Source organism: Vicia villosa, unplaced genomic scaffold (assembly GCF_029867415.1).
Source record: "Vicia villosa cultivar HV-30 ecotype Madison, WI unplaced genomic scaffold, Vvil1.0 ctg.000470F_1_1, whole genome shotgun sequence".
NCBI lineage: Eukaryota > Viridiplantae > Streptophyta > Magnoliopsida > Fabales > Fabaceae > Vicia > Vicia villosa.
In genome coordinates this window covers 297,877-442,055 of record NW_026705227.1, presented here as the reverse complement: position 1 = coordinate 442,055, position 144,179 = coordinate 297,877, and the positions used below count along the sequence as shown (strand labels likewise).

At 33.8% G+C, this 144,179-nt stretch overlaps 7 protein-coding genes and 1 long non-coding RNA gene across 10 annotated transcripts; 3 read left to right on the top strand and 5 right to left on the bottom strand.

Annotated features, from left to right (window-relative positions):
- Nucleotides 1-49,732: 49,732 nt before the first annotated feature.
- Nucleotides 49,733-52,876, top strand: LOC131628684 (COBRA-like protein 1). Its single transcript, XM_058899511.1, has 6 exons — nt 49,733-49,937; nt 50,617-50,696; nt 50,919-51,375; nt 51,467-51,626; nt 51,716-51,993; nt 52,328-52,876. Exons 1-6 carry the CDS (start codon nt 49,859-49,861, stop codon nt 52,615-52,617), a joined length of 1,344 nt encoding a protein of 447 aa, XP_058755494.1. The 5' UTR covers nt 49,733-49,858; the 3' UTR covers nt 52,618-52,876.
- Nucleotides 52,877-52,885: 9 nt separating this feature from the next.
- LOC131628685 (COBRA-like protein 4) lies at nt 52,886-55,437 on the bottom strand. Of its 2 annotated transcripts, none has more exons than XM_058899514.1 (6): nt 55,360-55,437; nt 55,000-55,079; nt 54,454-54,910; nt 53,880-54,027; nt 53,520-53,797; nt 52,886-53,274 (listed from the first exon to the last, which is right to left on the bottom strand). In XM_058899514.1, the coding sequence occupies exons 2-6, from the start codon at nt 55,024-55,026 to the stop codon at nt 52,997-52,999; spliced, it is 1,188 nt and encodes a 395-aa protein (XP_058755497.1). In that variant the 5' UTR covers nt 55,027-55,079; nt 55,360-55,437; the 3' UTR covers nt 52,886-52,996. The 2 variants fall into 2 exon arrangements, with proteins under 2 accessions (XP_058755497.1, XP_058755496.1); XM_058899513.1 differs by lacking the exon at nt 55,360-55,437 and adding an exon at nt 55,184-55,352.
- A 5,081-nt stretch (nt 55,438-60,518) lies between these two features.
- LOC131628656 (uncharacterized) lies at nt 60,519-63,054 on the bottom strand. Its single transcript, XM_058899481.1, has 2 exons — nt 61,434-63,054; nt 60,519-61,351 (listed from the first exon to the last, which is right to left on the bottom strand). Exons 1-2 carry the CDS (start codon nt 63,052-63,054, stop codon nt 60,519-60,521), a joined length of 2,454 nt encoding a protein of 817 aa, XP_058755464.1.
- Nucleotides 63,055-63,597: 543 nt separating this feature from the next.
- Nucleotides 63,598-64,461, top strand: LOC131628655 (protein MAIN-LIKE 2-like). The gene is made up of 2 exons (XM_058899480.1): nt 63,598-63,660; nt 63,748-64,461. The coding sequence occupies exons 1-2, from the start codon at nt 63,598-63,600 to the stop codon at nt 64,459-64,461; spliced, it is 777 nt and encodes a 258-aa protein (XP_058755463.1).
- Nucleotides 64,462-75,300: 10,839 nt separating this feature from the next.
- On the bottom strand, nt 75,301-75,636 carry LOC131628647 (uncharacterized). The gene is made up of 2 exons (XR_009291860.1): nt 75,583-75,636; nt 75,301-75,445 (listed from the first exon to the last, which is right to left on the bottom strand). It is a non-coding gene; the product is annotated as an uncharacterized LOC131628647 (long non-coding RNA).
- Nucleotides 75,637-79,030: 3,394 nt separating this feature from the next.
- LOC131628683 (tRNA (guanine(26)-N(2))-dimethyltransferase 1-like) lies at nt 79,031-83,816 on the top strand. Of its 2 annotated transcripts, XM_058899510.1 has the most exons (12): nt 79,031-79,313; nt 80,114-80,543; nt 80,840-80,961; nt 81,253-81,392; nt 81,483-81,555; nt 81,693-81,781; nt 81,917-82,022; nt 82,269-82,481; nt 82,577-82,771; nt 82,883-82,960; nt 83,102-83,300; nt 83,686-83,816. In XM_058899510.1, the coding sequence occupies exons 1-12, from the start codon at nt 79,059-79,061 to the stop codon at nt 83,691-83,693; spliced, it is 1,908 nt and encodes a 635-aa protein (XP_058755493.1). In that variant the 5' UTR covers nt 79,031-79,058; the 3' UTR covers nt 83,694-83,816. The 2 variants fall into 2 exon arrangements, with proteins under 2 accessions (XP_058755493.1, XP_058755492.1); XM_058899509.1 differs by lacking the exon at nt 83,686-83,816 and having other exon boundaries at nt 83,102-83,628.
- Nucleotides 83,817-85,347: 1,531 nt separating this feature from the next.
- Nucleotides 85,348-87,574, bottom strand: LOC131628645 (UDP-arabinopyranose mutase 1-like). The gene is made up of 4 exons (XM_058899474.1): nt 87,078-87,574; nt 86,738-86,988; nt 86,455-86,623; nt 85,348-86,164 (listed from the first exon to the last, which is right to left on the bottom strand). Exons 1-4 carry the CDS (start codon nt 87,387-87,389, stop codon nt 85,853-85,855), a joined length of 1,044 nt encoding a protein of 347 aa, XP_058755457.1. The 5' UTR covers nt 87,390-87,574; the 3' UTR covers nt 85,348-85,852.
- A 16,870-nt stretch (nt 87,575-104,444) lies between these two features.
- Nucleotides 104,445-107,453, bottom strand: LOC131628644 (cytochrome P450 85A-like). Its single transcript, XM_058899473.1, has 9 exons — nt 107,226-107,453; nt 106,753-107,074; nt 106,333-106,485; nt 105,819-106,064; nt 105,611-105,697; nt 105,434-105,512; nt 104,967-105,073; nt 104,741-104,865; nt 104,445-104,625 (listed from the first exon to the last, which is right to left on the bottom strand). Exons 1-9 carry the CDS (start codon nt 107,411-107,413, stop codon nt 104,535-104,537), a joined length of 1,398 nt encoding a protein of 465 aa, XP_058755456.1. The 5' UTR covers nt 107,414-107,453; the 3' UTR covers nt 104,445-104,534.
- Nucleotides 107,454-144,179: the final 36,726 nt, after the last annotated feature.

Sequence of the window (144,179 nt, the reverse complement as noted above, 5' to 3'; positions counted from 1 at the left end):
TATTGTGATCTATAATAAATACATAAATAATGTATGAATTAAATAATATCAAAATTATATGATAATATGAAATATTTTTAATTATTTTATTATCATTAATCATTGAATATTAAGGATAACATAACGTTACTTATAAAAATACTGAGAATAATAACGGGAACATGAAGTTACTGATCAAAATATTGAATAATAACGGAAACATGAATTTACTAATAACGGGAACATGAAGTTACTGATAAAAATATTGAATATTAACAAATATTGAATATTAACAGGAATATGAAGTTAGTGATCAAAATATTAATATTAGCGGAAACATGAAGTTATCGGTAAAAATATTGTATATTATGGAAACATGAAGTTATTGATCAAACTATTGAACATTAACGGGAACATGGAGTTATCAATTAAAATATTAAATATTAACGGGAAACAATGTTAATACGTTGAAAGTAAATGTGACTAAGTTTATATTGCATTGGACAATCGATATTGTATATTCTTTATTGATCTTTCCAATTTTTATTGCATATTAATAAAATAACACTTCATTATTCTATTCTTTATCAATTTCATTTTTAATTTTATTATGTATCTTTGCTGAACGAATTGTATCATAATAATAATTACATCAATTTTTTTTTTTAAAAATATAATATTGAACAAAATAAGCAAGAACATGAAGTTATTAATCAAAATATTGAATATTAACGGGAACATGAAGTTACTGAATAAAATATTGAATATTAACGAGAACATGAATTACTGATCAAAATATTGAATATTAACGGGAACATGAAGTTACTGATTGAAATATTGAACATTAACGGGAACATGAAGTTACTGATCAAAATATTGAATATTAAAACAAATTAGCGTACCACACTGGTCCCCGTGCGAGTGCACGAATATCCCGTTAATATTTAAAATATTGAATATTAACGGGAGCACGAAGTTATTGATTAAAATATTGAATATTAACGGAAGACGAAGTTACTTATCAAAATTTTTAATATAATCGGAAACATTAAGTTACTGATCCAAATTTTGAATATTAATGGGAACACAAAATTATTGATCAAAATAATAAATATTAACGGGAACACGGAGTTATTGACAAAATATTGAATATTAACGAGAACATGAAGTTAGTGATAATTGTTTTAAATATAAACGGAATATGAAGTTACTGATAAATTTTTTCAATATTAACGACAACAAATTTGGAATATTAACGGGAACACGAAGTTATTGATCAAAATAATGAATATTAACGGGAACACGGAGTTACTGATCAAAATAAAGAATATTAACGGGAACATGAAGTTACTGATAAAAATATTGAATATTAACGGGAACAAGTTTGGAACATTAACGGGAATACGAAGTTACTGATCAAAATAATGAATATTAGCGTGAACATGAAGATACTGATCAAAATATTGAATATTAACGGGAACATGAAGTTACTGAATAAAATATTCAATATTAACGAGAACATGAATTACTGATAAACATATTAAATATTTACGGGAACATGAAGTTAATGATCGAAATATTGAATATTAACGGGAAAATAATTTTTATTCATGAAAATATCTCAAACGTTGCCCCAACCTATTAAAAAGAAATTTCTATATTTTACACATCTGGTTTTATGACATTTACCTCTAGAATAATATCTATATTGAACAAAATAACACGGCCACAACGGCTACCCGTGCGGACGCACGGGTATCACGCTAGTTTTCTTTTGGTAATTGGAACAACACACTAAGTTTATTTGAGTAATACAAGTGATATTATACTATATTTTCATCCTATATCTCCTTTAAGTTAGATATATCATATAATTTCAAATTATTTTGCAATTAGATTAGTTTAAATATCTGGTTTTTCTCAACACGTTATCAGCACGATCATTTCTAAAGGAAGTTTTTATTATACTAGGTAAATATTTTATACTAATCACTATAATTTTATTATTAATATTATTATTATTATTTGTCTCAGTTATAGAAAATTGATAATCAATCAAGTGATTTATAATTAGAATGACTATTATCGTTATTATTACTTTACTCTTTGTTATAGAAAATTGGCAACTTGTCAAGTGTTTTATTATAAGTGTAGCTATTTTTATTATAAATTTTGTGTATAGGTATAAAACTCCATATTTAGCTACTAACTTTTATATTTTAGTGGATGTCTAAAATTCAATATGCATTTGTTAACTTTTATATTTTGGTGGAGGTCTAAAACCCCATATGCAGTTACTAACTTTTATATTTAGTGAAGGTCTAAAACCCCATATGCAAATACTAACTTTTATATTTAGTGGAGGTCTAAAATCTCATATGCATGTACTAATTTTTATCATATGTGTTCATTTACCATATATGTTTTCTTATAATTATCTCTAACACTTATAACGACTAGGTGATATTTAACGCACTTAAATTTTGGTTAGATAATTTTTAACACACTTAACCATTTTCTTTTTCTTTTTCCTCTTCTCCAACGGTAATTATAACGACCATTTTATAAAATTACCTATATAAATACTTCAACTTATTTCATAACTTTCACATCATTCTCAAAATATATATCCACATTTTTTTAAATGGCTAAATTTTTTCTTTTGTTCATCATTGTACTTGTCATTATTTTGTTTCTTATCGATATTATCAAGCATGAAGAATTAGGTAAATATTGCGTAGCATTAATAATAATTACCGTCTTACCATTACTAGTCTTAACTTAGTTTATTAATAGAGGTTATTGAATAAAACATGGTCATGAATTTTGTAATCGTTGTTATTGAATAAATTGATATCCTTTTTTAGTTTATGCATAAAAATTTAATTATGTTCATCTGATTTCTAGTCATAATTATGTCCAACGTTAAGCATCAATTCAAAATTTTAAGCATAACTAGGGGCAACTACATAACCCGGAACAATAACTTAATTGAGTACCTTGCATCAGTTGCATGTGAGGGACTCAACAAAATACTTGAAGGAGATCATTTAGGAATTTCGGCATTTGACCTAGAGGAAATGGCAACGAAAAAGTCAAAAGTAAATCGAATGATCAAGCATCACCTTGACAATGGATTACTATTAGAATACTCAAATGCAAAAGATCCCAAAATTTTGTGAGACAAACTTAAGGCAAGATTTAGACTCAGAGAAAAGTTTTGTTACCATCATTAATGGATCAATGGAACAAATTAGGGTTCCAAGATTATGTAAGTGTTGTTGCATATAACTCTTCCATGCACCAAATTATAACACAATTAAAATTTTGTGGCATAGTTATAACTAGAGAAGAAAAGTTGGGAAAAAACATTATCAACTTTTCATGCATCCCAAGTATTGTTACAACAACAATATAGAATGAGGAAATTTTATGAGTGTTCTGATTTAGTTGCAACCCTTCTAGTAGCAGAACAGAATAATGAGCTCCTTATAAAAAAATCACAAGTCACGTCCCACGTGAACAATAGCATGTCCTGTGATAAATTCCACAACATATAATCAAAGCAGTGGTTGTTATAATTGTATTAAAGGACGCAGTGGCTATGCTCATTTTGAGGGTCCTAGTCGAGGCGGATATCACGGTCAAACCATTTTTGTGGCCGACACCGTGGACGATGTTATGTGAATAGTTATAGGTCTCCCAAATATGACCAATCTAATGGAAATTGTCGAGGTAGAGGTAACTATATCCAAGAGGGCCCCTCGAGGAATCATGATGATTTATGCTATAAATGCGGAAATAAAGATCATTGGTCTAAGACATGTAGAACCCCGAAATATTTATGTAAAAGAAATAAGGCATTTGTGGAGGAAAAAGGAAGGGAAGTAAATTTTAATGAATTTGAAGCTGAAAATGATACTATCTTTCTTGAGGTTGCTGATTTCGTTGAAGGAACAATAGATTAAGTAACTATTTGAATAATGTGTGATGTGTTTGTATTAATTTTATGAAATATGTATTAATTTAAGAATTTATATGTTGTTTAGAGTATCTTATGTTTGCATGAAATAATAACGTAAAATATGTTGTTAATTTACTTTCTATTTTAAGAAGGTTAAACATGGACATGTCAAAGACATTTGCATTATGGATAATGGAACTACCCACACATTCCTCAAAAGTAAGAAATATTTTACTAAAATGAATCCTATTAAAGATGTGATAAATACAATCTCAGGTCCTGCAAATTTGATTGAAAGAACATGTAGTGTTATGTTCATATTACCTAATGGGACAAAGTTTGCCATTAATAATACTTTATACTCTCTAAAATTAAAGAGAAATTTGTTGATTTTTTATGACATATATCGTCAAGGATATGATACTAAAACTGCAACCGAAGATAATATGAAATGCATTAATATTACTGCTATTGTTTTGTGAAAGAAGAAAACTTTAGAAAAACTACAAAAATTATATATATATATATATATATATATATATATATATATATATATATATATATATATATATATATATATATATATATATATAATGCGTAAAATAGTTGAAAGTACACATAGTTATCCATTGAAAAGTTGAAAACTTACAAAAGAATATAGACCATGAAAAGCTTGATCTCTTGGCAAACTAATAACAAAACATTCACCTGGCAATATCTAGACAGAATCGCCTGGATTTATTGAAAGAACTCAAGGAGATATATGTGGACTTATCCATCCACCATTAGGACCATTAAGCTATTTTATGGTATTGAGAAGTTATGGAACTAAGAGAGTCGTCATTTATGTCCTCGTGAATATAAAAAGGTATATAGTTAAAGTTTCTTAGAATGTATATTTTCATCAAATGATATAATGTTTTTGTGTCATGGAGACCCATTATTAGATTTATTTTATATGGATATGTCATTGTAATAAGTAATTGTGATGCTTTGGAAAATTAAACAAATCTTAATTATCCTTTGATGAAAATATCATCATTGAATATTGTCATTCATGATTATCATAATTGAAGCTTTGGAAATACTAAACACGAGTTTATTATGTGTAACCATTTTTACATTATTAGTAGTGGCTATACATTATGAGAAGTTAGTTTTGAACTATAGGTATATGTGATTAGTGGGATTTGAATAAGTACTATGTAGTTAGAGGTTGGATATGTTGAGAAACAAGTATGAATTGTGTAAGTCCCATATTATTTGTAAAAGTGGGGGTTGATCACTTTATAAGTGAAAGGACCCATACATCAATTGCCTTAAGGTTTTTGGTGAATATATAGTGTCTCTCTCACTTGTTTGAGTGATTATTTGACCCATTATGAATGTTTCCCTCTTATGATTACACAACAATGGTATTAGATATTGGTTCGAGCAATGGACCAACTCCTTGCATCGAAAGTCTTCCTAGCATGTTGGTGGTCATACAACGTGTCCCGTTGAAGTATCTGTGACATAGTAAGAGTGTTTATAATGAAAATACAAGTGTATGGATCAAAGAGCTCCTGCTTGAGAGAGAGTATAATGGATGAACTCACACTTGAGGGGGGAATTTATTGAGAAACAAATGAGAGTGTAAGTCCCACATTGCTTGGAAAAGAGGAGGTTGAACGTTTTATAATTAAGAGGACTAGTACATCCACTGCCTTAAGATTTTGGTGAATATGTTGTGTCTCTCTCACTTGTTTGGGTGAGTCTTTGACCTTTAAGCAAGTCTTTGACCAAATGTAAATGTTTCCCCCTCGTGATGACCTAACAAGATATTAGGATAAGTATAAGTGAAAAACATTTAATGCGTGTAGTGCTTATGTTACAAGTGAAATTGAAGGGAAAATTTTATGTTTAGAGTACTACTAATCTAATAAGTTTTATTAATAAGTTATTGATAGTCTGAAAATTCTAGCAAAGGGATTCCATAGAAAGTTGAAAATTATGTTTGAAAAATGACAAAGTATGAAAAAGCTCAACCTTCGAGATAATGGTTACGTCGACCAAGAGAGTTCTACCAACGTGGTAGGCGTGGTTTAGAGGAGTCTCATGAGCAGATCCATAAGATTAGGACCACTTTCTCTTCAAAATATGTCCAGAATCTCAAAAAGGGTTTCGGAAAATGGTGAAGTTTGACACGTTCATGAGATATCTAGGACTTAGCATACTTTCTAAGTCTGGGAGTCAGTTAACCAAAGGATATTTCAAAAATTCTACAAAAGTTAATCAGAGATTCTTAAAGGCGGTTTAGAAGTTCATAGGCAATTACCAACGTGATGAATGGTTAGCAGCAGTTTTCAACTAGTAAAGACGCGTGGAAACAAATCAGGAATCTGAAGCACACGCATGGAGATACATGTCGACTGATGAGGAAATAACTGTTGTCAACAATTATTGATATAGTAGTATATAATGCAGACTCATGCATGCAAGATGGGCCGCAAAAATATTCTCTATAGAATTAAAGTACCCAAATTACAAAGCGAAACAATTTGTGAGAAATGTATGAGTCAGAGTCCTTGTCTTTTACTTTTCCAAGTTTCCTTAATTGAAACATCTTGCTTTAACTTCATTTATTGTACTATTGGTCTATTATTTTTATCCAAATTTTATTGTAGTTAACATTTACGTCCAGTTTGTCTTTATGCAAACATTTAAATCCAACTCTCAAACACTTTTAATTGTATCTTTTTTTTGCACAAATTGTCTTTGGGATTTTTCGAAGTAATCTCTTAAGTGAACTGAACTCATGATTATTTACTAAAAACACCAATAAACAAACACATGCACGCGCATACACACACACTTTATACACTTTAAATGTGGTGATTTATAATGGAAAAAAATTTAATACAACATTTTAAATTATTTTAAATTGATTTAATATAAATAAGATCTTAAATTAATAATCAAAATTATTTATTATATCTTACTATATAATCCAATTTAAAAAGTGAATTCGGAGACAAAAAGATTTTTTTTTATCCAAATAACATACATTTTCAATTAAATTCCTAAAGTAACTAATATTTTCACCTATTTCATAAACTAACCCACTTTTAAACAAAAAAAAATTAGAACGAAGTGCTAGCGCTAGATTAATTGGCGTTGCCATTAAAAATTTCAGCGGCGTCACCAATTGAATTGGCGACTGCATGTAATCTAGCCAATGCAATTGGCGACTGCTTACATGCACTAAGTGTTAGCGCCAATTCAATTGACTATTGTGTGTAATTGATTTGTTTTATAAAAATAATAAATTATATAGAAAACTAAATAATAAATATTAATATTTAATTTAAATTACTTTTACATAAGAAAACAAAATAAACACTAACGAGGATGACCGAGTTTGTCATACCGGCCACTGATTCCCTACCCCTAGCTACGCTAACTCGTTGCATTCGTTGTTGATTCACCCCGGGTGTTTTAATGATTTGAGGTCCCATCAACATTACCATCACCAGATTCCCTAAGACGTTCTTGCATTTTTACGAAGTCTTGTGTATGCATAATCGCGTTGCTGTAACTGAGATTGTGATATATGCTAGAGTAGTTGTGTTGTGTTGATGGGGTTATTGGTATACGGCCTGGACAATTAAAGGGAGACATTAGTGTGAATGATCCATTAAAGAAAGGATGAAATGGTTGTTGTGGTGTTTGGAAACTCCGTGTTTGTTGCATGTCTTGGCGTTGAGACATTTGGGCATATTGGATATGGTAGGAGGAAATGTTGGTGATATATGTTGCTTGCATGTTTTTGGCTATGGTAGGATGATGTGTTTGGGACAAATGGATGTTGGGTGTTTTAATAATAAGCATCTTGTTGGTGTTGGTATAGGGTATGCTCTTGGATTTATGGTTGGGTGTCTGACATATAGTGGTTGTGGGTTTGATTGTTTATGGATAGATAATTTTGTTGGGTAGGGGTTGTGAGCAAGTCGTCTGGTAGCTTTGTGGGGGGTTATACTTTGAAGCTTCTTATGTGTAAGTGGTTTGGCGTGGATCATATAAATACCTATCTTTAGAGACAAACTCAATTGCAATCGATCTGTACCAAGCCATATAATCATTAGTTGGTTTAGTTTCGGTTGGCATCACAACGTCAAGTAAGACTTATTGACTGCAGTGCTTCCATTTATTATAGTCAGATTTAACGAAGTCTCTCTAATTGTCAAAGGCCCATTGATCATTAAAATTTTAGTTGATGCCATTGACTAAGGCATGTAGGGGGGGTCTGGGATTTATTGATGCATTTCGAACTTCTGTTTCACACGGTCACTATGGTGTATCTCCACAATGATGAACCTGATGATCAGCGTGTATACAGTCCAAGCAGCTCCATCTTCTTCTCTGATATCACGATGATGTTCCATGCCTATATATGGGCGCCAAATAAACTGTAGAGAAAAAAAAGATAATATTAAAAATAAATTATTATTATTAATTGATTAATTTAGTGACAATACATTGTCTGTGGTAAGGTGATCGAAGAGATTGTGATACTGTGTGATGCAGTGTCTAAGACAACTTTTGTAACTCATACCATGAACATACCATCTAAACCAAAAAGTCAAAATAAGTTATTTTGAAAGAAAAATGGGTAAAGTAAGTAAATGGAAATAATGCTACTAAATTACTTTTGTGCGTATGAGAATGTGAAGCTCTTGTAGTTGATGGGTTCTAGGAACGACAATCTAGACCAACCATGTAACGCCCGTAATTTAATTAATTATTTAATTAAATAAATTTTGGATTATTTGTTGATAAGTTGTTATATGATTGCATTATGTTGCTAAGTCGATTATTTGGTTGATTAGTCGATCGATTACTAATAGTAATATTTAGTATTATTCATATTAGAAATAATATTAATATAAGTATTAGAATAATACTGGATTAATTATATGTGCTTTTAATGGCTAGAAGTGTAATAGTGGGGTGTAAAAATGAAGCCCAATAAATTAATAGAATATTATTATTATTATTATTATTAGGTGAATAAAAAGAAATATATAAACCAGAGGTAGCAGTAAGTAGATGAATTAGGTTTTAGTAGAATAAAATTGGACGTGAGAGTGCCGAAGAGAGGAGAACAAAAGGGGCAAAAGCTAGGAATTCGGTCGGAGAAAAATTATAGAGCAACCTTCAATCCAAGGTAAGGGTGGAGTCCTAACTCTATAATAGGGTATATGATAGATGATATGTGGGATTGTAGTTGTAAAATTATCTCTGTTTGTGTTGATTGTTGTGGTTGATCCTGAAAATTAATCATTGCTGATGAATTCGTTACTGAATAATTTCTCTATGTGATTGGGTATAATTTTATGTTGTTGTCATGGTGTTGTGTTGATTGAATTTGAAAAACTGTAATCGAAGGAAAAAATTAAGAACGGGTGAAACTCTGTAGGTAGCAGGAAAAAATAATGATGGAAGGCATGAGAGGTGCACGCCTCTCAGTAGGGGGACATAAGAGGCGCTTGCCTCTAGTGCAAGCAGAAAGATGAGGCGCAAGCCTCTAGTGGAGGTAGGTGGGAGGCGGTTGCCTCTTGATGCAAGGGAGGCAAGCGTGATTGCCTCTTAGAGAGGTAGTGGTTGCCTCTCACAAATTTTATGTATTATTTAATTATTTAATAAACCATGTGCCATGTAGTTACCAGAAAATCATTTCCTAATTAAGATGATAGTAGTAATGGAAATACTTATAGTTAATGGAAATCAAGCCAATATAGTTGAGTAAATTAGTGACAGCAGTAGGAAATAATTAACAGCAAAATACTACAGTAAATAATACAGCAAACCAATAGTTCAAGTTAATAATTGAAGGACATAAATAGTAGGCAATGTTTAATAGCAGTAGTATTCTGGGAATTTTCGTACCAGGAAAAAAATGCAAAAAACAACATTAAGTTAGGAGAAAAAATTAATTAGCCGAATATAGTCGGATTACCTGAATAATTATACTGAGCGGATTACGAATAGTTCGGTCGAGTCAATGAGTCGTATAAGTTGTTGTATGTGTGAATTACCGTTGTAAAATGCAGGTGGAAATGATTGTTAGCGCATTGCCTCTATTAATTGGCAAATTCAGGTTGTAGGCTTATGGCCAATGTTAATGTTATGGTTATGTTATTGTTTAACCTTGTTGTTATGCTGTTGTGATATTTTGATGATGCGGACTTGTAGTACTTATTGATAATGTTGTTGTGACGATGTTGTTTTGATTGTTGAGATGCAATTATATTATTGTGTTGTTGTTGTAATGATGCTATGACGAAGATGAAACAGTTTATAATAATAAAATTGCGACGATGTGATGTTGATGATTTGCCTCTATTTATTGGCAGTATATAAGTTGGAGGTTTTTCCTCATTGATATTAAGTTGTTGTTGTTGAAGTTGTATTTTGTGATGTCGCATGTCATCGAGTCACATACATGCATATTTGCGATGACCTGAATATTGGCAAACACGTTGGCCTGGATTGACAAACTGCGATGAAGGCTTATTTCTTGTTGATGCATCTATTAATTGGCAATTATTAAGTTGGGAGTTTTGCCCCGTTATTAAGTTGGGAGTTTTGCTCCATTGGTACCACATGCATGTGCATTGTAACGAGTCGCATTTTGAGTTGCATTTTTTGAGTTGTTGTGATGATGAACAAGTGGTTATATCATGTTGATGTTTTTGTTGTGTTATTATGTGGATGATTTTATTGTGATAATATGCTGATGATTTGGTTGTGATAGTATGCTGATGACTTGTTGTGATAACCGTTGTCTGAAATTCGTGAAGTGGTGATTTTATATAATCTGATCTAATATATTGTTTATCATACATTCAATTATATGGTTCGATATCTCACCCTTTCTGTTTGAATGCTACCCCTATGTTGATAACGCACAGGTAATCCAGGAAGAAGGCTAATTATCTTCATTAGTTCAAGTCGGTGTCGTTGCTCTGATACATAACACTCGGGGGGATGAACGCATGTTGTCTTATTGTTGAATTTACTTTAGTTGTTGAATCTTAAGTTGATTACATGAAATACTTGTTGTTTGAAGTTGTTTTTAGTTGAACAAAAGCTGTTATGCCAATTGAAATTGATATTGAGATTTTGCTGATTGAAAGTTGCTTGCTTTTTTTATTAAATAACAAAACAGGTTGTTGTCGGTTCATTTGAAATTATGTGTTATGTATCTGGATTATAAATGATTGAATATCGTTGTTTTGAAGTTGAAAGTGTAGCATCCCATGTTATGTTGAAAATTTTATAACTCTGATTTTTATAATATTCGCCGGGTGGAAATGGGGTGTTACAAACCCCATGCTTGGAGCAAAACGACGCATGTATAAAATGTCGACGTGCCTTTCGTTGCATTTTTACACAACGAGGTATATAGATAAGACAAACAAGTTGAACCCCATATATATATGTTTCTATTTTATCTACGTATCTTTTAAGAGTAAATACATAGCATGCATATTATTACCACTACCTTCGGGAAATGAAAATAAACCAATTAATAGCATAATATAATACCTAGTTTTAATTATCCTTCTTTCTTCGGTAGAATTTTCATATAATGTTAGATTATTGTAATATGCTTTAAGGCGCAGAAGTAAGATACCTTTGCCTAACGGGTTATCATCTAACAAACCGGCACCCAAAAGCTCTTCGCTTATTGAATTTGCGAAGTTGGTTTTTCCATTGATCACCTTACCCTAAATAGGTAGCCCCGGTAACATGTACGCGTCCTCTAATGTTACAGTATATTCACCAGTTGCAAAAAAAAGAAAGTGCATGTTGTGAATACAAGATCACACTCAAAGATGTTTTTGATTCATGGCAAACTCAAATAAGCATTCAAACAACAAGGCGGAAGCAGAAAACTCAAAGAAAAACAAGCATTGATCACTCATGATAGTACAGGTTGATCTATTATGCTTATAGGTTGACTCAACACAAGCAAAACAAGAAGAATGCAGAAAAGCAGCAGTTAGGTCGACCTACTGTCAACCTAGGTCGACCTAAAATGAAGAAAAATCCATATACCTCTGCTAGGTCGACCTACACAACAACTAGGTCGACCTAATCTGAGAAAATGTCCCCATAATGCATTTTGAGAGGATTCTGGTCGACCTACTCCTTAAACAGATCGACCTAACTGGGAGCAAAATTCTGCAAGCACTGCTAGGTCGACCTAAGCTCTACAAGAGGTCGACCTAACTGATCAAGAATGCCAAAAATTCTGTTTCTCTCATCTCCAACTGCTAAGCTATCTTATATATCATCAAAGGTTCGTTATTCAAGAGAACACCAACGACTGAAAGATACACAAACGCTTCTCATCTTCGTTCTTCATCATCTCCAACACAATTACACATAATCATTCTTGCGTTGCGGGTTAGTGATGAGTTCGATAACGTCCATGGAACGGAATTGAAGATTCCTAGTGGGTGAAGGTTTGTGGGGTTTGTTGGTGAATAAAATCTGCGGGTTTTGTCCTCCACGAAGGGTGGTTCTTGGGGGTTTTTATCAAGAGGCGTTCATTGAGGATTCGGCTGAGTGTAACGATTGAGGAACGGGGAGTTCAAGGAATCAAGACACTGCAGAAGGGAATCAAAGTGAAGCTCTTGGATAACCTTGATCTTGCTCAAGATTAAGGGGGAAGAAGATTCAAAGGATCGACATAATTGGTTTATCGTTTATCGCTTTGTTATCTTCTTTGTATATACTACTTTCAACATTAATGAAAGATTACCCAATTTCAATTTGGAATTGGGGGCAGACGTAGTCGTAGCGAGGACGATCGACGAACTGCCTAAACAAATATCGTGTTCTTGTCGCTTTTACTTTTTCATTTACATTCTGTTCATATTTGGTTATAATAGCAAATTGATCAACGATTCGAGTGTTAAGATTGTGAATTAAGAACTTACATAAACATCACAATCCACCACACATTGAATTACCTTCAATTTGATCATTATCACCAAGTGTTTGTATATTTGTTTCTATCACTCTTACTGCATTGAAAACATTGTCCATCATACAAAAAGTTAATCTGATTTTCAAAAAGAGAAACGCTTTGATTCTGCAATATATACTCTTATCATTTACCTCAAGTCTTTGACTGGTTTTTTAAAACACATATATAATCGTTTCGATAGTGGTTCGGAATAGACGCGAGTCGATTCAGAATCACTTCCGCTGAAAAGTCGTTTAAATCCGTAAAACTGTGTACGATCTATTCACCCCCCCTCTAGATCCTAAGGCCAGCGTCTAACAAGTGGTATCAGAGCTTGGTTTATTCCGTGCTACGTGAAACACTTATTGGAAAGATGGCTTCCGGACCTAAAGGGGCTCATAATAGAGCTCCAGTTTTCAACGGTGAAAACTATGGCTATTGGAAGGATTGTATGTGTGTCCACATCAATGCAATTGATAGGAACATCTGGAAAGCTATTGTCAATGGTCCCTTTCAGATCACCATGACAAATGCAGCTGGTGCAGTTGTTCCAAAACCAGAAAATACTTGGGATGCTGAAGATGAAAAGAGATATGCATACGATTGGAAAGCGAGAAACATTCTAATCTCAGCTCTAGGAGTTGATGAATACTATCGCGTTTCCCATTGTAGATCAGCTAAAGCTATGTGGGACACATTGCAAGTTGCCCACGAGGGAACGGATGATGTCAAACTAGCTAGGATCAATACGTTAACTCAAGAGTTCGAACTCTTCCACATGGAAGATGGTGAATCCATCGAAAACATGCAGAAGAGATTCGTTCATCTGAAAAATCGGTTAAATTCACTTGATAGACCTGTTTCCAATGCAGTTGCTACTAACAAAATCTTAAGATGCTTGAACAGGGAATGGCAACCCAAAGTTACAACAATAAAGGAAGCAAATGATCTAAACACTTTAGACATCACAACTCTATTTGGTAAACTAGAGGAACATGAACAACACCTTAAATGCCTTGACATGCATGAGAAAAGGACAAAGAAAGAAAAGAACATGGAGAAAGAGGTAGAGAAGAAGTCAATAGCTCTAAAAGCTTCGAGCTCCTAGACCTCAAAACGAGAGCCAAAGGATAGTGACACAAGTGATGACGAAGACTCCGATGATGAGGAAATGGGACTGTTTGTGCGAAGATACAACAAATATCTGAAGAAAAATGGAGCAAAACATTCCGACAAAGGCTTGATCAACTATAGAAAGCAATCAAACATGTTCAAACAAGATGACGACAACAAAGGAAAGATCAAAGGTCTTTGCTTCAATTGTGGGAAAGCCGGTCACTACAAACCGGATTGTCCATACCTTAAGAAAGAAAAGGAGAAGAACCAAAGCAAAGGTCATAACAAATCTAAAAGAGCTTACATAGCATGGGAAAGTGATTCATCTAGTGAAAGCTCATCAAGCGATGAAGAAGAATCAGCAAACCTATGTTTCATGGCTCATCAAAACAAGAAAAAGAAAGCTGTAAGTCATCTTAAACCTGAACTCGTAGATAAGGTATCTCATTCTCAACTAAAACTTGCTTTTGAAGAATTACATAGAGATGCAATTAAAGCTTTCAAACTTTTGGCCTCAAATAAGAAAATATTTTCATATCTTGAATCAAAAGTTGAGAAAACCGAAAAGGATATGGAAGCTTTAAAACAATCTATGCTAGACATTCAAAAGGACAAAGTTGAAATAGATCCTACATCATGGTTTGGTTGTGAGACATGTCACATTTGGCAAAAAGAAGTAAGAGATCTAAAAGCCAAGTTAGACAAGGCTCTACAACCAAAAGTGACTTTTGCGGTTGATCCAAACAAGTTCAAAAGATCGTATACTCCTTTATATAGCAAATACACTTTTGTACCAAAAGTATCAACTAGCAAAACTCCATATTCTCATCATATTACCTGTCATTATTGTTGCAAAAAGGGACATACCATTGAAAAATGCAAATTTAGGAGAATTTTAGTTCCTAAAGGAGTATTTCAATGGTTGCCTAAGTGCAACAAATTGTGTACTCACCATCCAGGACCCAATGAAGATTGGGGACCTTCCACTCTAATTTAAATTTCGCAGGAAATGTGTCTTGACATCGCCGAAAGGTGGTGGTTCCTTGACAGCTGGTGCTCAAGACACATAAAGGAAGACATACCACTCTTGGTATGTCATCTATGAAGACAGATTGAAGAACCATACTTGGCAGAGGAAATGTAGGTGTTCTGGCCATCACAAATGTATAAGATACAGTACAAATACAGTTAACCCGAAAAACACATAGGACGCTGTCATACCCCAAAATTTGCCCACACATTTTCTCCTATTCAAATTCAAATCAATACCACAAATTACTGATGATTATTTGATTTTATATGAATTTTTATTCATTTTAAAAATAAAAAAAAAAATCAATCAATTTAATCAAAAACTTTGAAGAAAATGCATGAGGAAAATATGGACTAAACTTTAAAAATTTATACAATTGGGCCTGAAGTTTAAAGACTAAACATACATATGACCTCATATGGGCCTTCTAAATTTATTCATGCTTCATGATAATTTTATTTCCTATTTATTAATTTATTTTTGATTTTTTTATTCATAGAAAATCAAAGACAAATTAAATAAATTATGAAATAAGTTATTTAAAATATATGGGTTAAGATTTAGGTGACCTTTGATCGTATGAGACTTATTTCCAAACAAAATCTAAATCAAAAACAGCAAGTTTGGACATTGGCTCTAAATCAAATCTTCATGGTTAAAATTACAAAGATTTGAACTATGATTCTTAACCTAATGGCTTGTACTATAAATATAGAATACATTCACAAGGTTTGAAAAAAAAAAAAACTTTTTTGCTGCAGCCAGAACCTTAAGAAGAAGCTTCACAAAACCGTGAAAAAAGTGACACAGCAGGCAAAATCAGAGGCCAATTCGAGTCGCTCCGAGCATCAAGATCAAACTCTCGACCTTCTCTGAAGTACTCTGGACCGCCACAAGTCATCGAGTGCCTATCGAATTGTACCATTACCGATCACGGTTTGAACAAATTTTCCAATTCTGATTTTTGTCATACATGCATCACAAATTGAATTTGGTCATGTGTTTGTGTTTAGAATGATATTTATAAGTATTCTGGATGGTTAATTTGAATTTGGTGCGTGTTTGAATGGTTCACCATTGCTAGGGTTCTGGATCTTTGATTTGGGGATATCAGGTTAGAATGAAAATTAGCCAAAACTGATGGAATCATTGGATTCAGTGGTCGATTTTTTGTTAATCCATATCCTTATTCTCGATTTAGCATTTGTTCTGTTGAGTATTGATTTTACAGGGGTGAAGGTTTGTGTGTATCGCGTGAAGAAGCCAAGCCCAGGAAACTCGTTGAAGAAGAAAGGCAAAGGAGGCGCAATCCTTCTTTGTTTCAATTTTTTTATCGCGTTTTATTCCAATATATATTAATAAGAGGATCATTCATATCAGCAAATAACAGTGGTTAAATGGTGGAGTGTCTGCCTTCAGTATCTTCATCCCTCAACACGCGGGTTCGATCCCTGGGGGATTGTTTTTCGCTGTTAAAATTCTATATCATAGTTTTCTCACAAATCCAGTGTGTTCACATCCATCAAAATCTCGATGCGCCCTCACGCTCGAACCACACGATCATCAGATCCCCAGATCTAACGCTCCAAGCAACGCAGGTGTACCATGCTCCCACGCGCGCTGCCACACACGATTACAAGCTAAGATTTTTATAATTTTTATTTATTTTCAATTACACAATTCTTTATTTTTATATATACATTTGTTTTAAATTCTTTTTATGAAATTATAATTCAAATTTTTTTTTCCTTCTTCCTTTATAATTAATAATCTATAATTAATAATTTAATTTTAATAATTTAATTTTAATATGTATTAAATTCATATATATACATATATATTATTTAAATTGTATTTAATTACTTATATATTATCAAATATTCTCAAAAATTCAAATATATTTTATTTCAATTCCAAAAATTCCTAAAAAATTTATTTCTTACACTCGATTCAATCTTTTGTCCCGATTTAATTAATTAGGTCGCAAGACCAATAATTAATTAAATCAATTTACCATTATACTCGATTTGAATCCTAATTAGGGTTTGCCCTACACTGAATATATCTCTTCTGTGCCTTTTCAGGTTTACCAACATGGTTCTTTCCGACTATGCGCCTCGCCGATTATAGAAGTTAAGTTCTATTTCATATTTATTTTAAATAGTCATTCTGTTTTATTTTGTTCTTTTTCATCAAATTAGGGTTAACCTTAATTGCCAATGAACTGCCTATACACTCACGCCTTGTTGTTTCTTCTTTCAGTTCTCAATGGTCAGAGTCAATGCTTCAAGCTACCCCCAATTCTCAACCTTCATCAATCGAAGCTAAGTTTCTTTTACCTTTTTCTTTTATTGTTATTTTTATTGATTAGTGTTAACCATACCTGCATCGGAACCGATAATGCACTCACCCCTATTTTCTGTTTATTTTTCCTCTTCCAATCTTCAGGGTTTGCCAAATGCCAAAGCTTCGCATAGTCGGTAACTCTAAACCCTGATTTTAAATTATTACTTCCCCTTTCCTCCGCTGGTTACAATTTCCCTTCCCCATTATTATTGTTAATATTAATTGTTGTGGTTAGTAATTATAGGGAGTGCAAGCTTGTAATTAACTTAGAATCACTAATTACAAGATAATATAACCGAATATAATCACATGATTGTTGCACCCACGCACTCTTTTGGGGTAACCTCTCTGTTGCCTGTTGCCTTGTTGCCTGTTGCCTTGTTGCCTGTTGCCTTTGTGTTTTTGCAGAATAAGCCACGTCCCTCGAATTCGAAGATACCTCAGTCATGTTGCCTCGATAAAAAGGTCACGACCCTAAATGATGCTGCCTTCGATACACAAATGACCTCGACCCTCGAAAGTTGCCTACGGAAAAGGCTGAGGTATCTTCTGGCTGCCTACGAAAAATGGCTTATTCTGATCCTTGCCTTAGACTACCTGCCCTTCTATGGCATGGGACAGTCTTATGGCAAAGGATGCTTCGATGACCCTTCAACCTCCAAACGAAAGGCTTCCTGCCCTCTTATGGCAAGGATAGACCCTTTCATTCTGAAAGGCTAAAAAGAGACCTATCATCTGAGTTTAAGGTAATTGCCCCTAATTGCCTTGCAATGCTCAAACCTTTTTATTATGTTCTTTCTCATAATTTTTCAAAAGGGCAACGCTTATTCACAAGCTAAAGTCCCTATCTCTTTCATCTACATTTTCTAAACAAACGAGCAAGCAAAGCAATTAAGAGCCCATGGAAAACCATGGATGCAAAGGGTGCCTTACACCTTCCCTTTGCATAAATTACCCCCCGAACTTAGATTTCTTTAAAAGGTTTTTTTCTGTTTCTTTTAGCCTTTCTGAATTTGTTTGGATAAAATAAAAGTCGGTGGCGACTCTTGCTTACCGCGACATTTCGATAAAAAGTCAGTTCACCGTATTACAGAACTGGCGACTCTGCTGGGGATGAATTTCGATAAAAGAGGGGTTACCTTAAAAGTTTAGGAATCATTTAAATGTTTTCTATTTGTTTGCTTTGCTTGTTTTATTTTTCAGGTTTGTCTTGGGAAAACTGGAGGACGAATCCTATTCCCGGATTCAAGAACACTTAAGTTTAGGAGCGGCATAGTCATGGAGACCCCCCTTGTGCATGCTTGGGGTTGGTCAAAATGAAGTTCGCACTTGAGTTAGGCCTCCACTGGTTATTGTGTACCTCTTTTGCATGAGAGAGGTTTACGCATGTATCTTTGGGTGCGTCGGAGCTCAGGGACCTTTAGTCACCTTTAACCCATCTTAAACTTTTAGGAACGTAGTGGGGGGGCTATTCTTGGTGCATGCCAAGTTATGGTCGCTACCCGATACTACAGCTCAGATAGGTTTCTTCCTAAAGTATCATTGCGTGGTATGCATGTACCATGTTCGAGGGTGCTTTAGAGGGGGCTGACAATTCTGAGTCACTTGGTAGAACCTGTTGCTGAAATCTCTTTATCCATAGAAATACCCTTGGGAAGGACACCTGATCAGACCCCATGCAAGCTTTAAGCCAAAAACTGTGTGACTTGTGTGACTTGCGTGACTGATATGACTTGCTTGCGTTTGCTACTAACCTTCGCTTCCTTGCAGGTTTTGTTGAAAGGACTTGTTTGTCCTTACCATCTCGCACTAAGTCTAACGAACTGCATTCGCATAACATCATGACATCATGACATCATAAGCATAACATAATTAACCAACCCTTCAAGGATCTTAGAAATTTAGGGCGCGCAATTTCAGGTGCTCTTATCAAGGACTGAATTCCTATCTAGGGGCAAGAGGATTTATTTTCTTCTAGCCACATACCTTCCAATTCAAAGACTCAGTACCTATCAAGGGGCAAGAGGATTTACTTTCCTCTGGCCATGTATCTTCAAATTCAGAAGTATCCCGAATCAGAGGCGATGACCCACTCGATATGGTGAGCTCGATTCTCAAAGAAGGATGTTCAAAAACGGAATTCAGAATTCTTCAGACGAAAATGCAACCAATCTAAATTTCCTATAGATCCTTGAAAACATTACATTTGCATTCATAACATCGCATAACAGGTCTCTCGTCCTTCCTCGCTGTTTATTTCAGCACAAATGGATCTCGAGCAATCAGTCATAAATCTTCAGACTCAGAATAACCAGTTCCGAGGGATGATCCTTAACCCGGCCAAGGGGAAAGAAGAATTAAAGGCACTCCTATTCTTGGGGTACAATTACAATGCGAGATGTGCTTATGATTCGAACAATCCTGGTTATGGTGTAAAGGATGATAGACCGTTGAAGCGTGCCATTAAAGAGTTAATCATGCCACTCAAAAGACCACGACAATGGATTCACGACAACTGAGTCACGACAACTGAGTCACGACAACTGAGTCACAACAACTGAGTCACGACAACTGAGTCACGATAAACGAACCACGACAACTGAGTCACGACAATTGAGTCACGATAATGGAATCATGACAATTGAGTCACGATAAAGGAATCATGACAATTGAGTCACAACAAACAATTCACTCATATGATCCATACGCTCAGGGCAATCGAGCCAACAAAATCCACTCATACTATAAATCTCAATACAAGGTGCGCGTACCATTCCAACATGCCTGGACATTACAAAAAAACAATTGCTGGACATTGAAGAATAAGATTCAAGATCTGATGAATGACGGAGAAATCAAATTCAACCCTCCTGAAACACCTGTGGTGATCACCGCTTTTATGCCTAGCCATGACAAGACTGATTGAGGTCTAGACGGACGAACTTCTGGAACATTAGATCTACTTTCATTTGCATATTTCTCTTCTGTTTGTTTAAACATTTGAATCATGATAGACATTATATGTTTTAATAATCATCATCAGTGCATCGCATATGTTTGTCTTGAATAAATTATTTCGCTATCACTCATTTTAAATTATGTCTTTATTCTGCATATGTGTTTGTGATACTCAACTCCTGCTAAAGTTGTATACCTTTTGAGGGAGGATGACGAAAATGATACCGCAACCTCATACAATATGCTTTTGAACGGACTATGCTGACGATGTACAGGCATTGTTTCAATTCCTAAACAGTGGAGATATAAGGATGGTAATCCCTCGTCAACCCCTTTGAGCCTAAGGAGTAGAAGTTTCTTTTTGTACGAAACACCCGCATTTTTAACCTGGGGCAGGGTAGTTCTCAGTTATTTCGGCTGTGCATTCTATTTTAAGAGAATCACTCTGTACACCTTTCAACAAAGGTTTCAATCACAAGCGTTCATCCGTACACATCAAAGAAGTGTTGGAGATGTCAATCAAAAGCCAATAATGGTTCATCAATCATCAAATAAGGCAGTCAATATCTTTCAAAAAGAAAAAAAAGAAAAAACATATATACAAAGAAAAGCCTGCTATGTCAAAAATCAAAAAGATGACTTAGGCAAAAATCAAGGCATCCCGCTGACTGTAAGCTCAAAATAAACAGTTCAGGCAAAAGTTAGGGATATAAAAAAGATGAAAGAAGAGAAGTCAATAAATTCCTGAACAACACAATGTTATGACTACCAAAAGGAAGAAGTGACTGCCATCTTGAAAGTTCTCTTTGCTTGGGAACCATCATCATTATCAAAGGTGCAAACCCAAAAGTCTCTTGGAACCTGAATGCATAAGTTGAATTAACTGAGCTCAGGACTGAAGATTATCACGAAGATGGGTGGGGATAAATAAACTTTGAGCCTTTATCCTTTGTTTCTTAAACCGTGAACCAAGCCACGTTACAACCCTTGAAAGTCCTAATTGAAGCATGGTTAGTTCGAAAGCATACTGTCACCAAAAAAAAGGTATCCTGACTCCTTAAGGTTTACCAAAAACGAGGAGTCGGTATTTCATTCTTACAAACATTATTACAAATATCATTTTTTTTACAAGTGTCGTGTTTTTGCATCTCATGTTTTAAAAGGTTTTTCAAAAATTCAAGACAAACGTATGCATTGCATCTCATGAATTCATTATTAAACATATTCTGCTACATAATTTCAAATGTTAGCATCAGAAAGAACTTGCACAGGGTACCACTAATGACTGAAAGTTATCCCGACAGACAAGATTACGCCGAGAAGCAATGTATCCTGCGTATACAAGGGGCATGACATGCTTTGCCCAATCAATCTGGGGCAATCCAGTCAAGATTATAAGAATCTCTCAAAAGCCAAACAATCAAAGGCATACACCTCAAGTGGATTTCAAACTATTTGTCCAAACAATCTGGGGCAATCAAGTCAAGTTTCCGAGAATCTCTCAAGGATGCCAAAATAATCAGGGGCACGCATCCAAGAAGATCTGAAGCTACTTCTCAACCAACATAGGACATCATATTGGGCATATGATTACTAGGGGCATGTCTCCTAAAGTGCACATCTTATAAAGTCCTCGCAAGGCGAATCTTTCCAAAGTTCCTGCTAACTGGGGCAAATCTATACAAGTCCCGTTTGACATCTTAAGTGACGTATCCTAAATCAAGTAGTAGTTACTATAATACTGGGGGCAACTTTCACCCATGTCTCCCCACAAAGCCGGGATCACAAGATCATATCCCCACAGAGTAATCATTAAGAAGACATCTTCAAACGCTCCCGATAAAGACATGGCTGCCCAACAGAGTTTACATCTTCAACACTGTCGCTCTCCTCCAACATGATTTATCAATATCTTTATCACCAATCAGGGAACATCAAGTCACTGATCATCTCCAAGCAGAAATCATAAATTCCCAGCTGAGCATCTTCAAGACAAGATCAGACAGTACAATTACAAGGACATAAAGATCTACTTTCTTAATCAAAGACAACATAAATCATATTCACATATCATATGTCATAAACATATTCATACACTGCATGCATTACCTCATAATGAACTCATACATAACATGCAAAAGCTCTCATTTATTTTGAGGGATTCATTACATAACCCATGCATCATGACATTGCATAAAGATTAACCTTACCTTTTTCAGAATACATGTACCGACAAATGAACGAAATCTCCAACTTTCCAAGATCTAATTCAGCTACTACGAATGGTACTGACACGATCAACGCTCGAAGATCTAATTCATCTACCACGAACGGTATTGACACGATCACTTTCAAAGTCTAATTCAGCTACTACGAACAGTACTGACACGACAAAAGATCTAATTCGGTTACTACGAACGGTACTGACACTATCAAATTTCAGAGGTCTAAGTCTATCATCACGAACGATGAAGACACGATTATCTCCTCAGATCTAATTCTATCATCACGAACGATGAAGACACGATTATCTCCTCAGATCTAATTCTATCATCACGAACGATGAAGACACGGTCATCTTTCCAAGATCTAATTCAAGTATCACGAACGATACTGACACGATCAATTCCCAAGGATCTAATTCATCTACCACGAACGGTAATGACACGATCAACGCGCAAACAACATCTTCTCAAAATTCAACTACCAGATGGCATCCACAAGCCCATCTCCGACAAAAGTCCCTACTTCAAATAGGGCAAATTTCTTGGTATTCTTATGTTCAATCATCTTCCACCTTCAGATACCGACTGGCGCGCAAACCACTCTACATCTTCAGGTTTAAGATAATTGAACAGGGGCAGCTGTCATACCCCAAAATTTGCCCACACATTTTCTCCTATTCAAATTCAAATCAATACCACAAATTACTGATGATTATTTGATTTTATATGAATTTTTATTCATTTTAAAAATAAAAAAAAAAATCAATCAATTTAATCAAAAACTTTGAAGAAAATGCATGAGGAAAATATGGACTAAACTTAAAAAATTTATACAATTGGGCCTGAAGTTTAAAGACTAAACATACATATGACCTCATATGGGCCTTCTAAATTTATTCATGCTTCATGATAATTTTATTTCCTATTTATTAATTTATTTTTGATTTTTTTATTCATAGAAAATCAAAGACAAATTAAATAAATTATGAAATAAGTTATTTAAAATATATGGGTTAAGATTTAGGTGACCTTTGATCGTATGAGACTTATTTCCAAACAAAATCTAAATCAAAAACAGCAAGTTTGGACATTGGCTCTAAATCAAATCTTCATGGTTAAAATTACAAAGATTTGAACTATGATTCTTAACCTAATGGCTTGTACTATAAATATAGAATACATTCACAAGGTTTGAAAAAAAAAAAAACTTTTTTGCTGCAGCCAGAACCTTAAGAAGAAGCTTCACAAAACCGTGAAAAAAGTGACACAGCAGGCAAAATCAGAGGCCAATTCGAGTCGCTCCGAGCATCAAGATCAAACTCTCGACCTTCTCTGAAGTACTCTGGACCGCCACAAGTCATCGAGTGCCTATCGAATTGTACCATTACCGATCACGGTTTGAACAAATTTTCCAATTCTGATTTTTGTCATACATGCATCACAAATTGAATTTGGTCATGTGTTTGTGTTTAGAATGATGTTTATAAGTATTCTGGATGGTTAATTTGAATTTGGTGCGTGTTTGAATGGTTCACCATTGCTAGGGTTCTGGATCTTTGATTTGGGGATATCAGGTTAGAATGAAAATTAGCCAAAACTGATGGAATCATTGGATTCAGTGGTCGATTTTTTGTTAATCCATATCCTTATTCTCGATTTAGCATTTGTTCTGTTGAGTATTGATTTTACAGGGGTGAAGGTTTGTGTGTATCGCGTGAAGAAGCCAAGCCCAGGAAACTCGTTGAAGAAGAAAGGCAAAGGAGGCGCAATCCTTCTTTGTTTCAATTTTTTTATCGCGTTTTATTCCAATATATATTAATAAGAGGATCATTCATATCAGCAAATAACAGTGGTTAAATGGTGGAGTGTCTGCCTTCAGTATCTTCATCCCTCAACACGCGGGTTCGATCCCTGGGGGATTGTTTTTCGCTGTTAAAATTCTATATCATAGTTTTCTCACAAATCCAGTGTGTTCACATCCATCAAAATCTCGATGCGCCCTCACGCTCGAACCACACGATCATCAGATCCCCAGATCTAACGCTCCAAGCAACGCAGGTGTACCATGCTCCCACGCGCGCTGCCACACACGATTACAAGCTAAGATTTTTATAATTTTTATTTATTTTCAATTACACAATTCTTTATTTTTATATATACATTTGTTTTAAATTCTTTTTATGAAATTATAATTCAAATTTTTTTTTCCTTCTTCCTTTATAATTAATAATCTATAATTAATAATTTAATTTTAATAATTTAATTTTAATATGTATTAAATTCATATATATACATATATATTATTTAAATTGTATTTAATTACTTATATATTATCAAATATTCTCAAAAATTCAAATATATTTTATTTCAATTCCAAAAATTCCTAAAAAATTTATTTCTTACACTCGATTCAATCTTTTGTCCCGATTTAATTAATTAGGTCGCAAGACCAATAATTAATTAAATCAATTTACCATTATACTCGATTTGAATCCTAATTAGGGTTTGCCCTACACTGAATATATCTCTTCTGTGCCTTTTCAGGTTTACCAACATGGTTCTTTCCGACTATGCGCCTCGCCGATTATAGAAGTTAAGTTCTATTTCATATTTATTTTAAATAGTCATTCTGTTTTATTTTGTTCTTTTTCATCAAATTAGGGTTAACCTTAATTGCCAATGAACTGCCTATACACTCACGCCTTGTTGTTTCTTCTTTCAGTTCTCAATGGTCAGAGTCAATGCTTCAAGCTACCCCCAATTCTCAACCTTCATCAATCGAAGCTAAGTTTCTTTTACCTTTTTCTTTTATTGTTATTTTTATTGATTAGTGTTAACCATACCTGCATCGGAACCGATAATGCACTCACCCCTATTTTCTGTTTATTTTTCCTCTTCCAATCTTCAGGGTTTGCCAAATGCCAAAGCTTCGCATAGTCGGTAACTCTAAACCCTGATTTTAAATTATTACTTCCCCTTTCCTCCGCTGGTTACAATTTCCCTTCCCCATTATTATTGTTAATATTAATTGTTGTGGTTAGTAATTATAGGGAGTGCAAGCTTGTAATTAACTTAGAATCACTAATTACAAGATAATATAACCGAATATAATCACATGATTGTTGCACCCACGCACTCTTTTGGGGTAACCTCTCTGTTGCCTGTTGCCTTGTTGCCTGTTGCCTTGTTGCCTGTTGCCTTTGTGTTTTTGCAGAATAAGCCACGTCCCTCGAATTCGAAGATACCTCAGTCATGTTGCCTCGATAAAAAGGTCACGACCCTAAATGATGCTGCCTTCGATACACAAATGACCTCGACCCTCGAAAGTTGCCTACGGAAAAGGCTGAGGTATCTTCTGGCTGCCTACGAAAAATGGCTTATTCTGATCCTTGCCTTAGACTACCTGCCCTTCTATGGCATGGGACAGTCTTATGGCAAAGGATGCTTCGATGACCCTTCAACCTCCAAACGAAAGGCTTCCTGCCCTCTTATGGCAAGGATAGACCCTTTCATTCTGAAAGGCTAAAAAGAGACCTATCATCTGAGTTTAAGGTAATTGCCCCTAATTGCCTTGCAATGCTCAAACCTTTTTATTATGTTCTTTCTCATAATTTTTCAAAAGGGCAACGCTTATTCACAAGCTAAAGTCCCTATCTCTTTCATCTACATTTTCTAAACAAACGAGCAAGCAAAGCAATTAAGAGCCCATGGAAAACCATGGATGCAAAGGGTGCCTTACACCTTCCCTTTGCATAAATTACCCCCCGAACTTAGATTTCTTTAAAAGGTTTTTTTCTGTTTCTTTTAGCCTTTCTGAATTTGTTTGGATAAAATAAAAGTCGGTGGCGACTCTTGCTTACCGCGACATTTCGATAAAAAGTCAGTTCACCGTATTACAGAACTGGCGACTCTGCTGGGGATGAATTTCGATAAAAGAGGGGTTACCTTAAAAGTTTAGGAATCATTTAAATGTTTTCTATTTGTTTGCTTTGCTTGTTTTATTTTTCAGGTTTGTCTTGGGAAAACTGGAGGACGAATCCTATTCCCGGATTCAAGAACACTTAAGTTTAGGAGCGGCATAGTCATGGAGACCCCCCTTGTGCATGCTTGGGGTTGGTCAAAATGAAGTTCGCACTTGAGTTAGGCCTCCACTGGTTATTGTGTACCTCTTTTGCATGAGAGAGGTTTACGCATGTATCTTTGGGTGCGTCGGAGCTCAGGGACCTTTAGTCACCTTTAACCCATCTTAAACTTTTAGGAACGTAGTGGGGGGGCTATTCTTGGTGCATGCCAAGTTATGGTCGCTACCCGATACTACAGCTCAGATAGGTTTCTTCCTAAAGTATCATTGCGTGGTATGCATGTACCATGTTCGAGGGTGCTTTAGAGGGGGCTGACAATTCTGAGTCACTTGGTAGAACCTGTTGCTGAAATCTCTTTATCCATAGAAATACCCTTGGGAAGGACACCTGATCAGACCCCATGCAAGCTTTAAGCCAAAAACTGTGTGACTTGTGTGACTTGCGTGACTGATATGACTTGCTTGCGTTTGCTACTAACCTTCGCTTCCTTGCAGGTTTTGTTGAAAGGACTTGTTTGTCCTTACCATCTCGCACTAAGTCTAACGAACTGCATTCGCATAACATCATGACATCATGACATCATAAGCATAACATAATTAACCAACCCTTCAAGGATCTTAGAAATTTAGGGCGCGCAATTTCAGGTGCTCTTATCAAGGACTGAATTCCTATCTAGGGGCAAGAGGATTTATTTTCTTCTAGCCACATACCTTCCAATTCAAAGACTCAGTACCTATCAAGGGGCAAGAGGATTTACTTTCCTCTGGCCATGTATCTTCAAATTCAGAAGTATCCCGAATCAGAGGCGATGACCCACTCGATATGGTGAGCTCGATTCTCAAAGAAGGATGTTCAAAAACGGAATTCAGAATTCTTCAGACGAAAATGCAACCAATCTAAATTTCCTATAGATCCTTGAAAACATTACATTTGCATTCATAACATCGCATAACAGGTCTCTCGTCCTTCCTCGCTGTTTATTTCAGCACAAATGGATCTCGAGCAATCAGTCATAAATCTTCAGACTCAGAATAACCAGTTCCGAGGGATGATCCTTAACCCGGCCAAGGGGAAAGAAGAATTAAAGGCACTCCTATTCTTGGGGTACAATTACAATGCGAGATGTGCTTATGATTCGAACAATCCTGGTTATGGTGTAAAGGATGATAGACCGTTGAAGCGTGCCATTAAAGAGTTAATCATGCCACTCAAAAGACCACGACAATGGATTCACGACAACTGAGTCACGACAACTGAGTCACGACAACTGAGTCACAACAACTGAGTCACGACAACTGAGTCACGATAAACGAACCACGACAACTGAGTCACGACAATTGAGTCACGATAATGGAATCATGACAATTGAGTCACGATAAAGGAATCATGACAATTGAGTCACAACAAACAATTCACTCATATGATCCATACGCTCAGGGCAATCGAGCCAACAAAATCCACTCATACTATAAATCTCAATACAAGGTGCGCGTACCATTCCAACATGCCTGGACATTACAAAAAAACAATTGCTGGACATTGAAGAATAAGATTCAAGATCTGATGAATGACGGAGAAATCAAATTCAACCCTCCTGAAACACCTGTGGTGATCACCGCTTTTATGCCTAGCCATGACAAGACTGATTGAGGTCTAGACGGACGAACTTCTGGAACATTAGATCTACTTTCATTTGCATATTTCTCTTCTGTTTGTTTAAACATTTGAATCATGATAGACATTATATGTTTTAATAATCATCATCAGTGCATCGCATATGTTTGTCTTGAATAAATTATTTCGCTATCACTCATTTTAAATTATGTCTTTATTCTGCATATGTGTTTGTGATACTCAACTCCTGCTAAAGTTGTATACCTTTTGAGGGAGGATGACGAAAATGATACCGCAACCTCATACAATATGCTTTTGAACGGACTATGCTGACGATGTACAGGCATTGTTTCAATTCCTAAACAGTGGAGATATAAGGATGGTAATCCCTCGTCAACCCCTTTGAGCCTAAGGAGTAGAAGTTTCTTTTTGTACGAAACACCCGCATTTTTAACCTGGGGCAGGGTAGTTCTCAGTTATTTCGGCTGTGCATTCTATTTTAAGAGAATCACTCTGTACACCTTTCAACAAAGGTTTCAATCACAAGCGTTCATCCGTACACATCAAAGAAGTGTTGGAGATGTCAATCAAAAGCCAATAATGGTTCATCAATCATCAAATAAGGCAGTCAATATCTTTCAAAAAGAAAAAAAAGAAAAAACATATATACAAAGAAAAGCCTGCTATGTCAAAAATCAAAAAGATGACTTAGGCAAAAATCAAGGCATCCCGCTGACTGTAAGCTCAAAATAAACAGTTCAGGCAAAAGTTAGGGATATAAAAAAGATGAAAGAAGAGAAGTCAATAAATTCCTGAACAACACAATGTTATGACTACCAAAAGGAAGAAGTGACTGCCATCTTGAAAGTTCTCTTTGCTTGGGAACCATCATCATTATCAAAGGTGCAAACCCAAAAGTCTCTTGGAACCTGAATGCATAAGTTGAATTAACTGAGCTCAGGACTGAAGATTATCACGAAGATGGGTGGGGATAAATAAACTTTGAGCCTTTATCCTTTGTTTCTTAAACCGTGAACCAAGCCACGTTACAACCCTTGAAAGTCCTAATTGAAGCATGGTTAGTTCGAAAGCATACTGTCACCAAAAAAAAGGTATCCTGACTCCTTAAGGTTTACCAAAAACGAGGAGTCGGTATTTCATTCTTACAAACATTATTACAAATATCATTTTTTTTACAAGTGTCGTGTTTTTGCATCTCATGTTTTAAAAGGTTTTTCAAAAATTCAAGACAAACGTATGCATTGCATCTCATGAATTCATTATTAAACATATTCTGCTACATAATTTCAAATGTTAGCATCAGAAAGAACTTGCACAGGGTACCACTAATGACTGAAAGTTATCCCGACAGACAAGATTACGCCGAGAAGCAATGTATCCTGCGTATACAAGGGGCATGACATGCTTTTCCCAATCAATCTGGGGCAATCCAGTCAAGATTATAAGAATCTCTCAAAAGCCAAACAATCAAAGGCATACACCTCAAGTGGATTTCAAACTATTTGTCCAAACAATCTGGGGCAATCAAGTCAAGTTTCCGAGAATCTCTCAAGGATGCCAAAATAATCAGGGGCACGCATCCAAGAAGATCTGAAGCTACTTCTCAACCAACATAGGACATCATATTGGGCATATGATTACTAGGGGCATGTCTCCTAAAGTGCACATCTTATAAAGTCCTCGCAAGGCGAATCTTTCCAAAGTTCCTGCTAACTGGGGCAAATCTATACAAGTCCCGTTTGACATCTTAAGTGACGTATCCTAAATCAAGTAGTAGTTACTATAATACTGGGGGCAACTTTCACCCATGTCTCCCCACAAAGCCGGGATCACAAGATCATATCCCCACAGAGTAATCATTAAGAAGACATCTTCAAACGCTCCCGATAAAGACATGGCTGCCCAACAGAGTTTACATCTTCAACACTGTCGCTCTCCTCCAACATGATTTATCAATATCTTTATCACCAATCAGGGAACATCAAGTCACTGATCATCTCCAAGCAGAAATCATAAATTCCCAGCTGAGCATCTTCAAGACAAGATCAGACAGTACAATTACAAGGACATAAAGATCTACTTTCTTAATCAAAGACAACATAAATCATATTCACATATCATATGTCATAAACATATTCATACACTGCATGCATTACCTCATAATGAACTCATACATAACATGCAAAAGCTCTCATTTATTTTGAGGGATTCATTACATAACCCATGCATCATGACATTGCATAAAGATTAACCTTACCTTTTTCAGAATACATGTACCGACAAATGAACGAAATCTCCAACTTTCCAAGATCTAATTCAGCTACTACGAATGGTACTGACACGATCAACGCTCGAAGATCTAATTCATCTACCACGAACGGTATTGACACGATCACTTTCAAAGTCTAATTCAGCTACTACGAACAGTACTGACACGACAAAAGATCTAATTCGGTTACTACGAACGGTACTGACACTATCAAATTTCAGAGGTCTAAGTCTATCATCACGAACGATGAAGACACGATTATCTCCTCAGATCTAATTCTATCATCACGAACGATGAAGACACGATTATCTCCTCAGATCTAATTCTATCATCACGAACGATGAAGACACGGTCATCTTTCCAAGATCTAATTCAAGTATCACGAACGATACTGACACGATCAATTCCCAAGGATCTAATTCATCTACCACGAACGGTAATGACACGATCAACGCGCAAACAACATCTTCTCAAAATTCAACTACCAGATGGCATCCACAAGCCCATCTCCGACAAAAGTCCCTACTTCAAATAGGGCAAATTTCTTGGTATTCTTATGTTCAATCATCTTCCACCTTCAGATACCGACTGGCGCGCAAACCACTCTACATCTTCAGGTTTAAGATAATTGAACAGGGGCAGCTGTCATACCCCAAAATTTGCCCACACATTTTCTCCTATTCAAATTCAAATCAATACCACAAATTACTGATGATTATTTGATTTTATATGAATTTTTATTCATTTTAAAAATAAAAAAAAAAAATCAATCAATTTAATCAAAAACTTTGAAGAAAATGCATGAGGAAAATATGGACTAAACTTAAAAAATTTATACAATTGGGCCTGAAGTTTAAAGACTAAACATACATATGACCTCATATGGGCCTTCTAAATTTATTCATGCTTCATGATAATTTTATTTCCTATTTATTAATTTATTTTTGATTTTTTTATTCATAGAAAATCAAAGACAAATTAAATAAATTATGAAATAAGTTATTTAAAATATATGGGTTAAGATTTAGGTGACCTTTGATCGTATGAGACTTATTTCCAAACAAAATCTAAATCAAAAACAGCAAGTTTGGACATTGGCTCTAAATCAAATCTTCATGGTTAAAATTACAAAGATTTGAACTATGATTCTTAACCTAATGGCTTGTACTATAAATATAGAATACATTCACAAGGTTTGAAAAAAAAAAAAACTTTTTTGCTGCAGCCAGAACCTTAAGAAGAAGCTTCACAAAACCGTGAAAAAAGTGACACAGCAGGCAAAATCAGAGGCCAATTCGAGTCGCTCCGAGCATCAAGATCAAACTCTCGACCTTCTCTGAAGTACTCTGGACCGCCACAAGTCATCGAGTGCCTATCGAATTGTACCATTACCGATCACGGTTTGAACAAATTTTCCAATTCTGATTTTTGTCATACATGCATCACAAATTGAATTTGGTCATGTGTTTGTGTTTAGAATGATGTTTATAAGTATTCTGGATGGTTAATTTGAATTTGGTGCGTGTTTGAATGGTTCACCATTGCTAGGGTTCTGGATCTTTGATTTGGGGATATCAGGTTAGAATGAAAATTAGCCAAAACTGATGGAATCATTGGATTCAGTGGTCGATTTTTTGTTAATCCATATCCTTATTCTCGATTTAGCATTTGTTCTGTTGAGTATTGATTTTACAGGGGTGAAGGTTTGTGTGTATCGCGTGAAGAAGCCAAGCCCAGGAAACTCGTTGAAGAAGAAAGGCAAAGGAGGCGCAATCCTTCTTTGTTTCAATTTTTTTATCGCGTTTTATTCCAATATATATTAATAAGAGGATCATTCATATCAGCAAATAACAGTGGTTAAATGGTGGAGTGTCTGCCTTCAGTATCTTCATCCCTCAACACGCGGGTTCGATCCCTGGGGGATTGTTTTTCGCTGTTAAAATTCTATATCATAGTTTTCTCACAAATCCAGTGTGTTCACATCCATCAAAATCTCGATGCGCCCTCACGCTCGAACCACACGATCATCAGATCCCCAGATCTAACGCTCCAAGCAACGCAGGTGTACCATGCTCCCACGCGCGCTGCCACACACGATTACAAGCTAAGATTTTTATAATTTTTATTTATTTTCAATTACACAATTCTTTATTTTTATATATACATTTGTTTTAAATTCTTTTTATGAAATTATAATTCAAAATTTTTTTTCCTTCTTCCTTTATAATTAATAATCTATAATTAATAATTTAATTTTAATAATTTAATTTTAATATGTATTAAATTCATATATATATACATATATATTATTTAAATTGTATTTAATTACTTATATATTATCAAATATTCTCAAAAATTCAAATATATTTTATTTCAATTCCAAAAATTCCTAAAAAATTTATTTCTTACACTCGATTCAATCTTTTGTCCCGATTTAATTAATTAGGTCGCAAGACCAATAATTAATTAAATCAATTTACCATTATACTCGATTTGAATCCTAATTAGGGTTTGCCCTACACTGAATATATCTCTTCTGTGCCTTTTCAGGTTTACCAACATGGTTCTTTCCGACTATGCGCCTCGCCGATTATAGAAGCTAAGTTCTATTTCATATTTATTTTAAATAGTCATTCTGTTTTATTTTGTTCTTTTTCATCAAATTAGGGTTAACCTTAATTGCCAATGAACTGCCTATACACTCACGCCTTGTTGTTTCTTCTTTCAGTTCTCAATGGTCAGAGTCAATGCTTCAAGCTACCCCCAATTCTCAACCTTCATCAATCGAAGCTAAGTTTCTTTTACCTTTTTCTTTTATTGTTATTTTTATTGATTAGTGTTAACCATACCTGCATCGGAACCGATAATGCACTCACCCCTATTTTCTGTTTATTTTTCCTCTTCCAATCTTCAGGGTTTGCCAAATGCCAAAGCTTCGCATAGTCGGTAACTCTAAACCCTGATTTTAAATTATTACTTCCCCTTTCCTCCGCTGGTTACAATTTCCCTTCCCCATTATTATTGTTAATATTAATTGTTGTGGTTAGTAATTATAGGGAGTGCAAGCTTGTAATTAACTTAGAATCACTAATTACAAGATAATATAACCGAATATAATCACATGATTGTTGCACCCACGCACTCTTTTGGGGTAACCTCTCTGTTGCCTGTTGCCTTGTTGCCTGTTGCCTTGTTGCCTGTTGCCTTTGTGTTTTTGCAGAATAAGCCACGTCCCTCGAATTCGAAGATACCTCAGTCATGTTGCCTCGATAAAAAGGTCACGACCCTAAATGATGCTGCCTTCGATACACAAATGACCTCGACCCTCGAAAGTTGCCTACGGAAAAGGCTGAGGTATCTTCTGGCTGCCTACGAAAAATGGCTTATTCTGATCCTTGCCTTAGACTACCTGCCCTTCTATGGCATGGGACAGTCTTATGGAAAAGGATGCTTCGATGACCCTTCAACCTCCAAACGAAAGGCTTCCTGCCCTCTTATGGCAAGGATAGACCCTTTCATTCTGAAAGGCTAAAAAGAGACCTATCATCTGAGTTTAAGGTAATTGCCCCTAATTGCCTTGCAATGCTCAAACCTTTTTATTATGTTCTTTCTCATAATTTTTCAAAAGGGCAACGCTTATTCACAAGCTAAAGTCCCTATCTCTTTCATCTACATTTTCTAAACAAACGAGCAAGCAAAGCAATTAAGAGCCCATGGAAAACCATGGATGCAAAGGGTGCCTTACACCTTCCCTTTGCATAAATTACCCCCCGAACTTAGATTTCTTTAAAAGGTTTTTTTCTGTTTCTTTTAGCCTTTCTGAATTTGTTTGGATAAAATAAAAGTCGGTGGCGACTCTTGCTTACCGCGACATTTCGATAAAAAGTCAGTTTACCGTATTACAGACGCATTACTTGATGTGCAAATTGGCAAGTTGCATTGCAAAGAGATTTTAAACCTATTCTTAGCAGAATATTGTTTGGGACTATGTCCCGCATCCGGGAGAACATCAAGTAATCGATACTAGATGAGTTTTTCGCAAAAATTAAGCAAATCAACCTATGAAACATTCCATCAAAACAATTCATCATCAAATCTAGGAGTATGGCACACTAACAAGAAGACTCTGAAGGATAGAAAAACACTTAGAAAGGGGGGGTTTGAATAAGTGTAGCTTTAAAAACTTGACAGATAAAAATAAATTGCACAGTTATTTTTATCCTGGTTCGTTGTTAACTAAACTACTCCAGTCCACCCCCGCAGAGATGATTTACCTCAACTGAGGATTTAATCCACTAATCGCACGGATTACAATGGTTCTCCACTTAGTCAGCAACTAAGTCTTCCAGAGTCTTCTGATCACACACTGATCACTCCAGGAACAACTGCTTAGATACCCTCTAAGACTTTCTAGAGTATACTGATCCACACGATCACTCTAGTTACAACCTGCTTAGATAACCTCTAAGACTTCCTAGAGTATTCTGATCCACACGATCACTCTAGTTCCTTACAACTTAATGTAATCAATTCTAAGAGTATTACAATTGCTTCTTAAAAGCTATAATCACAAACTGTGATATTTCTCTTAACGTTTAAGCTTAATCTCACTAATATATTACAACAGCAATGTAGTGAGCTTTGATGAAGATGAAGATTCTGAGCTTTGAGTAGAACAGAGTTTCAGCAAGTTAATATGAGTTGTTTTTGTTCAGAATCATTAACCTTGCTTCTCATCAAAACTTCATATTTATAGGCGTTGGAGAAGATGACCGTTGAGTGCATTTAATGCTTTGCGTGTTCCGTACAGCATCGCATTTAATGTTATACGCTTTTGTCAACTACCTCGAGCCTTGTTCACGCTGTGTCTACTGACGTAGCCTGTAATAGCTTTTAACGTTCCTTTTGTCAGTCAGTGTAGCTTGCCACTTGTACTTCCTTCTGATCTGATGTTTGTGAATACTACGTTTGAATATCATCAGAGTCAAACAGCTTGGTGCAAAGCATCTTCTGATCTTCTGACCTTGAAGTGCTTCTGAGCGTGATACCATCAGAACTTCAATGCTTCTGATCTCATGTTCTTCTGATGCTTCCATAGACCCATGTTCTGATTCTGCTTCGACCATCTTCTGATGTCTTGCCAGACCATGTTCTGGTGTTGCATGCTGAACCCTTGAGACAAAGCTTCTGAGCGCTGAATTATGCATACTCTTTATATATTTCCTGAAAAGGAAATTGCATTGGATTAGAGTACCATATTATCTTAAGCAAAATTCATATTATTGTTATCATCAAAACTAAGATAATTGATCAGAACAATTCTTGTTCTAACAATCTCCCCTTTTTGATGATGACAAAAACATATATAAATGATATGAATTTGCGATCAGAAAGAGCAGACGGCAAAAGACAAATTACACAGCTATAGCATAAGCATATGAATATGTCTCCCCCTGAGATTAACAATCTCCCCCTGAGATAAATAATCTCCCCCTGAAATAAATACTCGAAGAACTTTAATAAAAGACTTCCCTGATTATTTCTGTAGAGACGATCACATAAGCTTCTGTCTTCAGAGAATTCATAGCTTCTGACTTCTGCTTCCATTGGACAGCTTCAGAACTAGAATTTCTTTAGATCCCTAGAACACTCACAGCTTCTGATTCCTGCTTCCATCTAGGACAGCTTCAGAACTTGAATTTCTTTGATCTTCTGAACATTCACAGCTTCTGACTTCTGCTTCCATCTAGGACAGCTTCAGAACTTGAATTTCTTTGATCTTCTGAACATTCACAGCTTCTGATTTCTGCTTCCATTTAGGACAGCTTCAGAACTTGAGTTTTCTGGATCTTTAGAACATTCACAGCTTCTGATTTCTGCTTCCCTCGGATAGCTTCAGAGCTTTGAATTTCTACCAACATCACTTCATGCTAGATTTGTATCAGAACATTGTTGAATGTACCAGAGCATCATCAGAGCATCTCTACATCCTGAAATGTTACAGAACAAAAACTAAACGACAAAAGTCAGCATGAACGAGTCAGAACATAAAATGTATATTAGAACACATGATATGTATCAGAGCCATATAGGCTAAAATAATGTATCAGAGCAAATAGAATTTTGTCAGAGCAAATAGACAAATATGGATCAAATTCTATTATCAGTGCTTCTGATTCATGCTTCTTTCTTGCTTCTGATTTCTGAAGCTTGACAGCACTCAGCTTGCTTCAGTTTCCATGAGCTTATTCTTTTTACAGAATAACACTTCTTATGGTTTTGCTTCTTGTGTTTGCTTTGAAGATTCTCTTCACTTCTTTATACCTGCAAAACACTTAAACCATATAGAACTTGCAGTTCTTGTTAGTAAATGTGTGGGAGCTCTACCCAGCAACTGATAGATTAATCAAATCATTTATCATTTATCTTCTCCCCCTTTTTGTCATAACATCAAAAAGAATATATCAAAAGATTCAGATGAATAAAACTACAAATAAAATCACTGGAATGTAAAAACAAAGAAACTTTTCATTGATAATAAAAAAAAAATTACAAGAGGGGAATGCAGGAAAACAGATGCAACAAGGAAAGAAAACTACAAAGACCAAAGGACTAAGATCCTAGCCTACGCAAAATCCGCGCCAGAACATCATGAATCCCGTCAGTGCTTGTAGCTTGCCTTGCCATGAAGGAGCGAAACTCAGCATTGGCTACTTCTTGCGCGTCCAAACGAGAAGCCAGCATAGCTTGATTCTGATGAAGAGCTTCCAAGGTCTCCATTAGAGCTGAGGTTTCACCAGAAGAAGAGGCACCTGAATTTCTGCCAAAATGGACAGCAATCTCAGCAGGGTGATCTTCTGGGAGATCTTCAGCTTGTGCATCTTCCATTTCCTCATCTGAGTCTGACTCAGAGGTAGCCTTAGCATATTCTGGTTCAGGCAGCTTAGAAGTTCCATCTTCCAACGCTTGAAGAATAGCTGCTAGGTTTGTTGGAGGAGTAGGACCAGCAACTTCAGCAGGATAAACCACTACTGGAAAGACCATGTGAGGTGCTTTGTCAGAAGGGTTCATTCTGAACCAGTTAAACAACCACTGAAAATCTCCAGTCAGCACAGGAAACCATGGTTTCCACACCACGATGTCTCTGCAGAGATTTTCTTCTTCCAACTCATCTGCAGGTATCTTCTTCTCAAGAACACTTCTGTTCCTGATGAGATGGTGATAGCTGCTTTCACCAGCTTCCAACCGAAGACCACGAATACCAGGAGCTTCAGACATGATCCTTCTCTGAGTGTCTGTAGCCCTAACCAGAAAATCCTGACGAAAGGTATTCCAAAGGTTGCTTGTAGCATACTCATCCAAATGGTTAAGGTGAGCAGCACCCAGAATCTCCAACCAGCCATTTACATCAGAATGTAACAGTTCCAGATATGATTGAGTGGTAGGGGTTGGAGGGTTGACAGTGAACCTGGAGTCGGGAAGAACAACACTATAGGGATTAGGTGTTCTGGTGGGAAAAGGGTGTGAGAGAGATGAAGAAATATATGATGGATGGGTTGAAGGAGAGGAGATATCAGATGGTGAAGAAGGTGGTTCCGAGAGGATGAATGAGGAGGAAGAGGTGGTGGAGGTCTGTGAAGAGGGAGGTGATTGAGGGGTACCGTCAAGGGAGGTGATCCTTACTCTTTTTGGTTTGGTTTCTGGATCAGCAGTTGCCTTTCTCTTTTGTTTCCGATCATTATCTTGATTCCCAGAGCTTGACGATGGATTCATGATGAAGTTGCAGATATTGGAAACTACTAGGGTTTATGATATGAATGTAAAGAGAGAGAACGAAAAAGAAACTGAATGCAAAGTGAGAGAAATATAAGAGGGAAAAGAAACGTTTGAAGAATATAAAAAGAAAAACTGAAAGAGAGTAAATGATGAAAAGCATTTAATGTTACGTGACGCGAGGAGAGATAATAATGACAAAAGACGTGATTTGCACAGTTACCTAAGTAGACGTCCCCTCAACTGCACGCACGCTTGTCCAGGAATAGTGAACACGTGTTTACCATCTGGATAGCCAGTTACAGCTGTTTTGCTTTTAAAGAGATTCTGAATCAACTTAGACAATGAAACGTTAGTAATAACTGAGTCACAATTTCTAATTGATTTCAATCAGAACTTCTTAAAAAAAAATTCATTTCAGAAGATACCCATACATAAGAACTTCTCATCTTCTCATTCTGGGCTTGTTTCGGAAGACCCATTCTGTGCCTATTATATTGAATCCATCTGGTCTAGGAACAAGATCCCAAACATCATTCCTTGTAAACTGATTCAGTTCTTCTTGCATAGCAATTATCCAGTCTGGATCTTATAGAGCATGATCAACAGAAGTTGGCTCGATTAAAGATACAAGACCTAATTGACAGTCTGCATTGTTCTTAAGGAATGCTCTTGTTCTGATAGGATCATCCTTCTTTCCAAGAATGACATCTTCTGAATGATCAGAGATGAGTCTGGATGATCTTCTGACAGATGGTTCTTCAGAAATGCTTAGATTCTCCAGAGAAGCTGATACTTGATCTTCCGACTCTTTGCTTCTGAGAAGCTCTGCTTCTGATGCGTTGCTTCTTGGCTCAACAACTTCTGATATATCAATATCCCAATCTGCAAAATTATCAAACTGCTTTGGTTTTTCAGAACCAAGCTTATCATCAAACCTGATATTGATTGATTCTTCTACAATCAATGTTTCAGTATTGTATACTCTGTAGCCTTTTGAGCGTTCAGAATATCCAAGAAGGAAACATTTTTGTGCTTTGGAATCAAACTTACCAAGATGATCTTTAGTGTTCAGAATAAAGCATACACATCCAAAAGGATGGAAATATGAAATGTTGGGCTTTCTATTCTTCCACAATTCATAAGGAGTCTTATTTAGAATAGGTCTGATAGATATTCTATTCTGAATATAGCATGCAGTGTTTATTGCTTCTGCCCAGAAATGCTTAGCCATATTGGTTTCATTGATCATGGTTCTGGCCATTTCTTGCAGAGTCCTATTCTTTCGTTCTACAACCCCATTTTGCTGTGGAGTTCTAGGACAAGAGAAATCATGGGCAATACCCTTTTCTTTGAAGAATTCTTCAAAGGATCTGTTCTCAAATTCACCATCATGATCACTTCTGACCTTTATGATTTTACACTCTTTTTCAGATTGAATCTGAATGCAGAAATCAAAGAACACTGAATGAGACTCATCCTTGTGTTTCAAGAATTTTACCCATGTCCAGCGGCTATAATCATCTACGATGACTAATCCATATTTCTTCCCTCTGACAGATGCTGTTTTGACTGGGCCAAACAGATCAATGTGCAAGAGTTCTAATGGCCTTGAGGTAGAAACAACATTCTTGGACTTGAATGCAGGTTTGGAGAACTTGCCCTTCTGACATGCTTCACAAAGAGCATCTGATTTGAATTTCAGATTAGGGAGTCCTCTGACAAGATCCAGTTTGTTAATCTGAGAAATCTTTCTCAAACTAGCATGACCTAATCTTCTGTGCCAGACCCACTGCTCTTCAGAAACAGACATAAGACAAGTCACCTTCTGACTCATAAGATCTTGCAGATCTGTCTTATAAATGTTGTTCTTCCTCTTGCCTGTAAATAGGATTGAGCCATCCTTCTGATTTACAGCCTTGCAAGACTTTTGATTAAAGATTATATCATAACCATTGTCACTCAATTGACTGATAGATAAGAGGTTATGTGTTAATCCTTCTACAAGAAGTACATTAGAAATGGAAGGAGAGTTACCAGACTTTATAGTTCCAGAGCCAATTATCTTGCCCTTCTGATCTCCTCCAAACTTGACTTCTCCTCCAGACTTAAGCACCAGGTCTTGGAACATAGACCTTCTTCCTGTCATGTGTCGTGAGCATCCAGAGTCCAGGTACCACGACATGTTGTGCTTTGTCCTTTTTGCAGCCAAGGATATCTCTTCAGAATCTGATTCTGATGTAGATTCTGATCCGTCATCTTCTGTCGCCATCAGCGCACAGTTAGCCTGCTCATCTTCAGAGTCTGAATCATCTTCTGACTCATCCCAGGTTGCCATAAGACCTTTTTTCTTATGAAACTTCTTCTTGGGATTTTCCTTCTGAAGTTTTGGACATTCATTCTTGAAGTGTCCAGGCTCATTGCATTCATAGCACATGACCTTCTTCTTGTCAAATCTTCTGTCATCAGAAGATTCTCCACGTTCAAATTTCTTTGAACTTCTGACGCCTCTGAACTTCCTTTGCTTGTTCTTCCAGAGTTGATTCAGCCTTCTGGAGATCAAGGACAGTTCATCTTCTTCTTCAGATTCTGATTCTTCAGGATCTTCTTCTCTAGCCTGAAAAGCGTTAGTGCATTTCTTGATATTGGATTTTAATGCAATAGACTTACCTTTCTTTTGAGGCTCATTTGCGTCCAGCTCTATTTCATGACTTCTCAAGGCACTGATAAGCTCTTCCAGAGAAACTTCATTCAGATTCTTTGCAATCTTGAATGCAGTCACCATAGGACCCCATCTTCTGGGTAAGCTTCTGATGATCTTCTTTACGTGATCAGCCTTGGTGTATCCCTTGTCAAGAACTCTCAATCCAGCAGTAAGAGTTTGAAATCTTGAAAACATCTTTTCAATGTCTTCATCATCCTCCATCTTGAAGGCTTCATACTTCTGGATTAAAGCTAGAGCTTTAGTCTCCTTGACTTGAGCATTTCCTTCATGAGTCATTTTCAAAGACTCATATATGTCATAGGCTGTTTCCCTGTTAGATATCCTCTCATACTCAGCATGAGAGATAGCATTCAGCAAAACAGTTCTGCATTTATGATGATTCCTGAAAAGCTTTTTCTAATCATCATTCATTTCTTGCCTTGTCAGCTTTACGCCACTGGCATTTACTGGATGTTTGTAACCATCCATCAGAAGATCCCATAGATCACCATCTAGACCAAGAAAGTAACTTTCCAGTTTATCTTTCCAGTATTCAAAGTTTTCACCATCAAATACCGGCGGTCTAGTATAACCATTGTTACCGTTGTGTTGCTCAGCAGAGCCAGATGTAGATGCAGGTGTAGACTTTGCATTTTCATCAACCATCTTTTACTGAAGCGTTTTTCTCTTCCTGAATCTTTTCTAAACACGGTTAAGTGCTTGCACCTTAGAACCGGCGCTCTGATGCCAATTGAAGGATAGAAAAACACTTAGAAAGGGGGGGTTTGAATAAGTGTAGCTTTAAAAACTTGACAGATAAAAATAAATTGCACAGTTATTTTTATCCTGGTTCGTTGTTAACTAAACTACTCCAGTCCACCCCCGCAGAGATGATTTACCTCAACTGAGGATTTAATCCACTAATCGCACGGATTACAATGGTTCTCCACTTAGTCAGCAACTAAGTCTTCCAGAGTCTTCTGATCACACACTGATCACTCCAGGAACAACTGCTTAGATACCCTCTAAGACTTTCTAGAGTATACTGATCCACACGATCACTCTAGTTACAACCTGCTTAGATAACCTCTAAGACTTCCTAGAGTATTCTGATCCACACGATCACTCTAGTTCCTTACAACTTAATGTAATCAATTCTAAGAGTATTACAATTGCTTCTTAAAAGCTATAATCACAAACTGTGATATTTCTCTTAACGTTTAAGCTTAATCTCACTAATATATTACAACAGCAATGTAGTGAGCTTTGATGAAGATGAAGATTCTGAGCTTTGAGTAGAACAGAGTTTCAGCAAGTTAATATGAGTTGTTTTTGTTCAGAATCGTTAACCTTGCTTCTCATCAGAACTTCATATTTATAGGCGTTGGAGAAGATGAACGTTGAGTGCATTTAATGCTTTGCGTGTTCCGTACAGCATCGCATTTAATGTTATACGCTTTTGTCAACTACCTCGAGCCTTGTTCACGCTGTGTCTACTGACGTAGCCTGTAATAGCTTTTAACGTTCCTTTTGTCAGTCAGCGTAGCTTGCCACTTGTACTTCCTTCTGATCTGATGTTTGTGAATACTACGTTTGAATATCATCAGAGTCAAACAGCTTGGTGCAAAGCATCTTCTGATCTTCTGACCTTGAAGTGCTTCTGAGCGTGATACCATCAGAACTTCAGTGCTTCTGATCTCATGTTCTTCTGATGCTTCCATAGACCCATGTTCTGATTCTGCTTCGACCATCTTCTGATGTCTTGCCAGACCATGTTCTGGTGTTGCATGCTGAACCCTTGAGACAAAGCTTCTGAGCGCTGAATTATGCATACTCTTTATATATTTCCTGAAAAGGAAATTGCATTGGATTAGAGTACCATATTATCTTAAGCAAAATTCATATTATTGTTATCATCAAAACTAAGATAATTGATCAGAACAATTCTTGTTCTAACAGACTCCACACAATGATGACAAAACACCTACATATTGAGAAAGCGGTAACATGTTTATTGTTCACTTCCAACAATTTTATTGATGCTATAATATGCTATCAATTAACATGCTTATAGTGACTTCATGTGTTCTTATCTACTCTTCTCAAATACATATGTATATGTGTTCATCATTTTCATTCATAACATACAATGTTTGGGCGTTCAAGCAAATGACAAAACAAAAATACATCATATAGAAACATTTCTAAGGCATTTTCATCATTTAAGGAAACTTAGGTCGACCTACTCTGTATTTGAGTCGACCTACAGAAGAAGTTTCTTTACAGAAACTAAAAAGGTCCAGTTGCGTCGACCTACTCACAATTTAGGTCGACCTAAATTGGTCATTTTTTTTGTTACTTCTGTTAGGTCGACCCAGCCTCACTTTAGGTCGACCTACTGCTGTCATTTTTTTTCCAGATTTGGGTCTGTTAGGTCGACCCGACCCATTCTCATTCATTCAAAACATTCCATTCTTGCATTCCCTCTCATTCTCATCACATTTGGTACGGCTAACCCTAATTCCTCAAACTCAAAATTTTCCAAAAATCATCCCTCTCACACAAAGCATCTCCAACCATGCCTCCAAAATCAAGAAAAGGAAAGGAAATTGCTTCTAGTTCATCATCTCAACCGGTAAGTGCTCTTGTTCATCCTGATTGTAGAGAAAATTTTGAGAAGTGGCAGATGAAAAGAAAAATTGTTAAGCAATATACCTATGATCCAAATCTTGTCGAAAACATGCATATCCCTGATGTCGCTGCTTTGATTGAACATCAAAATATTCATCCCTTAGTGCAATGTGATACTCCGTACTGTGAAAATACCGTTAGGGCTTTCTATGCAGGATTTACAAAAGGGGATGGTTGTAATTTCCGTTTCAAAATGGGCTCTAGGTCGCATATTGTTGACAAACGGGTTTGGATTAGTATCTTTGGTCTGAAAATTGTAGGTGATGAACTCTGTATGGTAGACGGGGATGTACCGGGAAACTATGACCATGAGGCCTACATGAAGACTATCCTCAAAGACCCTTCCGTATTTGACAGATCCAATGAAACAATAACAGCCGGTCATCTGAAGCGAGATCCTAGGCTCTTGAATTGGGTAATCTCAAGAATCATTCGACCAAGGGCAGGAGGATATTCGAGAATTGAAAGGAATGAAGTGGTGCTCATGTATCTGCTGCAAAATAGAACACGTTTACACTGGCCTCACTTCCTAGCTGCTAAGTTTCATGAGGTCAAACAGAAAACTACAGCCCTGTGTTATGGATCAATCATTCAAACAATTGTCAATCACTTCGGTATGCGACTTGATCACTTACACTACACTCGCATACATCAATCTCAAGAATTCTCACAAACCACCTTGACTCTTATGGGATATCATTGGATTCCTGTTAGGAAAACCTATTATCTCATTCAAAAGGGAACAGGGAAGGTTATCTACAACTATGATGATCCCACGGAGTTTGGAAACAATGTAGGAAATGAGGAAGAGGGAAATGATCAAGAAATAGCAAATGATGAGGATCAAACCATGGAAGACATAGCTCATGACATGGATCCAAATTGGCAATATGTTCCGTCTCAAGAGGAAGAAATTCCTTGGGGATACACTGCTCCACCTCCTCCTGATCAATCCAACATAGTGTCTATGCTTGAAGCTATGCAACTTCAACAACAGCAGAACTTTGAAACACAGCAACTCCAGTTCCAAACCATGCAGCAGCTTCAACAAGATAGGTATGATGAACAACAACGTCAATATCAATCGCTATATAGTTTGGTTCAAGACCACAAAAACGATTTTGAGACTTTTGCCTCCAACTCTACTCTAAGACAGAATCAGTTTGAGGAAACGGCATTGCATCGTCATGCAAACATAAGTCAAAACTTCAATACTCTTAACATGTCTGTGCTGGATCTGTTGGAACAAGTTGAAGAAGATCGGCCTCACACATTTCAAAGAGGAAGAGGAAGAAGGGGCAGGCGTTAGGATGGATTCTTCATCATATCATCATTTCATTGCATTTCATTTCATTAAGCATTATGTTAAAATTCTATATGATGTAGTACCTTTTTGTGTTATTTTCTATAATTCTCCTGGACTACTATGTATGTTGTGGTGTTTCTTTAAAACATGATTGGCTCTTATTGGTTCAATATCTACATATTATCTATTACTATGAATGCCGATATCTTCTTTATATTTTTCTTGTTACTCTCCTATTCTGTCTCTTTTTTTCTCTTTTTGATGGTGTCAAAGGGGGAGATAGATGCAATAGATGCTGAGTGATGCTGAGTGTACGGGGGAGCTTTGTGAAGAGATTGCTTGGTTAAGAGATAGATGCTGAATGTACGGGGGAGCCTTGGTGAGTCCTTATCACTTATCACCAAAGCTTCGACGAATGGTTTGCCATCATCAAAAAGGGGGAGAATGTGAATACAAGATCACACTCAAAGATGTTTTTGATTCATGGCAAACTCAAATAAGCATTCAAACAACAAGGCAGAAGCAGAAAACTCAAAGAAAAACAAGCATTGATCACTCATGATAGTACAGGTTGATCTATTATGCTTATAGGTTGACTCAACACAAGCAAAACAAGAAGAATGCAGATAAGCAGTAGTTAGGTCGACCTACTGTCAACCTAGGTCGACCTAAAATGAAGAAAAATCCATATACCTCTGCTAGGTCGACCTACACAACAACTAGGTCGACCTAATCTGAGAAAATGTCCCCATAATGCATTTTGAGAGGATTCTGGTCGACCTACTCCTTAAACAGATCGACCTAACTGGGAGCAAAATTCTGCAAGCACTGCTAGGTCGACCTAAGCTCTACAAGAGGTCGACCTAACTGATCAAGAATGCCAAAAATTCTGTTTCTCTCATCTCCAACTGCTAAGCTATCTTATATATCATCAAAGGTTCATTATTCAAGAGAACACCAACGACTGAAAGATACACAAACGCTTCTCATCTTCGTTCTTCATCATCTCCAACACAATTACACATAATCATTCTTGCGTTGCGGGTTAGTGATGAGTTCGATAACGTCCATGGAACGGAATTGAAGATTCCTAGTGGGTGAAGGTTTGTGGGGTTTGTTGGTGAATAAAATCTGCGGGTTTTGTCCTCCACGACGGGTGGTTCTTGGGGGTTTTTATCAAGAGGCGTTCATTGAGGATTCGGCTGAGTGTAACGATTGAGGAACGGGGAGTTCAAGGAATCAAGACACTGCAGAAGGGAATCAAAGTGAAGCTCTTGGATAACCTTGATCTTGCTCAAGATTAAGGGGGAAGAAGATTCAAAGGATCGACATAATTGGTTTATCGTTTATCGCTTTGTTATCTTCTTTGTATATACTACTTTCAACATTAATGAAAGATTACCCAATTTTAATTTGGAATTGGGGGCAGACGTAGTCGTAGCGAGGACGATCGACGAACTGCCTAAACAAATATCGTGTTCTTGTCGCTTTTACTTTTTCATTTACATTCTGTTCATATTTGGTTATAATAGCAAATTGATCAACGATTCGAGTGTTAAGATTGTGAATTAAGAACTTACATAAACATCACAATCCACCACACATTGAATTACCTTCAATTTGATCATTATCACCAAGTGTTTGTATATTTGTTTCTATCACTCTTACTGCATTGCAAACATTGTCCATCATACAAAAAGTTAATCTGATTTTCAAAAAGAGAAACGCTTTGATTCTGCAACATATACTCTTATCATTTACCTCAAGTCTTTGACTGGTTTTTTAAAACACATATATAATCGTTTCGATAGTGGTTCGGAATAGACGCGAGTCGATTCAGAATCACTTCCGCTGAAAAGTCGTTTAAATCCGTAAAACTGTGTACGATCTATTCACCCCCCTCTAGATCCTAAGGCCAGCGTCTAACACATGTTTCTGGTCGCTATCTTTCTTGTAAAGCGAGTATAAACTTTGCATTAACGGAGTAAGACATGATTTTGCTGACATGTTCAAAATCGGTGGGATCTATATAAGGTTAAATCAACACGTCAAGGGCGGCATATTCATGGACATGAGTACGAAAGCTAACTACATCCTATATAAAAAAGAAATATTTTTTTCATAAAAATAACGTGTTAGGAAAAATATAGCCCATATTAGCGAAATAAACACTTACTGAAGTCAAAATGTTGGCGACGGTTCCTCTATGCATTTCACCCATGGTCAATAGAGTCATTTTACAAGTGAGAAAAAAATGAGAGAATATTGTTTGTTGGTGATTCAAATATGAGAGAGTGATATATGTTATCGATGATGAAAATCAACTGCATTTAGGTCTTATTTATGTAGGGTTGTATTTTCATGCATGCAACACGCTAGCGTCAACTCAATTGGCGACTACTTCCAAAATTGAATTTTAGCACCAATTGGACTGGCGACGATAGGCCTAGGGCGCATGCAGAGTAACGGTGAATGATTCCCATGCATGCAAAGTAGTTGTATGCAGAGTAATTGTGCAAGATTCCCATGCATCAGATTTGCAGGTTTACGCAGCTACACTAGCGCCAGTTTGACTGGAAACTACATTGTTTTTTGGTTTCCATTGCCAATTGAATTGGCGCTTCTTACTAAGGGTGGTTGGAACTAAATAGAGGCTAGTGCGATTGTGTCAAGTTTCATGCCTTTCGTATGCCTCGCTCTTATGTAATTGCAAAATGTTTATATATTCGCCAGGACACTCCACCCATCCATCCGCCATTTACAAATTCATCAACATATTGAATATGTACGTCAACAGCTTCCCGATGGTAGCAATTGAGGAATATTGACCTACATATCAAGAGGACATAATTTGTCACAATGATAATATGCGAAGGAAAAAAAGTGTCGCCCCAACAACATGTGTATTAGAACAAAAATGAAAATGATTAATAAAATGGTAAGATTATGTAGTATATGTCGTCAACCTAGACACGATCAGAAAAACTGTCTCGATGATGGAGCATCCTAATTAATTTTTTTATTTAAATTTTTGTAACCTTGGTATTTAATATATATATATATATATATATATATATATATATATATATATATATATATATATATATATATATATATATATATATATATATATAACAACTTTTGGTTACATCAAAATTAACATAAACACTTCCCAACAACACACAAACATAAACTCGCCTAAAACAACAATGCAAACAACAAATAAAAATACTTAACAAAGACATATGTCTAAGATATTACAACAAGCAAAATAATATCATCTGGTGAAGACATCATAGCTCTAACATCAATATCATCTTTAACTCACACCCACATACGCTGCATAACATTATTGTCATCTGCAATTGAGTTATACGAAACAAACCTCTCAATAATTCTTATTCTTTCTCCCATCTATCATCTCTCCATTTAACCAACAGTTCAAACTCCTTTCAAGATGCTCAAAAGTTTGAATGTTCTAAAAAAACATTTTCACCAGAGACTTCGTTCTCAGATGAAACACATGCATATTTCTTCTAACAATCATGATAAAACTATTGAAGTTAATTAGAGGTGGCGTGTGAAGTGAATGTTAGAAGACACCTATATTTATAGTAAAAAAAAATCAACAAATTGTTGTCAGTTGAATTGGTGTCACCCTTTAGTAATGCCCACATGCGCTAATTCAACTGACACTACCACTTAAAGCTTAACACACTAGTACCAATTAGATTGACTAAATTAGATGGAGTCACAAATTCAATTGACACCGCCATTTAATTTCACAATGGAAGCACCAATTCAACTAGCGCAGACTATATTCCAATTTTTTTTTAAAGTAGATACTTTAAGAATTTTCTTAAAACATGTGTTAATTTGGGAATTAAATTGAAAATTTGAATTATTTAGATAAAAAATTCACAAAACGAAATAACCTATAAAATATTAATATACACTAAGAGTCTGTTTGGTAAGACAAAAAAAAAGAGCTTTTAGCTTTTAGCTTTTAGCTTTTCAGCTCGTATTAATAAAAAAGCTCTGTTTGGTAACTCTATTTTAGCTTTTAGCTTGTAGCTTTTTTACTAGCTTTTAGCTTTTTTTTCAAAAGCTAATTGAAGTAGCTTTTGAGCTTGTAGCTTTTAGCTTGTGAGTTTTTCTTCCATTAATACCCTTATTATTTTAATTAAAATATATTATTATTTTCATTAATTAAAATGGCATTAATGTCATTTTGTATCTATCAACTAATGAAACAGCTAATTTACCAAACACTCACATTAACTTATCAACTATCAGCTAGTTTTAACAAACAGAGCCTAATACTCGATCATGAATCATGATATTGAAACATTGATACAGTACTAATAAAATTTATAAAATAAATAAATTAAACAAATTTTAAAAATGATAATAACTTAAATGTAATTACATACATTGATCTTGGATAGTTTCAACTTTATAGACAAATATATTGAACTAAGAAAATTTGTTGAAATTTCTAGATAAGAGTTCCAATGGATTTTGTTACGGATCAAATTCAAATACCACTTTCACTCACATTGCCAACTGTACACAACAAAACACTCTTTCTGATTCAGCAGCATCCCCGCGTATCTTTCTCTCTCTAACATTTTCTCTCTCCTATTTACTCGTTTTTTTGTTTTTATTTTTGTTTTTACTTTTAAGACTTTTGATCAGACAACATTCTGATTCTGTTTGAAACTCTATAGACTGTCACACAACTCCGACAAAAAAAATATGATGTTCTTCCATTTCCTTAAACATTGTCCATGCATTCTTCTCTTCCTTCTGTTTACTCTCTTTTACACTCCAACAGGTTCTTTTTTTCTTCTTCTGATTTTTTTTTCGTTAAAGTTTCGAACTTTTTAATCTTTAGGTGTTTTTTGTTTCATGGGGTTGTCCTGTTTTATTGTGTTTCGGTACTGAAATTGTTTCATCCTTTTGCTAGCCTTGTTGCATTTCTGTGTTTTGTTTTGACTTTTAACGTTGTGAATGTGAAACGTTACTGTTTGTTTGAGGTTGATGAAAAGTTTTGTTCTTTCTAGTTGTTCAAAAAGGTGGCAGAAAAGGGTTTTTAGGAAAAGGTTTAATTTTGATTGGGATGTAATGATTTTTGATGTCTCTGTGATGTGACCATAGTTATAGATGATGGCCCATATGTTTTTCTATGTCTCCATGATACTAAGGTATCAGGGTTTTATATAGCGGTCGCGTCGCAATCTTTGATATTATGGAGAATGGCGCTCAAGTGTGGCACAATTTTTGATATTGTGGAGAATCACGCTCAAATGTGGCTTCAATTGTGACTGAATTGCGAGTTTGCCAAGAAAAACTGTTATATTGCAGCCCCAATTGGTGTTGATTCAGTGTTTTTAGGAGGAAACATGATGTTTTGTACTTTATTCTTGTTTGTTTTGAAAAAAAATTGGCGATGAAATTTATATTCTTCTGATTATTACTCTGAATTACTTCAATTTGTAATTGTTTTTTTCCAGAAGCTTATGATCCACTCGACCCGAACGGAAACATCACGGTGAAATGGGATATTATAAACTGGACACCTGATGGTTATGTTGTGAGTACATTCTTTTACTTTTCTTTTTTGTTCTAGTAGCCTAATGGCGAGAATTTCACCTCTTAAAGGTGAATAAGTGGCGTGTTGCAGGTTCAAACCCGCGACCTATTAGAAAGACGTTCTTTTACTTTATCACCTATTAGAAATTTCAATGGCCATTTTGAATGGATTGAATTTGTTTGTTATTTATATTGATGTCTAAGAAACGATATGAATGCACAGGCCGTCGTTACAATGAACAATTTCCAACAGTATCGTCATATATCGGCACCTGGATGGACATTAGGATGGACATGGGCAAAGACGGAGGTAATATGGAACATGGTGGGAGGGCAGACAACTGAACAAGGAGATTGTTCAAAATTTAAGGGAAACATCCCGCATTGCTGTAAAAAAAATCCAGCTGTGGTAGATTTACTTCCCGGAGTGAATTATAATCAACAAATTGCCAATTGTTGCAAAGGTGGTGTACTCACCTCATGGGCTCAGGATCCAGCAAACGCTGTTTCGGCATTTCAACTCAGCGTTGGTAGAGCTGGCAGCACTAAAAAAACCGTCAGATTGCCGCAGAATTTCACCTTGAGTACACCCGGACCAGGATATACTTGCGGGCCAGCGAAAATTGTGAAACCTACTAGATTCATAACACCGGACAAAAAGAGAGTGACTCAAGCACTTAGTAAGTTAATCATCGTTAATGTTCATTTCCTCACACTTAGCAAGATATTATGATTTACTTAAACCGTAACATTACTCCGATTTTTCTGCAGTGACATGGAATGTGACATGCACATATTCACAATTTCTTGCTCAGAAAACTCCCACTTGCTGTGTGGCTCTTTCATCTTTCTATAACGATACTATTGTACCGTGTCCGACATGTTCGTGCGGCTGCCAAGGGAACTCAGCCCAAACGGGAAGCTGCGTAGAGTAAGATTTCATTACTCCTGACACTATGATTTCATTCTAACCGAAACTAATACTATACACTCACATTTTCTTTTTCTGCGAGGTTATAGTCCAAGTGCGTCACATTTGGCCTCGGTTGTTTCCAGCCACGACAAGAATAATATTACACCTTTGGTTCGATGTACTAGTCATATGTGTCCGATCCGAGTTCACTGGCACATTAAGCTCAACTACAAGCTGTATTGGCGCGTAAAGGTCACCATTACTAATTTCAATTACAGGATGAATCACTCGAATTGGAACTTGGTTGTTCAACATCCAAACTTCGACAATCTTACTCAAATTTTCAGTTTCAACTACAAATCATTAAATCCCTACGGCTCAATAAGTAAGTTTGTGTATACGTGACAACTATTCTTATGTCTTGTTTGGATACTCCAAGATAAAATAGTCGAACCGTTTTTATATATGCTATAAGCAGTTTTCATAAGTCATTCCAAAGAGCTTATGGGCAAGGCATAAGTTGTTTTTCATAAACTCTCCCAAACAATCTTGCAAGTGCTTATGTCAGTAGATAAGCTCAAATAAGTCAATCTAAAAAAACTCTTAAAATTATGAAAAAGATTTTCAAATTTCTTGAGTGGTAAATTTATGTAATATTCCATTTTTACCTTAGAACCGAAAAAACTCATCGGTACAACTTATTATGTCTCTTTGAACAGATGATACAGCCTTGCTTTATGGAGTTAAATTCTACAATGATTTCCTCATGCAAGCTGGTCCAATCGGTAATGTACAATCCGAGCTACTTTTCCAAAAGAATACATCAACTTTTACTTTCGAAAAAGGTTGGGCGTTTCCTCGGAGAATCTATTTCAACGGCGACAACTGTGTGATGCCACCGCCTGACGCTTATCCATGGTTACCTAATACCGGTTCCAAACAAGAGGTTTCCTTCCTTGCTTTGATAATGGCATCCTTGGTGGCAATAGTACTTCACGCATATTCTTAAAGTTTGCGTTCGGATCAGTTTTGACTCGTTTTTGGGATGCCATTTCGGAATTCAAACCAAGCCGGAGTATAACATCCATTGACAATTCAAGAATTTGATATTTTTAGCTACTTATGTGTGTTCTAACTTCTAAAGTAATGATGTATTTTTCGGTTTTATATCCTTAGTGTATTTTGTGCTGTAATTATAAGAAATATACACAAGAACACAAACAGAATATCATCTTTGAAGTTAAATATTGATTTGAATATTCAAAGAATGGCTCACGTTTTCATATCTATCAATCGCGTTATCTGTATAGATATACATTGCTTCAAAATGTTCAGACACATTGCATCAAAATGTTCCGAAAATAGTTCTGACAATAATAACAATAGTTCTACGAAACTGCTAGCAGTAAAAGTAAAGAGAAGATGAGTGCCTTGAGGGTAACTAGGCTTGCAGGTGAAGAATTAGGGAGAAAGGGGTATGTATCAGGTGGAGGAAGCATGCATTCATCACCATTGAAGTAAACCTTATGAGGAAATGCCCATCCTTGTTTGAATGTGAATTTATTGTCTTTCTGAAGTAATACTTCTGATTGAATGTTTCCCTTTGGTCCAGCTTCCATTAGTAGATCATTGAAGTATTTCATTCCGAAGAACATTCCCGTGTCATCTGCATGAAACATAATCACAACGTGCTTAAATAGTTATCTCTGTAGCACAAACACCTCTGAAAAAATGTGTGTCTGTTTCAATGTCTGTGTTAGAAAGTGATACTGATACTTATGATTATGTTTAATTTATTTATTTTTTAAAATTATTACAGGTGTTAATGTCGGTGTTCTATTTCCGGTGTCTGTGTTTCATAGATAGTTATTGAGTTATAATGAAAACTTATATCTATATGTTGATACTCACTTATGGATTCATAGGGAAGAAGTGGCTTGTAATTGAAGCTGAAAACTTGTGTGACATTGTTAAGATTTGGATGTTGAATAGCAAGACTCCAGAGAGTATAATTCATCCTGTAATTGAAATTCGTTACTGCGATTTTGACGCGCCAATATTCTTTATAGTTAGTCTTCACGTGCCAATGAACCCTAATTGGACACATATGATGAGTGCATTGCATCAATGGTTCATTGTCTTTCTTTGGAGTGTGAGCTCCAACCATGCTTAGAATTTTAGATTCACTCCTGCATAACAAATCATTAGCGGCGGCGGTACAATAATTTGAAATTTGAAATTCTTTTCTTTGAATATGTATATAAGACTTACTTTACACAGTTCTTCTTGTTTTGGCAGCCACATGCACATGAGGGACAAGGTGTAATTGTTTCATTGTAGAAGGATGATAAAGATACACAACAACTTGGATTCTTTCTTGCTAGAAACTGTGAATATGTGCAGGTAACATTCCATGTCACTGCATAATAATAAACAATAACAAAAGGTAAATTTGATAATTGTCTATGATGAAAGTCGGTATCTAGCCCTAGGACTGACTAATTCGGATGACCAATCCCACCGCCTACTTGCGAGGGTCTCAATTGAAGACAGCAAAACTCTGTATAGACTCACTCAATACAGAAATTGTTAGCACCTAGTGGAATTCGATTATGGTACTTAGACCAACAGGCCAACAAGTTCACTCTAAAACCTGTATTCTATATCGCCTTCATAGCCGCTATTTGACAATACAGCTACAAAATGTTGTCAAATCGCGGTTATAGCAGCGCTATAGAGTTATTGTGTAGCAAAATTTGCGCAAATCACTATTTTTTGTGATCTGCGATTGACAATAATGTGTAAAACGGTGAGAAAATTGAGATTGTCTAGTTAAAGAACTTACTCAACGCCTGAGTCTTTCGTCGCTTATCAGTCGTAAGAAAAACAGTGGAAGGAACAACTTTTGCAGGGCCACAAGTATAACCAGGTCCAGGAGCCAAAAGAGTGAAATTCTTCGGAAGTTTAACCGTTTTGTTCGAGGTTCCACCTTGTCCAACACTAACTTGAAAAGCCGATATAGATTGCGAAGGATCTTGTCCCCAAGCCGCAACAACTCCACCTTTACAACAGTTCGAAAACTGTTGGTTGTAAGGTACACCAGGTAGAAGGTCTACAACTGTAGGAATTTTCTTGCAACAATGAGGTATATTGCCTTTGAATTTAGAACAATCTCCTTGTTCTGTTGTTTGAGCTCCTACCATTGACCATATAACTTCTTTCTTAGCCCATGTCCATCCTAACGTCCATCCCGGATTCATTATGTGTCGAAACATTTGGAAATTGTTGACCGTTACCGTAGCCTGATCATAAAAAAACGTACAAACACAAACACTCGTCAGTCTGTTTGAGAGAACTTATAAAAACAAGTTAAAATGCAATTCGTGCTTACCACGTAGCCATCTGGTGTCCAAGACATAACATCCCATTTGATTGTTATATTTCCATTTGGATCCAAAGGATCATAAGCAACTATAATATACAAAAAACATCAAAAATTAAAAAACTAGTTGAACAATGAACATTATATTATACACAAGTGAAAAATAATCAATTAAACAAACTTTGTATCTCACCAGCATAAGAGACTAACACAAGAACACAAATAAATGAGATAAGAAACCTCATTGGTGAACAATGTGTTTGATATTATGAATCTTAAGCTCAATGAAAAAGCTATGCAGAATGAATGTATGGTATTGTAGAGAGAAAAAAATGACTTGTAGGGAATTCTAGATATGTCTTCACTTACCTAATGGTTGTTAGAAATATGGAAATTTTTGTTGCTATATATCACTTTCTAATAGTTAAGATTTCAGTTCAAGTTTCCACATCTTAAAGCAACAGCTAGAGACTAGAACAGAAGGGATGTGCAAGAGTGAACGTAACACTTCAACTGTTGTGTTTGAAGGGGAAGAAAAGTTCTTTGAATAATGAACAATGCAATGTTCATCTTTTTCTTTTGAACAGAAGTTAATAATGTTCATAAGAGATAGAAGTTGAGGTTTATTTGAAAAATGGGAGGTATAGTTGGTTTGGTTTAAAAAAAATAATTTAGTTTTTAGTTTTATAATTTTATCACAAAAATATTGTTTTTTATTTAAATAATTCATATTTTAATAAATTTTTCAGTGTTTTTTATAATTTCACTTATTTGAAATAATTTTGTTGGAAGTTAATCTTGAAATGCTTGAACTCTAGAAAGTTACTCCCTCCGTTTTAAAGTGGGCGTCTTTTAAGGTTTTTGCGCACAGATTAAGGAATGTAATAATAGTGTCATAAAATATTGCACTATTACTAAATTAACCTTTATAAATACAGTATATTGAAAGAAGTGTACATAGTAATAATTATAGGGCACAATTTGAAAAATAACAATAATTTCAACATTAAAAAGTAAGAATAACATTCATTTTGAAACAATTTTTTTTTTTCTATAAAAGGACACTCATTTTGAAACGAAGGGAATACAAACATATCTAAGAGAGTCTTCGAACTCCGTGTTAACTAGACATGACAACAAATTCCATATATGTGGGCATCCGTATGATTCCACCCTGAATTTGTTAGAAAAAAAATCCACTTTAACTAAGTTTGAGTTTTCTCTTATTTTAAAATATGGATATGAGATGAATAATGAGGTCATTAGTACCCACCTCAAACTAATTTTTGAATATGTCCAATTGATAATTTAGAATATTAGTTGTTTGGTAAATACGTTAATACTAATTTGTATTTTATATTGTGAAATATATCTTTGAAAATTTTCAAGAAAATTTTAAATTATTTTTAATATTTGTTAGAGTTCAATTTAAAAAAAATTAATTTAGATGAAAAGATAGAATATGAATACCTGAACTCTTTTAGAACGAGTTTTAAGTGTAATTGGTTATCTCTTTTAGATTTGGAGTTAATGACGGACAGGAGTTTGAATATGAGTTTGAATACGGAGAAGATAAAACTTGTCTCCGCCCCACCCCATTGTCATATCTAATATCAATCAACAATCTGACGATATCAACTATTGTCTTTTGAGATTTGCATACAAAACCAACAATCTAACAACGTCGGTGGATTTGAAAAAAAATACAGTAATTAATTATATGATCAAATAACTACTATAAAAATTATAGAGCTTATGCATCTTAAAAGTGATTAATATCAAAATGTGGAATAATTATGATCATATGACAACAACATGGTCTACCATGTACAACATTTAGTCTTTTCTGAAACTTACCAAACAATTTGGCAATGTGAATTTTATGGGTTTGCTTGCTTTTTGTGTATTGAAAAAGAGTTTAAAAGAAGCAAGCAACGTAGGGACAGGTAGTGAGTTCTTATCAGATGAAAAAATGACACACTAACAGCTTCAAAATTGAATGCTTCAATAGGAAATTTTCTCAAGTACTTAATAACTTCTAGTCATTTGCCAGTTGTAATATTATATATGGCTTTTGGTACCGGTATGTGTCTGGTTCAAGTGGAAAGAGGTGTCACACTGAATAAAAATGGTCCAGCTTTTGAAATCTGAATATTGAGAAAAAACTTGTTTAAGAGGAGAACATATTATACTTTGTATGCCTAACTAATTAATTTTTCTCTAATAGATTAGTTGGCCGCTAAATATTACTCCTTTCGATTAAGATTGAATAAGTAAGATTATGATTAGGATGAATAAGTAAGATCTCAAAGATTTCAATGCTATTTTTTATATGATATTTCTACACAATTATTAACGTCTTAACGAGACTATATAGTATTATTTTTAAATAACATATATATTAAATAATAAAATATAAAAAATAATTTGAGAATCTTAAAATTTTAAGACAGTTTATTGTGAGTCTGTTCAAACGTTCGTAGGGTCGGATCTCCATAATAAATTTCGGTAAAATTTATAAAAATTATTTTTATTTTGCTAAACAAAATAGCCAATGTAGTAGTTAATATTTATTATTTTATACATATTAAAAAATAATATAAATAAAATAAAAAATATATATTTTTGCTAAAATATTATTATCATATGTTATTATATTCATTTAGTAAAATACAGTGAATCATATGTGGGATAACTTATGAGGAATGATAATCTTACACTATATGTTACAACTACACCGTATAAAAATACGGTTTCATTCCTTTTATAATATTTAATATTATCCTCACCTTTTCCAATGCAAAAAGAACACATATTTGCTGTGTATTTTATATGGTGTAGATACAAAGTGTAATATCATAGTGTAAGAATAGCAACCCTGATAACTTATTCATGCACAATACAAATACAAAGGAATATCGTCATTAGATGAAAGCAAATAAATATTAATTCCGGATTAGATGAAAGCAAATATATCAATATATCAATTTAATAGTATAATTAAAATAGTTTAATATTATATTAAAATTAAAAGGGATTAGTCATTTTAAAATAAATATTTTTTAAAGTCAATTATTTTCAAAGAAATGGAGTAATAGTACTTTCTTTTGTAAAATAGAGGGCCAAAAAGTCTAGAAATGAAATTAAACACTAGTTACACGAGGAGTAGTAACCCCTAATAAATTAGAAGTAAACACTCTAAGAAGTTCTATAAAATAATCTTCATATAGTAGAGTTGTCCTGGATCATGATGTAAGTCTAAGTTAGCTGCACACCTATTTTTATTTTTTTTTTACAAAAAGCTGCACACCTATTTGATTCCCTGCATACATGTTTAATTCGAACTTCCCAATCACGAGTAAGAATATTTTTGATTTGTTGAAGAAGACTCTAATCATTTCCCATTTTAACGTCATACTTGTTAATTGATGTACAAACCTCCTTGCTATTAATGTGTAGCTCCATCTTTCTATGTCCTCTAGCAAAGGCAAGGTTCAATCCTTCATAAACTCCCCAAAACTCATTAATGCCTACTCCATAGGTTCATATATTCTTGGAAAAACCTCCATGCCATGCTCCACTGTCGTCTTTCATCAATCCCTCACACCCCGCTTTTTTGTTTCCTTTGACCACTCCATTAGTTTTCAGCCTTATTCAATCTTCTTTTGGTGGAGACTATTTGATATGATGAATGATTTGTTGTCTGGTATGTAGTTTTTGTTGAAAACCAACCGTTGTTTGGTAATTGTTGATTTTATACGAACCTCATGTACCAAATTGGTGGGTAGGACATAATCATCCACGTGCTTCAGTTGATTCCTCCAAAACCATAAAATGTGATATGTTGTTGCCTAAATTTCACTCCAATTAGTCTGATCTCCATTGCCTGGATTGGGGGCTGTAGATTATAACCAATTCACTCCTGCAGACTTGTATAGAAGAAGACATCCCATTGGTTAGCTTTCACAAGTGATAGCCAAACATTTTTAGTTGTGCCATAGTCCTGAAAAATATGGATAATTGTCTTAGTAATGTCCGGACACTCTGAGCCAAATGGATCTCAAAGGTGTTATTTATAAAGCCAATAATTTGTTACGAGACTATCATGCTTAACTATATAGACAAAATATCTGGCCCTCTTAGGGACACATAACTTCTATATTTTACTCCAAGTTTTAGAAATGAGTTGATTGTTAATAGCCAAGTTTATTACCTCATAGGCACTAGACACAGTAAATGACCTATTGTTTGTACCTTTCCACAAGCATAAATATTCTCCTTGATCAATGCTATAAAGGTGCATTGTTATCATATTATTCAGGATGTCTTGAGGGAAAACAATGCCTAACCAGTCCATATTCCACTCCCGATTTTTTTACCACTATGCCACATATATGAAATTCAAATACCAGAATGCCACCAACTGAAAAAAAATACCAAAATGCCACACTTCTAGTACAGGTCCGGCCAGGCCTTGGACGGACTGGAAAAGGTTTTTTTTTGCATGTTGGGGTCCGGCCAGGGGTGGGCCGGACGCAAACTAGGGCATTTTTTTTCCTTTTTTTTTATTTTAATTGAATTTAAGGATTTATTAATAATAAAAATTGTTTTTTTATTTTAAATAATGATTAAAAGACAATAAAATATAATAAAAAACATTATAATATAATAAAAAAATTATTTGCCAATATTTATTTTAATTGAATTTAAGGATTTATTAATTATAAAAATTGTTTTTTTTATTATAATTAATTATTAAAATATAATAAAAAATTAAAAAAAAATGCTATTTTAATTATTAAAAATATGAGTAAGTCACGGGTTGGACGAACATGTGTAGGTTCGGCCAATAGATGGACGAGCATGTGTAGGTTCGGCCAATAGATGGACGAGGACATATATTTTATTATTATTTTTTTGCCTATAAATAAGATTGTACAGCCACATTTCCACTCACACCAGTTACAATTGAAGGTTTAGTGTTACTATTGGAGATGTCTTCTGAACCCCTTCCAACGTTTCCACCTATGAAGAGAGATGCAACATTATTTTTTTCAGCAACAAAGCCTCCGTTGAAGATCAAATTATGGAACACCCAAACTTTCGAGCATCTACAGAGGCACTTGATTGGATGGTTAGACAGAAACATTCTCGAGGGTGAAAAGATAAGGAAAATTGAAAGGCAGGTCACGGAGAAAGACCCAAATGGAGTAGTAACTCGTTCTTGGAGAGCTGTGAAAAATGACGCTGGTGTCCTTATGATGATGCTAGGACCACATGATATTGTGTTGATGATTGTAATCTCTTAGAATATGTTTTATTTGTTTCCTGTGAGGTCGTTTTAATTATTTCCTGTGTGGTTGTTTTATTTGTGGCTGTCTTTATTTCGATGTCATTGAATGTTGTTTTAGTAATGTGAAATGTTGTTTTAGTTATGTTTAATGTGAAATGTTGATTTAGTCATTGATGGTTGCAAACTCAATTAAAAAGACATTATATTACATTCATAAAGCTAGTTGAAGTAAACATTAACGAGGCCTATTGGACGGGCCTGCTACATTTGGACATTTACTTCGGATATGGCCTACTTCACGGCATATCCCACACATTCTCTTTTCCTTTTCCACGTCGTCCATTTTGGTTTGAATCCGAGTACTATTAGGGCGGCCTCTTTTTTTCCTACGCATAGTTTCGTCATGACAAAGAGTAGCTCCTCTATATTGTAGCCAATTGTCTTGATGTGGGAGGATCTGGAAGCTTTGTTGGTAGACTTTAAAAACATGTTGTATCTTGAACACGTCGGGTATGTGAATGGTGTAGTCTTGGCGTATACTTTCACATGCTGCAATCACATGTGAGCAAGGCAAATGGAACGCTTGAAATTTTCCGCAATCACATGTTCTTTTTCGCAGATCAACACCGTAAGTACCAGTTGGTCGACTATCGTTGCGGTTTATTCTTTCGGCCACCATAAAATAGAACCTTTCCCGGTCAAACTGATAAACATTATGACTGCTTGCTTTGTTGACTTCTTCAGTCATCCCCTTGATACACTTGTCTGTAAAAGTTTGGCCTGATGTCAACCTCTTTGTCCATTCATGTCCACGTTGACCAAATAATGCTCCCATCCAAAAATATGTGGCCGAAAACAAAGACGCTATTGGAAGGTTTCTAGTTGCCTTTAGCACAAAGTTCATTGCTTCTGCAAGGTTAGTCGTCATGTGCCCCCATCGTTGCCCTCTATCAAACGCCCTTGCCCACTTCTCTCTGGGGATATTTTCAATCCACTCCAAAGCATCTCTATTTGTCTGACGAATTTCAGTTCTATAGTAGTTGTACGTTGACTCCGTCAATGCATATCCTGTTACAAATAATAAACAAGTCAAGAAACAGACAAAGATCATTTGACAAATGTACTTCACAAAGATCAATTAGACTATTACCCATGTTGACGAGTTTTTTACGTAGTTCCTTGTCTCTAATCACACGCATAAAATTTTGCGCGATATGCCTAATGCAGTAGACATGTGAAGACGGAGGATTTTGCCATCCATTTGCAGGATAATCATATGCACTTTTAATCGATGGATGTCTGTCTGATATTAGGCATAGATTGGGTTGGGGTGTCACGTGGCTTCTTAGATTGCGAAGGAAAAAACTCCAAGCATCCTTGGTTTCACCCTCGACAATAGCGAAAGCAATTGGAAAAATGTTACCATTCCCATCCTGCGCCACAGCCATCAACAATGTCCCTTTGTACCTTCCATACAACCATGTTCCGTCGACTTGAACAATTGGCTTGCAATAAGCAAAACCATGGATGCATAGTTGAAAAGCCCAAAATAGACGATGGAATATCATATTATCACCCAACTGGCTGCCTTCGTTAGAAAATGCAGGTAACGTTTCCAAGTCTATTACCATTCCAGGCATATGTGTTTTCATTACCAATAACCATTGTGGAAGGTCATTGTAAGATGTCTCCCAGTTTCCATACAAGGATTCTATGGCCTTTACCTTTGCAATCCACGCTTTCCTGTAAGATATATTATAACCATACTTTCCTGTTATATGAGAAATTATGAGCTTTACCTTAATTGATGGGTCGGTGTTAACCAGATCTCTGATGCAGTGAGAGACAATATCTGAGGTAAGTTGTCTATGGTCTTGCGACATTGAAGTGGTTGTGCAGACATGTGGTCCACTCAACTTACCTATCGTCCACTTGGAATTCTTCTTGCGAACTGATGCTCTACATCTGAATTGGCAAGTTGGATTCGTGCATTTGATGACATATCTGTTCTTATCAGATTTGTATACCCAATAATCAAGATTATTGGTGATATGCCAATGTTGTATAACAGCAACGCACGCCTCCTTGTCTTCAAACTCCATTCCCTCATATAAATCAACATCACTATAGTTTGTTTTGTGCGAACCAAATATTGATTCAGACTGTGCCTCTTCTAAACAGATATTTCGCATGTGATCCGGTGGGGCGTACATGCTAATCGGTCGTGCAATTGTGGGCTGCGACGACACAACAATATCAGGGTCATTGTCATCACCAAAAAGATCTTCATATTGCACTTCTTGTATTTCATCTTCACTGTACTCGTCCACTTGTTCGTTGGGTATAAATGGTTCGTTGTTTTGTGTTAGCTCTTCATCAGTGGGTTGGCTCAGACCGTATTGATGCGAATGCGACTCTTGCGATTGGTTAACTGCAGGACTAACAATGCGAACATAAAGCTCGACTGAGTCAAGAGGAGCAAACGAATTGTGACATTCGAACATCACTTTAACGCCATCGTCGTCTTCTATTTGTTTCATGACGTAAAAAATGTTACCGTTGTCTCCAGTAAATAACAGTAGTCGATAAATAATTTCACTTACAGGAAGTTGCAATTTTGATTCAATTTGTTCCTTCAAATGAATAAAATCGGCTCTACAATGCACTTTGAAACGTTTTGTTTCGGTATTGCTAAACGAAAAACCGTCGGTTAGATCGTTACTGATAACACCATTGTAATGCACTAAACAAATAATGTTTCTCTGAGCCATTCAGTTTTGATATAATTTTTCTCTGAACAAATAATTTTTCTTTGTGTTTGAATGTGTGTTGCTATATATGTTTCAGTCAAAGTGGTATTTAAACTGTGCCAACCAAAAAATGGACACGTAGGGAATCCGTCCAGTCAAAGGACGAATCACGTTTCAGTCCAACCAGGGGTTGGCCGAACCACAAGGGTCCGTCCAGGGGTTGGTCGAACCCAAACATACTTGGTTGGCGTGCGTCCAAGGGTGGGACGGACCACAAGGGGCACATTTTTCGTTGCATGCATGCATGCAATTGTCCCATCAACCAGTGTGCAATCTCATCATATAGTAGAAGCATGCAAGAGATTGTAATATATGTTGGATAATAGAATGCCCCATATATTGCATGCATTACACTTGTTAGTCCAATGGGTTATACAATGCATTCACTTTGACTATAAATTCAACCTCTCATTATCACTCCAAACTCATCACATCTTCCAAATTTTAAAGTTGCATATTCATCTGAAACACACAATTTGTTTACCACTACCAAAATCACACAACATGTCTGGTTTGCTTGCTTTGGGAGATAATCATAGAGGAACAAGGGAGAACGTGGCTGCATACGTACGTTTTGTTACTAGTATTTCTTATACGTATTTTTCACAGTTTATTGTTTTTGTATACTAACAAAATGATATATTTTTTGTATAGGATGAGTCTAAAAGGTTTAGACTACATAATCATCTATTTGATAGGGAGCCAAGTGAGGCTATCAAGCCTTACTTGGAAAGAGCCGGTTTTGGAATCGTCGCCAAAATCAACTTTAGAAGTGTTGATTCTAAACTTGTAATTGCGATGCTTGAGAGGTGGAGGCTTGAGACACACACGTTTCATTTGCCAACCGGTGAATGTACAATCACATTAGAGGATATAAATATGTTGTTTGGCCTCCGCATAGATGGGAGGGCTGTAGTAGGTGAAATCGAAGGTCCCGATTATGCTTGTGTCGATGCTTTAGGCATAGAACCTTTTATTGATAGGGTGAAGGGTGCAGTAAAATTGAGATGGATCCACGACGAGTTGATTGAGTTAGAACAACATTCTCAACAAACCGAGCAGGAAAATATACTGCATGCAAAATTATATATCTTAAGTATGATTGTAGTTTTACTTCCTGACAAATCTCATAATGTGTTGCATTCTTCTTGGTTCAAATTTGTCAAAGATTTTGATGAATGCGGCAAATATAGTTGGGGGTTTGCGTGTTTGTCTTACCTTTATAGGGGGATGTGCAAAGCATATTGTGTAGGATGCATGAGTGTTGGAGGCTGCTCACTCATTCTCGCTGTGTGGACCTACTATCGCATTCCACGACTTGCTCCAAGGAGTGAAATTGCTCCATCCTATCCATACGCCACTAGGTAAATTCTTTATTCTATATATTTATTTTTCCACTAAATTAACGCATATTCCTAATTGAACTTTTTAAATATGCAAGATTTGCACAACGAGGTATGGAGTATTTCTCATCTCCAAATGCTTTTCTTGATGGATATCGTTTCATTTTGGATCACATGGTCCAAGGAGATGTAAGTTTTTTTCCAAGCCATATATTAAATCTTTCATCTACGTGAATACGACTCTTATATTTATTTATGTCTTACAGTTTTTGTGGAGGCCTTACGAAAAATATCCACGTTGCACTCAACGACAAGCTCGAGCGTGGAGTGCAACTACATATATTATTTGTTTTTATATTATGGAAATGCATCACACCGACAGGGTTAGGCTTCAATTTGGGTTTACTCAAAACATCCCTCAACCCCCGAGGTGTCTTGGAGATCATCACTTGGTAACGAAGAATGATGTAAAGGATTGTAATTATCGAGATTTGAACATTCACGAGAACAACGAGTGGAAAGATAGAAGAAACTTAATAATGATAGGTGAGGTGAGTACTACTTTACGCCACACCGATGAATATATGCAATGGTTAAGAAATATTCCATTAATATATTTGTCGAAAGAAACGTATTTGGCAGACCCTCGTCATTATGCCTCCTCTTCATCAACCCCACAAACAACCTTTCATCAACAAATCCCACAATCATTCCAAACAACACCACAATTCCAACCAACACCACAATTCCAACCAACACCACAATTTCAACCAACACCACAATTCCAACCAAAAACACAATTCCAACAAACACAATTCCAACAACAAACTTCTTCCTTTCCACAAACATACCAACACACTCAAACCACACAACAACACACGTTTTTTGCCACACCAAGCCCTTACACCTCAACCCCCCAAACAAACTACTACTACCACCAAGAACAATATCAACAACAATCAACACTTCGACCACCGGTACATAACACCCCAATCCCTCAACCCGACTTCGACCAGTCATACTCCCAATCTCAACCGCTTTCACACTCCCAACCACAACATACATTTGACACCGCAAATGCCTACTATCCAGACATTCAAGCACAAGTGCCGCAAACCTTTGTGGCTTCAAATCAACCACTCGTTGACATCACTAATGATGAAATACTTGATAATTTACCGACAATAACTCCAGAAAAACTGGCTAGGTTTATGGATGATGGTCCGTCGCATCAAAACGATGATCTTTCAAGCGACGATTCTCCACAATGACAACCTCCACCAAACGAAGTTCAACCGTTACGTAGGGGTACGAGACCAAAGATACCCAAAAAATGTCTCACTGGGGGTCATATGGTCCAACCAAAGCCCAAGAAAAAATAGGTTTTTTTCCTTGTACCCGTTTATGTATTGAATAAAATAAATATTGGCAAATATTTTTTTTTATTATATTATAATGTTTTTTATTATATTTTATTGTATTTTAATCATTATTTACAATAAAAAAAACAATTATTGTAATTAATAATTCTTTAAATCAATTAAAATAAAAAAAATTAAAAAAAAAGGCTTAGTTTGCGTCCGGCCCACCCCTGGCCGGACCCCAACGTGAGTAAAAAATCCTCTTCCAGTCCGTCCAAGGCCTGGCCGGACCCTAACTGGAAGTGTCGCATTCTGGTATTTTTTTTCTTCACTTTATGGCATTCTGGTATTAAAGTTTCATAAAAGTGGCATAGTGGTAAAAAAATCTCCACTCCCCTCTATGATTCACCAAATCAACTAATTTTTCTACATGACGAACACTTGTTAAAGCATTTCTCATGTTATAAAGTTTGATTCCTAGCGGTGTTCGCGGGCCGATTTGGTTTGGTTTTGAGAGAATCTGAGGCCTAAACCGATCAAAAATATATGGATTGGTTTGAATTTTTACATTTTTGCAATAATGCCAAAATCGAACCAAATCGAGAAACAACAGGTTGGTTTGGGTTGGATTGATCGGATACACTAAAAACAAATGTGCACAAATATTGTTAAAAAAATATCTAATTCACATCAACTAAATTTCAATAATAATATAAATCCCTAATTTTTTTCGTTTCTCCATATAGATTGTGAATGTCACAAATGGAATTTCATTTTTTTTTCTTCTTGGAGTTGAATACTTTATACTAGTTTCTATGATAATTAAGATATAAATTATACAAATTAGTTATAGTTGGTTCAGGTAGACGGGCCCGCGGGTAGAGTTTTAGAAATTCGATACTCGAACCAATTAACATCAGGTTTCATTGGTTTTGTTTGGACTTTGCCCGAACTAAATACTATGGTTTGATTTGGATTCTGGTTTGATTCAAATTTGCCCAAACCAATGAACACCCTTAGATTTGACTAGCTCCAAGATATGATGGAAGTCTTTCATCTTAGGGCTTTTACTTGTCAAAGGAACTCCTAAATACTTTCCAAACTCTTTTGATTCCTTAAAATCAAATAATAGCTTTCTTCTAAATTGCTTTGATGTGTTTTTTTTTTTGTTGGAAAAAACCACTTTAGTTTTTTCATTATTGATTATTTGCCCTAACATGGCACATAAGTTATGTCGCACCTCCTTCACACATCTCACTTACTTCTCAATAGCTCTACCAAATAACAAAAGGTCATTAGCAAACATTAGGTGTGCTATTACTAGACCTCTTCTTCCTACCTAAATACCCACCTAGTCCCCCTTTTCAACTATATCACTAATCATGTGGGATAACTTATTCATGCACAATACAAAGGAATATCGTCAAGTCAAGTCAATCTAATGGCTTTGGTCTCAATTTTTCCCCGCTACAGAGGAATATTGTCAGAACTTAGATCTTTGTCTTGATTTGCTGGTACCTCCAAAAAATTAAAATCACCAAAAACAGCTGTGTTTGGTAAATTAGAAACTTGCTCGTCCATGAGAGGACATAAATTTCCCGAAGGTCCTGGTTGTGGGAAGGATGGTGGTAAGTTTTGCTCAAATTGTGGAACGTAAACATTATCGCAAATGTTAATAGTGAGGTAAAATTTTGGTGATGGTTTGGGGTGTATGTAACCCCAAATTCAGGTACCTGAATTTGAGTGTGTTGGTGTTGTGGCGGTAGTGATGTTTGTTGTTGTTATTGAGGGTGGTAAGTGTAGCTAGTTTAAAGGTTATGTGTGGTATATGATGTGCCTTGTTGTGTGTGGTGGAATGTTTGTGTCGCCGTTTGTAGTGGTTGTGTTTATTGGGTGAAGAAGTGGGAGGAAGAAGTCAATTGTGATGGGTTTTCCTGTGGAATTTCTTCTTGATGAATAGGGGGTGTTGATGCGGTAAAGCAGCAAGCAAAAAAGATTGGAAGAATTTTGGGTTTTACTGCATTCGCAGGAATTGGTCAGAGGGAAAGAACACCATTCAACAGTTAACGCGTTTCTGAGCTTGAGTTATATGGTTTGAATATAAAGTGCAGAAATTAAAGTATAAACAAGAAAAATAACACGTTCTCAAAGCATATAGAACTCGTCATATTTGCATTTGAGCTACCCGTCAGATACTTAAACTTACTACCCAATTGAAATCAACCCAAATCACTCATCAATATCACCGCGTACCACTCACACAGAGGTTATGTCTAACGCAAAGTGAGAAATCAACATATGTCTAACGCAAAGTGAGAAATCAACTAAATCTGATATCATCGGCAATGTCTCGTGCAACCCAACCAAACACGAAGGCATTAAGAGTCGATACTCGCGATTACTAAGCCTAAATCTATCTCTAGATTCAAGAACCTAGAAGCATTCATCCAAGAGAAATTTGAGCAGTTTATGTCTAAAGCAACAAAAACTCATGCAAAAAGCAAAAACAAGGATAAACACAATATTGATTTGTAAAATAGATCTCATTCAATACCATGAGCAATAAATATACATACAAAACAAAGTAAACTACATACAAATCCCAACACAAAGGAAAACAAAGAGGGGAAGAACCCAAATCTCTTATGGTGTCAATCACAATCGAAGAAGATTCGACCCCGGATCATCAAGATGCACGCCCAAGTGTTGTGATCAAGGCCCCTAAACTCTAAGAACCAGATCACACCCTAAAAAGTGATGGATCACCTAATAAATATGTTTTAAAACTATCTATACAAACTGAAATCGCAGACCGTGCTAAGCCCCAATTTCCGCGCTAAGCGCACTTCCACTTATTACACTTAAACTGCCTTATTTTGCGCAAAGCGCCAAATACTGCGCTAAGCGCGCAACGTTCTGACTGGGCACGCTAGCACCGCGCTAAGCGCGACCTGTAGCTTTATTTCCTTCGCAAAAATGCAACTTGAAGCCATCCTTAGTACTTTTATGACTAAAGCTTCAACCAATTGAATAATCATACAAAAAGAATGTAAAAATGAATTAATCGATATAATATTCACACGAAAACTCAAATACACACAAAATATATAAATATACACAAAAGTGGATGAAATTACTTGTTTATATACAAAATCAATCTAATAAGTGCCACAAATTAACACTAAAAATAACGACATTTTGGCACTTATCAGGGGATCAGGTTGTTGTATTGATGAAGAAGATCCAAATTGTCGACAGGTACGAGTTGAACCCACACCCTTCCCTTTGCAACTCCAATGCCTATCCACTAGGTTAGATGCTTTGCTTTGTATTATTAATACATTGAATAGTATTAATAGCATAGTTCTTTGTATTTACAATTCCAATATATACTCTTAAGAAAAATTCCAAGAAAATTTTAGTTTTTTTTTAAAATGTTTTTTTGTTTAATTTTATATTTTTTTCCTTTTTGTTTTTTAATAATATTTATTTAAATTTCAATTGTTTGTTTAATTTTATTAATATAATTAAAATAGTCTAAGGATGAATTAACAAATAGATAGTGTAATAATGAAAATTATATAGGGACATTAATTTTGTTCTATTTTAAATTAAGTGTGTGTGTGTGTGTATATATATATATATATATATATATATATATATATATATATATATATATATATATATATATAGAGAGAGAGAGAGAGAGAGAGAGAGAGAGAGAGAGAGAGAGAGAGAGAGAGATAGATGGATAGGTAGACAGACAGATAGAGAGATAGATAGAGAGATAGAGAGAGAGAGAGAACATATCATATGAGAATGACATTTTTATATGAGAATGTGAGAATGAATATGAACCATTAAATTTTAAAATAAATGGTGCAGATTATGTATTAATATTTTTTTCTCTCTGAACACTACCCTTCTTCCCTATGTTTGCCACAAGATGACAAACACAACCTTCACAGACTCTATACTTACTCATATCCGAACGAAGGACATGAGAACACAACAAACAAAGACACAAACAAAAGGAATTAGTCCTGACTTTTACAAATCCAGAACTAACAGCTCCTCGAGAGAGATATCAAGTACCCTGAGTTGTCCACATAACAAGAACACTTTTGATTCGCGCCCCTATACCCCCCCACATGTTGTCATGACTCTTTTGGTGGCTAAGATGTCATGCAACCATAGTCTGTAACCAACCTCCAACAATTTCTTAGTGTGCTTAAAAGCTTACTGAGACTTAGACTCTCTAACAATAACGGAAGGAATATCCCTTAAACAACATGCTGATCAAATCAACCTTTTACAATCACTAGTAGTTGTTGATACTAATGAAATCTTCAAAGCATCATAATAGTAATGCATTGTCTGAGCATACTACTCTAAACAAAATTAAAATCCTCTTATTCTAACCCATATATAGATCTGCCACTTCTGAGCGTGGTGTTTGAATATTAAGACTTATGGTCCCAAGTCTCTTCCACAGTCTATCATCAGTAATGATGTTACAACATCATTTGGGACATCAACAACTTTACCACAGACCCTATCAGCTTTGGTTCTGGAATCACCATCCAAGGGACTTATCTCAATAGAGGTCCAAACAAACTCCCCAATTACACAAAAGGGTCTCAAGAGATCTCATCTTCAGAGTAACCACACAACAGAATACCATAGAGAGAAATAAACTCTCCACAATTTTCTGAAATAGTGTTCAAAATTCAGATTTGCATACATACGTCAGAAAAACACTTAGCTCCCGTCAAAGTATTTAATATCAATCAGATAATACTACCTTCTCACACTAGGTAGGACAATTTATCTGACAACCTTCTTCTTCACACGCGTGGTACTTGATGACTTTCTCTACCTTTTCAAAAATGTCAAGACATTTATTCTCACATCCATCTTCTTCATACTATTGGCTCACGAGGATCCTTCACAATATTCCAGACTTGGTCAGAGACTGGACTTCAACTCCATCATGGTCAGACATTCCAACTTTGGAATCCAATGGTGAACAACAATACTCACCCTGTGATCTTCAAGACAAATTCCTTTACATAGGAAACACACACCTTGAGATGATGTCCTTCCATCAGATAAGACATCACTCTCAATTATATGGAGTCCACTAATTACTATGGTTCTGGAGATAACACCCATAACACTTCCATACGAAACCTCTTAAGGGAGAACACAGGAGCATCACACTTCAGCAGCTAACCTTTTGCGCAGAAACATCAGCAGGTGTCACCATACACCAAAGTGCTTTTTTACAAGCAAGTTTCAGACCACCTGTCTGACTTTGAGCTATACGGTGCTATCATTCTGCACCAAAAGAGGAGACTCCCTCTACAATAACCATGGTATTTACTGATCATCATACCATGAACAGACTGTCCAAACAAGTCTGATTCTCCCATTCTTCAACCTTAAACAATTCATCCCAAGATGCTTGGATGATACCAATAGACCACTGGTTGAATTTCACCATGACTGTAAGTTAATTTTCCAGAATATTAACTTAAATTAGGTTGATGTATCTCCATTGCATACAACCCCTTGTATGTCTCTCCTAATTTATTAGAACAAGAGTTACATGTTCTCATAGACTTGACAAGTGATATCAAGTTTGAGTAAACAACCTCCATCCCGTTTGAGAGAAACAACAGCCGTACATATTAAGAAAAATAAATTCTCAATACAAAGATATCAATACATTATAATTGACATCTCAAGAATCTCTAACTCCAGATTTGGGATTCTTCATCATCAACTGCTATGAACTCCTTGAGAATCAAACATTCTCCTCCTTAATATCAGCACAATATGTGGTTAATGCACACCCACACAAAGCTCTTCCAACAGAATATGTTCCATAGCCACAAACAAGATTCTATAAATCTAGTTCCTTTGATCAGAAGGATCTCCTAGATATTAGAGAGAATGTCCTTGACATATGAACTTGACCTTCATATTCAAAAACCAGGCTGGGATAACAAATTTCTCTTGGACACTGAAGCTCAACCTCTGCACTTCCTACTTACTTGAATTAGAAATAAACTGAACCAAGAATTAGACAATTTGGTTAACCATCATTTAATCAACCAATCTAAGACATGTTTTTTGGTCAAACATCTTAGATACACAAATTAGATGCCTCATCTTCCAAATTAGAAGTAGGTTCCAAACATATGTGATCATTACACATTTGTTCAACACTTAAGGCATCTGTTATGCAGTAGGAATCCACACACCTGCTGACATGATGTCCCTACATCTGGTAGGACATTAGTTCCCTTCTTATGGAACACAAAAACTAAGTCTGGTTCTGTAGCCGTCACTGCTTACAGAAAAACACAACAATGCTTGATCACCTTCAAGGTCCACAAAAATCCAAGCTCCAGTTACACTAACAACAACAAGACTTAGAATCACTTTCCTAATTAGGTCAAGTATTAGGAAGACCCTTTTAGAAACCAAAATAAATGGCTCTAAACATTCTTCAACAGTCTGCAAGACATGCTCCTTGAAAAATATATTAACCACATACTAAAGTTCCTTTTTGAGTGGACTTGAGAAATAAAGCTCAAGTATCGTTGGCAACTTTACACGCTTGGTTGAAAGCAGTCTTGCACATATCCTATCACCATAGGATAACCCTGCTGAGGAGACCAAACCCCAATGCCTTTCTAAGAAAATACCTTACTTGGGACAACCAGGGTTACATCAGATACCATGCAGCAGAATACACAGATACAACCTCCTCAACCACCTTCAAGCACAACATAAACCTTTGCACAAACACACCACACTCCAGGTGAAATAGGTCAACATAGGTTTGAAAATAAATCAAACCATACAACAACTTATCACCAAAGTTACACGCCTGAAAAATAACAGATAGGTACACTTCTCACCCTGTCCTGAATAGTCCACCTTCCACTTCAAGGGATCACTCAAACAACAATATGAACTTCTCTAAGTTCAAAAAAAACTTTACAGTAGGTACCACCTACCTTGCCCATAACCAAAAGTATCTTCCTTAGGATCTCACCCAGAAACAGAACAGGATGCCAGCTCTCATACCAATTGAAATTCTGGTACAGTCTGACTCAAATGTCGTATAAGGATGTCGTGACATCTGATATGATATTAATAAAACAGGCAAGGTATAACATATTAAAAAGATAAATAACACCAGAATTGTTTACCCAGTTCGGTCTAACTACCTACTCTGGGGGAATACCAAGCCAGGAATGAAGTCCATTATCAGCAACATTAATTTATAGATCCAACAGCCAACACACCCGTCGACGATGTAATCACTTAATCACTACTAACTCTCCAGGAGAGTGGCCATAAGACCCAGCCCTAATTATTACATCTTAATGAATTCAACTGACTTAAAACCTAAGTTAAATAGCTTCTATTTATAAATTATTCACAACTAGATTTGGGCCTTCAATCACAACTTCATTAGCTGTTACAATTCAGCAGAAACTTCCGCTACAATAAAGGTCTTCAATCGTTTGTTTCCTAAATAATCTCCTTATTTAGAAAGTCTTCATTCTCCTTGATTTCTGATTGAATCTTCTAGACCTTTAAATCTGCGCCACATAGGATTGCATAATATTCTCAAAATATTCTGCTTTTGTTAATTTTGATCTTAATATCATTAATCCAGCTTAGCAGGCGCGATGTCGAATGCTCCCTCATAGGACATCTTCTTCGACATGTTGTTCCAAATGTTGAATAACTTCAACACAACATGTCTCAACATTCAATAGGACTTCTTGTTGTACCTATTCTTCTTAGCAAGTATATACATCCTATTTTACACTATTTTTGCTTTTATTTGTTTTACAAATATTAATGCCAATCCTAAAAATAGAGAACTTACACATTAGCATGTCCAAATTTCAAAAATATTTGAGTATCTATTAGGACCTCATATATGAATGAATGAATATGTGTGAAAATTTGAACAAAGTACATTAGGTACCACTGAAGGTAGCAAACAACCCACTAAGCGAGCTTTGTGGCCTGCTAAGCGAGTTTTAAGGCACCAAGCTCACTTAGTGAGATTCGCTCGACTTAGTGAGCTTAGATGCATCTTCTATATACCTATTATCATGGTGCTAATGATAACCATTGTGAAATTGTTTACCCATATCTAAGCGAATTAACTGTTGCTTCTTGACAATATCGTCGTATCTTTCACAACAAAACTCTAGCACCCATTTTTCTCTTCTTCTTCTTCTTCTTCTTCTTCTTCTTCTTCTTCTTCTTCTTTTTAGTTATTTTCTTTCATATTCTACGAGATAGCCGTCAATCTTATTCTTCATACATAAAGGTATTTTTCTTCTTCCTTATTCTCTCATTTTCGTGTATGTTGTTGTTATGTTTCATATGATTTTCATATGATTTTTTTCTTGTTAGATAGTTGATGGTTTTCTATTATTGTATGTTGTTGTTGATAAATGTAGATAAATGTTTGTTGATATGATTTTCATATTATTTACTTCAGTTTCACATGTTTAGTTATTGCTTGTTGTTGTTGACAAACCATTTTTTCAGTTTCGTCTTCACCATCTTAACAAAGCGCATACTTTGGCTATGATACATATGGTTTGTGTTGCTATAGAAAAAAAAATACAAGAAGCATGAAGTTATTATGGAAACTTTATCCACCTTGTATTTGTTTTTCATAGCATCACAAACTAGACGAACTTCATAATTTGTTACAGTTCCACGATTATTTTCAATAAAAGGTGCATTCTTGAAACAATTTAATATATCTTGTGATGTTGTATGCTATTAGTGTTTTGTTACTAAAATGTATGTTTTTTATTTTATTGCATGTATTTGTTGTGTTTTTGTTGTATGTTTTTGTATGTTGTTGCTGTTGACAAATATTCTCAAAACAAGAACAAAATATTGCTAAGTCACAAGAAAAAGGCTTCTTGTAACTTAGCAATATTTTGTTCTTTAAATTCTTATACAGGTTGGCAGTAAATGAAGTTTAGTTTATTATGCTATGTAGATTATTTATTTCATTAACCTTTCACTAAAAATAAATTCATTTAAATTTAGATAGAAACTTATAATCTAAAAATTAAGTTGTATTTGAAAACCAACTTATATCAACCAGTGTTTTCTGAATTGCATGTGTCATCATTCATATCATGCTCTTTAGCAGTGGCGGAGCCAGAAAATTCTTTAAGCCTGGGCAAGTTTTAAACGGACACTTCTGTACCCGTCTGTCTGTTTTTTTATGGTGTTAACTCGTGAAAATGTTAACGGTGATTTTTTTCTTATGAAAATTTAATTTTAATATAAACTATTTATATGATAAAACATGATATATATATATATATATATATATATATATATATATATATATATATAAAATAAATTATCTTTATAATATGTGATAGGAAGGTATTAGCCTAATATATTTTTTTTTTATAATTTAAACACAAGGAAAATAATTAAATGCTGCAATTTTTACATCATGAAATGGCATGAGACTAACAAAGGCTGGAGTAACTTCACTAGGTTTAAAGAAGTATAATCTTCAAACTACAAAATCTCACTAGGAAATTTAAATAACTGGAGAACTTTTGACTGCTCCTGTAAAAAGATGTACATCACTATGTGATCGGTTAATGTGTACAAAACCTCTCCCCCAAAAACAATCATGCAATTATTTGAATAAATATTACCAAGATAATATTATCACCGACGGATCTGTGCCAGCATGATTTTACCTCTAATTTCCATTCATGAATCCTATTTTTCACCCTTACTATAGCTGTCCTTTAATGTGTAGATCTCAATAATCAAAGTTCATACTTTATAGAAATATACAATTTAAAATTGAAAATAAAAATAAATATGTTGTTACTAAATCTATTATATCATCCAAATCATTAAAAATATAAATTAAATAATCAAAAAGCGTGTCCCTCAATTTACTAAACAAATAAAAATTAATATTAACTATATCTTGTTGCTCCATACTAGTACAGTAATACTTAAGTAAAACATAAAAATAGTAATTAAAAAGTATCTCTCATTTCACTATAAAATAAATTGGAGTAAATTTTATTAATGAGGTGTTAATTTTAATTTTAATTTTGATGTTTATCTTTATCTCTCTCCACCACCGCTCCTATTCAACCAATAATCAACTAACCACATTCATTTCATTCCTAGAGGCTAGAGGTAACCTAGGTGTCACTTTTATCTTTTCCTTCTTTTCATCTCTCTCTCACAAACCAACCACCTCTTCATCTTCTTAAAGAAACCAAACCCATTGCCATCACCATTGCTATAACCATTCCAAGCAAAAACAGCAGCACTGATAACAACAACAGTAGCAAATGGTGAAGCGTGGACGGGCGGAGCCTGGGCAGCTGCCCTACCTGGCCGGGTGCTGGCTCCGCCCCTGCTCTTTAGCATTTAGAATATGATTCAATGATCTGATTCCTTCATTACATCGATATCTTCTCTTATAGTTTAATTTGAATAAAATCTAATTATTGGCTAGGTCTACCTCATTGTCGTCACTTATCATCGTGATTTTTATGGCGACAAGTCATCATAACAACCACGTTGATAAGTGACGATGATGAGGTAGACCTAGCCACTAAATTGATGTTATTCAAATTAAACTAGAATTGAAGGAGTTGATGCAATGAAGGAATCATACCATTGAACCACAATTTATGTGTTAAAGAGCAGGAAATGGATGATGAGAGACATGCAATTCAGAAAACAGTGGTTTGTTTAAGTTGGTTTTCAAGAATAGTTTAATTTTCAAATTATTTACTTCTTCATCAATTTGAATGGTTGTATTTCTTTAATTAGGTGTATGAAAAAATAAGCAATCTACATATAACAAACTATGGGTACTATCCACAACGATTATCTAATGTAACCATGATGAATTGTAATTTATGTTCCAAAATGTCGCTGCTGAGAATAGAACCTGGGACCTTTAGGTCTATCATAACGGTTGAGTTAACTAACTGTTGTGATATCGCACACGCTTTCCAGTATACTACAACGGTCCCATGACCGTCATTGTATGTAACACATTTACAACAACACTCTACATTACAACACCAATGTGTGATTATATATCTTTTTCAAATGTTGTTAAATGTCTTTTTCGTAGTAGTGTATATGCTAAAGTCTAGACTTAGATTTAGATTAAGTATCTGCATTAACTGTAACTTAATATTGTCGTGTTGGTTATTAGGATGGGAGACTGTCTATTAGGTAATACGACTGATCTCACGTCGTTGACTTAGACATGAGTTGTAATGAAAGAATAAAGCGGTAATATTAACAAATGATTACATTACATACTGTTGGTCAAAGATATAAGAATAGGTAGATTAAATCTAACCCCAAAAAGTTTTCTCAAGTGTTAAACACCAAAGTTTATTTTATTTTTTGTTATATTACATTTCAATATTCACAATAATAAACCATATGATAAACCATCCTTAAAGTAATATAGATTATTGAACACCTTTAAAACACAACCCAATCCCTATGAGGACGATAAAAGTACACTTATTTTTGTTCTACAGTAATGCCCGAGGGACTCATTTAAATGTGAAGTAGTTATCTGACTAAATTATTTTGTCCTTTACAAGCTATCATGCTTAAGGGACCATGTACTAGTATGTTTGTGGAGGATTCATTAAGGACAATGCAAGATACACCAAGGGTGGCCAGATATAAACCGTCGCCCTAGGGTAAGGCTACTAAGCTCCTATTTATTGATTTGTGCGCCCATTTATCATAATGCACGCCCATCGTCTAAAATACTCACCCACTTATGGAAACATGAGAAATGACATATCTTTATCTCTAATAACGATATGAGGGTGGTTAAAGAGGGAAGCCACATTCTCTAGAATCATAAGAGAATAACAGTTCCACTTTACACGTTTATGAGGGAGAGAGAATGTTGTATCTTCTTTCTTGGGTCTTAAGATCTAAGCCTAGGGGATTTCTATAAAGACCTCAACCTTTGAATTGAGGGGGACATTCAATTTACTCATATAACCCCAGTATACAAAGCTTCTCATCATCCCCGCATAAACTTGCTCTAACATCACAACAACTCTAAAACCCTTTGACAACCTTTACATACCTCAGGTGTTGTCATTTGTTGTAATTTTAGCAAGTACATAGTCTAAAGATATTGGGTAAATTTTTTTTAAAACCCATTAATATAAACTAACCCTAGTTGTGAAATATATTGCATCTTTTCCAAAGAGTAGCCTCACACTCACATTATGTCCTCTCTATTTTTCCTATGTTATGTGTTTTTATCTATGTATTCTATTTTCTTCTTTCAACACATACTTCCTCCGTTTTTTTTTGGCCTTCCTCAGTACTAAGTTTTATATATTTTAGTCATAAACTTTCATTCTCTCTTGTCTCCTTCACTTATGATTTTTACCGTTTGAACACTTTATCAATATTCTTAAAATTAATTTTTTTTAGGGGTGCCCTTGCCTTTACCTGTCTTTAAATAGACCCGCCATTACATGAAGTGATATCATTTTGTATATAGACTTTGGAGTAACTTTGCACATCTTAGTGTAAACTTAATCTTATCAAAACCAAAAGTAAGTAATTGATGTTTAATTCAATAATCATATATAATACCGTGAATAATAAATTTTAATCAATTTATCTCAATCGAAAAATGATAAATAAAAAGAATTTAAATAATACATTAAATTCTCTAAAATTCTAAATATTTATAATTTTTTATTACTCAAACTTCAATGACACTATAAATCTCTCGCAAATTTCGTCCCCAACATCATTTCAAAAACTTCAATCATCGTCACTTAATCGATGCACGATCTACTATATGCCACATCATATACATAAATAATCTCAGTAAATTTCATACTAGTTTAATATGCGATTTTATAGTCAAATCACACACATATTCAAATTCAAATCATATAACAAATGCGCCCATACATACATGACAAAAATAATCATATCCATGAATATAAAAATCAATTTAACTTAAATTTAAATTATAAAATTATAATCTAAAGTTCGATTGGTAGACAGTGTTATTGTTATTAAAGATAAAGGGTTGAAAATTTAGATTTTTATTTTTTGACCATTAGAAATCTAAAAATACCATAGTAGGGTTTTGAATTTACACACATTTAAAAACTATGTATAAAAACGGTTTCTTATGTGGTTGGTTACAGAATCTCGTACTCTCAAACTTCAACTGAAGCTAGTTCGTGCAGCAACTCGTATTGCATCAAACCCCTTTTCCGTGTTCAACTCTCCGTGTTGTTCCTGCGCCGGAGAACCAGAAGTCGAGAAGGAGAAGAAAGAGGAACAAACAATGGCTTTCAATCCTGAAGATTTCAAAATTATTAAGGAAGGAGAAGCTGAGATTCTTATGCATAAGAAGAATACAGTCTTTTTTAACAAAGCTCAGGTAGCGAAAATTTTTGCTTTTTTAATCACCGTTTATGAGGTTTTGCTTTGGAAATCGTGCTTTTGATGAAAAACCCTAGTTGGGTTTTTTGTGTTTTTTTTTTTAATTGAATGTTTGGTTCATGGTGAAAAAAGTGATGGGTTATGAACAAAATTGAAACTTGAGTAATGGGGTGGTGCTGATTTTGGAGGTTTTATGTATTTATTATGATGGGTTTTGTTGATGATTTGTGATTTGGGATTTGTCAGTTGGATTGTTAAGGAGTTTTCTGGTTAGGTTTTATCAGATACAGTCATTATTCACTTAGGATATGTTTGGAATCAATGTGAGTTTTATCAGATCATGCCAGCACCTTCAATTTTGTGATGCTTAGTGTATGTTTGGTTTGGCTTTTGGAAGAGCCAAAAGAAATTCGAGAGGTGTAGAATTGATCTTGGAAAGATTTTGAGGTGTTTGGTTCTTCTAAAGTAGAATTGGTTCTAGTTGAAGCTATAATTTGTAGCTTTTGAATTTAAACGTGACTTTTACTTTGAAATTTATTGTTGAACTCACTTCTACATAAATTTATCCAAACATAAATCACTTTACCTTCAACTTACTCTTAGATAGAATCAATTTTACATAATCAATTCATTCAAAATCAATTCTTTTTCCAAAAGCACTTCCAATGCATGCACTTATTTTTTGTCGCGTTTATATTTAATTCTTCTGTATATTATAAGTTTTTATATGTGAAAAAAAATTCCACTTTTGTGTTGTGTACATTGATCCTAGATTCATTCTGATTTTGTAATGATCAGGTTAATAATAGGGATTTGTCCATTGCTGTTTTGAGGACATTTATAACTAAAAGGAAGCAAGAGCATGAAGCAAACTTGTTGAAGAGAGCAAAAGGGGCAAAGAAAGCATCTGAAAATGATTCTTCTGAATCGGTTGTGGAGGAAGTAGATAACAAAGCTCCACCAGAGGATCATAAATCAAATGGCAAATCTGAATCAGTGGAAGAGGCTTCTCCTGAAGAATCATGCACTACAATGGAAGGTTCAGGCAAGATCGATGAAGAATGTGATGCTGATGAAGAGCAAATTGTTCGTTCGGAAGTAAAAGGACCAAAGGAGCTGAAGCCACCAAGGGTTCTTGAGGCCTTGTCTGCTTCTGGGTTAAGGGCTCTCAGATATGCTCGTGAAGTAGAAGGGATTGGTCAAGTTGTTGCTTTGGACAATGATCCAGGTGCTTTGCATTATCTACAAATTTGTTCCTTGGAATCTGTTTTTTGTAGTTTTTAATGAAAATCACTTTTTTGATTAAACTGCTTAAAGAGATTTTCATTTTCATTATGTTAAACAAACACAAAATAATAAAGTATTGAATGTCAAAGTCACTTTATTTCTTATAAACCGGCATCTCAGTGGTTGATATATGCTATTTGGATACTTATAATTGCTACTTTTGTTTGAGATAAGTGCTTCTTTGATTATTAAGCTTATGCATCTGCATGCTTATTCTTGAATTTTGCTTTCTTGCAGCATCTGTTGAAGCTTGCAAAAGGAACATTCAATTCAATGGCTCAGTTGCAATTTCAAAAGTGGAGTCTCATCTTGCTGATGCTCGTGTCTATATGCTAGCCAACCCTAAAGAATTTGATGTGGTAAGTCGATGCTTGCTACTAATATGCACTTTTATTCAACTTTTCATCAGTGTTGTCAATAGCAGATAGCAGAAAATAGCGGAATGTTTAGATTACACTATGAGCAGTGTCATAGCAGCCTCTACAGCAGCTCTTTGACAACATTTTGTACTAAATAGGGGATCATGAAACAATGTCAGTTTGTCCAAATACCGCGCCGCTATAGCTGCTATTTAACAAATTACAAAAATGCTTTTAATATAACAAAAACACATTTTCATGGTCTTTAATTTTACCTTTTATGTCTTCCAGGTTGATCTTGATCCATATGGTTCACCTTCTGTATTTCTCGATTCGGCAGTTCAAGCTGTTGCTGATGGAGGTATACTGATGTGTACTGCAACAGACATGGCCGTACTCTGTGGAGGAAACGGGGAGGTCTGCTATTCAAAGTAATGTTATTACTCTTATTCACTATGATTTTCCACTGCACAATTGTTTGTTTGGAGAATTGGCTTTCTAACAACTGATTTTTATACTAGATATGGATCGTACCCGACGAAAGGAAAATATTGCCATGAAATGGCCCTGAGAATCGTTCTTGCTTCCATTGAGGTATATATCTGAAGCTCTTTAAAATGAAATTGGATTTGTTACTTAATTTCAAATTTCATTAATAGAAATTTCGGATCTATCGAATATCTTTAAATTTTTAATATACTCATTTGTTCTTAATAATTGATATAATGCAGAGTCATGCTAATCGATACAAGCGGTATATTGTTCCTGTGCTATCTGTTCAAAAAGACTTCTATCTTCGTGTTTTTGTTCGCATATACACGTAAGTCCTCTTAGTTTTGCAGTCATGTCTTTTTGCAAATATTTTGCCAGTTACTTTTATCAAATGGTAGTTCCATAATATTTCATAATCATATAATTTTGTTTCTAACTGAAAGATGAAATTACATGGTTGCAGTTCTGCAAGTGCTATGAAAAACACTCCGCTAAAGCTTTCATATGTTTATCAATGCACCGGTTGCGATTCTTTCCACCTTCAACCTCTTGGAAGGGCCTCCACCAAGGTATCTATCATGTTCTAGTCTGTTAATAGGCACTATATTCGACTTATGACCTATTCAAAAGCTGTTTCAGCTTATTTCTAATGACTCTTCAAGATAAGCGCATATGCTTTAAGTGTTTAATTAAGTTGCTTGTCCGAACAGGGCTTCATGTTTAAGTGTTGCTTTATTTTGATTGACTATAATATTAGTCATTTCTGTAGTGACGACGTTATTTTCTTTTTAACTTTTTTTCTTCTGTTCTTTCAGAATGCTAGTGTCAGATATTTGCCCGGATTCGGTCCTGTTGTTCCTCAAGATTGCACTGACTGTGGGAAAAAGTTCATTATGGGTGGCCCTATATGGTCTGCTCCTATACATGACCAAGAATGGGTAACTTCTATTATAACAGACGTGAATCGCATGAAATCCAGCTATCCTGCTTACGAACACATATCCGCCATATTGAATACAATATCAGAGGTATGCATGTTTTTATACCTATCACATTTCTTCATATGTTACGATTAATTGGGAATCGAATCTTCTAATATTTTCAACGTATTTTGTCTTTGCAGGAATTGCCAGATGTTCCTCTATTTTTGAGTCTGCACAACCTTTGTGCAACCCTTAAATGCACATCTCCATCGGCAGTTATTTTCCGTTCTGCTGTCATTAATGCTGGGTATCGTATCTCTAGATCTCATGTTTGTGCAATAGGGCTTAAATCAGACGCACCTATGGATGTTATTTGGGACATTATGCGCTGCTGGGTAAGGGATTAAATGCTCGCTTTCACGTGTTTAAGGCTCGTTCATTTATGCTATTAGGTCACTTTCGCTATCGGTTCCTAAACAAATAATGCTCCGCTCCTTTCATTGTAGGTTAAAAATCATCCCGTGAAAGGTCAGCCGGCAGATCAACCTGGAAGTATCATACTCGCAAAGGAACCTGTTCTTCAGGTATGTTGAGTATAGAAACAACTTATGCATAACTTTCATGTGGAATAAGTGCTCTATTAAGTTCTTTAACCAAATGCTTCCTAAAATCAAATTACTCAGTGTAGTAAAGTTTTCTTATTTCTTCTGTGTTCTCTTTTTTAGGCCAATTTTGCTCGAGCTGTAGCGTCTCTAAGCAAGGCGCAAGCAAAGAAAGTTTCGAGGTTTCTTCCAAATCCCGAAAGACATTGGGGTCCAAAACTAAGGGCGGGACGAACAATCACTAGCAAACATGTCTCTCTCATAGGTGAAGCAGCCCTTAATGCTCTCAACAATGAAGAAGATAATGAAGAAGAACCTAAAAGTAAGAAGCCAAAGACTGAAGAAGATAATAATGCCACATCTTAGCTCATAAAAAAAAGGCTCTTGAAATCAAATTTTCATGAAATTCCACATTTTTTTGGTTACTAAAGAAAGCCTATTTGTTTTCACCAAAATTTTGCACATCAAAGTGAGCTGAGCTAAGTTATTTTTCTAGATTATGTGCCTTTTTGCTCAATGAAGAATTAAGTTAAATGTTGTGGCAAGAGATTTAGGCACTTAGCATCAAATTTGTTACTTAAATCTGTTTTTTTTTGTTGTTATTTGGAAATTGTATTGTGTTGAATAATAATTGTTTTTTGATTTAATTTTGATTTGGTGTTTTTTATAATGACACATTTTTATGGCCAACAACTTTGAGCATGCAGGTTCTTGAAGACTGTTCAAAATTTGACAATTTTTTTATTACTGTTTTGTAATGTTGTTTTAAATACGGGACCATAGGATTTACAATTTTTGAGGTGTTTCTGACTATAATATTTATGTTGCTTGTGTCATAGTTCTATAATCTTTTGAATTTAAGCCCTTATATCATGATATGATATAAACGTTTATTGAATAAGTGCTTAGATAACTTACTTTTAGTAATATTCATATTTGATTTCTATGCATATGTTTGGTTTTGGAGCCAAAAAAAATTGGTTTTAGTTAAAATCGAGTGGCATGTTAAGTGGTTTATTTTTAGATGATTTTATGCAAAATTGAATTGAACAAAAAATTTTAATGTAATTTTCTAATGTTAAAATTAGTTTAAATTCAAAAATTATAAATTTTAATTTTAACTAGAATCACTTTTAGTGTATCTTTGGTTCTACGGTGAGGAGGATTAATTTTGATTGAATTGGTTTTATAGAACTGATTTTGGTTAAATGCGAGTTTGATGTAAATTGATTTATATTTGAATACATTTAAGTAAAAATGAGTTGAACAATAAATTTTAGTGTAAAATTCACGTTCAATTCAAAAGTTGTAGCTTTAAATATAATCAATTCTAGAGGCAGATTTAATTTTACTTCAGAAGAACTAAACATTTCGAAATCATTTTAGAATCAATTCTTAACTTTTAAAATTGTTTTTTCTCTTCCAAAAACTAAACCAAACATACATTTATATATAAAATCAATTCTATTTTAAAAGAATCAAACACTTTAAGTTGTGTTTGGAAGCAAAGTCATCCATGGCCATGTCAAGTTCAAGACCTTCTCTTGACGATTTTCTAAAGCTACTATTGATGACTTTTCCAAATCGTACATTATTGCCGTGAATTTTAAAGATTTTCAAATATAGGCAAAATCATTCTAAAATCAATTCTAGGTAAAATCACTCTATACCTTTAGAATTGTATATAAGGGTAACATAAGTTACTTTTAGTAATATTTATTCTCAAAAGCTTGTAAATTTTTTTTTACTAGTTCATAACTTATTTCGATAAGCTATTAATGAGATATCACTAGTAGTACTTTTGTGTCCCCTAAAAGAATCAGTACTAGTGTCGGTGAGGGGGTAAAATAAGTCCACATATGTTTTTCCAAGAACACAAACAAGGGTACAAGAACTAGTAATTACCAATAATGCAGCAAACACATTCAGAGAGTTTTAGTACATGGCAGAAGCAGTTACAAAGTTGAAACTTGAAAGGATAAGAACAATAATAGTGTCCACCCAATTGATCCAAAATCACATCTAGCTAGATCTTTCTGATGCATGCAGCAGTACCATTATTGAAAAGAAATCAATGCCACAAGGTTCCAAATCTTCTAAGGACATAGACATTCATACTGCAGTTATTATAGGTCCATATAGATCTTTGCTCTGGTCCCACGCTAGTCAACATTATAATTGATCTCTGAATTAGTTTGTTCTAGGGTCAAATGTCAAAAACGATGTGATGTAGTTTGATTGGTGAATTAGTCGGTTTTAGGGTCAAATGTCGAGTTTTTAAAAAGAAACTTAAAAAAACGACGTAGTTTGATTGAATACATGTGTCAAAAATGGTTTAATCGTTACACTAGTGATTTATACTTAAAAGATTTAATAACAACTAAATAAACCATGCATTAACATTCTTCCAATAACACATGTTTTCACATAAGAACACATGGCTTCCAAAATGATATAAGATCCAACAAACAAAGATCACTAGAACTCATAAAACAAAAATCACAAGTAACAATGACCTAGATCATTGTACCTTATTGCTTCTTAACCTCAAACCACAAAGTCTTAAAATTTAGAATTACAGCTAACAATGCTGCAAATTCTAAGGGTACAATAATATCAAAAACAAAACACTTTAGAAAAAGCACACAGTATAAATAGTTCAAATTCAAGATCAACGGCCATGTTTGCACTTCACGAACTATCTCAAAAAGTTGAAATAGTGACAAAAATTTAGAGACAGAAAAAGACAAAATCCATCTCTAATCGTTAGAGACGTCCGATATTGCGACCAACTTATATTTTTCCGTCTCTGATTTTCGTCATTATTTCAACATTTTCTAGTAGTATAAGATTTTTTTATGCTTTGTGATTGGCCTAAGATGCTTTGGAAGGGTTAAGTTCATCCCAAGCTTCAATCCAAGTGACCATAGCATCTGCCAATTTGTCAAAATAAGGATCAATCTTTCCAAGTTTTTCTTTGACTTGCTTTGACATTTCAATGTAACACTTTTGAACAGTTGTGCATTCTTGTGGAAGAACAAGATTTTGGAAAAATGGAATGATATCTTCCTGCCAGAATATCCCTTTGTACTCTTTCCTTAGGTTCACAAATGGATTACTTGCTTTGCTATGATAGATGTAGGGGAGTCCAGTCTTGATCCCTAGCCCCAAATGATCACAAATCACCTGAACAAATCATACATAAAAAATGATTCTTAACAATGTAAGATTGTTTTTTACCACTCAAACTTGAATTTCTAACCTCTGTAGCACCGACACCTCGCAATGTCCACATGTCAAGTGTCTGTGTCGGTTATGCGTCCGTGCTTCATAATGTCTAACTATTATGAACCAGAGCATGGACACCGGAAACACGACAGGCCCTGACACGTCAGACACCGACTCTAACACGGACAGGGGTCGGTGCTACATAGATCATATCGTCCACATATCATCAAGAAAAGAAAGAAAAGAACCTTGCAGCACCAGCCAGCCCACATATCATCGTATCGTCCAATAGGCTGACCATCTCCCATGAGACCAAAATACATAGCTGGTCCAATCAAATCACGATCAAATGCCAAATTCATTCCACACATTGGAAACAATGTTCCTTTTGGTATAGTCAAAACAGTATCCACATACCTTATAACATCAACATAAATATTAAATTAAAAATATCTATACAATTCGATCTTGATTCAACGACCACTGATATGCTGACTGCGTGAACAGAGAGAGATAGTACATTATACATACCTAGTGTTCCTCTCAAGTGGCTTGACAAGCTGAGTAGGAGCATCATAATCAGGAATGTTGAGCCAAAGTCCATGAGAGATAGCTGTCGGAACACCCTCGCGAAGACTAAAAGGGTATCCGCGAACAAAATCCGCACCTTCTCTAAAAGGATCATAGAGGGTATTGAAAAACAAAGGTGTTGATGGACACAGAAGATTCTTAATATGCTGCTGAAGTGCATTGATTTTATTTCCAGATGGATCATTAGCAACCTAACACTCACAAAAACAAACAAAAAAACATATAAAAACAAACTCAAAAAAGAAGAAGAAAAAGAGAAAAACTATTGAAAAAAACATACAAAACAATCATCATCAATGGTGAAGATGTATTTCTTCTTGGAAACCATGTAACCGAAGCAACGGCATGCAGAGTCTTTGAACGAGATACAAGAAGCCCTAGGACCAAGAAGCTTGTTAATATCATTCCTGTTGTAAAGTTCATAATCAAAACCAGGTGGAACGTTGATGGTTTTTGTAGGATCACCATCTTGAACAATGATCAAATGATAAGGTTCAAAAAATGGTCTCCACATTTCTAAGAAATCTAGGTTTCTTATAGTAGGGATGACAATGTCAAGTTCATCTTTCAATGGAGGTGAAGTTGCAGCCATGGTTGTTGCAACAAAGAGAGAGTGAGAATTGTTGAGAGAAAGAGATGTGAGTGTGTTTTAAAGGAAAGATAAGGAGGGTGTGAAGGAATATAAGGGGTGTGTGAATAGTGATGTAACATGTGGAAGTGGCTGAGTTATCGGCATAAGTGTGGGATTAGTTTAAGGTTTCGGAATGTTTAAGGTAAGTTGTGACTTTTTCAAAGGTTGTGTGGTTTGCCGTGAGATTTGGTCATTTTTGTGGTTGGAAAAGAGACAATGATTTTTAGTTTTAGTTACACCAATTTTTCTAACATAAAATTGATTATTGATGTCCCTTGTAATATTACTAATTTTCAGTTATATTGCTGTCCCTTGTAAGACCACATGCAATGTTACTTGTAGATTCAAACTTTGAGTCTTTTCATGTAGAGGACCTTGGAAATTAAACGTATGGAATTAGCAAATGACGACCTATACCTTTAAGTAAAATGTCATGCTCATTATTCATAAATAAATTTGGTCAATGAATCACTGAATTTTCTCCATTCATAAATGAAATGAAAAGAAAATAAGAAATTAACGGTCCCAATAAAAAAGAGATCACAATGCACATTACTCTCTTGCTCTCTTTTTACTCTTTTTGACTCCCTTTTTTTGAACTTAAATTTTATGAGTGAAGTTGTACAAGGATTTGCAAAGTTCACACTTTTTTCTTCATCACCTCCGATCAACAATATCTAAGCTGTTAAAGTATTATTTTCAAATCTTCACATTCTCCGTTTAAGTTCATATGTGTTTCACTTTCTTCTTCAATGACTTCATGTATTAATGGCATCCAAGAAACATGCTCCTCTCATATGCACAACGGAGACCATGAATTGTTTTAACGAAGCATCCACATGCAACCTTGTTGACCCTTATTTGCTCCACTCTTTCAAACTCTTTCTAATGTGGTGTTTACACTTTCTTTACACGAAACAATGCAATCATGCCTAAAAAGAAGTATTGTGTTGATGCTTAATGTTAATGAAGCTTTCCTAAAATAAAGCATTGATTGAACCAAGCTGAACCCTTAACATGCATCCAACTTCTATTAAGATTTTCTCATCTAGTATGCAACATGTTTTAAGTATCCAATGACCAAACTCAACCTATAAAATATTGTTACAGTATTAGTTTAAAAACAATAATTTCTATTTACGTAGTAACTATAAAAACATGTTAAATATTTATTTGTTTGTTGTCGTGTTCCTTAAATAAGTGATTTGGTTGGACCATGCAACACTAAATTTTTTCTTATAGGGAGACAACTATGTTTGACTAACATAATGAACAAAGAAAGGGACGTTAGAACATACTAGCTCAAAATGTTATAAGTGTTTCTCATACTCAACAAACCGCTTTGAATAAATTATCTCATTTCACAAATTTATCACCGAACTTGTATACTCTCTTTAACAAGCAACATGCATTTCCCCAACATTTTTCACAATATGGAAAGTACATAAAAGATTAAATGAGAACGGAAAAAAACTCCATTGACATTCATTAAATCAAGTTCTCGATCAGTCACCATAATCTTAGAAAACAACTTCTCGAATATGAATATCTCATTCAACCTCTCCATTTCCCATGTGAAATTGACTTCCTTTTCACGTTCCAAATGTAATAACCCATATTTTCGTAAATACTCTATTCGTTGTCAATTGAGACCAATTGAGTTCCTATATGGTCTATTTCTTGTCATTTGGGACAAATAGAGTAATTAATAAACTCATATGAGCTTAATTCTAATTTAATTTAATTAACCTTTGTTAATTAGTAAAAAAAGGAACATTTTAATAACATTAATGAATGGTCAATTAACCTCTAGAAGAAATATCTCTTCATAAGATATTTTCTTATATCATTTCCATTCTAACCTTGCCTTTGTTAGTAAGAAAAGAAATTGGAAGAAAGAGGAGAAAGAAGAAGAGAAGTGAGAAAAAGGGGAAAAGGAAGAGGAAGAGCTTGGATTTGGAAATCAAAAGATTGGGTCATCTTCACTCTATCTTAAATCTGTCAACATCTTCATATACTAAGGTAGATTCAAGGTAGAGCTAGCATTTGGGGAAAGAAATTTCATGGGAATGAGGTTATGATTTATGTGTAGTTACTTAATCATAAAATTATTGTTAGTACATGATGATTTTGTTGTTGTTCATGCTTCTATGTGTTATCCGATGACTCTTATATGTTATTTTTGTAATGCTCCGAATTTAATTAATTATTTAATTAAATTGATCAAGGACTTATTTGTTGGGATTAGTTGAAGCCGGGATTTATCGGTATTATTCTAAAGGCAAGATTGGATTAATGTGTTGATTTGAGCAGTTAAGTTATGGTCGGACTAGTCGGAGAAATACAATCGCGAGTTGGTATTATTTAAGTTATGGATCGATTGTAGTTGTGGAATATTATTGGGAATAATATTCGTTTATGTTATGTGACTATTTACTTATTTATAGTGTGTTTTGTGATTTATTCGATATAATATGATGAAATTAGTAGTATTGGGCCTAAGTGGTAGAGATATGACACAATAGATGGATTATGGGTTAAGCCCATTAGTGAGATAGTAATAGTTAGAGTTTTAGAGATTTAGTCTCATAACTCATTTTTGGTGAAAGAAGAGAAAGAAGAGAAATAAGAGAAAGAAGAGGAGAAGAAAGGAAAGCTAGGGCATGAAGGGGAAGAACTCCATTGGAGAAGATGGAGCTTTTGCTAAGGTAAGAGTGGGGTTCTTACTCTCTAAGGGTTGACACGATGATGAGTATGGTAGAGATTAAGCTTCATAATTGTATATCCATGAATGTGTGAAGAATTGGAGTTCTAACGTGTTTATGAATGTTATGAATAATGTATGACTTTTGGTGTAATTGATGAAATTGGTGTGGGTATTTGAATAATTACATGATGCTGGTGTTGGACTTAAAAAATTATGACTTATAATGATTCTATGGTGTGTAAAAGATGGGTTTTTGGGGTTTGAAGGGAGGATCCCGTAGCAGAATAAAAATACAGCTTTTTACACTTCTTCAGTGATGTAACCGGTTACATGGTTGAGGTAACCGGCTACATGTGTAAAGAAACGGGGGAAAACGCAGTTTTTGGGCAATTTAGGATGATGTAACCGGTTACATGGTTTAGGTAACCGGTTACATCGAAGAAAAATTGGGTATTTTCACTACTGGAACTGATGTAACCGGTTACATGAATCATATAACCCGTTACATCACTGTGTTGGCGGATTTTTCCAAAACTTTGAAAATTTATATCTTTTGATCCGTAAGCCCGTTTGACGCACCGTTTGGACCGTTGGAAAGATAAAATGAATTCCTATCTTACAAAAATGGATTGAGATTCATTAGGAGGTTATTTAATATGACTTATACTTTTGTATGTGTTGGTATGCATAAATTGATAATAATGTTGTATGCTATATGAAATCATTTGTACGTCTTGATAGATATGAGTTGATAATGTTGCCTTGAAATGAATTAACAATGAATATGTTTTTATTAAGAAGTTGAATATGTCGCGTTATGATGTTACTTGAATTGTAGAATATGATGAATGTGTTGATGTTGTTGTTAATAAGACGAAGTATTGATGTTTGTTGTTAATATGATGAACTTGTTGATGTTGTTGTTAATAAGACAAGTTGTTGATCTTTGTTATTAACATGATGAATTAGTTGATGTTTTTATTAATATGACAAAATTGTTTTCGTTGTTGCTAGTATGTGTAATTTGTTGTTGTTGTAGATCCTATGGTCAATATTGATAAGTTGTATTATGATGTATTGTGAAGTGAATTAATGTTGTACGATGATACGACATAGCGACGTGATTGAGACGTGATGAATTACTATGATAGTAATGATATGGTTATTTCCATAGAACCTTGGCATTGAGTTGATGTGGTTTAAACGATGTTGTGACATGTTGTGACATATTGTTTATGTTGTATTTATGGATGTGCATCATTTGAGTCGCATCCATTGCATAGCCTGAAAATTATGGCAAACACGACGACCTGAAAATTATGGCAACCACGACGGCCTTAATGGCAAATAGCGACGATGTGCCCAATGGAAATTTTTGAGACGATGGGAGTTTTACTCCAAATGGTACCACATGCATTTGTATTAGTCGAGTCGCATTTGATTTGCATTTGAATTTGAATGGTGTTTGGATTATTGAGATGATGAGATGCTTGTTGTGACGTGATGACATTATAATTGAGAATTTGAATAAGTTGTCCTAATTGATTAATGACATTGTTGCCGTTTTGAACGTCGTATTTTATTGATACGCTGTTTTGTGATGAAAATTATTGTAAGATGTTATGTGATGAGAAGTGGTAAAATTATGTATGATCTAAATCTCCGATATTATTTATCATGCATTCTTTTATATTGTAAGATATCTCACCCCTTATGATGATATTTTCCCTACCATGGGAAATGGGCAGGTACCCAAGGATAGTTGTGGATGTTCGAAGTAACTTTATGAAGTCTTTATGTTTCTCTATGATAAGTCATGAGGGTCTGGTTCTGATACGTAGCACTCAGAGGAATAATTGTTATGATGTTATAACTGTTGTATTCTAAGTTGACATTTATTTTATTTGAAGAAAGTATTAACTAAAATTTCGTTAAGTACTTCGTTGATGAAAAGTTGTTTCAGTTGTATAAAAGACGTTTCTAAATCTATTTTAATTTATAAGTTGAAGTTAGATTCAATTGAATAGAGTTATGTTTCCGAATGCTATGTATCATCGTTAAATGAATTACAAGTTGTTTGTTGTTTTAAGTTGAAATGTGACATCCCATTGTATGTTGAAAGTTTTTAAAATACTCTGATTTTCGCTTATAATTTACCGGGTAGATTTGGGGTGTTACAATTTTGGTGTAATATGATGTTTTGTGATGTTGTGTTGTTCATTTACCTCATCCTGTCACGTTTTCCCATTGAATGGATTATGGCATCCTCGATAGCGAGGGCACAACTCCCTAAGCAAGCATAACAACAAGTGGAAGCATAAATTTTTCTTCTGGCCTTGCTAAGCAAAGGAATGGATTACTAAGCGAGCATGGTGTTTTTGAGAAAAAGTGACACTTCGAATTACTTTGCCCGAGCCTTGTTGGGAGCATGGTGTTTTTAAGGAAAAGTGACACTTTGAATTACTTTTCCTGAGCCTCGCTGGGAGCTCGTTAGGCAAGAGCTCAATTGGAGGCCTCGCCGGGTCTCACGAAGAGAGGAAGGGAAAATCCAGAGGCTTGATCTTTCTAACTCACCTCGCTTAGAAATTTCCCCGAGCTTACCAAGCGAGGGTTCTGATACTCGGAAAAGTGTTTTGTGTTCATGTTTCTACCATAAAACGGGAATCATAGTTCCGATTGACATGAGGCTGGATACAGTGGAATAATGTTAATTTCATGGTATAAAATGGTTGAATATGTTATAATAGGATTGAGTATAGTTTTGGTGGTTAGAGGTTGAAGGACAGGGGTCTAAAAGTGAGATTTTGAGATTTTTGGCATGTTAGGCTCGCTCAAAGATTGCATTACTCGCCTAGCGAAATCTGGTGTCATGAAAATTCAGCAACATTAAAATATCGTATCTTGAGTTTCACAACTCGAAATGAGACGCGATCGAATGCGTTGGAAAACTCATTGAGAAAGCTCTCCTATAGTGTAATAAGATAATACTTGGGAGCATTTTTTAAGCTTATGATTTTATTAAACCATGACTGAGTTTCAAATATTAATTGGACAAGGGTATGTGTAACACTCTTCTAAACCCTGCGAAAATATAACATAAATCAGTAAAATATCATGCATATTAATTCAAGGGTGTCACACATAATTCAAAAATCATAAACACTTGTCATGCTCAATAACACTTTAAATATAATTCATGTTTCCATAACTCAAACAAACGCACTTTCACAGCGGACTCATTCGATCAAACAAAACATATTAGTGTCTCATAATAATTTCGCGTTATTAAAAACTTAGGCATAATGGCCAAACATCAAATAATTTTATTAAAATAAAACAATAGAAAGGAATACAAGGTATCCTTCAAATCATGAATCAATAACTAAGCGATGTCGTATAAAACACCATTCCAACAAAAGGGTGAGAATCCACATCATTATAGAAATATATAATAATAAGTAATGCATAACAAACATTTATCAATTGAATTCATCACACTTCACATATTCGTGTATTCAACATATTTCAATACACCTCATATATCCACATATACTACATTGCTCATGGATTCAAAATACCAAAGATAATCAATCACAATTATCAGAGTGTAGCAGTTAATTCAATTATCACACATTGCACACCAAAACATAACATTCACATCGATACATGTGACTCAAATGCAACTCAATGCAATATGCATGTGGTACCAATCCTGAACATCAGGTTCACCTCGCTCAAATTTGAGCCACCAACATGAGTATAAGCTCCCCCAGAAGAATAAGATTCCCATGAACATATAGTTCCGTTCCAAATCCCCATTAGGACTATAACCACAAACCGGAATATAAGCTCCACATGAATGCATGTGTAAAACAACCAATATATACAATTAAGACCATCACCAAATCTTAATCATATAAGCATATATCACATAATTCATCACACATGAATTATCTCACCTATTTGCACAAACAAACATATATCATGTTATTATCACCAACAATGCATTAACATAACATTAACCATCTCAACATATCACAAATACACATAGCAACAAAGCCAAACAATATTATTCCCATTAATCATCAATTCTTAACATATATATACACACATACATGTCATTTTACACAACCACATAATGATTAAATAACCTATTGCCAACAAAACTTTTTTATTGAAAAGAATGCCGCCCTAGCTTTTTAAAGCTTCAAACGGTACTCAAAACAAATTCACGGTTTGAGAGTTATGAATTTGTAAAGTTTCAACGAGAATGTAAGCACCGACATCATAAACTGACAACTCTAAATATATAAGAATAACTCTTATGAATTTAATTGGCTAACGGTCTGACTCAAGTAATAATGAAATAACTATAAAAAGTCAAATACCTTCAATTTTAATTTTACTGTCTATCAGAATTGACTCTAAACAATTCGAAAACAACTCTGACAACCCTATTAACAACTCTAACATAATTAAAAATAACTTAAGTTTGCCAAATAATCTAAATATTCATCTCTAACTCAAAACACCTAAAAATATTATACTAATAATATTAAATTATTATTATTATTATTATTATTATTATTATTATTATAATGAAATATCATATATATTATTTAATTGAAACATGATGTACTAGTGAATTGAAACGTGATGTTTGACTCATAAGTATGGCTACAATATTTTAATATACCACATGGTTATATCGTATAAAATTGCTGTCTACCCAATTTGTTATATCGATAAAAAAACATTATTATAAATTAACAGTACTAATTTCCACGAATTAAAGCGCTACAGTAACAATTTATCTAAATTAACAGTATCAATTTTCTATGAGCTAGATGCCATCACTTTAACTTAAGCGCTACAATAACAATTTATCTAAATTAACAGTATCAATTTTCTATGAGCTAGATGCCATCACTTTAACTTACCAATTCATATACTTATGAATGAACAGTACCGAAACCATTACTTTACCAGACATATATTCACATTCAATAAGAGAATAATGAAATCAAACCAAGTAATCTAGCGCTGAAGACAAAAGAAAAAAATATGAACACTGAACTCATCAACATTATTATTTTTATTGAAGGTTAAAGACTCCTCTGCCCTAACTCTCGTACTAATCATAAACAATCATAATTACTCATTATTATTCAATAATTTTCATCAAAACTAATAATTTCAAAATCATGAAAATTTAGGGATTTTACCCTAAACATGTAAAAACTTAGAAATTAAAGAACAAAATCTCTAAATCGTGTAGCTAACTATTACATATATATCATATACTCCCATAATAAAATAAAAATCTACCCTTACCTTGGATTTGAGCTTCTAAGGTTGCACACTCTTCTCTCTTTCTCTTCTCTTCTCTTTTTCTCACTTTCTCTTCTCCTCTTTTTCCTCTTTTCTTACTATCTTTCTCTTTTTTCTTTTATTTTTAGTTAACTCTTTTCTAACTTTTATCTCACTAATGGGTTTAACAAACAACACCTCCCCTATTTCTCATGCTAACACAACATAGGTCCAATTATTTATTTTTCTCATTTTCACACTTACTAACCCAAAACATATATATCACAAATTAATTCAAATAATTCATATATTCACAAAATTACATAATTTAATTAATTAATATACCATATGATTATTAAATAAATAGCTAAGAAAAATAATTAATAAATGAAAATCGGGGTGTTACAGTATGAACTTTGTGTATGTTTCATGAATCATGTATGTTGTGTTATATTTAAAATAAATGGTTAAAACCCGTGATAAAGAGTGAGGTAAACCTAGGTTAATGACTAGGTGAATGAATTAGAAAATCGGGGTTACAGTATGAACTTTGTGTATGTTTCATGAATCATGTATGTTGTGTTATATGTAAAATAAATGGTTAAAACCCATGATAAAGAGTGAGGTAAACCTAGGTTAATGACTAGGTGAATGAATTAGAAAGATAACTTAGGTTATTGTAAATAACTTAGGATGCAATACTCATATATATAAGAGGTGCCTAAGTGTGCATCCATGAGTGAGTAATCGCTAGAGATGACTCGTCCCATCTATGAGAATGCCAAAGGAATGAATGGTGAATGATGTCATAATTGCATTGCAATGAGCTTGTTTGGAAACATAATATGATATATTGTGGTTGTAATATAGTCACATGGAAATCATGTATAATTCCATGATGGTTGTGATATAATCGTATGGGGATTGATGAAAATTGTCACATTGTGACTATTGAGATTAATCACGTATTCATAAATAACCTTTGATCGCGCACATTGTTGAAGCGGTAAAGCGTAAAGCAACAAAAGTTTTGGAAGTATTTATCCGAGAAATTATCGTGTCCACAGAGATTAGTGCTACTGAATTGCCGTTTGACGGATTCTTAGTTATGAGTTTGGGTTAAAATGGGTTTAGACGGTAAATGCGGAAATTTAACTTATGAACACAAAAGAATTTCATTAGTCGGACAATAGAGACTCTCGAGATTTGAAACTCATATACCCGTTAAATACTTAAACTTACTACTCAGTTGAAATCAACCTAAACTACTAATCAACATCACCACGTATCGCTCACACGGAGGTTATGTCTAACGCAAAGTGAGACAACGACCGTATTACTCGCGTTGACGATCTCTCAACACAACACGAGCAACACGGAAGCATTAAGAAATGACACTAAAGTGAATTATAAGTTCTAATCTATATCTAGAGTTAAAACCCAATAAATGTTCTTCCTAAATCAGGATTCGAATCATCCATCTCTGCAACAATCCAAACCCACATAGAGAAAGCAATCACTAATGAAGATTTGTAATAAAAGCATTAAACAACACCATGAGCAATAAATATACATATAAACAAAGCATACTTACAACAAAAACCCAACATAAATGGTTACAAAGAGAAGAGGAAGAGAAGAAAACCCAATTTCTCGCGGTGTCAAACACGATCCACTAAGCTCCCGACTCCGAATCATCCATGAGCAAGCCATAAATGTTGTTTTCTAAGCTCTAATGTACAAAAAATGAAGGTGATGACTTTGGGAACAAATACCCCAAAATCATAACCTAAAAAATGTGTTTTTCCCCTATTTATGCAATTTTGGATCTGGTGTAGCTCACGTCGCGCGCAGGAGGGCGCGCCGCACGCTGACTGTTGTCTTGAAAAAAATCAGCTTTAGTGTTTTGGCCATAACTTGAGAACCGTAACTCCGATTTGCGCCCGGTTCGAAGCGTTGGAAAGCTTATTCAATTTCCTATCTAAAAATGACAACATATCAACCAAATTGGTGATTTATTATTCTTTGGTTTTGAGCCTTATTCGTTGATGCGCTTGTTCCGTTGCTCAAAATCGCGCGTTTGAAGCCGTATCTTCATCACTTTATTGCTCATACTTCAAATACGCCTCACTACCTATAAAATGAATCGAAAACTATCAAATGGTACATAAAGGAATTAAAACACGAGTATAAACAAACTTAACATATTTATACAAAAGTTAGGTTTATTCAACCGAAATTAACAACAAAGAGTCGATAAATGCACTAAAAAGTATATGCAAAAATAGCTACAATTTGCACTTACCACACATCCCAATTAAGACGCTTATGTAAAGTAGAATTGGGATGTGGATTCAATGATTCGTACCTCAAAAATGGGTTTGAGTCCCATAAATGTGTTTGAGTCCCATAGATGAGAGGTGGAACTCAAAGTGGGTTAGAGTCCCAACGAGGAAAGATATTCTAAGTGTGTTCGAGACCCATTTTGTTCTTGAAGTGAGTTTGAGTCCCATGGAGAACCCGAGTCCATAATAAAGTTGAATCATACAAACATCCGTGACCCGAGCCTTGCCCAATACGTAGGTTTGGTCGCGGAAAGATGCTCTGTGACATTTTCGAATAATGATTCATTGAGTTATGTGAATTTATGTGTTTTCCATACAAAGCATAAGTTCCTTAGATGCTCAAGTCCTTGTTGTCCTATGTAAGTGTACACAAGTATGATGAAGTTGAATGGCTTAAGTTAAGAAATCGATAAAAGATCCCTTTAGAGCCGAGTCGACCCATAAGATAGGAGAGATCATTGCGATTATTATCTCACCCACTATTATTGTAGTTTTTCAGGTGTATAATTGCAGGTTAAAGGCAAGGACAAGTTTGTCTAATGATGTTTCGAAGACTTTTGTTATCGCGATCTTCCGCTGTAGATTATGTGCAAATATGGATATTATACATAAATATTAGTTTGGTTTAGGCACTATTGTATATCATGTGCCATAATTGTATATTATTCTTGTGTGTGTGTGTGTACACACACACACACACACACACACACACATATATATATATATATATATATATATATATATATATATATATATATATATATATATATATATATATATATATATATATGCCATTAGGCACTTGTGTTGTATCAATACCAATTAACATTGTGTATAATGTACTTTCTAAATGTATATTATACGATTGATATCAGAGCAAGTCGATTCTCGAACCTGTCTTGAAACATCATAAGATGATAAATTCCTACCTCATATGTGCATTTGCCAACATGATTCTTAATATCATGATATGTAGTGTTGGGCTTGATCAACCTAATTCTATATGCGTGGTAGGTAGAATCGTGGTTGGGCGACCTCGAGGACTCTTAGGTTAGTAGAGCTTGTGCTTCGAGAGTAGGCTTAAGCCAAGAATTTGAAAGTAAGGAGAATCAGTGAGTTGGATTGAAGTCATAGTAAAATTTAGGATTTAGGTGCTACACCAAGTGTAAAGTAGTGCACATTTCAAGCCACCCGATAGCATAAGATAAGTGGAAAATTTTAAAGGTTTCTACCAGATTAATCCATTTGAATTCGGAAGGAGTTTGAACTTTTAGTAGAAAAAAATGACTCATTGTTATGGAATAAGTTTTGCAAGTAATTCCATACAGTAAGGAAGAAAAGGTAGTTACCTATTCATATGCTACGAGTGTTCATAAGTGAGGTGGTATACCGGTGTCTCAGCTCGTATGACCACCTAGATCACCTTGAAGGAGTAAAAGTATTTCAAGGAAGTATTCTAGGGAAATTATATATTTTTCTATAGTTTGAAGACTCGGAAGGCATTGAGATTCAACAACTTCGCAAAAGTCTTTGTCAGCAGCATAATATATGGAAAGGTTTGAGGTTATGACTACTTACTCTGAATGAGTCATTTATACACCAGACGGAGGGTAGAAGATAGACCAATGATACCCAATCTTAGAAGTATCATCCGAGTAAGGCAAATTAGGTGGATGACACGTTAAGTCGGAAAGAGATTTATAAGGCTGAATTAATGATGTTGGAGTATGATTTGTTAAAGAAGTTATGGAATCTCAACCTTTAGTTTTAGTGGACTCAGAATGGTGTTTTGATGGGAAATTTGAATGTAACTTCTGATTTGAGGGAAAAGATTTGACAACGTCAATTGTTAGATGATGAATTGCTAGCAATGTCAACTCAACCGGGTTTTACTCATGCCTTAAATGGAGTTATTTTGTTTAACCATAAGGTGTGTGAACTGGGATAAACTCACGAACCAAACTGAGGTTTTGACCAGAATGACCACGAACCACTGATATTTTAGAACATGCTTATCTTGAACCAAAGAAAGCTTTTGACCAGGATGAGCTTATGAACCGAACATATGTTTTTACCAGGATAACCACAAACTAAGTTGAGATTTTGATCCGGGCTAATCTTGAACTAGAGAAAGCTTTTGAACTGGATGAGCTTACAGACTGAACCGACGACTTAGAATCTAAATTCCAAAACCAAGCTTTTAACGGGTTTAGCTTTTAACTCAAACACAAAAAATATTTCAACCAAGGGAAAACACTTCTTGGTGAATTTACAACAATATTCTTTCAAGAATTACAAAGAATACCTCGCTAAATAAAAGAACTTTCTCAAAGCGTTATGACTAAAAATATGCGAGAGAAAATTGAAAAATATTTTTAGAGAGAGAGAGTGAGGTATGAGATAGAATGCTCACGATTTTGGCTGTGAAAATGTGATAGGAAGGACCTTTATTTATAGACTAGAGGTTGGCACAAAAAAAGAAAATTTCTTGGGTCAAAATTAATGTGTCAATCAATTGGAAGGCCTCAAAATAAATGTTTAGGATGTTTAAAAAGGAAAGGATATAGAGTTGTTTTCGTCCATTAAAACACTATCCCAAACGTTTAAGGACAATTTTAACACTAACTCAATCGATTGGGTATGAGTGCTAATCGATCGGTCACTACAAATTTTGTCCAAAATCATTTAGATAGTTTATCATTCGACTGGCCCAACTCCAAAACATTTTTAGGAATAATTCTTTATGAAAAATAGGTTTAAAAACATATTTTAATGTGTGTGTGTGTGATATAACTGTATACCTTTTTACGTAAACGTCCTTATGCTTTTACAACATATTGTTCACTCAGACGCGACAGGATGAACTTTTACACTCCATCTCTTTCACACTTTGAAGCTTCAAAACTTGTCAAGTAATCCAATCTTAACACATTTGTTTGAATTCTTTTTGAAGATGAGGCTTGAGATTTAGTTTAGTTGAGTGTTATCATTAGAGAATGTTTGTAGTGATCATCAAAATCCTTCTTTTGATAAAAAAAAAAACCTTCTTTGTCTACTTACATCTTTGGTCGCTTGTTATGCTTGCATTTAATTGTCATCATCAAAAACATATTGATTATTAAAAACATGTTATTGAAAACTTTCTTGATTATTTAACTTGCAAAACATGATTTCACCGAAATTTAGGACTCCTCAATTTTAGAGAACTTTAAACCTTCCCCACTAATAACGTTTGATGGGAAAAACGACTCCTAGGAAAACATCATCACCTTCAACACATATAGAGATTATAGACACAACACACATTAAAATATATAAACTTAAATTTTTCTCCGAAACCTTAAAAGAGATTTCCTTGCATTAGTACACAAATTTTCTCAAATCTCCCTAACAAATTAGTATGAATTTTGCCAGATTTTTTAAAAGATATGATATTTTCAAGCAAAATGATATATTTATACTGAATTTTTTAAAAATCTGATACAATTATACCACATATTTTCTAAAATCTAGTATTTTTAAAGATTTTTATAGAACTTTTTAAAAACTCGATGTATTTGTATCACATTATTCCAAAAAAAAAAAGGTATTTATGGAGAATTTGATATTGTTAACAATTTTTTTTTGAAAATTCGAAAAACATAAAAAGTATCAGATTTTTTAAAATTTTTATAAATGCATCAAATAATTTAAAGATTTTGTATTTTATCATACACTTTTAAATGCATTTTTATCGAATATTTTACAAATATTCAATATTTTTTAAATAAATTCAAAAAATACAATATTTTTTCAAATAACCTAATTTTTTTGATATTATATAAAAAAATATGATAATATAGACACTTTTTAAAAAACCAAAAATGTAAAAAAAAAAAAAAAAGTTTATAGGGGGTGCCGGGTTTAAGTATGATAGATAAAAATCTCAAACTCTACATTTTGTTTGTTTATGGGCTTGCCCAATTCAAGAACATGATAAGGCTAGTATAAAACGGAACAACTTTTTGCACCCAAATTTTTTAGACAATTTCTTTATAGATCCCCCGTGGGGATAATCCCTGCTGAAAACCCTAAAATACCTTTGGTTTGGAGATGCATCTCCGAAATATTTTTCTTTTCAGATTTTTCTAGAATTCGGAGATGCATCTCTGAAAACACCCATTTTGTGGTGTTTTTGGACATGCATCTTCGAAAGCACTTAAATTTCAAATTAAACGTTGGATTTTAACTGTCAGGTGTTTTTTCAGAATGCATCTCCGGATGTGTGTCGATTTGACGAGATTTGGATTTTCTGAGACATTTTTTCCGCTTCATAGTCGCCCTCCTTTGGACGCGTCTAGCCGCATCATTTGTACCGGGGTGTCCTATTCCGGCTACTTCTTGTCAGTGGACAACACATCATACAAAAGAGGCAGAAACTTGACCGGATCCGTTTTTTGAAAGAATGACAGAGTTTGAAAAAAATGATGAAGCAAAAGCGTGAGGAAAATAGAGAGCGGTCTAAGAAGTTACAGGTTTTAGAACTAAGCGGTGAAGATTGGTTCGGAGCATTTTAGATTTTACCGGATATTTTTTGTTTGTAATGACCGGATGTGTATCATTTTTTGTATGTATTATCGTTTAGAATGTAAAATCAAACCGATTCAATACATATATAATATACTTATATATAATGTTGTCATTGTTTATGTTACGCTCATTACATGTGCTTGTATTGGTTTAATTTGTGGAATTTGTCAAAACAGACTGCACACATCAAAAATCAATTTTCTGTTCAGTCTCTGCTAAATTCGAAAGTACATTTCCAAAAATTTAATGCTTCAAGGCTGTTTTTAAAAGTGCATTTCCGAAACATCCACTGAAATCAAGATAAGGTTTGTTTGGTAATTATTACTCCAATAAGTCTATAAATAATACACCATACATTTTCATCAACATGAAGCCATAAACAGCAATGACACAAACCTATCCCCACCTAGCTTTTGTCTACTTCAGCAGTGGTTACCCGATGTAAGTCTAATTTCGTTTCTCGCGCGACACGCCATTCGTGGAATTGATAACGTCGCTTAACTCTCTCTTGAAATACCCGGAAAATCGGAAGGTTGTCAAGCTTGAGTACCACTCGCCTTCGCTTAACGACAAGGGAGACGTCCAGTTCACCCCATTTGAAGTCAAGAACGACGAAGATTTAGCGGTTTGTGGACAACTTTCGACCGATTTTTTCGAAGGGTCCGATCGAGTTGGATGCGAAACTTCAAAGATCGGGAGCCGACGTTATCAAAATGTTGACTCATCCTCAACTACCCGTGTTTAACAATATGTAACTTTAATTTCATGTTGTGTAATCTTTGTAATTTTGATGCTTTATGATAAATCAAAGCCTTGTTCGTTTGTTTTATGTTTTCTGTTTCAGACAATATTTTGGAAGTCCATCTTAGAAATATTCCAAGGAGAGTGAATTCAGAAGTGCATATCCAAAGTCACATTTTTTCTAGAAAAAAAGTGTCTTCGGAAATGCATCTCCGAAATCACCTTTTATTAAAAAAAAAAGGTGTTTTCGGAATGCACATCCAAAACCACATTTTTTTTCATAAAAAGGTGCCTACGGAGATGCATTTCCGAAATATAAGCGCATTTTGGAAATTTCACCGCGGGAATCCAAAAAAGTTGGAGAGTCTATAAAAATATTGTATTTTTTATAATACACCTCAATTATTCTATATAAAATAATATTTATATGATTCAAGGTAGAGCCCATTATCACAAATTAAATTTTATTGAAAGTAATATATAGAAAGTAAGTATATTCTTCACTAAAAATTAAAAAATATCTTCGATCTTATAAGAAAAAATTCACTTTTTTAAATACATTGAATAATTAATATATTTGAATAAGATATTGTCTAAATACATTAATCATTCAAATGTATATAAAAAGTAAACTCTTTCTTATAAATAGAACCGTAGTGAATAATAAATTAAAAAATATAGTTGTAAACGTGGAGGTGTATAAATTACAATTTATTTGATTCCAAATTCCATATTCCAAGACTAAGCATGGGGCTCGAAATCTTAGCCCATAGTATTTCGGCCCGTGGGCCCAAGCACTATCTCTTTTGACCAAATACTATACCCATAGACTTTGATAGATTATTTATTTTTCTCTTATTCACTGCATAAGAAATACTTAAAATAAATTATATTCAATATTTTTAATATTTCTAAGTGTAACTAATAAATATATTTGTTCAAGATGAAGTATAAAAATATTTAGACTTAATTGCAACTTTAGTCCCCTATTTTGTCTTTTTTTTGATTTTGATCCCTCTATTTTAAAATCCATTATTTTAGTCCCCTTTTTAAGTTTTCTGTGCAATTTCCGTCCCCCTATTTTGCTTTTTTCTGCAAAATTAGTCCCTATTTTTGTCCTTTTTTTCAATAAAAAATTCATAAGGGGACCAAAATCGCAGTTTTAAAATGGGGGAACCAAAATCGAAAAAAAAGATAAAATAGGAGGACCAAAGTTGCAATTAAGCCAAATATTTATTGCAACTTTTTTTATTTAATTATGACTCTGGTGAATAGACAGTGAAATTGATTCTCTAAATTAATTATTTTTGAATCAAAAAATAAATTTTCAAACAAAATTAGATCTAGGAGAAAAACTAATTTTATTTTAATATTTTTAAGAAAAATTTCATCCTACAACCTTGTATATCTGACTACTGTACATAAAGTGTTCCCCTAGTTATAAGATGAAAATTTCATGTGTAATCCATTTGGTGCTTGAACTCTAGGAAACTTCATTAGTTTATCTTCCCCTGTTTCTTCCCACCTACAATCAACATTAAAAAGATGTTAAATGAAGATTCAAATAAATATAAATCTTAACTTATCAATTCTGCAATTTATAATGTTAAATTTCTATTTTAAATTAAAAAATTAATCACCTGTATCTAGTTAGAAGATAGTGTAAGAAAGTTGAAATTTCTGTGATTCCTGCCTCTTTTCCTGGACAAAGTCTAGTACCACCTCCAAATAACAAGAAATAATTTTTTGATTCTAAACTTTTATCCTGCAAATTGAATTTAAATGATATCAATATATATAAGCCAAAAAAAATAATTATTTTTAGTAGTTAAATAAATAAATAAATAATTTTTTTTTGGTACTAACCATCCATCTCCATGGATTGAATGCTAATGGTTCTGGATACAAAAAAGGATCATAATTTATTTCTCTTGTATACACATATATTCTCCATCCTTTAGGAATCAAATATCCTGAAAAAAAAACATAAATTATTAGAACTTTTTTTAATTACAAAAATAATATGTTAAATTATTCATTCCTTTTTGTCTTTTTTTTTCTTCCTCAAATTCTGTTTGACAGCTCTAAGGTTAGTATTTTAATTAATTCTAAAAGGAAAAAAGGAATTTGGGAAAAGACACATTCTTATCTGTAAAACTTGTTTTATAGTGAAGTTGTCTTAGTAGGGTTGTTGAATTGATGTTCAAAATGACAGGTATGCATATCCTAAGGGATACCATTTTTTTGGTTCATTAATAATTATTTTATTATTCAAGTTACAATTTTAATTTATTTAAAGATTTATTTTTAATTTTTTTAAAAATAAAATATACCATTTAGTTCCATATCTTGAGAGGTTTTCCTTAGAACTCCATTAACTATTGTAGCCAATCGTGATGTCTCAAAAATCACCTGAAAAAATTAAATAAAAAAATTTTAAAAAATAATTAGAAATTATTAGAAGAAAATTTAAACTTAATTAAATAATTTGAAAATGTATATAGTCTTACCGCACGTGTAAACTTCATTGATTTGATATCATTGAAATCAATTGGTTCATTTGGTTTTTTCCTCTCTCTTATAGCCAAATGCTCTTTCTGCAAATATTCCATAAAAACCATAAGAAAAAATTTCTAATATTAATTTTATTTGAATATGATTATTAATATTTTTAATAAAATTGTTTTTAAGGAAATGATGATGAAATTTTGTACTCACTCTAATTTCTTCAAGAGCTTTGGGATGATCATGGAGGTACTTGACAGCCATCATTGATGTGGTTGAAACAGTTTCATAACCAGAATACATAAGTGTAATTACTAGGTCAATTATTTCTTCATCACTTAATTTGTACTTATTTTCTTCATTTTCCATTAAACAACCAAGAATGTCTTTGTGAGTTTCATTGGTTGCTCTTCTTTCCTTTAGTAACTGTCTCAAAATGTTAATTATGTTCTTCCTTGCCTGCAAAACATAGTGAAATATTCTTATATTAAAATCTACTCTAAAAAACCAAAATAATCACCACAGATTTATCATACTAAAAATGTGTCCGATGTACATGGGAGTGTCGGATACAGACATATGATCATTGTAAATGATGTTCTATACATCTGTGTATCATTTGTGGTCATGTACTATTTTTATTATTAACTGTGTTAAGTTATGTCTGGTGTTCGTGTGTTTGTGTTAGTGATTCATCGAAAAATTGAGAAATGATTAATGATCAAACCTGAAATCCGCGGTGGTAATTTGTTCCGGGAAGATTAATAGGTAAGGAAATGGTTCCTAAAACAAGTTTAAAAAACTCTGTCTTGAAAGAATCAGCAATTTTGGAGTTTGAGTCTATACTTGCAATCTGCTTCAAAGATGACATAAACACCATCTGTTCAAAAAAGTTGATGTTAGAAAGTTAAATCATTATCAATTAGATAATAAAAATTTGAAAAATATTTTAAAAACCGAACTAAACATAGAACCGAAAAGACAACACGTCAAGTCAATGAGACTTAAAAATCATGGTTCAACTGCTTTAACCGCCGGATCAACAGTTGAACCATAATAATTCAAGCAGTTAAGCCGTCCGGTCCAGTTCAGTTCGGTTAATAAAACAAAGAATAGGAACTGATTTAATGTTAAAAAGAAACCAAACCTCTTTAGTTTTCTCTTGAATGTTGATGATTTTGTCATCCCAATCACTCAATTGAAAGCTCATAAACTCATCAATTTTAGGCAAAATTTGATCTCTAATCATACTCGGACTAATGATAGAAAGAAGTGCTCCTCTCAAGTACTTGTGAGTTGAACCATGAACAGCTGCAATATTAGATTTTCCTAAGATATCCAACATAGATTGAGGATATCCAGGAACAAGACCCTTTGATTCATTCATCAATATGTATCTATTAACCTCTGTATCCATTGAAACTATTGTAGGACAACCAAGTATATGTGATTTGAAAAAACTTCCAAACCTGCCACACAAAAAAAAGTAAATTTTTTTGAGGTAAAAGTACATGCAAAAAACAGTGCTTAAGTTTGACTAATTTAAGAAACATTATTAAAAACAAAAACATAAGAGAAAAAAAAAACACATATGATGTTGTTGTTTGTTGCTGTTGTTACCTTAATCTTTGATTTTTCATGAAATTTGGACCTTGTTTTAGAAACTCAGTTGTCTCTCCAAAAAGTGGCCATCCCATTGTGCCAGGCGGTAAACCTTTCTTCCTATATCTTAGTTCGTTCCATCGCAAAAGAGCAGAGCATAAACAGAGAATCAAGAAAACACCAAAAATTACCATGAAAAAAACCATTGCTCTCACTTACTAAGACTGAAGAAAAAAAAGACACAGTTTCTATGTTTTAGTTTCTTAAAGAGACTGCACATAAACTCATATATATAGGCCCTTGGAACTTTCTCACACAAAAATATAATAATAATAAAGTTCATTTATTAAAAGCCTTGTATATAGAAAAAATTATAAACCATAAAAAATAAATTAAATTCATTCAAAATATTTTCAAAAAAAAAATCTGATTATTTTAATTAGTGTTAAATAATGGCAAACACTTTGTATGTAAAATGGTAAAAAGATTTGAAAGGGTGGTTGGTATTTTTAATGAAAGAAGTGAACAAAAAAGAAAAGTGCAGTGTACAATAATTTATGTATAAGAAAATTCAGACCCTTATTTAGCCCTTCGAGATTTTAAGCTGAAAAAGTTTGTTTGGTTTTTTAGAGGGAAGAGAAAAATGGTTTGTGATTGATGATAGTGAAATGAGTAGATAGACACTGTAAAAATATTTACTCTTTCACTTTTTTTTTTTGTATTTAGTTAAACATGACATCATTTATCTATATATGTATATTTATACTTTTCAACCTTTTATGAACATTAATACTTACTATTCTATAAAAGTATTATATTTTTAACTTTTTTTTTACTAAAACTTGAAATGTTATGTATATGGAATTATGATTACTTCATTGATAGATTATTAGTTTTTATAAACATCTGAAAATAATTAAAAAGTTATATCATTGGCCATTTTGTTTATTTGTTGTATGGATATATGGTTTAAATTTTTTACATTTTATACTTGTATTTTTCAGCCTTTAATTAAATATCATTATGTTAAAAAAATTAGTTTTTAAACTTATTATCCTAATTAAAATTTAAAATATTATTAATATGTATTTGTATGAATCAAATCACGAACCAACAACTTACACCTAACTAAACTACCACATATCAATTGATTTACCTCACTCAGACACAAAATTATATTATCAATTTTTTCTTTTTCTTTTACTTTTGGCGCGTCTCTTTGATTAGATATTTGAAAAGATGCATAAAAAAACTTCATATGGTCTGAAAAGGTTGATAAATACAAAATGGTTTGTGACTTGAAAGAAGGTGTGCAAACCTATCTTACTTGAAAGGAGGTATAGAGCTGAGATCCTTACTAATGTTGAATGAGGCATCTTATTTGAAATTTAGTTGGGATTGAAGTTAGAGAAAAACACAAGAAAGGGGAGTTTGAATTGGATTTTCTAAAAAAAAAACTTCTAGAAAAACTATTTACCAATAACAATGAGATGAATATGAAATGAAGAAAGATTGATACGTTTTGTTTTATACAAGTTCGCCTTAGAAAAGACTAATATTGTCTACCCGCCAAGATGATTTCACCTTAGAAAAGGACTTAATCCAGTAATCTTGAAATATTACAAACAACCTCTAAGAGTCTATAAGGACAACTTAGCCCTCTCAAGTATTCAGACTAACAACCTAGCCACTTGAGAAATACAAATCTCAAAAAATTTACAAATGAAAGTGTTTACAAAATTGTGCTTCTAAATAAGCAGATTGAAACAAAACTTAAGAACAAATGATAACACAACTAATGAGCAACAACTCTTGTGTTCTTGAGATTCTAAGAAATATTTTTCTCACAATGGAGTGTTTAGTACAATCTCTTTAATATTCTTTCTTTCTCTTTTCCCTTTGAAGATATGTATGCTGAGCTTGAAATAGTTTGAGTAGCTTGAGCAACTTCGTAGTGAATTAGCAGCATTCTTCAATGGAGAGTATCTCATATATATAGTTCCATGAAGATGACCTTCGAGAAGGATAAGTCGTAGATTTCCTTTCCAAATGATGTAACGGATCCAAAAAGATCGTGGGAGACAAATAGCACACCAAAATTGTATTCATACATACGTCCTCGCAGTAGTGGAAAAGATAGTGTATTGTTGTACTATTTAGTTTCTAGCGCAAGTTTCTAGTCATTTTTCTTTGGAGTGTACTTCTTATCTGAAGTAAAGAAAGAATGGAAGAGATCAAGTAACGTAGACGTCCTAAGAGAATTGAGTCTTCATAGTCAGAATGAAGTCTTTACAGGTGAACGCAACAACTTATCTGAATGACGCATCTTGATTTCTTAACTGGAAGCAAAATCTTATCTAGGCTTGAAATCTTGACTTCTAATATGGTAGTAGCTTATCTTTAGAAACACTTTGAAAATCCTTTTCCGACGAGCATTCAACATTCTTAAGAACTGCTTATGTCACTTCAAAAATAGATGAATAGTTTTTCTAATGCGTACCAGCGCTGATTCCGATGTTTTTTTAGACAACAATCCTTGATCAATCAAAATAGTATCTGCACACTTAAGAAACTATTAGAGCACAAAATTGTTGCGTATAAAATATATGTATTGTTATCATCAAAACTAAAGATTGAATGCAGAACCAAATATTGTTCTAACAATCCCCCCTTTTTTATGATGACAAAACCATGTATTTTGATGAATAATTTTACAAGGTAATATCATAAAACAATTAGAGTAAGATAGAGAAAACTCTCCTTGAGTTGTACAATCTCCCCTAAGTCAAATAAGGGATACAGTAGCCATGGTCAAACTTATCAGAGTTGGATTTCATCATAAACATTCAATGATCAGAGCTTCAAATATCTGAGCGCATTAAAACTTCATATATCAGAGTGCATAAAGCTTCATGTATCACAACGTGTGAGATCTTTCATAATAAGGCGCTTTGTTTCTCATTGCTACTAAGAACTTTAGTGAAACAAATCATGTAACATCAGAGCACGTTTATCAAATCTTATTAGATTTCTGAACATCAGAGTTACTTCAGATAATACTTCTTAAATTTTTCTGAATGACCATCAGAAGTTTTTTCATCTTTATCAGGATTCAGTTTATTCATTTTGAATCATGAACCTTGAATTTTAATCTCATTTCGCAATAATATTAAAAATGTAAGCAGTGAGATTTTAAGATATATATATATATATATGAATCAAAATCATCATTATTATTCTCCTTTTTTTTGTCATAATAAAAAATTTAAGATATTTTAATTGATTAAACACATAATCAGAAAGACGGTGAGAGAAAAACAAAGAAACTAGCTTTCATTGATAAAAGGAAGCAGACGAAGTACAACAAATTCCAAAAAAAAATACAAGGACAAGAGCAATCCCTAAGGAAGAAAAGAAAAGACTTGACACAGAAGAGATTCAACAAGATATGCAAGCATAAAGCTTCTAATGTTACTAATACACCCTTCCTTCGAAACCCACAAAGGTTAACCACTCTTCATCATCATCTGAATATGAAACTTGAAGGGACTTTTCTTCAAGGACTTCATATTTGAAACAAAAGCTCTTCCTATTATTGAAATGCCAGTGGATGTTCCACCTTTGGACTAATTTGTTACTTGATCAATACCTTTAACATCCTTGGCTTCCAGTAGACTCCATTTAATCGATTAGGAACAACAATATTTAAGAATTTTCCATTGCAAGTATATGTTTCAACACTTAATTCTCCAATTATTCGTTGGGGAGTTGTTCAACATTCAATTTTTCTCCGTTTTGAATCATCTAATAGATTAATTTTTACTTTTCCCGTTTTTATTTTTATTGTCTTTGGGCCTTTTGGGCTGCTTCCTTAACACTTCCACTTCATGATTTTGACACCCCTAAGCTTGAAACACTTGAGCAAACTTATTTTAAGGGTTAAAAATAAGTAATATTTAAAAATGCATAATAAAAGAATATTTATTCAAATCATAAAAAGAGTTAAAAATAATTATTTTAAGGGGTTAATCATATTAACTGATTATTTCAAACTTAAAATAATTTTACCTGCATCAAGAAAAATTCTTGTTAAAACTTTCTTAGATAAGACACTTCAAAAATGTATCCTTCTTCAATCTTCATGCATCATTGGATGCGAGAGTTAGTTAAAAATAGCTATATAAGTCCATTTATTTACTTTATTGATCATCACATATCATAAATTGAGAAATTTATCAAATAATGTTGATTTAATCATAACATATGTCATTATCGTTCATTTGCCAGGATCAAAGACTTTAAAATGTATATTTTTTCTTTTATATAGATTCTTCAAATTATCTTAAGAGCTCTAAACTGCAAAGCATTGCTTGCAAAACAAGTAAGTTTACTATTTTGATTTTTCTTTCTATCTTCCATCTTCCTTGTAAGGTGCCTTTGAGCACGTGTTATCTTCTTCGTTGGAAGACGATTCTTTATATTTCTCCCCAAGGTTGAAATCTTTCCTCTTCTTTGTTCGACTGTTGAAGAACTTCTTCATCTTCTTTGTTGTTCTTTGAACATGAGGATTCCTTGATAGAGCTGGAACATGGTATGATTTTCCAGTTTAATCTTTTGACTGCTTCAACTTCTATGTTCCTTCTCTCTTGGTTTTCCTAAAATTCATGAAGGTTTCTATCTATAGATTTAGGAGTTTGAAATATTTTCCAATTCTAAATTCTTTAGATTAATGTTAGCTACAATAATCTAAATATTTTAAGAAAAGAATATCTTCGCCTCATGTGTTCATATCCTTTGGATTGATACTTGGACAGACTCCATATATATTCTTCAAAGTATCTTATGTTTCCTTGGAAACAATGATAAACATAAAAAAGATTATAAATTTTAAATTTGAAATCTGTATCTATTTTTCTTGTCTTCTTCGGTCCATAGACAAAATAAGGTTTTTCCACTTATTCATTATTAACTTGATGAATAAGGTAAAACAGGCCATTGAATAACTTTCTAGCGAAAAAGTTTTTATTTTGAAGAAAACCCATGTATATAAAAGAAATAATAAATTTTAAAAAGGTGGTGTTGAATTTTGAAAAAGAATATTGTGTTAGAAGTCATCTTCCTCGTGAGATGGTTAGTTCTTAAATAAGAGTTAGACTCTGATGCCACTTGTTTAGCTTGAGACTTCACACACAAGAAAGGGGTGAATTGTGGTTTGGAAAACATAGTTTTGAAAACTTTTCGACATTAAAATCAGAGTTTGCAAATATTTTTCTTTTTCTAAGCAGCGGAATATAAAAATAAAGTGCGAAAAGTAAAAGAGTAATGAGAAGAATAAAAACACCAAGACTTATAGAGGTTCGGTCAAAAAAATACATACTTCTCTCCTTAAAAATTGATCTTGATATTTTCCATTATATAACTGAGAGCTTTTATTAGGTGAAACTCACAAACTCCCATATACAAGGAAATTGTGGTTATCCTATAACCATGATAATACAAGACATAAGATATGATCGTTTGTGTCTTGTCCATAGAAATTGTTGAGACTGAAGTGGCCAAGATTACTTCCCCATTGTAGATTGAAGTGGTGAAGTGGTTAATCTTCTCTCCACGAAATATCTGAGCTCAATTTGGTTAAACATGATAACCAATAACCTTTTGAGATTTTAACAGGCTGATATTCTAACCTATAGTTTTAAACGGGCTAACCATGAACCTAATGGTAAGTTCATCAATATTGATAATCTTCAACCTTAAAATAAAAAAGACTTACTCAGAGCCTTAAGGGAAGTTCATCAATATTAACGGTCTTTAACCTAAATAAACACAGGGACTGATCACACAGTCCCCAACCAAAGCTTTTAACAGATTTAGCTTCTAACCATATATTTTTATCCCTTAATGGGATGTGTTCATCAAAGATGCATAAACAACATTCTTGGAGAACTTATACAATGTTATCCATCATGAATTCCATAGACACCTCACTCACAAAATATCTTTTCTCAAAAAAGCATTTGGCTATAAGAACTAGTGAGAGAAAGTGAAAATGAAAACTTAGAGAGAGAGAGAGAGAGAGAGAGATAGAGATAGAGAGAGATATAATGTTAATACACAACTCGTTTTCTCGATGAAATGTAATGAGGAATAAACCTCTATTTATAGGCTTGAAATTCCCAAAAATAGGAAACTTCATTAAAGCAAAAATGACCGTTGTTAATCGATTGAGCCAATCAATTAGTTCATTTAAAAATAACGGTTATGAGTTCAAAAATAGGAAAGAATTGATATATAGCTATTGCATAGGATCTAAGCGCGTTCAAATTTCCTCGTTCCTCACGGAAGTGATAATCTAATCGGTTAACACTTAGTTCTAATCAATTAGATTCAATTAAAAATTAATTCTGTGGCTTTTTTAATGCTCACATCCTTTTCTAAGCAACTTCTACACACTTCTTCAAAGATTTTTCTTTTTCAAAAACATTTTATAAAGGGTTTGTGTGTGTCTGTCTGCACGCTTAAAGATATCTACTTCTACAAAGAAAGAAGTATTGGTTTACAAAAGTTTCACTCACTTTCTAAATTAGGAGATTAACTCCTCTGAGATTTGTGTGATGAATTCTCTTGTGTTGACACTTTCTTTGAGATTTCCTTTGAGGATTTTGATATAATATATTTGTTTTCCTTTGTCTAAAACTGTGTTTTATGTTTGAAGCTATATCTATGTCTAAAACTTTGTCAATTCTTATCAAACCCATGACTTGCATCTTTAACCGCTTTAAGTACATTGGTTGAATTTCTTTATGATTGCATCTTTATCATGTTGAGTATTTGTTTTATTTTTCACAATTGTCATCAAGTTGTATCTTTATCATAATGAGTATCTATTAAGTTATTCACAATTGTCATCATTAAAACAAAAGCATATTACCTGCCAACAAGGTTCCATAACTTTTTTTCATGAGAATTTGTTTCACTCTACTTGCTCATTTGACTCAAATCATGAAATACTTTTGACTCAAATCTAACTAACTTTTTCCATCCATTTTGTGCTTAATCTCAAGCACATATAAAATCACTTTGTCATCATTTTTCTTAATATAACCTTTACAAATTACATAACTTTTAAACAATTTATAGTGCGTGTTTTGTGAAATAACGCCCTCTCTTTTTGAAAGTTCAAAAACTCCTGCAAACAAGTTTCTTTCTTCCTAAACCTATAGTTTTTATTTTATATCTTGATAATGAGATATTTATAATTGATTGAGGGTGACGCCATCTTGAAACTAATCGTTCTTGAAGATTTGGTTGAGATTTTATGGTAGTTTGCAAGATTAAGGTTATTGTCATTGGTGCTGATAAATTCCAGTGAAAAGAAGGAGGTTATTCTCTCCAGATCACCTTGGAAGTGACTGTGAGGAAGGCTATGGACAAGGTGGATTTCTTTTAAAATCTATAGATAGTTCATCGCTCAAGAAATCAGTGGGATCAATGGGTGATTGCCACACACAAAGACTGCAAGCAGATTGGTGATACTAGAAGATGCAAGAAGAGCAAATTAAGTAAAGATTACACACATGAGAAATATTGTGGATTAGTGATTATGTGAACTTTTGCAATATTTGTTGAAATGCAAAGGAGCTTCAATGGAAAACCAATGAAGATTAGAATATTGCATTTAATTTTCGTAGGATATTAAATGCTTAGGTTTTCAATTCTTAGCGTAGTTTATCAAATATTTAATTGGTAGCGACTTATTACGCAAGGTTAGGTTTTGTTAGAATTGGTGACTAATAGAGCTTTAGTGGTAATTAAATTCTAGGAAACTAGTGCTATTAGAATCCAATCATAATTGAAACATTGTATAGGACACATCTCGTGTAATATACAGTCGTTCAATTATTCATTATTGAACAATCTGTGAGTTTTGTGAATTAATTATTTGTCAACGTGATCAAAATTCCAATAAAATTATAATCCTCATATTTTTGTTTTAAACTTTTTCGTTCGCATTTTGAAAAACCTCTGATATTCTATTTTTGGAAAATCAGCCAAATTTTTTTTAAGGGTCGATTCACCCCTCTAGACTATTTTCCTACTCCATATTCTCACCCAACATATGTTGCCTCCATTGACACTCAGATAGCCATCATTGAAGATTTATTGAAGTGCAAGCTCTTATCTAGCACCTTCCGAGACATAACTCTGAGGTGGTATATGGGCCTCCCCTGACTCTCTGTCACCAGCTACCAAAATTTGGTGAAGAAGCTAGTCCACCAATTCACCACAAGCAGTCATAGGAAGATAACCATAACCACCACCATATTCAACATTCTCCAAGGCCCCTCAAAATTCTTGAAGGAGTATCTCACACGCTTCAATGTAGCAACAGTTAAGGTAATCCATCAAAACTAGGAAATTTTCATAGGAGCATTCCATAATGGGCTCATGATGAGATACTTCAATGAATCCCTTGCCAAGGGCTATAGATGTCCTTCGCTGAAGTAGTAATGCAAGCATATTGTTACATCAAGTGCGGGGGAAATAATGCTGAAAAGAAGGCTCGAGATGTAGAAAAATGTATTTCCCATACTAATAATTTGTGAAGGGGTTAATACGCATTGCTTGTCAGAGACCAGACAACATTCAGGCGAAGTGAAAAGTCTAATATTTCTGCCACTTAGAATACATTATAAATTAAGTAATTTAGCCATTTATCACCTCTTTCCATCTTAACATTTTGTTTTACCTCAAACAAAAGTTCTATAGAAAAAAAACAATAATTCAAACATGCATGGTCGAAACATCATTAATGCATAATAAATACTATTTAAAGTTTTTAAACAATCAAACACTTTAAATTTTCAATGTTCTTTCAAACTTGCACGATTCATGAATAAAATAAAATTTCAAAAAACTAACTTTATGACATCAATGAATCAAAGCATTATTATGAAACATTTTTTAAGAAGGAGAATGTTAGATTAACTAATCTAATAAATTATAGATAGAAACCATCAATTATTTAAACATTATTATTAAAAATAAAATATGATAATTTTTTTTTTTTTTTTAAGAATAGGCACATGCAAAGCACCCCATTGGACCTAAAAGAAAAGGGGTGGTCCTTCACATGTTTGTGAATAAGATCTCTGGTCATGGAATTGCTCATATATAATGTCACTACATGACAATATTTCTTAGGTTACCATGTGAGTATGTGCAGAGAGAAGGGAAAAAAGAATTTGGTTCTCTTTTCTAAGTTCTAAATATACTAAACTGCAAATTTTGAAAATTTAAGACTGAACCTTGTGGCAGTTTCAAACTGTTGGAATAATATTGTATATTTCCTAGAAATCCATTCAACTGTACTCTTGACTTTTTCTACTGTTCAGTCTTACAACATGGGTGAGTTATTTGAAATATAGTTAAATATGATGTTGTCCATGCAAAAATTTATTTATAAACAATAGTATAAGATTCATATGCATATGCAACAAAAATAACCCTTTATTTTTAATGTATATAAATAAAAATCACATCAATTTTTTAAAGAAATGTAGGGACACTTTGATAGTGGTACCGGTGGCCAATTACATTTATTTAATTAATCTATGTTTAGAAATCTCAAAAGTAATTTTTACGGTTTTTATATATAAAATAAGATCTCCATCATTACAAACATACAAAAGTAAACTTATTATTTTAAAAAAATAATATTATGATAATTATCTTTAAAATAGTTATTATAACAAATTAGATATCTTCTGATTTTTGATTATTTTTAATTTGAAAAAAGTAAATAAAAAATAACAAGCATGAGGATATGCATGAGCCAAAACGAATAATAGTCCCAAAGAAGCCAGTAAAGAGAATGTACATAATGATAGCTCGTCAGAGGAAGAAGATAGCGCGTGGGGGAAGATGAAGGTGATGAGAAAGGTGATGATGGGACAAATAGTATGAGTAACAGTTTTCAGGTCACTTAGTTTTCAGGTCACTTCACAGTAAACACGGAGGCGAAAGTGGTATCCAAGTTTCGAAGCAAGCAACGGAAGGAAAAGAACAATAAAGTTCAGGTGGCGTACTCTAAAATCTCTGAGGAGATAGAAGAAAATTTGAGTTTCAATAAAGGTGTATAAAAAAAAGTTGGTACTCATAAGGAATGGGTGAAGTCAACATTTAATTTGGATGTAAACGTAATTGAAAAAGGGCAAATGTCAACGGAGTTGGTGTGTGCTGAAAGAGAGGATCGGGTAGGGGAGGTACCAAATCATAACCTGATAATTGTGGGCTTGGTATCAGGGCATCCGATCCAATAACTTATTCACAATATGGTTTGAGAGGCCCATTATCTAGTATTCGACCTAGTAAGAAAAAATCTCTTATGGAGATTTATGAAAGTCTGAAGATCCCTTATGCCCCCTTCTTATTACTCAGTCCTAATTCACTCAAATATTAACCCTAGAATGATACTGCATCTGGAATCCTCACCTATACCTAAGACGATGGTGGAGCCTTCAGAAGATTGTTCATCTAGATTTATTGGGGGTTCGATTATATGCTATGAATCAATTAATGATTCAGATGTTAACCAAGGCAACTCCAGAATTTGGAAGTCAATTGAAAGTGCCACAACAAAAGTGTGGAATTCGATCAAGGATATAGGTATGGAAGGTGATGAAGAAGATGAAGTTTTTAAAGGTATCATTCGAAAATGGAAGATAGGGAGAACAAAAACAATGAGGCATTGAAGGAGATTATCACTAGGGTCCCATGAATATAGGGACGTTCAATATCAGAGGAAGCGAAAAATTCCTTTAAAAGAAAAAGAGTAAGTCAAATATTATTAAAGGGAAGGGCTGATATAGTGTTCATTCAAGAAACAAAGGTTAAGCAGATGGAGGATCATATAGTGACGAGTATGTGGGGATCGAGGGAGTGCGAGTGGTCGGCAAAAGAGTCTGATGGACAGTCAGGAGGAATTCTACCAATTGGGAGGAGTAATTCGATTTTACTTGTTTACAACTTCAAGGGTAAAGGATTCTTAGGGATCAATGTGCTATATAGAAGTATGAATTGTTATTTAATTTTTATTCTCTTTATAAGTTAGTAGGTAAAAGATTACTGTGGTTGGATCTTGTGGCTTGGAAGAATAAATCAGATTTAGGGGAGTGGGTGGTGGGAGGAGATTTTAATTCTATCAAAAGTAGGGAGGAGAGGAGAGAGAAGAAGAATAGTAATAGACAGATTGAGATGGGGGAATTTGGTAGTTTTATAGAATTAATGGAATTGGTAGATGTACCAGCGGTGGGAAATATATTCACATGGATAAAATATGATGGAATGTTGTGAAGTAGGCTGGATCGTTTCTTACTAACAGTTGGGCTGATAAGCAAATGGAGTGTTGTGGCTTAGATGGTGGGAAACAAAGATATATCAGATCATGAGCCAGCGTAGATTAAGTCTAGCATTTTGGATTGGGGCCCTAAATCTTTAAAAGTTAATAATTGCAGGTATGAACATAAGGAATTTCTGGAATTTGTAAAGTATGAATGAGACTCTTTTGTATTAAAAGGAAAAAAATCATTTGTCATAAAAGATAAGTTTAAGTTGCTAAGGGAAAGGCACAAATGGTGGAACAAAAATGTGTTTGAATAGATATATTTCAAGATTGAAGAAGGAGTGGAGAACCTAAATGAGCTAGAAGATCAAATGCAGCTGGTAGGTTGTCAAGTAATTGAGGAGATGAAAATGAGAAGACGAAAAACTCATGATTTAATATGGAAAAATATGCATTGTAAGAAGAGCATTTTAAAACAAAAATCAAGACAAATATGGGTTAAGGAGGGATTCCTGAAAACAAGATACTTTCATGCCATCATGAAGATGTGAACAAGGCGGAATGCAATTGTATTAGTACAAACAAATTTGGGATTAGTTAAGGATGTTGAGACAATGAAAGGAGTAATTAAAAATCATTTTGCTACAAGGTTTCAGATTAGTGGGAGATTGGAGGAAGAACTCTCAAAGAAGGAAATTAAGGAAGCAGTGTTTGAAGGTGAGGGAGACAAAATCCTAGGACCTGATGGATTTAACTTGGAGTTTTTGAAAACAAGTTAGGAGATTATAGGTGAGGAGGTAATATGCTTCATCCAAGAGTTCCATAATAAGGGAAGGCCCCCTAAGGAAATGACATATGTATTTCTTGCATTGGTACCCAAATGTGAGAACCCCTAAAGCCTAGAAGAGTATAGGCTAGTCTGCTTAATTGGTGGCCTACTTAAAGTTGTATCCAAGATTCTAGTTTCTTTCTAGTAATAAAACTACATTTATCCCTGGAAAGCAAATATTGGATGAAGTACTGGTAAAAAAATGAAGTAAGTGATTTTGCTACTAGAAATAAGAGGAACTTTCTATTGTTTAAAGTGGATTTTGCATAGGTTTATGATTGTGTTGACTGAAGTTACTTGAGATTCATGTTAAAGAGAACGGGATTTGGTGATAGATGGATGCAGTGGATAGGAGTAGGAGTCTTTATTAGTCACATGCCAATCTTAGTGAATGGTATCCTAATAAATGAATTCCAAGTCCTGAGAGGTATAAGACAAGGAGACCCAATGTCTTTTTTCTTGTTTACAATAACAGTAGAAGGTGTGGCAAGAATTGTTAGACAAGCAATCAATGGTGGAATGTTCACTGGTTTTAAGGTAAAGAATAAGGTGGAGTATAACTTATTAAAGTTAGCTGATGACACTATACTAATAAGTGAGGGGTCTTGGTCAAATCTTTGGGCAATAAAAGCTATGTTAAGAGGGTTTGAAATGCTTCAGGGTTGAGAATAAATTTATGTAAAAGTAAACTTTATGAGATAGGTCTTTGTTCAAATTTTATGCAAGCTGCTTCTCAATTTCTAGCGTGTAAAGTAGACAAAATCACATTCAAATTCATAGGGTTAACAGTTGGTGGAAATCCAAGAAAATTAAATTTTTGGAGGCCGATGATTAATACATTGAAATCAAAACTTTCTACATGGAGGGGAAATCTGATGTCAATGGGGTGGTAGAGTAACAATGCTAAATTCAGCACTGTTAAACTTGCCAATATATAACCTTTCCTTTTTTCAAATTACCAGTTAAGATCATTCAAGAAATTAAAAGTATCCTAAGAAAATTATTGTGGCATGGTTCGACTGATAAGAGGGGCTATATACCATTACATATTCAAAGCATTAGTGAGATAAAACCTATTCCAAGTCATTAATAGCAGCTCGTTAAACTGCGTGTTGGATGAGTTCATCCAATAAATAGAGGCAAACTTAAACCTGGATCAGGAAATTGACTTAACCCCAAAACCAACAAATATCCAATTAAGGAGGAATAATACTTAAATTACAATAAGTGGGACAAAAAAAGATAACAAGAAAATAAAAAACTCTAAACTCCCCAAAAGAAAACACTGTAACTCAAATAAATAAGATACTAGTTAAAAATCATCTCAAAAGGCAAATGGAAAATTTTGTAACCTAGTCACAAAAAGTGCAAAGAGATTCATGGGACTTATCCAGTAATCACTTCCAAAATGAGAATCTAATTTTGTCCATTAATTGATTCAAATTTGTAGGCTTATTAGGAAAGTAGCTACATTCTGTAACTTACAAATCATTCGATTCACACGATGCCAAAATGATATTCAGAAAATGAAGATTCTTATCGTACCTACTTCAACGTCTCTCTCTTGGAAACTGCTTCTTCAGCAAAGATACTTCTGCAAGCAAGCTTCCAACATCTCTTTTGCTCCCTCTATATATAAGGAGCTGAAGATTCAAAAGATGAAACAACAATAACTTATTCAACAAAGAACATGAATTATTTCGCACTCTAAGCTTTTATACATAGTTGTTGTATTGTACATAGACTTGAGAGCTTCTTACACTTGTATATCCAAGAAATCTCAAGTAACAAGATCTTTACTTGTATTGTATTATTTGTACGTCTAATTGTATATCAGGTACATATTGTTGTGATCCTAAAAAATTTGTTTAGAGTTTGTAACAGTCTCAAATAGTGTGTTTGAGCAAGGAAGTCTCAGACTGAGTGTTTGAGAAAGGAAGTCTCTTTCTGGTTAGATAGACAAAGGAAGTCTTGAGCTGTGAGTTTAGGTAACAAAGTTTCTTTCTGGTTAGATTGGGCAAGGAAGTCTCTTTCTGATTATATTGACAAAGGAAGTCCTGAGCTGTGAGTTTAGGCAACAAAGTTTCTTTCTGGTTAGATTGAGCAAGGAAGTCGTGAGTTGTGAGTTTAGGCAAGGAAGCAACTTTCAGGTTGATTGAGCAAGGAAGTCTTGAACGGGTGTGTTTAGGCAAGGGGTCTCTTTCAGGTGTGATTGAGTATGAAGTCTTGGACTGATGTGTCTAAGCAAGTTGTAATCAGGTTATGATTATAGTGAAAAGCTCTTGTGTGACAAGGGGACTGGACTACTCTTGTTATAGAGAAACCATGATAATTATTGTGTGCGATTTACCTATTGCTTCTACACTTTAAATTATTTCACTGCTGCTTACTCTAGCTTAGAATTTGAACTTGATTAGATTAAGAAGCTGCTGATTCTAAAAATGTAAAAGTTATCAGATACACAATTCAACTCCCCCTTCTTGTGTATTTTTCTCACATTCAAATATATGACTAGAAGAAGGTCAAAACCCAGTTTTCGACCACCTTTTATAAGTCTTCAGAGAATTAGTTTGAGTCTAACTCCAAAGATAAATCCCCTATGAAAATTTCATTGCACCAAGTTGAGCACTGTTTATTAGAACATGAATGACAACCATCTTTATAACATATGAGATTACTTCCATTCATATCAACAAAAACTATACGCTATAAAACTGTTTAGTTATGAAATAACTCTCTACATCCATTTACTTAGAAGAGTCAAGTTGAAAAGTATTAAATCTCTAACTCTCAAACCACCCTCATTCTTTGACTAACACATGATAAACCACTTAACCTAGGAATCTTAGTTTTCCCTTTTTAATCATCTCCAAAGAAAATATCTTTGAGTTTGAGTAATGAGCTTAAAAACATTATGAAGCATATTAAGAAACAAGAGATAACAATAAGGATACTATTATAAATTTAATTAATGAGACCAATCCTTCCCATAATTGATGTGCTTGTTACACCAAGATAAGTTTGCCTCAGAGGGAGGTTAAAAGAGGTTTCCATGTGGACATTCTACCACTATTAATCACGAAGAGAGGCAAAAGTTTAAGTATTGTACAATAGTCTATTTTATATTTGGGACTGTCAAACATGCATGTTCGACCCTTTTAAGCCACCATGAAAAAAATAGGACGCGCATTATTGAGGGCGCGAGTCTAAAACATTGGTCTGCCCATAAAAAATGAGGGTATGGTAGGGCAAACCTTTCGATACTGCACCTTTAAAGTTAAAAATTGCAAAAAAAAAAAAAAAAGTATACTAATGCTCGTGCCTGCCACAAAACGTGCAAATCAGAACATACATATTAGAGAGTGCAGGTCTAAAATTTTGATATGTCCTATAAAAAATACATGCAAAGCAGACATGTCTGACGGACGGATCCGTTTTATCACTCCTACTTACACTACTTGATAATTGGTTTGGTTGTTAGCAATCTCAATTTTATAACCACAAAAGAGGTTAACAAGTAATTTATGATATGGTGGGTGGGGAGTATGAATTTTGGAATCTTATGAGAACAAGTTAAGCGACGTTATGGAAAGTGTTAATCTTCTTAATTGTTTAACAACGTGTCTAATTAACATGAGTTAGTAATTAAGCTTAAGAATATGAAAAGATAAGTACGTATTGATCACATCATTGGAATTAATAGAAAGAAATTTGGAATTTTTCATATAGTGAAAAATCTATGGGCAACCCAGGTGCTATGATTCGCAAAAAGTGGTTTATTTCTATTTCTTTTCATCATATTAATTTAAAAGGTCTTGCTAACCAGTGCTTTCGGGAAAATGGTTAAACATTCTAAAAAAAAAAAAAATATTTTATAAAAAAATTAATATTTCAATTTTCAAGGCATTAAATACGCTGATTACCCAGATAAATTTACTATTTTAAAAATCTTAATCATTACTCTGAGGGCACTAGTTAACATTTCCCTAATTTAAATCACTTGCACAAATATTCATAGACATGGACGTTTTTTCCCTTAAAGCAATGACAAACTCTTTTTGTTACACTCTCATTAATGATAAATTAATCATAAATAAACTTGATTAGTGTTAGTTTACTATTCTTATTCTTGTTTACAAATTGAGGGAGTTACGTTAATTCTACCTTGTCTACTTTGTTTTCACAAATTGTATGACTGGTTTTTGGTTTTTAATAGATTTTATCATTACTACAGAAAATATATTTCATAACGGTTGATAAAAAACAGGGTCGATCCTAATTTTTTAGAGTCCCATGGAAATAATAAAAATGGACCTCTAATCTCTTTGATGAACTTGATGATGATTTTTTTAGGATTCTTAAAGTTATCCTTTCAACATTTGAATTAATTTGTTGAGCTTTTTAAAGACTTCTCCTTTCTTACATTTTTTTCCTTCTGAAAATGACAATCACTTCCAACTTTTGATTTTAGGATTGAATCTGATTTATGATTATAATTCTTAACTCTTAGATATTGGTCAGACAAAAAATTTCTAACATATCTTAAAATAATTAATATTTTTATGAGAGTTTTTAAAAAAATATTAGAAGTTATTTTCAATTATTTTTTATAAATTAAAAAAATAGTGTTAACATCTAATTATTTGAATATATATATATCATTAAAAACTTTAATATAATCAAAATCACATAATTTTAAAAAAATAATATATCTAAAAAATAATCTTTTATAAAAAAATTATTTAAAATAACATTAACTTAAAGTAATATTTTAAAATTTTAAAAACTTATTACAAAATAATTAAAAAAACTACACCTTATTTATTATAGGATCCTAAATTTCTAAAAGATAATTTTAAATAATTTATAGATTATAGATTAATTTGTAATTTTAAAATAAGCTTGAAATTTTTATAGCCGTAATGTGGCTCTCAAGATTGACATAGCCAAGGCCTTTGACTCTCTTAACTGGAATTTTCTTTTGAAAACTTTGAGTAGGTTTGGCTTCTGCAACAAGTTCTGTCAATGGATTCAATCCATCCTAAACTCTGCTATGATATCTATAGGGGTTAATGGTAAAATGGTTGGTTATTTTAAGTGTGCTAATGGAGTTAGACAGGGGGATCCTCTCTCCCCTCTTCTTTTTTGCCTGGCTGAAGATGTTCTTAGCAGGGGCATTACCTCTCTTGTAAATGCCAATATGATCAATCTTATCAAAGCCAATAAAAGCATTAATGTGCCATCACATACACTCTTTGCCGATGACATCATGATCTTTTGTAGAGGGGATTGTAAATCCATTAATTCTATTTCCAAACTCCTTAATGATTATGCCATTAATTCTGGCCAGAATTGTAATGCAACTAAATCTATTATTTATGCAGGTGGCTTAACTTTGGAAAGACATTGCAGGCTTGCTGAAATCATTGGATTCTCTAAAGCTACACCTCCTTTTATCTACCTTGGTGTCCCAATCTTTGTTGGTAAACCTAAAGCTGCCTATTTCTTGCCCCTTGCAGACAAAATCAAGCTCAAGCTGGCTACTTGGAAAGCAAACCTCCTCTCAATCGCTGGTCGTGCCCTCCTTGTGAAAACTGTTATCCAGAGCATGATGGACCATAGCATCACCATCTATGATTGGCCTTCGAGCATCATTAAAAGCATTGATGGCTGGATCAGGAATTTTATCTGGAGTGGTAATGTGGATAAGAAGAAATTAGTGACCGTAGCTTGGAACAAGTGTTGCTCTAAGATTGCAGCAGGAGGTATTGGCATCATCTCCCTGAAGCATTACAACAAAGCCACCAATCTTCACCTCTGCTGGCAGTTTCTCAACAGATGCCAATCTTGGTATGTCCTTTTAGAAGCCAGGGTTATGAGAAATAGAAATCTTTTAAAGTACTCTATTAAGTCCTCTCTTTGGAAAGGACTAAAATGCTGGCATGAAACAGTTTTGGAGAATTGTATTTGGACTCTTGGGAATGGAACAAAAATCAATTTCTAGCTCGACAATTGGACGGGAGAAGTTCTTGCTAATGCCTACAACATTCCTACCAATTTTCATCCTAAAATCCTGACTACTGTTGCGGACTGTTGGAAAAACAATAATTGGGGGATCCATGGAAATATCTTGGCCTCCTTTCCTTCTCTGCTAGATAAGCTTAAACACTATTCCATACCATCTCTGGTTTTTGAGGATGAGTTGGCTTGGAAGCACGTGGAGCATGGCAAGCTAACTATAAAATCGCTTATGATTGGTTAAAAAAGGAAGACAAAAATGACAGTTGGAGCATTTTCCCTTGGGACCCTGATGCAGCCCCTGCCCACTCAATGGTTACCTGGAGGCTGATACACAACAAAATCCCCACTGATGATAGCCTCACTTTGAGAGGTTTTTCCTTCCCTTCCATTTGCACCCTTTGTGGCATTTGTGAAGAAAATTCTCAACACCTTTTCTTCAATTGCTCTTATGCTGTTAACATATGGAGATGGTTCAGTTTACAGATTGTATCGCCTTTCATTATCAATTCCACCCAGGACTGTACTCAGTTGCTGCAAGCGAGTTGGAACCCTCAAGCCAACGCTGTTATCAAATCCTGCCTGGTTTTCATCGTGTATCTAATCTGGCAGTCTAGAAACAAGGCCAAATTCGAGAATATTTTCATTCACTGGAAAAATTGTATTTCTTTAGTCTCTGCTAGAGCAAAAATGGTTGGAAACATGACTACAAAAAAGGCAAACAATGACATTAGTAGCTTTTCCTTGCTGAAGAAGTTTGACATCAATCTGCATCCTAGGATTCATAAGAATTTTATTGAGGTTTTATGGAGTCCTCCCATAGGTGATTGGATCAAGTGTAATATCGATGGGGTGGCTGTCGGGTCTCCCATGCTCACGGCAAGTGGCGGTATTTTTCGCGACTCCCATGCTAACCATATTCTTAGTTTCAGTGTGTTCAATGGTGATGGTTCCCCTGTGATGGCAGAATTCTTAGCTGCCATAATTGCCATTGAGAAATCTATGCAAATGAAGTGGGTTAAGCTTTGGTTGGAGACGGATTGTGTTCTCCTTGTCAAGGCTTTTTCTAATCCTAACCTTGTGTCGTGGAAGATAAAATGTCGTTGGCTTACGTGTAGGTCTTTTTCTTTGTCCATTGATTTTACAATCACGCACCTTTTCCGTGAAGCCAATTTTTGTGCGGATCAATTAGCTAATATCGGCTTAAAGAGCAAAAGTTCTTCCTGGTTTAATTTTGTTCACAATGACATTAATTTGGATTACTTATTAGACAAGGCGGGTACCCCTAGGATTAGGGTTGTTTCATAAGAGGTTTTGGCTTGGTCCCCCTCTTGTGTATCTTGTAATCCTTTTCTTTTTTGTTTATTAATATATTTTCTCCTTTTGGTTTAAAGAAAAATAAATAAGTAATTCCCAAAAAAATTCACATGGGAATTGAACCAGGACATTAAACACCAGTCATTAATTCAAAATCACTATCCAACCACTCAGCCAAGCACTGCTTTTGTATTTTTAATGTAATGTATTATATTTAATATATTTTAATAAAATTTACAAAGCCCGTAAAATCAAATTTTGAGGCCCTCATTTTTGTGAGGTCATGGACTGTGGGTCTACTTATCCTGGCCCAGGGCCGACTCTGGTAAAAAGATGCTATCACAGTTGATCAATTGTTATGAGGTAGGATGTGATTCTAAGTGTGTAGTTTATAACTACGGTCTATTATTCGTTGTAGTAAATTGAAAAGCTTACTACTTATAATTATGGTTGTATTAAACAACCATTGTAAAATTATTTATATTTATGAGTCTTCTTCACAAGGAATCCCGATTTCCCAATTAGAATCCAAACCTACCTTTGAGGAAACACCGTCAAAGCTGCATGGTTTGGGAAAAAGAGAAGTAGTGATAGAATAAACAGTATCCATCCAAGAAGATGAAATATATTTTTAAGATTTTCTAATACTTTTATGCAGTTTCTTGTTCATAATGCACAAATTTTGCAGTTACAAGGAGTGAAATACAGGAGGAGACAATGAAATGTCAAACTAGAAAAGAAGACTCAGAAAAAGAAGAAAGGCGCTTATTCCTTAGAAAGAAAAAGTTTTCTAGAAGGCAAAAAGACATCACTAAACACATCCAAGTCTTTCACATGTAACACTCAAGAGTTTAAGTTCCTAAGAGTTGTTAAGATGATATCTACGAAAAGACGTATGAAGCATGTTGCATTAAATGCATGGTTCCTTAAAGGAGTGAAGTGATTCTTATTCACTTGTTTCCAAAATAGCCAGGGAATGGTTAGCACCCGAGGTTGTAACATTAAGCCCCCACCTACGTATACATCGGTAAGGGCTTAGAGCAACTATTTTGGATCGACTAGAAGGGACCCAGAAAATCTTAGTTGGTCATACCGGTTTAGCCTGCAATCTAATAAAGGTCCCTCACCTACAAGAGCCTTCTCAATTACTGAAGAAAGTTACTCTCATGATCATGAGAGATCTAAAAAATAAACAATATCCATCCATTAAGAGCGACAAACAAATAGCTAGTTCGTTGTTTTCCCTCTCTCTATAAATATAGAGTAGGCGCCTAATTGAGGTAATAAGTTTCCAATATAACATGTAGATCTTCTTATTCATATACTGACTTGAGTGTTAGAATGCTAACTTTGCAGGTACCCTCACTCCATCGAATCGGAGGTTGCGATCCACCACCATCTTCGTTCAAATATCACATATCTAATTCCAGGAAAGAACAATTATTAAAACCAATAATCCATAACCGGTATTTGGATTCCTTCTACTTTGTCAAAGTTTTCTCCTCTAGCATAAACCATGTTGTCATACTAATAAGTCGTGTTGCCATAAGGTTATGAACTACCAATTTGTATCAAAGCTTTATGTGGAAAATTACTATATGTACATTTACAAATTATAGATTAGTCTACATGTATGTTTCATTCGCCAGTGGGTTCTACTAGGGTTAATCATGGCTAAAAAATTGGGTTAGGAATTACAAAGAGTCAAATGTATCTATTGTATACGAATCAAATGGACTTATGGACCAAGGAAGGATTTAATCCTGCATTGATCAATATTCTTTAAATAAAAATGACTACTTAGCCTTGATTCTCTTGAAATCTTTGTATGATAGACATAACATAATTGTTACTTGAATCTACTGGCTTAGTATCCATCACTCTGACTTATTGAACCTCATTACGAACTAAAAGACTAGCAATGTCAACAAGTTTTTGAGAGACTTGATACATGATATCATGTATCCCCATGTCCAAATTTTCTCTAGTAAAATACATTATCATTACCCCTAATTTCTCGGGTGGATCAACTAATGACCTCTAGAAGCAATGGAATGGAGGTACATTGAGTCATTTTTTTTCTGACCGCCTTGTTGATGATGGTGGTGGTTAATCCATGCTTTCAAGCAACATTTTGGATCATATGTGAATAAGACAAAAGTATTCTTGACCTAATGAATATCACTTGGCCGAGTGATTGGAAAATAGAATTTAACACTAATTCATTTTTCTTCAAGGAATTGCAATGAAATAGGGATGAACTATGCCCCTTAGTTACGGGTTCTTCAAATACTCCAAAAAGCGTAAAGTATGGAGCATGAGGATGTTCATCTACTAAACTATGAAATGCATGAAAGTGTGGTACAATAATAGTGATAAAAAAACTTAAAATAGCTTGGTTTATTGATTGTGTGTTTGAAATAATTATACAATTAAGTATTTATAGACAAACATTAGTCCTATTGGTCATATCAACGTGGCCTAAAGAGTTTAGTCTTACTTGATTTTTTTTGGGTAGTGCATGAATCCCTCTTTGTGGGGAGGTCGTGGTGCCTCTCGTTCAACTCAATTTCCTCTTATCGTAGCCCGATAAAATATTCCCTCCAGTTTAATTTGTACCTTTGTGTCGCATAAAACTCATAAACTTTCCCCCATTTCAGTCGTCAACTTAAATTTAATGATTTACATCATCTTCTATTTCTCCATCATTTTATATTACCACGCAATATGTTTAAACTGCGTTATTTATGGGATGATATGATCTCAAACTTTCACCTTTAAGTTAAGCATGCTTATTGTTTTTGTTGAACTTATATTTCATATATCCCCATCTTACTTCTACTTAAACAAAAAAATCATACGGTTTCTAAAACTTTTCTCCAAAATATTGCTTCAACATTTATGAAAATATAAAAGAATATTTAACAAAAATACAAAGGATTGATGGAATAGAAAAATACATTTAAGAAAGAAAAAGTCCTCGATTGTTTAAACCCATTCAAAATAGTGTGTTGTCACCCACATGATTATATTAAAATATTAAATATAAATAGAGCCACAAACTTATTTGAGAAGTACTTATAAACATAATCTAATTTATTGGTTGATTTCATTTATTTTTTATAGTCATTGCTTTGAAATTGACCTTCATTATTATTATGCTAAAAATTAGAAACATCAATTTAAAAATATAGAATCCAATTATGGATAGATTTCTCTCAAATAAATATACACATTTGGACAATAGTCATATACAAAGAATGCTGATCAATCAAAATCACTCAATCTTTACTAAATGCATGCTCTGCCATATTGTTATAAAAACTGTCATTTTCGTCTCAACATTATTTTTTGAAAAATTAAACTTTTGACAAATTCTTCACTATTAGCATTGTTCAATCACAATCAAATAACCATGATGTGCAACTTCTTTAACCTTTTCCCTTTTATTTGTTTGTTCATTTGTTGTTTTTCTTATTATAGATGTAGATGACTCATTCATCCAACATTCTATGTAAGGATTATTTTGTAAAATATATGGATATATTTATTAACAAACCGAATTCTATTCCTTCGACAAAATCTCGCATTCACATGTTTATTATGAGTAGTCGTTGAATTAAGATTAAATAATGTAGATTCCAACTTCATGATTTTATTTTTTATTTTTAAAATAAAAATTCAATTGTAATCTATATTATTTGATCTCAATTTAAAGAAATAGTTACATAATGATGTAGGGTTTTATCATTTATTATGCCGATAGTCATTGAATTAAGTTACATAATTTAGATTTCAACTATACAAATTTTTTTTTTATTTTGAAAAATAAAAATTTAACTTTTATCTATATTATTTGATTTCGATCTAACGGTCACATAAATAATGATATATTATGTAGGGTTTTGTCGATGGAAGAGAATCCGATTTTATGATTAATATGCACCATAAAGTTTAAAGGGCCATATCCGTACAATTTAAAGGTTGGTGTACAAGATGATCATCCATCATCTTATCAATATGCTTTATGATTTTAATGAGACATACGTTTGGATTGTGACTTATTTCTGATTATTATCTTCACTCAATTCATTTTGTATTTTGACTTTTGCTTGAAGGAGATAACTTGTCTTCAAGTGGCAGAAAAGATAGGTTGGATAGTGACTTGAAGAAAAGTGTAGATTTATTGTAAGATCTTGTGAAAGAGATTTGACATCAAATAACAAATTGTAGCCCATTGGCTTATGAATAATGAAAAAGCTACGTTGTTGAACTATGAATTTAAAAAAAGTACAATGATTTTTTTAAAGAAAGTACAATGAATTTAAACACGAATTTCATATTTCATCATAATGCTAAATCATAATATTCTTCTTTAAATATATCTATAAATAAATAATTGTGGTTATAAGAGATTTTTACAAAAATAAAATAATTTAAAAGAGAAGTTCAATTATATAATATCTGCTTAAGGGAGTAAAAAATATTTGTAATTTAAGGAGTTTTTTTTTTGTATTTTTCTTTTTTAAAATTAAATTTATGTCATCATCTTCTTTTACTTTCTTTTTTTTTTTTCTAAAAAAAATTTAAATAAAAATTTATATATAATAGCTCTTTCAAATTAAAGTACCAACTATAAAAAATTTAAGTGAATGTGTTAGTAAACCTAGAGGATGCGCTGTGTTTTCTCTGTAGAGTGTCATTGAAATTAATTTTTTATTTATTTGTCATATGAGATCGGATAGCGTATGTTTGATATGAGATTTTTAGATAGTTAAACATTAATATATAAGGAGGGATATTCTTACTTCAAAAGTAAGTGTAGAAGACTTACTTTAAATCTTAACTACTGATTTTCATTAATCTAACGGTTTTAATTGATCAATTAAACTAATTATTTATGAAAATATTTTTCTATGTAAAAAATTAATTAAAGCCGTTAGATTAATAAAAATCAATGGTTAAGATTTGGAGTAACTCTTCTACACTTACTCTTTGAGTAAGAATATCCCTCCTTCTAATATATATATATATATATATATATATATATATATATATATATATATATATATATATATATATATATATATATATATATATATATATATATATGTGTGTGTGTGTGTGTGAGCAGGGATATTCTTACTCCATGAGTAATTTATCAAGACTTACTCCTCATCATGACCATTGATTATTCTCAATCTAATAGTTAAAATTAATAAGTAATTAAATGTGGAGAGAGAAAAATAATACTTATTAATTTTAACCATTAGATTGAGTAGAATCAATGGTCATGATGAGGAATAAGTCTTGATAACTTTACTCTTGGAGTAAGAATATGCCTCCTCTTAATATGATTGAGTTTATAAAAATATTGTTATATATATATATATATATATATATATATATATATATATATATATATATATTTAATAATTAAATTTAAAAATAGTATGTTCGATTCAAGAGCATATATAGACAAATTTAGTTGAATTTTATTATATTATTTTCTTTATAGAATTAACAAGATATTGTATGTATGTCTGCATGGATAAATTTATAAAATGTATTTATATATACATTCAAATTTAAAATAAATTATTTAATTATAAAATAATAATATTTTTATAAACTCAATTATATTAAATAATTATATAAAATAAATTAAAAAAAGCCCGTGAGATGGAGAAAAAACAATTTTTTTTGGACATTTAGAAATAAAGAGTTTGTCTATAATTGTTGATTAAAATAAAATGTATATTGTTCGGATAGTGACCCTAGAGATAGAGAGTTAGTTGTCTGCACTGCTATTGAGTATTATCCAATTTAATATAGTATAAAATATATTTAGATACACGTGTAAATTTAAAATGAATTATTTAACTGTAAAATAACCGTGATCATATAAATTGATATAAATTCAATTGTATTAAATAATCTTATAAAATAAAAAATAAAAAAGAGATTTGTGAAATGGAGAATTAGTTATATGCACTGTTATTGAGTATTATCCAATTTAATACGGTATAAAATGCATTTAGATACAAATATAAGTTATAAATTTTAAATGAATTACTTAATTATAAATATATAAACTCAAATGTTTTAAACAGCCATATAAAAAATATTAAAAATGTATTATTTTTTATAAGTATGGATTAGTTTTTATGTAGAAAATAAAAAAAAAATTGAGACATTAATTTTTTTGTTGACTTTTTTTTAATGAAGATTAATATATATAAAAAATAACAATTTAGACAGTTTGGTTGTAATTTTTTTTCTTAGAGAAATAGTTGATTATAATTACTAAAACTTCTCTTAAAATTTGTTGAGTGAAGAACTAAACAGAACATATGGGTGAAGTATAAAAATATTAATATATTTATTTAAGAACTAAACAGAAAATATAAGAATATTTACAGATAAATTTTATTTATTTTAGATCATTGAATAGTTTTTTATATAATGAATTTCTTAGGTACTTCCAATACGATGAATTTAACTTCTTGCACTTAGAATCTGAAAGAGATCTATTTTATAATGAGAATTATTAAAAAAAAGTAGTGGACAGGAGAATGAAGAGACAAATGTCGTAACAGGGACCATTTCTGTATCAAATTAATTATAAGTTCAAATAATTGAGTTGGTACTGTCAGAACAATCAAAGTGATATCGAAGAGAAACAGAGAAAATAAATAATTAAAATATATCAATGTTAAATGATAAATATTAGAAGTGAAAAAGAAAGTATGCATAATGCATATGATAGGGACTAAGGTGTATCATAAAAGAGATTCAGAGAACTATAAAAGCGCGTTAGGTAGAAGGAAAAAGCTGTCTAATAATTGATTTTGAAAGAGAGAGAGATAGTAGAGGAATGTCTACCCACACGCATACATGTAGTTTATGCTATTATTCTTTATATTTAATTTATTTATCATCTCAAATATTGTGATGCACATTGAGACATATAGTTTGCACGAGGGTCTCTATTTTGTTTTCTTGTGCTTTTTTTCTTGCCAGAAATTGAGTACTCTTCCCTTCAAGCTTCACCAATCAAATTATTATTTTTCCTGAATAATTGCAATTTGGTATCTCTCTCTCTCTCTCTCTCTCTTCTGTCTAAATTGTAGTACTAGGGAGGGTTGCACATGTGCACACGTGAGTAACTTTCTATGAAATTACTATTTAAATGGAAGGATGTTGTTTGTGTCCAGCTTGGACTTGACTAAGAGTCAACATATTTATGCTTCCTAACTATTCAAATCCTTGAAGTTGATTGTAATGAAATACTATATTTTAGGGGTGATCGCGGTGCAGTTTGGGCGGTATTGACGAAAAAAATCATCCGAATCGCAAGAGAAAAAATCATGTGGTTTGGTTTGGTTCGGTTGGCTTTTAAAAAAAAATCCGAACCAAACCAAACCAAACTAATGCGGTTTGGTTTGGTTCGGTTCGGTTGGTTCGGTTTTTTACAAATATTTTATTGAACAATACATACATATAGATGACAACATAACTTTGTATTTAGACATTCATACACTATCAAATAACAACAAAACTCGTCATGTTTTGACAACAACTTTCTATTTAATATGTAAAAATTAAATTAGACAAAAGTTAAATAATAAACATAAAATAATAGTATAAAACAATATAAAAATTATTAAAAATGAAACAAAAAAAATAGAAGAGAGAAGAGATTAGTGAAGGTGAAAAAGAAAAAAACAAAAGAGTTGAGAGATTAGAGAAGAAGATGTGCGATAAAAATGAAACTGAAATAGGGAACATTTGCATAAAAATAAGAAGGTAAAAAAGAAAGAATATAAGAGAGTAGAGAATATAGAAAAAGAGGGAAGATGTATGTGGCAAAGAAGGCGCGATAATACTATCAGAGATTTGAAAAGATCGGGACTAAAATCATATGTGTAAGGACGAGAAAATTGTTCTTAATCATAAGGCTAAGGTATAATACATTTAAGTTTGGGTTGGATGTGAGTTATGTAAAAGTTAGGTTGTAACATAATGCGGTTTGATTCGGTTTGGTTCGGTTTACAAAATGCAAACCGCAAACCGAACCGAACCGTGCGGTTTTATTAAAAGATGACCCAAACTAATCCGAACTAAATGCGGTTTTTTGCGGTTTCGGTTTGGTTTGGTTTGGTTTGCGGTTTTCTATTGGGTTGGTTTGGTTTTGAGCACCCCTACTATATTTACTATTATGTGTTTGCTTTCAAGAATATGATGAATATATTGTTTGTGACACTATAGTCCTAACTCATATGACAGAAATCAATGGAATTATAGTTGGCCTATAGTCGCAGAATTAGATATTATTGACTGAACTAAGTTAATAAAGATTGGTCGTGTTCGTTGTCTTTTACTTTTTTTTTAATCTTTTATACTTTTTATTGTTTTATCAATTGATACCAGATAGTGATTAACTCTATTGTGAAATTCGAAGTAGTAAGGTTTGATGGGACATGCAATATCAGATTATGGCATAGGAGAGTTAAGGATTTGTTCATTCAACAAAGTTTACATATGGCATTGCATGATTCGATGAACAAGAAGGCCGTAAAATTGATTCGCCTATTTGTTTCAGACGAGGTGATGTATTATATCCTGGACCTAACAACGCCGAAAGAGGTTTGTGTTTCAAACGAGGTGATATATCATATCCGAGACCTAAGACACCGAAGGAGGTTTGGGACAAATTAGAGATTCAATATATGTCAAAGACATTGATCAACAAATTGTTCACGAATCAATGACTATATAGTTTGAAGATGCAGGAAGGATCTGATTTACAATAAAATATCAATGTCTTCAACAACACAATCACCAATCTAGTGAGGCTTGAGGTGAAGATAACATAATTATCTGGTTGTGCTCATTACCATGTTCTTATGACCACTTGGTGAATACTCTAACTTAGGGGAAATACACCATTGGTCTTAATTTGATTACTGCTACACTTTTGTCTGTATGTGAAAAGAGGTCAAGATCATGGGAGGAACAAGGGAATTGGAGGTTCTGGAAAGAAGAGGTCTAAATCCAAGAATCGAAAAAAATAGAGTCTTATAGTTACAAACATATTGGGAACTGGAAGAGGGATTGTCGAAACAAAAAATAAGTTTCACCTAGTTCTGGAAATGTGGTTCAAATTGATGATTTTGGAAGTGAAGCAAATATATTGTGTGTTTCATCCACCAAATGTACAAATGCGTTGATTCTTAACTCTAGTTGTTCTTACCACATGAAGTTGCATCGGTAATAGTTCACTACATTCAAGTCAGGTAATTTTGGATTTCTTTATCTAGGTGATGATAAGGCATATACTGTCAATAAAATAAAACAAAGTAAAATTTCCATGGATGATGGTGGCATATGAACATTAAATGATGTCAGGTGTATTCTAGAATTGAGGAAGAGCTTGATTTTACTCGATACTATACAGGAAAATAGTTTTTCCTACAAGTCTGATGGAAATATTATGAAGGTTAACAAGGGTGTATTAACTGTGATGTGAGCATAGAACACAACAGGTAGCATCTACAAACTATTGGAGATGGTAGGTGATGTCACTACAATAATTTTTACTATAGGCAGCAGAAGAATAGATGATGGATAAAAAACTATATCTTAAAATAGTAATAAACCGCATTTTTTATGCATTGTTAAGATTCTAAATTTTTGTTGAAAACATTCATATATTCTCTTTAAGATACACTTTTAAAAGTGTTGGTGTAACATAACCGTAGTCTATTCTCCATAAAATTTGAATTTATATTATTTAATATTATACAATACGGGTTCCAACTCCTATCCTTGAAAGGTGTTTGTTAAAACATTGGTTCAATAAGTTTTTTTCTTTTAAATTATTTAATTTAATGTGCTGAAAAATAAATATGAAAAGAGTCGAACCCATGTACATGTGACATGAAAAATGTGTATATGCTACTGAACATTGAGCCAATCTACTTTTTTCTCAAAATATTACATCTTCTTAGTAATATTAAAAAAATGATAATGTGAAAAATAAGGAAAATCAATATAAGCAACATTTAAAAAGCTAAACATTTTATTTATTTTTTAAGAACAAATTACTCAAAGAAATTAAATAAAAGAAGCAAAACAGTAATTAGGCCAATATAAGAATAAAAATATTTTATTTAATCTGATTAATAATTAACAAAGAATCCCCAAGGGTTGGCCTAGCGGTGGAGGCTTGGGACTTGAGAGTGTGCTTCTCTCAAGGTCCTGAGTTCGAATCATGTTAGGTGCTATCAATCCTTGTGTGGGTCAGTCTATACAGAACTTTGTTCTGGCTTTAAACGGGGCCCCCGCTAGTGGACGGTTGGATTGGTCCCTCTTGGATTAGTCGGTCGCAAGGCCGGATACCAAGATTTCCAAAAAAAATAAAAAATTAACAAAGATTCAAATATAAAATAATTTTTTAAATAGTTAAATCGTGGTCTAAACTAATTCGATAAATTGTGGCGTGTTCCCATATTTTAGGCGACATGTTTGTATTTCTGTGGGCTAAAGTTAAAAATCTCGTGCCCTATGAGAATAGACAACAACCATTTACTCCATGCCTGGAAAATCGTTCCTTACAACTTTAAGCAGTGGCTTTGCTACTTCACGACACATATTACGTCGATGCCTAAACTCATTTTTGTTGTAGTGTCTTGCATCAGTTGAGTCTAACAATGATGCAATCAAACTCTAGTATATGCCTTTGATCATCTTAGTGAGTTGGGAAGATGGAACTTCATAAGAGAAATCTATTGAAGGGTTACAAGATGAATTTGTGCAAGTATGGAAAACACTGTCGTGTTCGGTTCAAGACCGGAAAACAAAAATCAGGGAAGATTTTAGAAAATGTGCATACATATGTGTGGTGGCCTACCAAAGAGGTATCCATGGGTGGTTCCAAGTATTTTGTGACTTTTACGTATGATTTTTTTGAAAAATTTGAGTGTATTTCTTGAAGAAGAAATCTAAAGTCTTTACCAAATTCAAGTTCTGGAAGGCAATGGTATATAATCAAACAAGTAGAAAATTCAAGTATTTGCAGTCAGATAATGGAACAGAGTACAATGATTCTAATTTCAAAAAGTTTAATGAAGAAAACAATAATCAAAGACATTTATCAGCTTGTCAAAACTACAACAAAATGGTGATAAATAGAATGAATAAGTCTCTAATTGAAAAGATAAGATGTCTCTTTTTAAATATTGGACAATCAAAATGTTTTTAGGGAGAAAGAATTAACATGACATGTTATCTTACACCATATGCTTCATTGGAGGGGAATGTTATAGAAGAGGTATGAAAAGATAATTCTATTAATCTTAACAACTTAAGGATTTTTAGGTGTCCATCATATGTTCATATATGTAGTGAATACTGATTCAAACTTCATTCAAAGTTGAAGAAGTGGGTCTTTGTCAGTTACACAAAAGGTGTGAAGGGGTTATAATTATGGGATCCAATTAAAAAAAGATTCTAATCAGTACAAATGTTGTTTTTGATAAGAAGTTAATGTTGAAGAAATCAATTACAACAGATGTGTCAATGTTTGAAGGAGAAACTTCATGCAATTAGGTGATTTGGTGGATATTGATATGCCACTAGTGTTTAATATGTAGGTAGTTCCTGAACCACAAGAGGAACAATGCTCTAATACTGAACTTGACCGCGGACCTGAAGTTTTAGGTGGAGTATAAGGTTATATTGTTGTATGGGACATAAATCATAGTTCAACTAAGCCACTAGAAAGATATGGGTATGAAGACTTGGCATCATATGTACTTCTTACTAGTTATAGAGACCCTTCCACTTTTTGAGACGCCATAGCTAGCTAGGACAAAAAATAAGTGGATTGGTACAATGATGAAGGAGATGGAGTCCTTGAAGAAAAATTAGACATGAGAGTTTGTTCAACTTCCTAAGGGGAAAGAGACATCTGTAGTAAGTGGATGTTCAAGAGGAACTCAACAATAGTAGAAAAATAAGGGGAACAATTCAAGACTCATTTTGTAGAAAAGGGATATTCACGACAGAAGAGGATTGACTATGATGAGATTTTCTCTCCGGTCACATAGATACTTCTATCAAGGGAGTGTTAGCCATGGTTGTAAAATCCCGTTTTTAGTGTTTATTATCTATTAATTATTTATTTTATTAATTAATAAATGGTGTGATAATTAATTAAATATGTATTTTGTGATATATTTGTAATAATTGTGTTTTGGGTTAGTAAATGTGAAAATAGCTAATTGAGCCTATGTTGAGTTAGTATGAGAAATAGGGAGGTGCTATTTGTTAAGCCCATTAGTGAGATAGAATTTAGTAAAACTACGAGAAAAGAGGAAGATAGTAAGAAAAGAGGAGAAAAGAGGAAAAAAAAAAAGGGAAAATCGGAGAAGAGAAAAGAAAGGAAGAATAAGGAAACTTAGAAGGAGAAAACCTAAGGTAAAGGTGGGATTTCTTGATTTATGGGTTTGCATGATGATATGTAATGGTTAGAAATATGTTAGAATTGAGAAATTTGTGGATTCTAGTTTTAACATGTTAGGTTTTGGTTGAGATTCTATGAAATTGGTGATTGGAGCATGTTTTGATGTTAATACTTGTTGTTATATGATGTATATATGTTATAATGTTTCTATTTCATGAGATTGTGAATTGTTCATCATTTTTATAGTTTTGAATGTTAGGGTTTGAAATGAGGTGAAGAAATCAATGTCATGAAATCTTGTTTTAATGATGCTAAATGATTCTATATGTTATGTATATGTTATAATACTTCATTTCTATGATTAAATTGATGTTTTGGATGGTTTTTGGTGAGAAATTCGTATTGGACATAATGCTGTCTGAATGCAGATTTTTCTGGTTTTCCGCGAGTTCGCTTAGCGAACATAGAGCTCACTTAGCAAGGTCTGGTTTTCAAAATTTAATATTTTGTGGAATTGATCTAGGTCTTGGATGCTTATGATTTTTATCATGAATTTTGGTGAATTTTCCATAATTTTCTTGAATCGTTTGTTTGGTTTTGAATCAATTCTTTCAGATAATATGATACTTGAATTTCCATGTATGTGTGTTTTGAAATGTGATTACTTGAGAATAACATTGTTGAGCTATGCCTTGCTACTTGTTATTGATGATGTGTTGATTTGGTGATGTGTTGTGGAGATATTTTTATGTGTATTTGATAACATGGAATTGTGTATGTTTGTGCAAAATTGTGGTGAATTCATATGTCAACATAAACATTCAAAAACATCAACATAAACAACAACAACAACATTGATCAAGATCAATATATTAGTGTACATACATGGTAGAGAAATGTTTACGTACCGAAAACGTGATGAAGAAGTAAAAGAGCTAAATATTGTGAGTTTTATCCTTCTTTCTTGTAAGTTTTTTTTCGTGCTCTTTCTTTGTATTCACTGCATTTTTCGTTTCTTAGTATGTTAAGCCAAGAACGATAATGATGAAATTTTCTCCATGTTCACTGAAGAACGATATTGATGATACATGAAGAATTTTGAACGAGTTAAGTTTGTGTGTTTTTTTTTCTTTGATAGAGATAAAAAATGGTTAGGGTTCAAATGGTTTCTCAACGCTGAATGTGTTAGGATTCAAATGGTTTCCCAGTGATGAAAAAAATGGCCATTGAATAGACATGACAAGATAAGTTGTGTTTCTTGTTTTTGAATAAAACATTTTATCACGGTTGTTTAAACCATCTGTGGTGATATATGATTTATTTAATTAAATTTATAAAAAACACCAATTTTTAACCATTTAAAAATAAAAAAGAAAATATATCACCACGATTGCTTTAATCAACCGTAATGACATCTGAATTATTTTCAGATTAAAAATAAATTAAAAAGAAAGACGCCACAATAAAATAAAAAGAAAAGGAGATAAATCATATCATGACGGTTGTGTAGCGGTGAAAAAATGAGATCGATGTCATTGGATTGATCCAGCTCGTATTTTAGTGAAATTCGCCACCACGCTTTATTGTTTCCAAAGAAAATGGGAAAAAGCAAAATGAAACCCAAAAAAGTTTTTAATCAAAACTAATAAAACAAAGCAAAGATATTAGGTTCGAGGGTTGGTTATTCAAGGGAAGGTATTAGCACCCCTCACATCTGTAGTACTCTACATGAGCTTCTTTGAAAAAATATATCATTGTTATGTTGTTATAATTGTTGCTTGTGAAAAATAGAGTGGGATGGTGAAAAAAGAGTCTTATTAAAAGTGTGTTCGACAAGACATCGCATCTTGTGCCTACATATCCCTAAAGTGCAATAGGGAAGTCAGAGCATTTGTAGTTCCTCTTGAAAGGAAAATAAAAGAGTCAAAGTGGCAAAAATCTGTTTGGGTGTTAAGCTTTAACAATACACAGCGGGTTTTTAAAATGCTGAGCTTTAACAATATACATCAAGTTTTTAAAAGGTGCAAAGCTTTAACAATACAAGGCAAGGGTGATTTAAAAGGGTGATGACTGAGCTTTAAGATTACAAAATCAGGATTGATTTAAAAGAGGTTGAGCTTTAAAAATACAAAACAAAGTTTAAAATAGGGGGAAGTGCTAAGCTTTAACAATACTAAGCACAAAGTTTAAACGCGCGCTTTAACCAGGATGGTGATACATCCATTATTAAAAATACTTTTACTTTATTATATATTTGAAAAGCTCATAAATTCATATTTTTCACTTCATCTTCAACCTTGAGATAAACCATTTTTTGGAAAACGCAATTTGTTCATTTCTCAATCAAATGCAAAAGTGTGAACATGAAACTTGTTCCATTTTTAAAGACGAATCTAGATATGTATCAAACATTAATTAATTCTAACTAGAACTCAAGAATTTTTCTGAAAAACCTCAAGAACCCTATTTTTTCAAATTTAAATTAAATGATGATCATGTTGAATAAATGAAAACCAGTTGAGGGCTTTTGATCCTCACATTGTAACAAACATAATAGAATCGAGTTTTGCTTAAAATGACGCATAAATGATAGAGTTTAAATTCAAAAAGCTTACCTCTTAAGTGCATATAGAATCTGGGATTTGAGCATTTCTAGAAATGATTTGAGGACTTAGATAGCTTCCTAGGACCTTGGTGAAGCTGTTTGAATGCTTAACTTGCTTTGAGATGGCCTGAGTTCTTCTGTCTATTTCAAGATGCAAGTGACAAAAGTTGGAAATGGGGGATGATGTTTGAGCTGTTACAGATGCAATGTTAAGGTTGCTACAACTTCTATGTGATGTGTATGAGGTGTTTGGATGGTTAAATTGCACAGAACTTGAGAGAAACTCAAAATTTGAAAGTTTATGCAAAGTGAAAAAATGGAGATTTTAAGTGAGGTAGTGACTTTGGGATTTTTGCGTGTTTGGATTCAGAAGAAAAGGTCTCTGTTTATAGGTATAATTTGTGGTTTGTGGAGGGAAAAATCTGATCATAAAGGTGTTCCAAGTTCATGTTGTGTTTGCTTGCTTCTTTGTGAAGAAAAGTGGAAGTTATGGTTCCCAAGGGCTTAGCAAGCTTTATTCATGATCATATGGTTGCTCTTCTGAGTTTTAGGATGTTGCTTCTTGCTTTAGGTTCGAGTGTGATCAGAGAAAACACTTTTGAATCTCAATGCAAGAGTTGTTGGTGATTAAAGTAGCTTTACAAGAATGGAAGTCAAGCCTTTATGCCCAAAATGGAATGATCTTGTGAACGAAGTCTTAATCACTTGGATAATGGCTCAAAATTGTGTGTAATCTTCTGATTAGAGGAAGATTTAGAAGCAATATGGTCTACAATCAAGAGATATGCAGGTTTGGTTCATGGGTTGTTCAAGTTCATGCCTTGCAAATGACCTATAATTCAAGTGTGGATGCCCAACTTCATCTCTTCGAATCTTGCAGCTCACAAATGCCATGAACGAGTTCTTGTACTTTTTGGAAAACCTTGAACATCCTCTACAACTTTGGTATTTGGTGTTTTCAAAGATTCACAAGGGATCATTGTTGAAAATGGCCTCAAAGTTAGGTACTTCCAAAGTTGGGTACTTAGCCATGTAATTTCTCCATAACTTAGAAAAATAGTCAAAATCCCAATCTTGACTTTTTGAAATTTTGATTGATTTTCTTGATTTTCTTGATTAAACTTGATCAAATGGATTCAATGATCATATATTCATGATTTTTCACCTTAGAAACTCATGGTTGACCAAAATTCTCAAAAGACAATTAATAAATGCACAGTTGACTTTTGATAGTTGAATTGCAATTCTTAAAATACCATCTGAATCAAACTCTTCTAACCAAATGAATGATATGAGTGAACTATAATGGAGCACTTGAGATCTTTGAATCATGATTTGATCCTTAAGACCATGCTTTGACCAAAAGTCAACTTCCTCATAGAATTAGGTCAAAACCCAAATTGAGGTACTAGATGAATGTGAAAGTTTTTTATCTTGATTTGAAGTATTCTTGAGCTAGAACTTTGATAAGGGAAATCACTTAAGCATGTGAGAAGCTTGAGTCTCTTTGTGAGTCACAAAACCCTAATTTGCCTGAGCTCCTTGATTAATCACCTATCTTGGGAAACAGGCAACAAACAAATACATTTTTTTGTATATTTTGGGTTACCAAATGATGCATGAATGATTTTCTATGAAATGAATATTGATAATGAAGTGGGATCTTAGGGTCAAAAATTAGGGTATGACAGGTTAGATTAAACAACCATAGTAAAATTCTATTTATATTTAATTTAAAAAAAGGGTATCACTATAATATTAAAGAAATCACAATTTTACTAGCGTTGAGATTCGAACTCATGAACTTTAAAAATTTTCACCAAGGTTTCTCTACCCAGCCATAATAATATGTAAACTATTTTAAATGTAAAAATAAATAAAAATAATGACGACGGTTTTTAGAGATTTTATCAAGATCTTTCAAAAAAATCATAATAAAATGAGCGTTATAGTGTATATTATTTATAACAGTGACCCCACTTGTTTTTATTCTAAATTTAGAATCATTTATAAAAATTTGAAAATTCCATAGATTTTTATAATTGCAATTTTGGTCCCACTATTATCATTTTTTGAGTTTTGGTCCCTCTATTTTAAAATCTTGAATTTTAGTCCTTTTATTTTAGTTTTTTGAGGATTTTGGTCCCCTTGCAAATCCGAAAGCAATTTTTAATGAAATGGAACTCACATTGATGACATGTTCAACTTAAATCTTAAATAAAAATAGTTTTTTTGAACATTTCACTGCTGAACTGACACTGACACATCATCAATGTGAGCGTCATTTTATTTAAATTTGTCTTCGAATTTGCAGGGAGACCAAAATCCTCAAAAAACTAAAATATAGGGACTAAAATTCCGGATTTTAAAATAGGGGGACCAAAACTAAA

Coding starts and splice junctions, on each gene's coding strand:
- LOC131628655 (XM_058899480.1), top strand. CDS start 63,598: ATGTCTGGTTTGCTTGCTTTGGGAGATAATCATAGAGGAACAAGGGAG. Junction 63,661..63,747: donor GGGAGAACGTGGCTGCATAC/GTACGTTTTGTT, acceptor TTTTTTGTATAG/GATGAGTCTAAAAGGTTTAG.
- LOC131628685 (XM_058899513.1), bottom strand. CDS start 55,235: ATGAGGTTTCTTATCTCATTTATTTGTGTTCTTGTGTTAGTCTCTTAT. Junction 55,080..55,183: donor TGTGTTAGTCTCTTATGCTG/GTGAGATACAAA, acceptor TGTATATTATAG/TTGCTTATGATCCTTTGGAT. Junction 53,275..53,519: donor TCTTCCCTATGAATCCATAA/GTGAGTATCAAC, acceptor TGTTTCATGCAG/ATGACACGGGAATGTTCTTC.
- LOC131628656 (XM_058899481.1), bottom strand. CDS start 63,054: ATGGCTCAGAGAAACATTATTTGTTTAGTGCATTACAATGGTGTTATC. Junction 61,352..61,433: donor TAAAAAACTCGTCAACATGG/GTAATAGTCTAA, acceptor TATTTGTAACAG/GATATGCATTGACGGAGTCA.
- LOC131628644 (XM_058899473.1), bottom strand. CDS start 107,413: ATGGTTTTTTTCATGGTAATTTTTGGTGTTTTCTTGATTCTCTGTTTA. Junction 105,698..105,818: donor AAGCTCTTGAAGAAATTAGA/GTGAGTACAAAA, acceptor GAATATTTGCAG/AAAGAGCATTTGGCTATAAG. Junction 104,866..104,966: donor TCAATCCATGGAGATGGATG/GTTAGTACCAAA, acceptor TTCAATTTGCAG/GATAAAAGTTTAGAATCAAA.
- LOC131628645 (XM_058899474.1), bottom strand. CDS start 87,389: ATGGCTGCAACTTCACCTCCATTGAAAGATGAACTTGACATTGTCATC. Junction 86,989..87,077: donor CCATTGATGATGATTGTTTT/GTATGTTTTTTT, acceptor TGTGAGTGTTAG/GTTGCTAATGATCCATCTGG. Junction 86,165..86,454: donor GGGCTGGCTGGTGCTGCAAG/GTTCTTTTCTTT, acceptor TGATTTGTTCAG/GTGATTTGTGATCATTTGGG.
- LOC131628684 (XM_058899511.1), top strand. CDS start 49,859: ATGATGTTCTTCCATTTCCTTAAACATTGTCCATGCATTCTTCTCTTC. Junction 49,938..50,616: donor TCTCTTTTACACTCCAACAG/GTTCTTTTTTTC, acceptor GTTTTTTTCCAG/AAGCTTATGATCCACTCGAC. Junction 50,697..50,918: donor GGACACCTGATGGTTATGTT/GTGAGTACATTC, acceptor ATGAATGCACAG/GCCGTCGTTACAATGAACAA.
- LOC131628683 (XM_058899509.1), top strand. CDS start 79,059: ATGTGGTTGGTTACAGAATCTCGTACTCTCAAACTTCAACTGAAGCTA. Junction 81,393..81,482: donor GGGGAGGTCTGCTATTCAAA/GTAATGTTATTA, acceptor TTTTTATACTAG/ATATGGATCGTACCCGACGA. Junction 82,482..82,576: donor TATTGAATACAATATCAGAG/GTATGCATGTTT, acceptor TTGTCTTTGCAG/GAATTGCCAGATGTTCCTCT.